Below are 144,179 nucleotides of genomic sequence, written 5' to 3' on the forward strand. Positions count from 1 at the left end.
GATATGCTTTTGTCCATACCAAAAACAAACGAAAGAAATGACGATTTACTAAATTTAATAAGGAAATAGGTACCTTCGTATGCATCCACGATGAAGACGATGGAGACAATTTTTACAGTGAAGAGAGAAGGTGAGAGATTTTTCTGGAAATGAAGGTGAAAGGTTTTGACCGGGTTGGGATTGTTTTTAGGGGGAATTATTATAAAATGGGGCGGGTTATTATATGGGGCGGGTTAAAAAAGTCTAGTTGGCAATATATTGACTGGTTGGCACATTATTATGGGGGACCCGGTTGCCACGTAGGAGATCCGTTAGATTTAGGTACAAATTCTCCTACTTTAATAACGGCAGGTATAATTTTTGCCAGAAAGTAGAACGGGGTATTAACGTGGATAATTTTTAATAGTAGGGGTACAATTTTGGCCTTTTTCCCTTGTCATTATTATCTAGGAAACTTAACGTAAGTAGTAGCAAAGGTAAATATTTTGTTCTAACTAGAGGCCCACAAGATGCAATGAAGAAAGGGACTTCAAATCAGGCCCAAGAAAAGCCTAGCATTTTCAGCCAAGGCTAGCTCACCAGACTAATGGCCTGTTTGGCCAAGCTTCTTTTGAGGTAAAAACATTTTTTTTGGTTAAAAGTGTTTTTTTCTAAAATTAAGGTGTTTGGTCAAGCTTTTGAAAGGAAAAAAAATGCTTTCAGGAAGAAGCAGAAGCAGTTTTGGAGAAGCAGAAAAGTGTAACTTTTCTCCAAAAGTACTTTTTTTTTAAAATACACTTAAAAACAGTTTTTTAAAGCTTGGACAAACACTAATTGCTGCTCAGAAGTACTTTTCAAATTAATTAGTCAAACACAAACTGTTTCTCAAACACTTTTGAGAAAAAACAATTTTCAAAATAAGCTGATTTTTACAGTTTCGCCAAACGGGCTGTAAGTTAGTCCATCTGCACAATCCAATCAGCCCAAAATAGGTCCAGCTCTTTTAAACACCACTCTTTCGGATCTCAAAAATTTCACATTTAATTACCATTGGAATCTTCGTCGTCTGTAATAATATCACAGGACAATTTTTTTTTTCTTTTTTACTTTCTTCTTTCTTGTTCAAAAGTACAACAAATCTCTCAATAGCAGGTAAAGTTTCGCCACTTCTGGGAAAAAATCTTTACTTAGCCATTTTTGGCTTAAGGATTTCTGCTCTTTTTTCCCTTTTTCTGTTCAAATTTCAATTTTTTTTTGAAGAGTTTTGAAACCCTCCCGCCTAAATGAACCCTAATTTTCCTCTATAAATATTCTCTTCGAAACCCAGTTTCGACAGCCCAAGAACACAAACACAATAGAATTAAAAACTCTTAGCTTTCCGATTCCGAAAATTCTTGAATATCAATCCTTCAATTTCAATACCATCTTACACAGTCAGAATATTACCGAAGTTTTACGTTGCATTTATTAACAACATGGTAACATGTAACTATGTGTTCAAAGGTCAAATAGTTAATGTTATCATGTTGTTTATAATGACAATCTAACAAAAATCAAACTTTGGACTGGCGGGTAAAATCTAGTGCTGTGAAATCATCATTTACTTCTAGGCTATGGAAATCGAAATCGTTACAACATTTGGAGACCTTTGAGTATTCTGAAAAACTTTGGGAAGTAATGTTGTTACACATCATTTTAAATTGTTTAAATAACAACATTTTGGCAATTTTGGGTTTGATTAAAGTAAAGGAAATCTCTATTTAAATTATAAGTATACAGCCAAACCTCTCTATAACTAACAGCGTCGTTTGTTCCGAATATTTTTGGATGTTATAGCGAAATGTTGTTATAGATAACATATATTATAACATAACAAGAAAATTGATTATGGAAAAACTTGGTTTTTATAATAAAGTGTTGTTATATAGGGATGTTGTTACAAAGAGGTCTGACGGTATAAGGAATAAAATTATTAGACTAGTGTCCAATGTCAAACTACATTAAAGGCTATTTTGAGAAGGGCATGCAGTTCGAGCCTAACAATGATGAGTAATTTACGGTTGCATTTTTTTACATTTTAAAGGAATAAACTTTGAATTTGAAGTGTAAAGAGTATTCTCTAGGAGCCAAACAAGGTTGCAGTCTTTACATTCAGGTTTAGTAACCTAGATGTTTCATTCAATCTTTCCAAAACTTGATGTTCTCTGGTTTATTTTTCTGTTGAATACGTAAGATAAGATAGACAAAGTATTTAGTTGTTTGAATGTGAAGTAAATTTAACACATTCTAGCCAATCACTCTGTTATTAAAGGCCACTCTTGTAATTTGTCTGGTCGAATATTTATATCAGAAGTCCTCTGCAGAGATGGTTTCTACTAGGGAAGTAGGCCTTGTGTGAAGATTGAATTCAATCATTTGAAGAAAACCTTAGTATAGTGTCATCAACTTTTATGTTTTAATATCACCAGTGGATCTGTAAAATAAGCAGTCAGTCTTGTTAGGGATCGGATCAATGTTGAATTTACTATTTTCCCTCCTATGTAAAAGTCATTGAAGATTTTGATGAGTTGAAATGCACAGATATTGCATTTCCATACCCTTTTTGCTTTATCTTATTTCCATGATAGACATTGCTCTGTTTGATCACAGATTTCAGCTACTATAACTAAAAATGCAAAAAAGAAAAACCACTGGATTTGCAATAGCAATATGGAGTACTTATTATTTATTACCCGAAAACTCAGATTAAGAACTGTTTCATAAGCTGTGAGCTGATACAGAAGCATATGCTACGGCTTTGAAAAATAAGTGCACAACATCAGCTACAGCACATACTTAAGTTTTAAAATAGAATACACTGAAACTGGAAGCAAGTGCACACTGCACCGCAAGACATACGACAAATTTCTTCCTTCCCATCACCAAGTAGGTTTTATTTCCTGGAATTGCAGATCTAGCTGGTGATCGATGCCTCAGTCCGCATACAAACACAATTAGTGGCGCCGTATAGCATAACCCAGCTTCTTCTTTTTTTCCTCGGAATAGCACAAAATCCAGTTATTTCAGCCATGAAGGTAGTTGTTCAGCGTTCACCAGACTTCCTCCTCTCAATCGCCTAGTGGGGATTAGTTGTGTTCTGACACAATACAATCACATTTCTCTCTCGACTAACCGCAAATGCCACAATTGGTGCGAGTTCTAAGGAGTCTAACCCTCTGCCGAGCTCCACCCAGCCTGCATTTTCTTTAATTCAGAATATTCTTACTGACAAAGCCTCCCTGGTAGGAGATCAGCTTCAAATCTGCCATTTACTTCCAATTCCACATTCATCAGATTACAATGACACCATGACCAGTCACTAATCAATACTCGAGAGCTCGATTTGACTTGATGCTTAAAGATAAAAGTATTGCCTACCGTGCATTCTAGCCACAGAGGAAGAAATGGCAACTTGCCTGCTTATGAAGAATAGGATTTTCCAGAGGAACGGTCATCCTCTCCAGGCTCTCTTGGTGATCCAAAAGTTGCCTACAGCAATCTAGACAAACCAAGTCGAAACTGAATAATTCCTCATATTCACAATTGTTTAAGCACCGCCCACAGTTGATACAACGTTTAATGCAGATAGTACAAGCTCTGCACAACTGAGTGGTAGATTGCTTTTTTTGGCAACTCTCTGAGGGGCAATCATAGACTAGTCTAAGTTGCTGGCATTTCGGGCATATTTCAATATCAATAGCTTGATCATCATCAGACAACACAGATAACTGGCCGCCTTGGAAAAACCGTGGTTTACGAGTAGTTGGCAGCTTGCTGCTATCGACATCTAACAAGACCTTGAACTCCTCGAAGTGTTGGTTCGTCATACCAAATAATCCATCAATACCTAGGTACTTAAGGGTGGGTTTTCCTGCAGGCTTGAAGACCTTTAAGTTACCGAGAACACCATCAGCTGTGAGTCTCCCACATCCTGGGACGCTTAGCTGCATTGAGAAAGTAAACACAAGACATCAGAAAACTATAATAAGAATAAACACATGAAATATTATTATAAAAACATAGGAAATGAAGAATATACTAAGGTATTCACAAGCTTTGATGAACTCCCTGAAAAGGTAATACCAAGAGGAATAGCAGCTTATTTTGATTGGAAAACAAGGGAAAAACTAGTTAGACATTATGTCTCACTATTTCTCTCACAATTCATTGCTCATCAAATTTACTCTGCAGGAAGCCGTTGATACCACGTCCAGCATGACATGAAGAACAAAAATAATTTGTTCCTTAATAAAATATATCAATAAAAATTATGCACACAGCCCTACCTCCAAGAACAAGACTATTGGTCTCTTGGTCTATCAGAATTGCCCCCAAATTGCACCACTCGTTTCAGTAATTTTTTATAAAGACCACTAATTTCAGTAATATAAGGCTAAATAGGTGGTTCCACTATACCGACTGTCCTTTTCAACACACTATCTCCAGTCCTTTAAATTCTGCTAAAAGGCCTCTAAAAACTTTTTTCAAATGATATTTTTAGCAATAAATGATTTTATTTTCAGCAATAAATATTTTAATAAGGAATTATAATATCTTTTCAAAAGTTTGAACTACAACTGTACTATGATATCTAGCAGCATAATTACACTGTAGAGGCAGCATCAGATGCAATAGATACCAGAAAAGTAGACTAACACGGGCACTGAAAAGGGAAGAAACAAAGGAATGCAATAGTGAAGGATCCTAATATCCACTCTCATGAACAGTTAAATACTAAGCACTACATCTGAAATACGCACATCCAAGTTCAATCAATTACAATTTTTGCACACCTTGAAAGTTTGTTACGTGGGGCAAATAAGGTGAGAGTAGAACAAGTAATTAACCAATAATAAGAACACCAAATACATCTGTAATGCAAGCCTTACATTCATTATGAGACTCTACGAATCATAGTAATTCTACTTTTAGTAACACAAGATAACGTCTAATAAGAAACTACAATGAGCAAAAGTATCAAATATAGTTAAGTAACCAGCAAAAGATAACAGCTGACCTTTTTCAGGCTAGGATTCCTTTCAAGCACACAATTCAAACCATTATCAGTGATCTTTGAGCAGTGCACAAGACTCAGAGAATGAAGATGACCTTGAGCCCTGTCTGTCAACTTTATAAGAATTTCATCTGTGATCTTACAACTCAATGGATGATCAACGTGAATATTTCTCCACAGAAGTGGATCACCATGTACCACATCTCGTAAAGGTTTGCAAACTCTTTCAACAGAAAGAAGGTCCCTCAAGCCCAGATAACTAAGGGCCAAAAACAGTGCATCTGAAGGAGCACCTCCATCGCCATTACGATGATCATTCACGCCTGACTGATCTTTGTGAGCAGCATCTCTAAAAACCCAATAACTAGAATTTATAATCTCCTCCATCTCAACGTCCATACAACCAAAAGAATCGTGCAATCCCTCTCCTATATCAATCTCAGAAGCATAGGAGTTTTCACCTATGTTCTGGACACCCACATCCTGGTGAATTCTCATAGACCCATTTAGAACAATATTAAGTTCCGTAAACATTTGAGTGTCAACCTCAATCTCATCTGCGCAGAAACCAAGATTCTTTAACCCAAAATCCTTGTCAAAATCCTCTAACCAACCAGTGATGGCCGTAACTTTGGTACTAATATCCATACCAAAAGGATCCTGAGGCAACAAATCAACAATATCATCATCAGAAACCATCTTAGTTTTTTCATCTTCGCGATCCCGAAAGCTGCCCTTTTCACAATTTTTCAAACCCCAAAAATCACTAATATCATCAGAAACCATCTTAGTTTTTCCAGCTTTGTTGTGATCATGAAGGTTTTCAATTTCACAATTCAAACCCCAAAAATCACCAAAACAATCAAGCTTCTCATTTGGGCATTCTCTGTCAAAATACCTATTACACCTATCAAACTCGAGCCCAGCTAAAAATTGTTCGTGTTGATTCACGGCCATAGCTTTCTACTCTAAATATATTCACCCGATTCTACAAGAAAACCCTCAATTCTCGAATGCATACTAAAATAAAAGCACCCAAAGATTTCACAGAGTTTCTTGTGAAAAAAAACCCTAATGGGTCAATCAAAATTAAACCAGATTGTTCCAATCAAACCCCACATTCCGATATTTAAACAGCAATTAATCTAAATACCCAATAGAAAGAACATATCCCCAGCTACGTGATGCACATATTTACGGTGTATTACACAAATCTAGGGTTAGATTGCACAAATAAAATGTAAACTAATATGAGAGAGAGGTGATGATAAAAGGTTTTTTTTTTTTTACCGTATTACCAGAGAGTGATGACCGCAGTTAATATGTATATACAATATAAAACCTATACAATAATCTGGATGGAATGTATAGGTAAATTTCTGTATCTACATACTGTGGTTCTATAAGAATCGCTAATTCTGATGGAGGAGAAAGAAAGAGGAGAGAGAAAGGGTTTGTGTAATGTGGTATGTATAGGTGTCTCTCTCTAAGCTATAGGTGTCGATTGGTAGGGGGTTGGTGTGGCGCGAGAGACTTGTTCCTTTGGATTACCTCCTCTTTATTAGGGCTTAAGTTGGGCCTGGACTTTTTCTACTCAGCTTTTGGGCTTAACGTATTCACTTGGGCCTTCTTGCTCTGCAGAACCTCATACAACACATCGATCAACTAAGTCTCAATCTCAAATTAATTAAAGCACTATAGTGTAGAGCCTAGTAATTAATAGTTTGCCTAATTACTATTCGTAGCTACTGTTCAACTATTACTAGCGTGTATCACTTACATTTAAACTAAGCCTGTCAAACGGACCGGATTAACTCGTTTCCGGACCGGCCCAGACCGGTAGTTAGGGGGCCAGATGGGCTGGGTTAGGGGGTTAGAGGGGTTGGTTCGTTTACCTAAATAGATCAGGTTAACCGGACTGGTCAAACCCGGTCAACAAAAATTACTATTAAATCGGCCCAAACCGGTTTAACGGCTAGAAATCTAGAAAAAAAATAAAGGTGATATGACCGTTGGCAACGGTCAAATGTCTTTTGTCCGTTGCCCCACGGCGGGATTGCACAAATAGTCTTTTTTGGACAATTTTTTTTAAAAAATAAGACTTTTTATAATTGCTAATTTAGCCATTTGAAAAACTATAAATACACCTCCCCCTTCTCTTCTTCATTTCTTCACTCATCTCTCATTTCTCAAACTCATATTCTTAATTATCATTCTATAATTCTTCATCTAAAGTGCAATCAACTATTTGGCTCTCATTTTTTAAAATTTAATTTATCGTATTATTTATTATTTGAAGTTTGAACAATTGAACTTCAAACTTTGAACAATTGACGTTTCTCCGTGGCAGCATTGGAGTTGCGAAATCATCAAGTGTTCAATTTATTGCCGAATTCGATGCATTCCCTCCAACTCTTTCTCTTATTTACTATTTTATTTATATTTTTAATTTTTGCTAGTAGTTAAATTTTCACAATATGTTTAATGCTGCAAAAAAAGTTTGTAATAAGGTTACTAATCGGGGTAATCGGGGAAATAGAAAAAGAGTTACTACTTTAACGTCTGGTAGTAATTTAAATGACTCTATACATTTTTCTGAAACATCGCCTAAAAATAATATAGATTATGAACAATTACAAGAAGATTTCGATATAGAAGATAATGAATTAGAAATTGAAAATGAGACACCACTTACACCTAGTAGTGTTGGAGTTAGTAGCAGGGGTGGTGGTCGTGGTGCTAGTAGTAGATCACCTGTGGCCCCGACTACTAATCGGAGAAAAAGAAGTAAGGTTTGGAATTTTTTTGATGAAATAGAGAATAGTAATAAAGTTAAATGCAGACTTTGTAATGATGATTTTAAACATAAGACTGGAGGACAATTTGGGGGGAGTGGGACACTTAATAGACATATGAGAATTGAGCATCCTATAGAATGAGGCTCTGATTTAGATGAAAATCAAGCAACTCTAAACCCTAGTACTGAAGGACTTATGAAATATGATAAAATGAAGAATCGTGAGGAGTTAGCAAGAATGATTGCTTTGGTTGTCTATCTTTTTCTTTTGTTCTTCATCATATCTTATTATGTATATTCAAAGGATTTATAATCCTTTATTTAAAGGTATCCCTAGAAGTGCTTGTAGATTAGACATCTTTAGACTTCATAGACAATATCAAACATACATACGTTATTTGTTTGACCACCTTCCTTGTAGAGTTTCTCTAACTTCTGATATTGGCCATGTTATTAATGGAAATAATTATTTGATAATTAAATGTCATTGGATAGATGATAATTATTGTATGCAAAAACGTATTATCGCTTTTAAATATGATGATGATCAGAGTCATACTGTTGTTTTATAAGTACTACTATTTGCGAAGTTGTTGAATTTTGTAATATTAATAAAAAAGTATTGTGTATGTCTTTTAATAATGCTTCTAACAATAATGTCGCAATTTTAATATTAAAACTGCATTTGCAACTACCTCTTGACGAAATTTTTCATGTTAGGTGTGCATGTCATGTTTATAATTTAATTATCAAAAATGGCCTTGATTTATTTTCAACTGAGATTACTCATGTTAGAAGAGCAGTTGGTGTTATTCAAGGAAATAATAGACAATTTAAGAATAAGTGTACCGAGCATAACCTTAACTCTAGATTCATGCCAGACGAAATTGTTACTAGGTGGAATTATACATACTTATTTTTAGAATGTTGCTACAAATATAGATTGCCAATAACTGAAGTTGCTAATGTGCATTGTACTGATCCAAATCGTATATTAATAACTACTACTTGGGAGGCCATTAATGGTGTTGTTAAATTTTTACATAAATTTTATACAACTACTGTTGATTTTTCTGGAGCATATTACCCTATTGTTACTATGGCTTTAGTACATATAGCTGAAATTTTTTTTCTACTCTCTGAATTTAAGAAGACAGAAAAATAGAAGGATGCTGTTGAAAAAATGCAAGCAAAATTCAAAAAATATTTCTTTCTAACTCATCCAATTTACTTAATTGGTATTGTTTTAAATCCTTCTATTAAGATGTCTGATTATCACCAATTAATCAATGCTTTATATACTTATATGGAGATTGGACCAACTGAAACCTCAGATATATATGTTTGTTTGAACAAGCTAAATAATTATTTACAAAACTTATATAATTATAATGCAAGTATATTTGATGATGTTGCTCTTAATGTATGCAATGTTAATCCCACTATGTATTGTACCACTTCTACCACTATGGATGATCATAAAAGCCTTGATAGTTTTAATATTTTTTCTACATTTTCTAACACTCAAACAAGTAGCAGGTACATTGATGAACTTCAATTCTACTTGCAAAATCAAAAAGAGTCTCGCACAAAGGAATTTCACCATTGGGATGGTGGAATGAGAATGAAAAGCAATTTTCTGCTCTTTCCGCTATGGCTCGGGGACGTGCTGAATGTGTCAATTTCAACTGTTGCATCAGAGAGTGCATTTAGTCAAGCAAGACAATAACTTGGAGACACCCGTCACTCATTGGGAAGCAATGCTTTGGAAGTTTTAGTATGTTTCAGAGATTGGATTAGATCGGAACGAATAAATCAGGGACGTGAAGATGTTGATAGACCAGAAGACGAGGAACTTGGAGATATATTAACACATAGTAATCCATCTGAATTTATCACTCCAGAAGATGGCCAATAAGTTCATATTGATTATGAAGAACTTACTAAGGCAATGCAAAACCTTTGAATTTACTTTTTTTTCGTTAATTTACTTGTTGTTAAATGTAAACTTCAATTTGTAAGTTTGAAATAAAAAAAGCACTTGCAAATTATAAGTGCAATTTTTTTCCATCTTCATTGTATTCTACTATCTTAAATTCTTAATGAAATATTCAAAATTTCAAATATAAAGATTTTAAATGTCTTTGCATCTTTTTATTCAAACACTCTTTTTATAAGATTATTTTTTAATTTTATATTTTACTTTATATTAATATAAATTATAATAGTTATACAAAACACCAAAAAAAATACTAACCCGGCCCGCGCCCTTGGACCGTAACTCTTACGGTTCATTTTTTATCCTGATGGAACCGGACCCGTTAAGCCCGATTTTGAATAACCCGTAACCAGCCCGGATTGGAAACCGGTCGGTCTCTTTTTTTCCCAACCTGGCCCGACCCGCCCCATCCGTTAAACACCCATAATTCAAATGCACAACGAATACAACCTGTGTCAACTGTATTCGTACGCGCAACAAATACAACTTGGATCAACTGTATTCGTTCACACAATTGTATTTATTTGCACAATGATTACAACATGTATCAATTGTAACTAAGGTAAAATATAAAGGTGTATACAAATGATACAACTTGTATCAACTGTATTCGTTCGCGCAACAAATACAACTAACGCGAAATACATAAACACAAAAAAATAAAATGCTCTTATTGAGACTCGAACTCAAGACTTTCGCTAACAAAGCTGACCCTCTAAAGAATTAACGTTGTATATTTTTCTGGATGGATAGATGTGGAGGGTATTTATAAACCATTTAACAAACGATAGAGGTAGTTTTGGCCCTTTTTCCGTTGAAAGTTTACTATATGAATATATTTTATCCGTTTATGTTCAAAGGTTCATTATAATTACTCTTACACTAGTCATTAATCACTTGAAATCTTGTCCAAATTTGAAAGATATAGTTTGTTTCCTTTGAAAATAAGATTCATGTGTATAAATATGATTCGCGTGTATAATATCGTTTTCTTCGAAAGTAACTAATGTTCCCAATAAATGTACTCTCTCGTAAATATTATGTTTCGGCGCACAACATAATCCAAACATTTGAGTTGTTTCCAAAGTTTTTTCACAATTATGAATGCCATGAGTAAAACATAATTTAGTTATTTTGGTTGCAAATCACTAACGAAAGTTGTACTCTTAAATGCTGTTAAATTACTATTTCTTTACAAGATTGAAGCTAAAAAACTTTTTATTATCTCCCCACCATCTTCACTTTCTTCCATTCTTTTAAATTTCACTAAAATTTTAAGATCATAGAATAGTTAGTATGAAATCACATGATTTTTTATTAGGAAGAAGGTTACAAAGTAAGACTAATTTTGTACGCCAACAAGATATGTATAATGTTTTATATATTGCTTTCGATCATGTCTCATTCACTTTTCTCTATTAACTTTGTTTTTGGTCGCTTTCTCATCATTTCAAATCATTTGTGAAAGTGTACCAAATTAGTACCTTAATTTTGGCTTCTCTTGCCAAGTAATTACATTTTATAAGGGACCAATACAAGTGATTATTATTTTTTTGTCGAATAAATTGCCAAATAACAATTCGATTGGTAATCTAATACTAATTGCCTCTGGTATCCGTCATTATCATATCTCAATGCAATTTTGCACATCTATTTATTTAATATAAAAGCCACTAGCTAGCCGAGAGTCTATTAAAAATATGGGTGTTTAATGGGTGGGCCGGGCTGGGTAGGGAATTTTAGTATCCGTACGGGTTATGATCCGGACCGGTTACGGGTTGGGCATACCGGGTTTAACGGGTTCGGGTTCATCCGGGTAAAAATTGAACCGTAAGGGTTACGGGTTGAGGGGGCGGGCCGGGTTTAGTATTTTTTTTAATTTTTTTTTTTGTATTTTGTATAACTATTGTAAGTTTGTATTAATATAAAGAATACAAGGAAGATGGAAAAAAATTGCAAGTGCTACATTTATTTCAAAATTCAAACTTACAAATTGAAAGGTTTACATTTAACAACAAGTAAATTAACCAAAAAAGAGTAAATTCAAAGGTTTTGCTTTGCCTTAGTAAGTTCTTCATAATCAATATGAACTGAGTGACCTTTTTCTGGAGTGTTAAATTCGGATGGGTTACCATGTGTTAATATATCTCCAAGTTCCTCGTCTTCTGGGCTGTCAACATCTTCACGTCCTTGATTTCTTCGTTCCAATCTAATCCAATCTCTGAAACATACTAAAACTTCCAAAGCATTGCTTCCAATGAGTGACGGGTGTCTCCAAGTTGTTGTCTTGCTTGGCTAAATACACTCTCTGATGCAACAGTTGAAATTGGCACATTCAGCACGTCCCGAGTCATAGCAAAAAGAACAGAAAATTGCTTTCCATTCTCATGCCACTATCCCAACGGTGAAAATTCCTTTGTGCGAGGCTCTTTTTGCTTCTGCAAGTAGAATTGAAGTTCATCAATGTTCCTACTACTGGTTTGAGTGTTAGAAAATATAGAAAAAATATGAAAACTATCAAGGCCTTCTTCATCATCCACAGTAGCAGAAGTGGTACAATGCATAGTGGGATTAACATTGCCTACATTAAGAGCATCATCGTCAATTACATTTGCATAATAATTATATAATTATTGTAAATATTTATTTAGCTTGTTCATACAAGTATATAAATCTGGGGTTTCAGTTGGTCCATTCTCCATATAAGTATATAAAGTATTCATTAATTGGTGACAATCAGACATCTTAATAGAAGGATTTAAAACAACACCAATTAAGTAAATTAGAGGAACTGGAAAGAAATATTTTTTGAATTTTGCTTGAATTTTTTCAACAACATCCCTATATTTTTCTTTCTTCTTAAATTCAAAGAGTAGAAAAAAAATTTCAGCTATATGTACTAAAGTCATGATAACAGTAGGGTAATATGCTCCAGAAAACTCAACAGTAGCTGTATAAAATTTATGTAAAAATTTAACAACATCATTAATGACCTCCCAAGTAGTAGTTGTTAACATACGGTTTGGATCAATACAATGCGCATTAGCAACTTCAGTTATTGGGAATCCATATTTGTAGCTGTTTAACCAAAAATCTGAGCATTTGGTCAAAGCTAAAAAGAAATTCGGGTTACTGATAATCAAGAGACAAAAATAAAATATTTTTAAGAATGATGGTAAAACAGCAGATAGTTTTGTATTTCAATGAATTCTCAATAGTATTCTGTGTCCTTACAAATGATGATACTTCTTCCTTTTATAGATAATTCTAGGTAAAGGAATGAAGTCTCAGCTTTAATGATATAATTATGAGTAATAAATGACATTAAATAAGCCGTTATACAATCATTCCTATTAAATACCAATTTTCTAACGTATCAAGTATTTAATAATGAATTTGGACTCCTTTCTGTCATCAGATCTTTGTCTTTAATGCCTTCTAATCCGTTGGCTGTAAATAATTTAAATTGGTATGAGACTCGTATCTATACTTTGTCTAGTGCCTATTTAAATTCTTCTTCCCGTGGCTGTCTCCATCCGTGCCTCTTAGTCAATTGTTGCGCTTTGACCATTTAACTAAACCACGTGTCATGCCTCATCATCTTTAATATAAACTCAGTTTTTTCCCAATACAGATAGTCCCCCCACTTTCCATTTATTTATCAATTAAATAATTGGGAAGTTGATCTTCATAAAAAAGGAATTTTTGCCACAGTTAATGCTTATGACAGTATTAACGCCTCAGTAGTCTTTTCCATTTAATGTTCTGCCCATGTGTCATTTTCTGATTGATTCCGCTATTTACACCCTTTTTCGAGACTTCTTCATTCTCACTATTCACGAAGTGATAGCTGCCTTTATTATAGGCTTTCCATCATTACACTTCTAAGGTTGACGGTTCCCATTATATACATAACTTTTTCTTCCTTTGTCTTCTTCACAAATCTTCAGCAAACACTTTCTTCTTTCTTTCGACTTATCCTTCCTAACAATGTCTTCTTCAAACCCTAACCGTAAAAAAGTTCCAATTCTAGACCAATTCCCCAACGCCCCTGTTAGACATAGAAGAGGCGGAGGAGGTAGGCTTCGAACAGGGTTAGAATCTACTCGAGGCGTCTCCTCTGGTTCTTCTTCAAGGAGTTCTATCCCAAAGGCCCCCTCTTCTAAAAGTAGAGAAATTCTTGATTCTTCTCAAGAACCCTCAGTTGATGAGATAGTTCCCAGCTATTTGTCTTTTGAAAGTGACAAAACGTCTCTTCAAAAACAAATTGCAAATTTAGAAAAAGCCGATACTTACCCTACGTTAGTAACCGAGCTTACAATCCCCACCATAAGAAAAGATTGTAACTGGAAGGATAGTCTTCGAATGTCAATTCCTTCCCCAAATCAAAGAATTTCCTCCTTTAGAAGTGGGTATTCTTTTGTTTATACTTACCCCTTCACTTTAGGTTTTAATCCTCCGATTGACCCAGTTATTCTTGATTTTTGCCGTTTCTTTACAATTTGTTTGGCCCAAATCGGTCCACTAGTGTGGAGAACAGTGGCTTGTTTGAGATATTTATCCTCCAAAGCCAATGTCAATTTCACCTTCTCTCACCTCATTCATTTGTACCACCCTAATTTAATACGTCATGGGGTTTTTACCTTAACTGCAAGGAGCAAAAAAGTTCTGGTAAATCCTGAAGATGACAAAGATCGTGGATGGTATATCCGTTACGTTGCTGTTCGTACGGTGGACTTGATTGGCGAAACAAATATTCCCTTCCCTGAGAAGTGGAATTTTGAACGTAGGTTTTCTTTTATTTACCGTACCTACTTTTGAGAATTTCAAAAGAAATTTTGTTTTTAACCTCGTCTCTTCTTGGTTTTTTGTAGCAACCATGGGAGATGTGGAACCTATTCCCAACTTCCGTGGTTGGGTAGACTCACTTTTGAAGATTGTTTCTAGGGAGCAAAGAACTTGGAAATCAATTTCTTCCTTACATGGCTGGAAGGTCAAAACACATGGTATGCCCTTTTTTACATGTTAAGCATTCTTTCCTCAATTTTGATCATGTATATCCATCCTTTAATCAGGATTTGGCGTTAGAGGAATGAAGGCTAAAGTAGCTATGGCCATTCGCATGTCTGCAAATGCTGCTCTTGATTTGGATAAGGCTCGAGCCTTGCTGCCAAAAAGGAAAGCTATAAAGGAAAGTTCTGAAGAAGAAGAGGAGGGTACCTCCCTAATTACCAGGCCAAGGGTCAGGAGGCGAATAATCATTGATGATGAAATTGAAGACACTCCTGCTCGAACCTCCACCACCGAGCCTGTTTTGATTCATTCTTACGAGGACACCGAACCAAGAAATAATAATGAGTCAATTCAGCATCTTTTTGATAGTGGTTTCGGGAGTGGCGAGCTCGGCCCTGTTTTTGATGAAGCTCCTCTTTCCTCATTCGTTCCTATTTCCTCCATTCCTCTGCAAACTGTAAGTATTTCTTTACCAGTTTTGACGACTTCCGTTCTTTTGCCAGTTTCTACCGCTCCTATGTCCGTTCCCTTGGCAGTTTCTACTGCACCTGCTTCCGCTCCTGCGTTGGTTTCTACATTTTCTCCTTCCATTCCTGTTTCTACATCTTCTCCTTCCCTTCTCCTTCCATTCCTTCCATTGCTCCTCTTCCCTCTGTTCATCGTACAGAGACGGGTTCTAGCAGTGGAAGTATGACTATGAGAAGTGTTACTCTGGAAGTTCCTGCTAATCATAGCCTCTTGAGAAAGACTGGTAGAGCCGATGTTTGGCTCGAGCCCCTAATTGGAGATATTGAGAAGAAGAAGATGGAGAGCCATAGCTGCTTGACTCTGATGAATGACATAATTCATTCTACTTTGAAGGTATTTTTCCTCTTCTTACCAACAAGTTTTTTTTTAATTATCTTCAATCCCTCATTTCTATGAGTTGTCTCTGTAGGCTAACCTCATTGGTACGGAATTAATGGGAAGAATTTCCCTTCTGGAAAGAAAAGCCTGTGAGTTTGAAAAAACTGTCCACGAGGCCGAAGAAATAGCTAGGGGAGCCCAGCTTGAAGAAACCAATTGGAAAGAACAGTTTGAGAATGCTCAAGGGACCATAGAGAAGTTGCAAGAAAATAAAAACCTCCTGGAGCAGCAAAACCGTGGTTTGACTTCTGAACTGGCAACTACCAAGGCTTCTTCAAGCCAATTTAAAAGAGACAAAGAGCTTTTGGAATGCTCTTTGTCAGAACAATTATCCAAGGCTAGTGAAGAAGTTAGGGAGCTTAAGACACTTTTGGCTAAGAAAGAAGAGTATGTAGGAGAGTTAGTGCAAAGCTTGACTCAAGCTCAGGCTGACTTACAGACCTCCTCTGACGAGATTCATGCCTTGAAGAGTTCTCATGCCTCTCTTGAAGCTTCCCTTGATTCCCATTTAGCTGAGCACCAAATCTTAAAAAACGATCTTGCTATGTGGGAAAAGGATATGGACTTCTGGAGGAGAACTTCAACATAGAGGTGAGTTGGGCTTTCCTGAAATCTCGCCGTGATGCTTTGACGGAAGTTGCTCAGGAAGGTTTTGACTTGCAGTCTGAACTGGCCAAAGTCGTAGATACCATCGAGAAAAGTCAACAATTTACTGATACTCCTTCTCCTGTACTTGAAGCTCCTAGAACGGAAGAACTTTTAAATGAAGAAGTGGCTACTGCAGCAATTGGGGTTGCAATTCCTGCTCCCGAGGGTGAAACTTCTGATGCTCCAAACCCTTCAGTGACTAGCTAAAAATGAAATTGTTGTAAAGGATCTTTTGATGAAGTCCCCAGTTATCATAATGGGGCACTTGTAAAAAACAAATGTTTTGTTGACTAAGTTTGTACTTAGTTTTTTTTATATTAAGAAGTTTTATCGGTACTTCTGCATATTCTATTCTTGCCTATTTATCTAGGACTCATGGAATAGCTTAGCATTTTTATCCTTTTAAAATGCTTTATGATTCTTCTCATGGATTATCAACATGCGGCTTATAAAAGAGGGCCCTTTTATTTTATCGATACTTAATGAAGAAGACGTCTCAACTTCATAATGGTGTTATAATACGATAAAAGAAATAGGAAAACACACGTTTTGTATGAAACAACTTTGGCAAGTTTTTATTCATAAACTTTAACAAGTGTTTGACTATTACATGTATTACAATACATCTACAACTTTCTCGTAACTGTTTTTCTTGTAACAGATTTGTACATAACATAGAATAAACAAGGTTTTTCTTCATAACCTGTTTCAGTACATAGTCATGACCCTATCTTTATATATTAAGAAGGGTTTGAGAGATGACTCTGTTATTCTCATAACCGCTGAAGACTTCGTAACTTTTACTCAACACTTGACTCTGTTGTTCGATATTCGTATCTGCATTTCTACACGTATCTGTGTACAGTATTGTAGTCCCCCAAGTGTTTGAGCGGTGAAGTATGAAGCCTCAAGCACTTGTTTATTTCTTTTACTTTGGCCCTTTTTCCTGAAACAGAAAGATATACGGGACTCGAAGGTGCGATTATAGATGAAGACTGCCTAACTCGTGTGTATTTCCATCAGATTAATTGTAACCCTGGGCTAGGAATTTAAGAATACTCCATTTTGCCTTGCAGGTTGTGACTCATCATTTGGCACGAGTTAGGGTATTTTGCCTAGCATCTAAAATCGTTAGTAAAATATTAATAATCCAAGAGAGAAATTTTAACATGGTGATACCTGACCGTAGGTACTTTCTCAAAAGTAATATCTTTTTAAGTGGACGGCATTCCAATGTGAGGGTAAAACTTTACCGTCCATTGTCTCCAACTGGTATGCTCCTTTTCCCACAATGCCACGGACTTTGTACGGTCCTTCCCATGTTGGACTTAGCTTTCCTGAGTTAGCAGCCTTTGCAGATTGGAACACCTTTTTAAGCACGAAGTCCCCAATTTTGAAAAATCTGAGGCGTGTTTTCCTATTGTAATATCGTTCTATTACTTGCTTTTGTGCTGCCATCCTTATCAATGCAGCTTCTTTTCTCCCTTCAAGTAAATCTAGGCTAACCCGCATCTCTTCATCATTAGATTCCTCCGTTGCCTGATCATACCGTGTGCTTGGCTCACCTATTTCAACTGGAATTAAGGCTTCCGCACCATAAACCATTGAAAATGGTGTTTCTCCAGTGCCTGTTTTGGTCGTTGTACAATAAGCCCATAATACTCCAGGTAACACCTCAGGCAAATTACCTTTTGAATCCTGTAACCTCTTCTTCAAGTTGTTGATAATAACTTTGTTAGTAGATTCTGCTTGTCCATTACCTACTGGATGGTATGGCGTAGACGTTATTCTTTTGATCTGCCAACTTCGAAGAAATTCTGTGATTTGAGCTCCAATGAATTGTGGTCCATTGTCACACACGATCTCCTTTGGTGCTCCAAAGCAGCATATTATATTTCGCCATATGAAGTCTTTAACTTCTTTCTCTCGTACCTGTTTAAATGCCCCTGCTTCTACCCATTTAGTGAAATAATCTGTAAGTACAAGTAGAAACTTTACCTGACCTTTTGCTTGTGGAAGTGGACCTACGATATCCATTCCCCATTTCATAAAGGGCCACGGGGCTATAACAGGATGTAGTAACTCAGCTGGTCTGTGCATATTATTGTCGTACCTTTGACATTTATCACATTTGGACACGAAACTGGTTGCCTCTTCTTCCATCTTAGGCCAATAATATCCTGTGCGAATTAATGTTCTTACCAGTGACCGTCCCCTGCGTGATTCCCACAATGTCCTTCGTGTACTTCTCTCATCACATATTCTGTTTGAGAGGGTCCGAGACACCTTGCTAGTGGTCCACCGAACATCTTTCGATAAAGATTTCCTTGATATAAACAATATCGTGCAGCTTTTTTGCGAAGCGCATGAGCCTTTCCTTTATCATTAGGCACGGTACTGTGCTATAAAAAGGCAATAATTTCGTTTCTCCAATCCCATGTTAGATGATTAAAATTTACCTCGTTTTTATCAGATTCGAGAACGGAATGAAATAGATGTATGACTGAAGCATTTGTATTGTTTGTTACGTCTGCTGCAGATGCGAGATTTGCTAAAGCATCTGCCTCTACATTCTCATCTCTTGGGATCTGCACTACTTTCCAAGTTTGGAATTGCATTGTTAACTCCCGTACCTTTGCGAGGTATTCTTGCATTCGTGTCTCTCTGGCCGTATAAGTCCCCAGCATTTGATTAACCACGAGTTGAGAATCACTCTTGATTATAATCTGTGTTATGCCGAGTTCTCGTGCCAATTCTAAACCTGCAATTACAGCCTCATACTCTGCTTCATTGTTAGTTATAGAATGACATTTTATAGCCTGTCTAATAGTCTCACCCGCAGGTGGTACGAGGACTATCCCTAGGCCTGCCCCTTTTACATTAGATGAACCATCAGTGAATAAAACCCAAGTCCCCGGGTTCGCACCATTAAAAACTAGTAATTCTTTTTCTGCTTCTAAATGCATCCCTTGACTAAAATCGGCCACGAAATCAGCTAGTACTTGAGATTTTATAGCGGTCCTAGGTTGATAAACAACTTCATATTCACTTAGTTCTATAGCCCATTTTGCTAATCTTCCTGAAAGTTCGTGTATATGCAAAATATTTCGAAGCGGAAAAGCAGTAACTACATTAATGGGATGACATTGAAAATAAGGTCTTAATTTTCTAGATGCCATGATCAAAGCTAATGCTAATTTTTCCAGCTGTGGGTATCGTGTTTCAGCTTCCAATAAGGACTTACTTACATAATAAATAGGAGATTGCTTACCTTGGTCCTCGCGGACTAAAACAGCACTCACTGCGACTTCAGATACGGCCAGATAAATGAGAAGTTTTTCCCCCACCTTTGGTTTTGCCAACAACGGTGGTTTTGACAAATAAGCTTTCAAATTTCTAAGGGCTTGTTGACAATCTTCATTCCATTCAAAATGATCTTGCTTTTTAAGTGCAGAGAAAAACTTAAAACACTTTTCTGAGGATTTGGAAATAAATCTCCCCAAAGCTGCAATTCTTCCCGTTAATCTCTATACTTCCTTTTTATTAGTAAGGATATCAGAGATTTCTTCTATTGCTTTGATATAAAAAGGATTCACTTCAATACCATGATTAGAAACAAGAAAACCCAAAAACTTACCTGATGCAACTCCAAATGCACATTTTTCTGGGTTGAGTTTCATATTAAATTTTCGCAAAATTTCAAACGTAACAGATAGATGAGAAATGTGATCATGAGATTGCTGGGTTTTGACGAGCATATCGTCTATATATACCTCCATTGTTTTCCCTAAATGTTCTTGGAACATTTTGGTGACTAACCTTTGATAGGTTGCCCCAGCATTTTTGAGACCAAAGGGCATTACTTTATAACAGTAAGTCCCCCTGTCTGTGATGAAAGAAGTTTTTTCTTCATCACCAGGATCCATTTTAATTTGATTATATCCCGAGTATGCATCTAAAAAACTTAAAAGTTCATGACCTGCGGTTGCATCAATTAGTTGGTCTATATGCGGTAAGGGAAAGGAATCTTTTGGACAGGCTTTATTTAAATCGGTATAATCCACACAAACACGCCACTTACCATTTTTCTTGGGTACGACCACCGTGTTAGCTAACCAAGTAGGATACTTTACCTCACGGATTGATTCGGTTTTTAATAATTTTTGGACTTCATCCTGAATCACCTGGTTCTTGAAAGCACCTTGCTTTCGTTTCTTTTGCTTTATTGGTGGGAAAGAAGGGTCCTCATTGAGTTTGTGAGTCATCACATTCGGTGGTATCCCTGTCATATCAGCGTGGGACCAAGCAAAACAGTCTAAGTTAGCTTTTAAAAATTCGATTATCATACCTCGCATGTTTAAGCTTAAATTGGCCCCGACATAAACCTTCCGTTCAGGCCATTGATCAAATAACATCACTGCCTCAAGCTCTTCAGTTGTCGTTTTGATGTTTTCATTTTCTTCAGGTTCCTGAATTGTGTCAGGCCTTGAGTCCAAATCTGTCTTTTCTTGTTCAGTTGAAGTTTGATCTTTTTTACCTTCAACTATTTCCTGTAATTGCTATTTTTCTTTATTTACGGCGCTCGTACTTGTTACAGCGTTGACACTTCTAGCCATCTGTTGATCCCCACGAATTTGGCAAATTCCCCATGGTGATGGGAATTTAATAACCTGATGTAGAGTTGATGGGACAGCATCCATATCGTGTATCCATGGTCTCCCCATGATCATATTATAGGCCATTTCCATATCAACTACCTGAAATTTAGTTTCCTTCACAACACCCATAGCAAAAGTTGTTAGAATTACCTCACCTTTTGTTACTATACTTGAATTGTCGAAGCCTGACAAGGTGTGCGCCTTGGGTATCATTTTGTCTTCAGCTTGCATTTCCCGTAGTACCCTTAGTAATATAATATTTACAGAACTCCCTGGATCAATCAAAACTCGTTTTACATTAGTATCATGTACAAGTAAAGATATTACCAGTGCGTCATTATGTGGAGTTGTCACTCCTTCGGTATCTGCGTCATCGAACGAAATACTTTCATTTTCAAGGACCTGCCGCACCCGTTTCCCGTGTGTAATTGTTACCTTAGAAACCTTGTTGGAGGCTGTGTAGGTTATGCCGTGAATATCTTCTCCCCCGCTTATGACATTCACTGTCCTCTTGGGTGAAGGAGGTTGTGGTGGCTCTTGCCTGTTTTTCATATAAGCTTGTTTTCCTTTCTCACTAAATAACTCAGTGAGGTACCCTTGCTTCAATAGATGATCCACTTCACTCTGCAGGAATCTACATTCTGAAGTTTTGTGCCCGTGATCGTTGTGGAATTCGCACCAATGATCTGGATTGCGTCTATTTGGATTTGACCGCATCTCTTTTGGCCACCGTACCTTATCTCCCATGCTTCTTAAAACAGCTACGAGCTCGGAGGTAGAGACATTAAAATTATATCCGCCGAATCGTGCCTTTAAGCTTCTGTCATCATCTCGCGATTCTTGTCTGTTCCGATCATTCCTAAACTTTGAAGAAGAGCCAGAATCTCGGTTCCTCGATTTTTGATCATATTGCTGGCTATCTTGTTTCGACCGTGGGTCCTTTCCTGCAGGTCCCATATATGGATCGTACCTATTTTTACCTGATCTTTTTTCGGTTTCTGATCTTCGGGGACCGCCCCTTTCTTCATGATGAAACTTAGGTATGGTATCTACTTCAATTCACAGCTTCGTACTATACCTGTTGTAAACATCATTCCACGTGGTTGCAGGAAATTCTCGAAGGCTTTCTTTGAGTCGTCTCGTGGCTTCAGAACTTTTGTCATTTAAATTACTTGCAAAGGCTATTGCAGCCCAATTGTCAGGCACACGAGGTAGAGTCATTCTTTCACGCTGGAATCTGTCAACAAAGTTTCTAAGCAACTCCGAATCCCCTTGTTTGATTTTGAAAATATCTTCCATTCTTTTCTCAACCTTTTGTGCTCCCGAATGTGCTTTAATAAAAGAATCTGCAAGCTCAGCAAAAGAATTAATAGAATTTTCAGATAAAAGAGAATACCAGGTTAATGCACCCTTGGTGAGTGTTTCTCCAAATTTCTTGACCAATACTGATTCAATTTCTTGTTTGGTCAAGTCGTTGCCTTTTACGCCTGTTGTAAATGCAGTCACGTGGTCACGTGGGTCTGTAGTACCATCATATTTCGGGATGTCAGGCATTTTGAACTTTTTCGGAATTGGAAGGGGAGCAGCACTTGGCTTCCATGGTTGTTGTGAGTATTTGTCCATGTCTACTCCTTTTATTACAGGCGGAACTCCAGGGATTTGCTCAATACGCTCATTTTGTTCCTTAATCTGTTTCTGCAAGGTTAGTACTAAATTTTGCAAATATGAATTATTTAAATTACCTGGTCCCCCTTCCTGTGGTTCACTGGGGGTTGCTCCGTTTCCAGAATTATCAAGACCAGAACGGGGGTTCTCCAATGTATTATTATTAGGAGTTGGTGTAGGTGGCGCAGCAGGCAATCGACTAACAAGTGCCTGAAGAGCTTTGCCGACCTGTGCATCAATTAGCTTTTGCAAAGCTTCAGTTGTAACTCCTTCAAAATGTTCAGATTGCTCTTGTTGATCAGCACGGGATTCAGTAACAGGAGTGCCTTCACGAGATTGACGTGGTGAATTTAGAGGAGAGGGAACCACGTCATCTTGATTTTGATGTATTTGATTCTCATGGTTTCCCAATGTGTTATTACTGTTATTGTCGGTGTTGTTGTTTGACATGGCGACGACAATAGATAAGATATAGCTTAAAAGAAAAGATTATCAGATTCCTGGTAACGGAACCAATTTGTTGAACAAAAAATCTAAGCCTTTGGTCAAAGCTAAAAAGAAATTCGGGTTACTGATAATCAAGAGACAAAAATAAAATACTTATAAGAATGATGGTAAAACAACAGATAGTTTTGTATTTCAATGAATTCTCAATAGTATTCCGTGTCCTTACAAATGATGATACTTCTTCTTTTTATAGATAATTCTAGGTAAAGGAATGAAGCCTCAGCTTTAATGATATAATTATGAGTAATAAATGACATTAAATAAGCCGTTATACAATCATTCCTATTAAATACCAATTTTCTAATGTATCAAGTATTTAATAATGAATTTGGACTCCTTTCTGTCATCAGATCTTTGTCTTTAATGCCTTCTAATCCGTTGGTTGTAAATAATTTAAATTGGTACGAGACTCGTATCTATACTTTGTCTCGTGCCTATTTAAATTCTTCTTCCCGTGGCTGTCTCCATTCGTGTCTCTTAGTCAATTGTTGCGCTTTGACCATTTAACTAAACCATGTGTCATGCCACATCATCTTTAATATAAAATCAGTTTTTTCCCAATACAGTAGCAACCTTTTAAAAATATATATGTATAATTCCATCTAGTAACAATTTCGTCTGGCATGAATCTGGGTTTAAGGTTATATTGGACACACTTATTTTTAATTTCCTTTATTCTAGATTTTTATTATTTCCTTGAATAACACCAACTGCTCTTCTAACATGAGTAATCCCAGTTGAAATAAATCAAGGTCACTTTTAACAATTAAATTATAAACATGACATGCACACCTAACATGAAAATTTTCATCAAGAGGTGGTTGCAAACGCAGTTTTAATATTGAAATTGTGGCATTATTGTTAGAAGCATTATCAAAAGACATACACAATACTTTTTGCTTGAGATTATAAAATTCAACAACTTCACAAATAGTACTACTTATAAACGCAGCAGTATGACTCTGATCTTCATCATATTTAAAAGCGATAATACGTTTTTGCATACAAGTAGTATCATCTATCCAATGACATGTAATTGTCCAATAATTATTTTCATTAACAGCATGGCCAATATCAGAAGTTAGAGAAACTCTACAAGGAAGGTGGCTAAACAAATAACGTATGTATGTTTGATATTGTCCATGAAGTCTAAAGATATCAGTCTATAAGTACTTCTAGGGATACCTTTAAATAAAGGATTGTAAATCCTTTGAATATACATAATAAGATATGATGAAGAAGTAAAAGAAAAAAGTAGACAACCCAAAGCAATCATTTTTTGCTAACTCCTCACGATCCTTCATTTTATCATATTTCACAAGACCTCAATTCTCATATGTCTACTAAGTGTCCCAGTGCCCCTAATTATCCTCCAGTCTTAAGTTTAAAAGTATCATTACAAAGTTTGCATTTAACTCTATCAGTACCTTCTATTTCCTCAAAAAAAAAAATCCAAACCTTACTTCTTTTTCTACGATTACTAGTCGGGGCCATAGGTAGTCTAGCACCACGACCACCACCCCTGCTAGCAGCTCCAACACTACTAGGTGTAAGTGGTATCTCATCTTCCATTTCTAATTCATTGTCATTTTTACCAAAATCTTCCTGCAATTGTTCATAATCTATATTATTATCAGGTAATGTTTCAGGAATATTTGGAGAGGCATTTAAATTACTATCAGATGATGAAGCTGAAGTATTAGTTCTTTTTTTATTTCCCCGATTAGTAATTTTGTTACAAACTCTTTTTGCAGCATTAAACATATTGTAAAAATTTAACTACTAGCAACAAATAAATATGCAAATAAAATAGTAAATAAGAGAAAAAGTTGGAGGAAGTGCACCGAATTCGGCAATAAATTGAGCACTTGATGATTTCGCAACTCCAATGTTACCACGAAGAAACGTCAATTGTTCCAATTTTGAAGTTCAATTGTTCAAACTTCAAATAATAAATACTACGATAAATTAAATTCCAAAAAAAGAGCCAAATAGTTGATTGCACTTTAATAGGTGAAGAATGAGAGAATATGAGAATTGAGATTGAGAAATGAGAGATGAGTGAAGAATGAGGAAGAGGGGGGGGGGGTATTTATAATTTTTCAAAGGGGGGTTAATTTTTTTTAAAAAAAACCCAAAATTGGGCTATTTGTGCAATTCAGCCGTTGGGCAACGACCATTTTCTGAAATGGATCATTGCCAACGGTCAGATCTGGGCCCAGTTTAAAAAAAATTACCATTAAACCGGTCTGGGCCAGGCCGGTTAACCGGTTTAACAACACTGTTCATCGACAGGGTTATACCGGTCCGGGTAATCGGTATTTCAAATGTAAACGATGCAACCTGCCAGTTGCCCTTAACCCAGCCCAACCCAGCCCCCTTCTACCGGTCCGGGCCGGTTCCGGTTTTAATCGGTCTGGCCGGTCCGGAACTGGGCTGACCCGGCCCGTTTAACACCCTTAATTGAAAACTGCCCATCTGCCCTTCCAAGGGTAGGAATAAAGTTGCATACATCTTACCCTCCCCAGACCCTACTTGTGGGAAACTAATAAGTTTTTTTTTTTTTGGTTATTTAATATGCCTTCGTTTTGCTGCCAAGGCAAATTTTCTGAAATAAAGTACAAGTGAATCAATAGGAAAATTTTTCGTTTTAGATTTAAGTTATATACACTAATAATGTAAAGTTTCTACACTATTAGTGCAACCTACTCTATTTTTAAGATTATCATGTCAAATTTGCCAAAATTTTTTTATCTATTATTGTAAGTTGTAGGTTATGATGGTGTAAAAATTTTCTGTCTATTTTCTTTTAGGTTTTGATGCCTAGGGAATCTATGGTGAGAAGAAGATCAAAGTTATGCTAAAAGAATAATAATAAGAAGAAAAACTAAGGATATTTCAGTCTACACTTGTGGGGCTGTGGGGTAAAAACTTGGCGTCCAAGGTGTTCTTTCCTTGACGATTTCAACACTCTTTCATTAGAAAAATCCTTTTTGGAAAAAGAGGGATGGAATAACAGTCAAACAAGAAAAGAGAGCAAACTACAAAACAAATATGGATTCCTTTCTCCTGTTAAGTCATTAGCCTAATTGTCACTGTCATTAGAGAGTTGATAGGTTCTCAGCTTGCACCTCAACAATAATAATTATGCCTTAATTACAAATTAGTTAAAAAAATTATATGAATCATCATTGTTCATGTCGTTTTATTTAGGCTCGTCTCATTTTAGTATCATGTGTCTAGGTGAACAAGTCTCAATGTTGTAATTACTACGAGAATTTATCATAAATTGACTAATTTTATGTTGATTGTCGACCTACCACAAGCCTCCTCCTTTATCTAGACTTAACCACGTATATTAAACATGCAGTGTGAAGTTGACATGGCACATGGATGGAATTAAATAAAATTTTCGAAAACAAATAAAATTGTTTCTTACTACAGTATGTTATTTGGACGTTATTCTCTTTTGCCAGTCTGTTCTCGTGGGTAGCGACCCTTCTCCATCACTTAATTAGGTCTGTATCCATGTTGCTACAGTGAGGAAAAGCCAGATAATAATATTCACCAGATCTAGGTCCCAAGATTTGTTACGTACTGCAAACCAAATGGATATCTTTGGCAAACTACTACTACAACAACAATAATATTACCAGTATAATCTCACAAAGTGGGGTATGAAAAGGGTAGAGTGTACGCAGACCTTACCTCTGTCTTTAAGAAGGCAGAGAGGTTTCCGGTAAACCCTCGGCTCAAGACGGGGAGAGGGGAAGGGTAATAATAAGCAAACCGATCTGACAACCGAAGCAAAACAACAAAACTAGCAGATCTTTGGCAAACTAGAGTTTCTATTTTTTTGGGGGTGGGGGGTTGAGGGGGGGGGGGGGGTTGAGAGGGAATTCTGTTTTCACTATTGGAAAAACTTGAGATATATTCAAACTTCCATGCATTAGCTTAAAAAAGATGACATTATTACATGCAGATATATTTCTCCTATACCGACTAAAATCTTACTTCTCATCGAGTTTGCACATAGGCAGGATCATACATGGCAAAAGTTACAAGGTAATACTCATATTTAGGGGACAGTAGGATGTAATTCGCGACACGCATTGCAAACTTATAATGTGGGAGGAATCCATATATAGCCATGAGTTTGAACGTAACCGACATTTTGCAGCAACTCATCTGCTTCAGCAGGACCTCTGCTGCCCGGCTTGTATGGAATTGGCTTGATCTCTCCATCGTCAATTCTATGCAAAAGTGGGGTAAAAATCTCCCAAGCGGCCTATATTTTAACAGAATAAGAATTATTACCAACCGCGTTTATTTAAAAGTGCAACATACTAAAAAGAAAATGCACTACATACCTTGAGCTCATCTCTGCGCACAAAATGCTGCTGATCCCCTCTTATTCTGTAGAAAATAAGAAAACATTGTAAATCCAAGCACGATATGGCTATCTGTAAGTTGTGATAATTAGTATCAATGCAATAAGTGCCAGGCTGCGTAATGCAAGAACCAAATAAGTCAAACGAAGGCAACATGCACAAAGGCAGAGAACCATACGTGTCGAGAATCAGACGTTCATAAGCCTCTGGAATGACAACCCCTTGATAACGCTGCCCATATGACAGGTCTAATTCACTTTGAACAGTTGACATTTCAAGCCCAGGCTTCTTGACCTGCATTAGAGTAACAAAAAATATGTCACGAGGAACACAAGCAGAAGAAGTGTTCCTTTTCTTCTCTTCTCTCTCCTTGAAACAAATGAACAAAATTGATAGGTGAACCTCCTATTCTCTTAAATTTAGCAAATGAATAAAATAGCGGCTCTCTCTCTCTTACATGTTAATCCACGTGAGAAGTCCAAGACGGAACAGAAACAGAAAATTTAAGAGGGATAAATAAGTGCAACATATCCTAAGTTCTATTTGAAAATGTCTAGTGGGTAATATTGTCATTTGACACTTCCTGGCCACGAAAACTCTGAAGCTATTTGATGAATGACCACACTAGTAGCTTGAACAGAATGAGTTGCACAGAATTATTATTATTACCGTAAGCTTCATGTACATGGCTTCTGAAGGCTGGAGGCGTATAACAAACTCATTTCTCCCCTGCTTTTTACCTGCTTAATATGTCACAGAAGGTATTTTCATCATTGAACTGACTGAAAATCTGATATGCAGCAATAAAGCCACAAACAAACATCTAGAAAAATGTTAGAGAGTAGGAAAAAGATGATACTATCCTTAGAGAGATTCTGAAACATACATCTAAATATATCACCAGGAACATCCTTAAACTGCACTCGTATTTCTGCTTTTCTTGAATTTAGTGCTTTTCCAGCCTTCATTATAAAGGGCACACCTGCAGCAGGTAAGCCACATAACTACATAAGATACCCAAGATACAGATTAAGGTGAGTAGCCAAAGTACATCTCTGAAACAACAGATAATAAGGCAATCTAAGGCTGAGATCAAAAGTTAAAATACCAATTTTTAACTTGTGAAATTATTATCTGACCTTCCCATCTTTCATTGTGTATGCGTAAAACCATAGTTGCAAAAGTAGGAGTATTTGAGTTGTCAGGAACCGTTGGGTCATCCTTATAGCCTTCATATTGTCCAAGAACGACCTCTTCATCTTTGATTGGAAGCATTGATTGAAGAACCTGTGTGGATAAGGGAAAAAAAATAAGTGAAACACGCATGGGAAAATAGAGTATTGGTTCTTCCAATCATTTATTTTGTAATTCCTGGTACACCACAGATTCAGCTAACAATACCTAGATGAAAAGCAGAAGCCACAGGAAAGAAGAAAGAGCAAAGTGTAGTTACAGCGATTATCTTATCTTATTTATCCTACAAAGAAGCAAGCAACCACGTTGATTTTGTCGCAGTGTTAACCTGATACATACCTTAACTTTCTCATCCCGGATGTGTTCGGGCTTCTGAGAAACGGGCTTCTCCATAGCAACAAGGCAAAGGACCTGCAGTTGGGAAGGTCGCTAATGGTAAGAATTTTAAATGTACCCAAGCATATTGCAGAATTCAACTGTTCAATGGTTCGAGCAACTGAAACTCAGAATAGCAGGAATGGGTGAGGTAATGCATTCCACCGCCACCCAGGGGCGGATTTGGGGAGGGGGGGGGGTGTAGAAGGGGGTTCTCCTTCGCCGGAAAATTACATATGTGCAAAATCCCTTTCATGCCTCTATATATTATATTTTGAATCCCCTTGACGCAGCTCGAAAGAATAGCTTAGTGGTCGGGGGTTCAAAAGGTTTGTGAGGTCGTTGGTTCAATTCCCATTGACCACAGTCTCTTTTAATTTTTAACTTTTTCTTTTTTGAAGCCTCCGCCATTGCCCCCACCATCAATGTTTTGAATGAATACAAGGACAAGCTTACACAAGGAAATAATTGCATATATCAAAAGTTTAATATGGTGATGGATTTTCCAGATCTGAATGTATATGTGTGTGCAGGCATTGGTTTTACCAAAATCCAGAGACATAATCAAGAATTGGCTTCTTGTAATGTACTTCCAGGAGAAAACGCATGAAGTATAGTAAACCTCATACTCTTAAATTTCTAACTAACAAGGTATGATGATGATTTGGACATTCAACAACTACTAAGCCTCAATCCCAAAGACCCAAACAAGTTGGGAGTCGAACCCTCACTGACCATGGTACTCCATTTAATCTCATCTCAAGCCGATATTATTATACAAAATAAAAATAATAGTAAACATAAAAAGTAGATAGCACTTATTAGCTTTAAAGACGGAATATTTATGGGTCACCTGCAATAGATGATTCTGAATAATGTCACGTATAATCCTGCAAAGTGGAAGAAAGTACAAGGCTATTTATCACAAATTTCAAAATGAAGCTTAATGAAGTACAGAGAAGGAAAATTTATAGGCTTCATTTTGGAACATCTGCTAAAACAATATCTGATCCTTCAAGTTAGGGGAGCAGAAGCCACTATTTTCAAGAAAAAACGGAATAGCAAGTTTAACTGGAAGTTGAATACGCCTTCATTTTGGTAATACCGAAACACTTCCCAAGTGGCGTTAAAAATCACTAAACCTGCTAAAAACCAGAGGAAATTTTGTGAGCTAGTCTATACCCAACAGCATAGATTTGGCAGACTTTGTTGTTCAACCTCAAACACACTCTCCAAAAGACCAACTAGTAGCACATCTTCGTAACCCACATCATGACACAACCCATATGAACGGTGTGCCAATCGACTTACTAAAGTTTGAGGACATCATTCGACATATTATCCTGGAATTCCTGTTCTCTTTCTGCCTCCAGTATCAGTCATTCTACTCTCTAACATGAACTCATGGTCAATCGACAACTACTCTAGTCATCAATCATCTAGCACTCAATGTTATTATATTTCAAAGGATTACATTGGAGACAGAATATCTTCAAAATCCAACAATAAGAAAAGGTGCTCAGAGAAAATAAACGGAAGTTCTCAGGAGACATAGGCATACCCATATTCATCAAAATATCCACCGCGGCCTTCAGTTCCAAAGTCCTCCCTAAAGACAATCTGCAAAAATTGGACACACAAAGTGACCACTCGGAGGCGACGGACATGCAACTAAGAAACTCAGAAACCACATGGGAACGAGAAACAGAAAGGACAAAAGGAACTACTGTGGTAGTTGGTAAGTTAACTGATATCAATATCTATCTAATATTGACTACTGAGATTTCCCTTCATGATCTTAGCTTTTGTAATGGCTCATCGTGTTGCTTCTTACTTTGTTCCAAACATCAGATAGTAACAACACAATTTAACCACCCGATTCGGTATCCACTCTACATAACAGATTACTCCCTCACTACGAAGTGCGAGAGGCATGTAATGATTTCAAATATTATACTCCACTAAATCTTCTTTATAGTTTATATTATAAGAAATTAGTATTGTGTACATGTATCTTAAAAGGGAGAAATATACCTGTATATTATCAATGTTGTCACGATTCCAGAGCGGCAAAAAGAAGCGGTTTGCAAAACGCAGCACCAACTGCATTTGTTTTCATACAGGATGAGATAAATGCACATACTCATTAGAATTCATAATCAACAAAATATTTGTTTTGGAAAGTACCAAATTCTGAACCAACTCCTTCCCCAAATAATGGTCAATCCGGTAAATTTGGGGTTCATCAAATAGTTCTCCTATCTGGGAACTTAGTTGCTCAGCTGAAGCTAAATCCTTGCCGAAGGGCTTCTCAACAACAATGCGAGTCCAACCACCAAGATCAGCTGCATAGTGCAAGAAAATCTTTAACAATTTCTGTTGAGTATCCAAAAGCATCGCAAGCAAAAATGAAAACAGCTAATTATTCGCACTCAATCTGACCAAGTACCATGAATTGAGGACATCTTACACAAGTCATAAGGTTAGCTGGCAATTTTTTTTCCTTCATAAATCAAAATTAGAATGTAAAAATTCAACAGAACAGTCAAGTTGTTAACTATACATTAGAAAACATCCCAAACTAATGAAAACTTAACACAATGGTTTACCAATTTGCACCAAAAAAGAATTATTTGTTCGTTAAAAAGGAGATTTTTCTTTTCTTGAATAACTCAAGTTTATTCATTACATTTTACTTCTACAAAATATAGATGACAATAGCACTAAATTTGATCCTCCTGTTTAAAGAATGTACAATCTATCATTTATTTTTATGACAACTATTCAACTTAAAAGGGACAATATTTATAAAAGACAACGACAACCAGAAAGGAAGGTAAGGAAACAGTAACACATATTCGTAATTTTTATTTATATTAGGACAGTAGCATATATCCAATATAACCACGCATAAATGTTTAAATTCATCTTTGAAGCCTAGTGTTGAAAAACCAAAAGAATGATAATTGCATTAGTAATCAGTCAAGTTAATCATTATGAGAAGAAATACATACATTTGTTCATACAATAGTTTTTTATCATCCTGCAAACAGAGGGATATACTGATGGAGGAAGAGCAAAGTAGAAGAGTCTTCTGGATGATCCTTCCGTGCTATTTTTTGCGATTTCGTGCTCAGCTATCGCCTTGTCCAGTAAACTAAAGCCCTCCCCAGAATCATAAGAGCCACTGACGTATTTAATCTGAAAGAACAGTGGCGGGTAAGCTAATTGCACATCAGTTAAATGGTGAATAGAATATGAAAAATCTTTCCACTCACCAGTTGCAGAAACTCCGATACTTCTTCATATTCTTTCCCCTTAGAAAGATACCTGCAGTCAGAGAAGGTCGTTAAGCCCCAGGAACTCTCCCCAGATTTGCAAGAAACGTGTACTGCAGTAAAGTGAAACTATACAAATAGAAGAATACTCTAATTAGAAAAGAAGCTAACAACAACAACAACAACAAAAAATCCAGTGTGATCCCATAAGTGTGGTCTGGGGAGGGAACTGTGTATACAGACCTTACCCCTACCTCATAAAGATAGAGAGGTTGTTTCCAACAGACACTCGGCTCAAGGAGAGAAAAGCAGCTAAACCTTAACGAAAAGATCTTTCTTTTTGGGAGAGTGTAGGGGGCACGTGGTGGCAAAGAACCATCCTCCAGAAGAACAGATGAGCTTGAAACCTTATTTTCAAAAATAAAAATAAAAGAATAATTCAAAGCTGTGGTACATCCTGGCTTTCCCATATTGAGGAGACTAAGACAAAAAGTATCTGAACATTGACATCAATAGAGACAAGGTGAACAACAACATACTTCATCACGAAATGGAGACAGGAAAAATGCAACAGATATCGCACTCACCCACGGATACGGCTTCTCAAGTCGTCGTCAGAAATTTTGGTCCTTGCATAGCCAAAAATGTGAACTTCATTGGATTGCAGGAACCCCTGAGAGTGCCCAGCCCAATGCTAAAGGTTAGCATATTGCCCGAATACGACTGTTTAACTAGTAGTATAACTAGGTATGATTAGTTAGATTTTGTTTTATGATTAGGTCATAGATATATCATTGTCACAATGGACGAATGAAGTTCAAAATAGATCTATCAGATTACCACAAAGAACAAACACCAAATGTCAATCTAGTACAGAATAAAAGTAATGAGATGCGAATTGCACCTGTCGGTAGAGGTTGAAGAGCGCAGGGAAAGTTTTCTTCTTGGCAAGATCACCAGAAGCGCCAAGAACAATAATGGAAAGACACCCGGTTTCAGGTATATTATCATTCTCTCTAAAAGAGTCGAGCCGAAGAGAACCTCTTTTTTCAATGCACCATGATGCTGCCATCTTCAAGGCCCACGACCGGCTTGAACTCAATACAGCCAAGTATGATCACTTCAACCTTGTGATTTCTGATCTGTAAATCAATAATCAGTCAATCAAGCACTGACATATAACATCTGAACCTTGTGAGTTATGATTAAAGCAACAGTATTCAGTCCATCAAACACTAACATGAATGATTCGGAAAAGTGGGTAGTTAACAAGATTTGATATGGATGCAAAAAGTAAACAACTTTGCAAATTTGTGATTAAAGTAACAGTATTCATTCGATACAGTAACATGAAAGATTCTGAAAAAATGGGAAGTTAACAAGAATTGATACTACTGGACAAACTAATCAACTTTGCTAATTTTGACTAGTAGTATTCACAAAGAAGACAATACTCAATTCAGCCAAGTATGATCACTTCAACCTTGTGAATTCTGATCTATAAACTAATAATCAGTCAATCAAACACTGCCATATAACATGTGATCCCTGTGAGTTTGTGATCAAAACAACAGTAATAGATCGAACACTAACATAAGCTTTTTGATTCTGAAAATGAGAAGTTAACAAGATTTGATATGGCTGCAAAAAGTAATCAACTTTGCTAATTTTGACTACAACTATTCAGAAAGAAGGCGGAGGATCCAAGAAAGATAACTAAAAGAATATACAGTGAAAAGCAGTGGTGATTATATGAGCAAAATTAAACCAGAAATTAGACATAAGAAAGATCAATATACTAGAACTGATTAAGCAAGCAATGAAGTAAGCAGATCGAATTACCATATTATGAGAAGTAATAATTCACCAAAATTAGACACAGAAATTAAGCAGAATAGCGACAAGAAACCAACTTTTTAGGTATTGAAAAGGGGTTGGATCAAACCTGAAGAAATTATGAGAGACAAAAAGAAAAAAGCAACAACAGAGTACAAGGAGCAAAAGAGAGGCAAAAAGCGGAACGAAATTTTCGGTGATTTAAAGGATTTTTGTAAGATACTACAATATACTATAATTTTAAATCATAATATATAATTATTATAGAGATGCCCTTCACCTACCCACTTTTTTTGACTCGCATATGAATTATGCAATTATACGATCTATAGAGCCGCCGTCGTTTGGACGACTCTCATTGTTGCTACGTCCTTTTAATTTAATACTTCCGACCAACCATTTTTTAACCCCTTTCTCCATTTTACACTTTTTCACATAGTCACATAGTTAATCTTCAGAAGTCTAATTTGGAGAGTAAAAACAAAAAAAGATTACTGTAATTTATGATTGGCGCACCTGTTAATCATGAACTGTTAGTAAAAGTGTCAATTGAAACACTTTATGGTACTAGGATTTTATAAAATTTGCGCACTGCCAGAGTCAAAAGTGGGTGGACCATTCATGTTCTCAAGATTTAACAGAAAGTGAGGGAAAAAAAATATAAGCCTTTAATTTCAATGTATATGACATAGTTTGTTCGAAAATTTAAACTTAAAAGAGAAAAGCAAGTTTTTAAAATTTATTGTTTAAAATATTGCATAACATTTATATGATTATAAGAATTTTGAAATTTATATCTTAGATGTTTACAAATATGCCTATAAGAACTTATCATTAAAACTAAAATAATAAGTTTAAATTAAATTGTTTTGAATTTCAAAAATGTATTATTCTTTTTTTTTAAATAATTAAAAATAAATATTCTGATTTAGTAAGTTAATTGTGATGTTTACATAATAATTGATGTCACACGTAGGTCACCAACTTTTCAGTAGCAGACCTGTAGAGAGACTGTTTCCAAATAGACCCCCGACATCTTTCCCTCCAAGAACTTCCCACCTTGCTCTTGGGAGACTCGAACTCACAACCTCTCGGTTGGAAGCGAGGACCTCATTGGCGGACAGCAACCGCACTGACATCGGTTGCTTAGCCTTACGTTGCCCTTCCAAAGATCATCAGGAAGGCGTTGCGTAACAGTTGGTATCAGAGCCTAGGCTCGACATCGGACGAGGGAACATTTGCCATCATCACCATTTCTGACCATGGTGAATCATGGGGAGCGTCTAGCATCCCTAGAAGAGACGGTTGACCGATTACGACCCATCGTGGATACGGTGCCTGATCAAAACAACAACCTAGTGCAAAGGTTGGACGACCTGGACCGCCGAATGCGGCAGGCCGAAAATGACATTGCAAACATCAGTCGTGACTCTGACGACGACCGAGAAGGCCAGACTCCGGAATTCTTTTCTTATATTTAGGAGCTTTTGTGGAATTCTTCATTTTAGTACAAGTTGTCCACAATTAGTCATTGACAAGGCCGAAATTCTTTGCCATTTCCTCCTCTCTTTTCTCATTGTCTGATGAGGGGAGACCAACTGGAAATGTCTTCCAAGATCTAAACCAGTCTTTCTTTCCTTTTTTCTCTTATTTATGTCCACTTGACTTTGAACGTCAGACAATTAAATTTTCAACCACTATGCGCGGGGTCCAGAAAAAGGTTAGACCACAAGAGTTTATCGTATGCAACCTTACCCTGCATTTTTCTGCAAAAGATTGTTTTCATGGTTCGAACCCGTGACCTTCTGATCGTAAAAATAGCACGGACTAACCAGTTTTCAGACTGATCATGCAAAAATAGCCAGTATTTGCAAAGTCATTGAAAAATAACCACTATTTTGCTGCAACACGGAAAGTTCCACCATAATATACTGGAGATCAGTGCACCTGTGTATGAACTTCCTGTATATTATGATGGAACTCGAAAGTTCCAGCATAATATACAAGAGATTGGAGCACACGTGTATAAACCTCCAACATATTATGTTGCACTGTTATATTATACTGGAACTCCAATATATTATGCTGGAACTCCAGTATATTATACTGGAGTATTTTCCAGATTTTGAACAGTGTTTTCGTTCAAATTTATCTTTACATGAAAAGTGGTTAAATTTCGATTACTTTTGTAACTGTGGCTATTTTTGAATGACAACTTATAAATCTGGCTATTTTTGAATTTCACCCCTTCTGGTCACATGACAGTAACTTTACCAGTTGTGTTAATACTCCCCTTTAACCACTATCTAACAGTTGAGATTAACTAAAATCAAGTTTCGCTAATTCTTTCTTGCTAGAGGGATGAAGCCAGTGGCGGAGGCAGGATCTCCACGAAGGGGGTTCAAAAAAAAAATTTGTATCTAGTGGGAATTGAACTCATGACCTTATGTAGATTTTGAACCCCCTTGACCACTAAACTACACTTTTGGATTGTGTTAAGGGGTTCAAAACTTAATATATAGAGGTAAAAAACAGATTTTGCCTTATATATACAGTGTATTTTTTCGGCGAAAGGGGTTCGGGTGAACCCCATTGCGCCCCCCTAAATCCGCCCCTGGATGAAGCAAGTAGCAGAAGCTCAAATTTAGCAATAGATGGTAAAACTTTATACTTGTTTGGTTATCCATGAACCAGTTTTCATATTCAGTAATGGAAGGGCTCACCATAGTGTTTACAATCATGACATGATAAGTAACTACTCCGCCATGCCATGCTCAATCTTATCTAGAAGAGCTTCTATAAGACCCCTTCTGACTTCATAAAAGCTATCAGTTTCCAGATATAAAGGTGCAGTCTGTACAAAAAAGAAAGACATTGTTTCTCAAGATTTTCATGCAGATAAAAAAAACTGAATAGCAAACATGAATAACAGAAAAATGAGTAATGAAAAATTTAACAATTCAGAAATTTTCTTTTCCAAATAGTTTGAACAGTGATTATAGATCCAAAATATTATTCTACCTTACATTGTTAGACACTTAGAAGGAACCACCATCATTAAAGAAAAGAAAGTAAACAACCACCATCATTCAATAAAGGGAACTCGAGGAACAGGAAAATTAATGTCAACTGGGAACAAGTTGGATCCTAGATTTAAAATGCTATCATCACAGATTGAGCTAACTTAGAAGGAACCTAGAATAAGCGGATGAAATTCAGGCAGAACATGAGAATCGTAATCATAAAGTTTTGAATTGCTCATTAGCTATGAAGTTATGCATATTGTTTCTTTAATCATTAAGCAAAACTAGTGTTAGCAATGTAACAGTGTATCATGTAGTGCAACTGAATTATCAGCACATAATACCTGAAATTTGGTGCGGAAGACATTTGGCAAATCAGCAAATAGGGCTGTGCATGGATCGGATCGGATTTAGCATATTTCGGATTAAAATTTCGGATTCCAAAAATTGCAATCCGAATCCGATCCGAATTATATCGGATTGGATCGGATTTTTAAATTTCGGATCGGTTTGGTGATCGGATTTTCGGATCGGATTGTACGTATTATTAAGGAGTGTGTATAACTGTATATGGATAATGGATGTTACATAATACAATAGCATTTAAAAGACCAAAAATAGCAAACAAATGACTATAAATTACAGCACCTCAAGATTTTACTTTTGGCTTCATTCCAATTAATAAATGTTACTAATGTCTAATAGTATAGTATTGTAACTGGTTAAAGCTGACAGTCTCATTGTACTTGACCCATAAAGGTACACAATATTGCACAAATTCATTTTCCAGTTGAAGCATAGCAGAAACATAGCTAACAGTTACAAGACCAGAACTCCAGAAGCATAGCAGAAACACAAAATGGAACCAAGTTCTACTGATCATTCTAACAGTTACATAACTGTAACATAGAACCAAAACATAACTGTAAGATAGCTAACAGTTATAAGTTCTACTGATCATTCTCATTCAATCCAGATCTATAGATAACTATAACTGTTACAAGTTCTTATAGATAACTATAACTGTAAGATAGCTAACAGTCCAGTTCTACAAAATTAACTAAAATCCCAAATAGTTGTTTAATCACTAATGAACTGAAATCCTCAACCAGAATTCCCTAATGCAGCAACCTTAAGTTCTGGCACACTGGAACTGAAATCCTCAACCTGGCACACTTTCAAGTTCTGCAATACTACACTTGTCAAAAATGAGAGAGTCAGTAAATGTGTATCATGTCAAGTTGGGCAGCCTGTGCAGCAGCTTGACTGCTTGGTGGTAGAACAAAAAAATACAATAGAGAAGGCTTAATGTAGCAGTTTGGTTCAATTTATTAGAAGGCTTAAGAAAACTTTTAACATGCCACGAACTCGTACCTTTTATATGTCGACGATGCAAGGCTCTCTTCCGGTATTAATCAAGTCTGTAGAATAAGATAGTAATAGAATAAATTAGTTTAAAAATAATCTAAAGAAACATAACATAAGTATACATTAAACACAAGTAAAGTAATAGAAGAAATAAGATAGTCTTACCCGCTTCAAGTTGTTCAAGATTATCTAAATCTTCTTCAATTTTAACCGGAGTTGTTGATTCATTCCGAAGACAATCTTGGACACACACAAGAGCTTGAACCAATCTAGGTGTCAATGAACTCCTAAATGGATCAAGTATGCGTCCACCGGTACTAAAGGCTGATTCTGAGGCAACACTAGAAATAGGAATGGCTAGCACATCACGTGTCATCTCAGCAAGTGCGGGAAATCTGGGTGAATTCAACTTCCACCACCCCAGAATTTTAAAATTTTCAAAGTCTTCCTCAACATCTTCACCCAAATATTTATCTAACTCTGTTTTAGAATCAATTCCTTCACCCTTCTTATGCTTCTTTAAATCTAACATGAATTTTGAAAGCGATGATGAAGAAGTAGATGAAGTTGGACATGAACTAGGGGAAGATGGACATGAACCGGAAGATGGAGAATATGGAAATGAACCAGAACCACCATTCTTCTTTGCATACACATTGAACAAAGATTCCATGTATGTCTTCACCTCAATTTGTATTCACACCTATTGTTTCTCCAAACATGGCAGCAAGAGCAAATGAAAGAGATTGAAACTTGTGGCGTGGATCGAACACACATGAAATAAAAATCATTTTGTTCATCTTTTGTGGATCCCCCCAATACTTATCAAACTTCTCTTTCATATTATTTGCCATTTCTTTCAAGGTAGCATCTTCACTTTGCATCAACTCTTTCAAAGAAGAACCAACAACACATATCTCAAGAAAGTGCACATTAGACGTAATATAAAGTGTACCTGATACCTTCAAGGTGAGTTCATAAAATATTTCAAGAAACTTCACAATACGTCTTACACTATCCCAATCAGTACTTAAAAGTGGACCTGCAGGCTGTCCATCCTCACAAATACAGTTAGCAATACATGACATCAAACCATAATCAATATCACAATATTTTGTAAAGGCTTCCTCATAAACTGTAGCAACCTTCAACATCAAATATGTGGAGTTCCACCTAGTAGGAACATCCAAGCACAATGATTTTTTAGAAGTTATCCTATCTAGATCACAACATTCTTTAAACTTCTTCCATCTTGCTGGAGATTGTCTAATGTACCTAACAGCTTGTCTTATTCGTTCCACAGACACACTCCCTTCTCTCAACCCATCTTGAACAACTAGATTGATGATGTGAGCCATACATCTAACATGAACATGCTTACATTCCATCAAGTTAGTGTTCCATCTAGTAAATTGTTTGGATAATTCTTTAACCATGACATCGTTAGAACTTGCATTATCAACTGTCACAGTAAATACTTTATCCACCCCCATTCAAGTAAACACTTAGCAACACCACTAGTTAAATCTTAACCTTTGTGACTAGTAATTGGACAAAAATTTAGTATCTTTTTATGCAAATTCCAATTCTTGTCAATGTAATGTGTTGTAACACAAATATAGTTAATTCTTTGAATTGATGTCCATGTATCAGTCGTAATACAAATTCTCTGTTTTGATTCTTTAAAAATTAACTTCAAAGCAAGTTTTTCATCATGGTAAATCTCAAAACAATCTCTAGTCATAGTAGTACGAGATGTAATATGAAATAAAGGTTGAAGAGCTCTCACGAAGTCTCTAAATCCATCCTTTTCAACAGAAATGAAGGGTTGTTCATCTATAATTATCATACGAGCTAAAGCCCTCCTACATGCCTCTTGATCAAATTTCCAAGGGATAAGTGAGACATCACCTGTTTGACCTTTCGGTTGAAAAGCTAATTTTGTCTGGCTTGTCTCCGGCTTGTGGGGATTGTTCGGACACTTGAGAAGATGTGATAGCAAATTGCTTGTACCACTGTTTTTGGTGTTAGCTACATATTCTTCTGGACAGTACTTGCATTTCGCTTTTTTAACACCCTCGTCATCAGTGAACTTACTGAAGTGTCGCCAAGCCACTGATCTTTCTTTCATAATTTTTCTTTTCTTCGAACCAGAATCAGATTCGACGTTGCTTGTGGAATCATTTGAAGCACCACTTTCACCACATTTTACAAGGGCTTGAACTTTATTCACCATCTCTACCTCATCTTCCATCTACGAAACAAAACAAAAAATTAAAATTAAAATCGGATTCAAAATAGTAGTATAGTATGGTCTATTTCTGTTTAAGAAAATCAAGAGTGAAACCCCCAATTTATTTCATCAATTTTATCCAAGAAATAAAAGAGAACAAAGAGACCTAACCCTAGTGTCTTTCTTAAGAATTTCATCAATTCTTAGTGTCTTACCAGTTACCAGTGCGGTCGCCGGAACACAGAGAAGAGCTAGAGGAAACGACGAGCAGGAGGGAGCAGCTTGAGGCGTCGCGTGAAGACTGAAGTGAGCAGCACCAGCACAGCAGTCTCTGGGTGCGACTTGTGAGGCGTGAAGAAGAGTGAAGACTGAAGCTGTGAAGTGAGGACCGAGTCTGAGCTGAGGCGTGAGAACTTAAAAAGTGAGAAGGGTTAACTGAGAAAGTGAGCGCAGACTGCAGCAACATCAAAAATTTGCTTATGAGAATTAGACGGAGGCTGACCGTAGAATGAAATAAAAATAAAATTAGTATTTATTATTCCCTTAATAAATTCGGATTTCGGATCGGATCGGGTTCAAACTATACAAATCCGAATCCAATCCGAAATTTTAAAAAATCAAATCCGAATCCGATCCAAATATCCGAAATCCGAAATTGAGCGGATCGGATCGAATTTCGGATATCCGATCCAAATGCACAGCCCTATCAGCAAATACAACATCCCACATTAGAAGCCCGAAAATAGTCAACCAAATCCCACTCAGTGTGAACACCCCGCCAGCTTCCTCCTTCTCCAGCATAATACTGTAGAGCAAGTTCTTCTACTCCACAGCGGTCTCCATCCTCACCATAAAAGACATTCTTCACCCATGTTTTGCAGTTCAATGATCTGCCCTGAACATGAACCTAAATAATCATCAAGAAACAGGATTAATCTGAAACTGTGTATCATATCTCAAGAGAGTGAGAAGTGCAAAAAATGGTCCATCAGAGAATTTTATAAAAGATAGAACGAATTACGTCAACTATCTTCCTATTGACAGAACCAGAAAAACTGGGAGTTTTCCAACGTCTAGGGGGTTTCCCCAACCGCAGAATTGCAGAGCCACTCTAGAGCCAGCACGAACCCAAGGATCTAGCAACCCCTTTTCAGCTACTTCAAAACTCTCATCAAGGCACCCAACATGCTCCAAATCAATTGAGAGCCTCAGATTCCAATATCCCCTTCTTCGATCACATTTAAATTTATCTAGTGGCAGCATAAGCAAATTGATTGCTTCTTTATACCTGAAAAGTAGACCCAGTGAGATTCTAAATATACCAAAAACTTCACCGAGAACAGTATCATCACTGTTACAAGAAAACGTCCAACGTAGAGTGTACATCCTCCGGGCTCTATTCCCATTATTGTCACAGCATGAATTGGCACACTCACACTGTTCAAGAATTGTATAAGAGGCTTACATACAATATAAATACGGCAAAGGGCTAAATATACCCCTCTACTTTCAAATATTGTTTACCTATATCCCTCGTTATACTGTTGGGTTATCTATATCTCTACCGTCATACTATTGAGTTATCTATACCCCTACTGTCATACTATAAAACAAAAATACCCCTATTTTGGATGGAGTGACACGTGACAACACCAGATTAAAACGGCTCATTTCTTTTTTTATCCGACCCGTTTTTAAAAAAACCCACAACCCGACCCCTATTTTCATTTTTCCAGTTTTTTTTTTTAAAATTTCAGTTTTTGAAAAACGAAAATATTTTGTTAAAAAACAAAAAATATTTTTTTTTATGTTTTTTACAAATTTGTTTTTCCAGTTTTTACAAAACAAAATCCTTTTAAAAAACTGAAAAAACAAAAAAAAATATTTTTCAAAAACGAAAATATTTTGTTGAAAATAAGTTTTTCAATTTTTAAAAAACAAAATATTTTGTTAAAAACGAAAATATTTTTTCTGTTTTTACAGAAAAAAAATTCAGTTTATACAAATTTGTTTTTTCAGTTTTTACAAAAAGAAAATCTTTAAAAAAAATGAGAAAAAAACATTTTTCAAAACGAAAATATTTTGTTGGAAATATTTTTTTCAGTTTTTAAAAAACGAAAACATTTTGTTAAAAACTGGAAAAAAAATTCCATTTTTTACAAATTTTTTTTCAGTTTTTACAGTTTTTACAAAAAAAAATATTTTGTTAAAAAACGATTTTTTTAGTTTTTACAATTTGTTTTGCAAAATCTTTTTAGTATCTACTCAGTTTAAAAAAAGGAAAATGTTTTGCAATTTTTTTTAAGTTTTACAAAAAGAAAATTCTTTAAAAAAACTGAAAAATGAAAATATGGTTCGGGTTGTGGGGTTTTTTGTAAAATGGGTTGGGTAAAAAAAAGAAATGGGCAATTTTAATCCGGTGCTGCCACGTGGCACTCCATCTAAAATAGGGGTATTTTTGTTCCAAAGTATGACGGTAGGGGTATGGATAGCCCAATAGTATAACGAAGGGTACAGTTAAACAATATTTAAAAGTAGAGTGGTATATTTGGCCCTTTGCCGATATAAATAAGTCCATATTTAAGATCAACTGACAGGTCATCACCCAATTGATTTCAGCAGCCTAATTAGCCCCTGCCAGATCATCAACAAGTTATTCTTCTAGCTAGGGCTGTGCATTTGAATTGGATATCCGAAATCCGATCCGATCCGCTCAATTTCGGATTTCGGATATTTGGATCGGATTCGGATTTGATTTTTTAAAATTTCGGATTTTCGGATTGGATTCGGATTTGTATAGTTTGAACCCGATCCGATCCGAAATCCGAATTTATTAAGGGAATAATAAATACTAATTTTATTTTTATTTCATTCTGCGGTCTGCCTCCGTCTAATTCTCAGAAGCAAATTTTTGATGTTGCTGCGGTCTGCGCCTCACTTTCTCAGTTAACCCTTCTCACTTTCTCAGTTCTCACGCCTCAGCTCAGACTCAGTCCTCACTTCACAGCTTCAGTCTTCATTCTTCTTCACGCCTCACAAGTCGCACCCAGAGACTGTTGTGCAGGTGCTGCTCACTTCAGTCTTCACGCGACGCCTCAAGCTGCTCCCTCCTGCTCGTCGTTTCCTCTAGGTCTTCTCTGTGTTCCGGCGACCGCACTGGTAACTGGTAAGACACTAAGAATTGATGAAATTCTTAAGAAAGACATTAGGGTTAGGTCTCTTTGTTCTCTTTTATTTCTCGGATAAAATTGATGAAATAAATTGGGGGTTTCACTCTTGATTTTCTTAAACAGAAATAGACCATACTATACTACTATTTTGAATCCGATTTTAATTTTAATTTTTTGTTTTGTTTCGTAGATGGAAGATGAGGTAGAGATGGTGAATAAAGTTCAAGCCCTTGTAAAATGTGGTGAAAGTGGTGCTTCAAATGATTCCACAAGCAACGTCGAATCTGATTCTGGTTCGAAGAAAAGAAAAATTATGAAAGAAAGATCAGTGGCTTGGCGACACTTCAGTAAGTTCACTGATGACGAGGGTGTTAAAAAAGCGAAATGCAAGTACTGTCCAGAAGAATATGTAGCTAACACCAAAAACAGTGGTACAAGCAATTTGCTATCACATCTTCTCAAGTGTCCGAACAATCCCCACAAGCCGGAGACAAGCCAGACAAAATTAGCTTTTCAACCGAAAGGTCAAACAGGTGATGTCTCACTTATCCCTTGGAAATTTGATCAAGAGGCATGTAGGAGGGCTTTAGCTCGTATGATAATTATAGATGAACAACCCTTCATTTCTGTTGAAAAGGATGGATTTAGAGACTTCGTGAGAGCTCTTCAACCTTTATTTCATATTCCATCTCGTACTACTATGACTAGAGATTGTTTTGAGATTTACCATGATGAAAAACTTGCTTTGAAGTCAATTTTTAAAGAATCAAAACAGAGAATTTGTATTACGACTGATACATGGACATCAATTCAAAGAATTAACTATATGTGTGTTACAGCACATTACATTGACAAGAATTGGAATTTGCATAAAAAGATATTAAATTTTTGTCCAATTACTAGTCACAAAGGTCAAGATTTAGCTAGTGGTGTTGCTAAGTGTTTACTTGAATGGGGGTGGATAAAGTATTTACTGTGACAGTTGATAATGCAAGTTCTAACGATGTCATGGTTAAAGAATTATCCAAACAATTTACTAGATGGAACACTAACTTGATGGAAGGTAAGCATGTTCATGTTAGATGTATGGCTCACATCATCAATCTAGTTGTTCAAGATGGGTTGAGAGAAGGGAGTGTGTCTGTGGAACGAATAAGACAAGATGTTAGGTACATTAGACAATCTCCAGCAAGATGGAAGAAGTTTAAAGAATGTTGTGATCTAGATAGGATAACTTCTAAAAAATCATTGTGCTTGGATGTTCCTACTAGGTGGAACTCCACATATTTGATGTTGAAGGTTGCTACAGTTTATGAGGAAGCCTTTACAAAATATTGTGATATTGATTATGGTTTGATGTCATGTATTGCTAACTGTATTTGTGAGGATGGACAGCCTGCAGGTCCACTTTTAAGTACTGATTGGGATAGTGTAAGACGTATTGTGAAGTTTCTTGAAAAATTTATGAACTCACCTTGAAAGTATCAGGTACACTTTATATTACGTCTAATGTGCACTTTCTTGAGATATGTTTTGTTGGTTCTTCTTTGAAAGAGTTGATGCAAAGTGAAGATGCTACCTTGAAAGAAATGGCAAATAATATGAAAGAGAAGTTTGATAAGTATTGGGGGATCCACAAAAGATGAACAAAATGATTTTTAGTTCATGTGTGTTCGATCCACGCCACAAGTTTCAATCTCTTTCGTTTGCTCTTGCTGCCATGTTTGGAGAAACAATAGGTGTGAAAATACAAATTGAGGTGAAGACATACATGGAATCTTTGTTCAATGTGTATGCAAAGAAGAATGGTGGTTCTGGTTCATTTCCATATTCTCCATCTTCCGGTTCATGTCCATCTTCCCCTAGTTCATGTCCAACTTCATCTACTTCTTCATCATCGCTTTCAAAATTCATGTTAGATTTAAAGAAGCATAAGAAGGGTGAAGGAATTGATTCTAAAACAGAGTTAGATAAATATTTGGGTGAAGATGTTGAGGAAGACTTTGAAAATTTTAAAATTCTGGGGTGGTGGAAGTTGAATTCACCCAGATTTCCCGCACTTGCTGAGATGGCACGTGATGTGCTAGCCATTCCTATTTCTAGTGTTGCCTCAGAATCAGCCTTTAGTACCGGTGGACGCATACTTGATCCATTTAGGAGTTCATTGACACCTAGATTGGTTCAAGCTCTTGTGTGTGTCCAAGATTGTCTTCGGAATGAATCAACAACTCCGGTTAAAATTGAAGAAGATTTAGATAATCTTGAACAACTTGAAGCGGGTAAGACTATCTTATTTCTTCTATTACTTTACTTGTGTTTAATGTATACTTATGTTATGTTTCTTTAGATTATTTTTAAACTAATTTATTCTATTACTATCTTATTCTACAGACTTGATTAATACCGGAAGAGAGCCTTGCATCGTCGACATATAAAAGGTACGAGTTCGTGGCATGTTAAAAGTTTTCTTAAGCCTTCTAATAAATTGAACCAAACTGCTGCATTAAGCCTTCTCTATTGTATTGTTTTGTTCTACCACCAAACAGTCAAGCTGCTGCATTAGGCTGCTGCACAGGCTGCCCAACTTGACATGATACACATTTACTGACTCTCTCATTTTTGACAAATGTAGTATTGCAGAACTTGAAAGTGTGCCAGGTTGAGGATTTCAGTTCCAGTGTGCCAGAACTTAAGGTTGCTGCTTTAGGGAATTCTGGTTGAGGATTTCAGTTCATTAGTGATTAAACAGCTATTTGGGATTTTAGTTAATTTTGTAGAACTGGACTGTTAGCTATCTTACATTATAGTTATCTATAAGAACTTGTAACAGTTATAGTTATCTATAGATCTGGATTGAATGAGAATGATCAGTAGAACTTGTAACTGTTAGCTATCTTACAGTTATGTTTTGGTTCTATGTTACAGTTATGTAACTGTTAGAATGATCAGTAGAACTTGGTTCCATTTTGTGTTTCTGCTCTTCTGCTATGCTTCTGGAGTTCTGGTCTTGTAACTGTTAGCTATGTTTCTGCTATGCTTCAACTGGGAAATGAATTTGTGCAATATTGTGTACCTTTATGGATCAAGTACAATGAGACTGCCAGCTTTAACCAGTTACAATACTATACAGTTACAATACTATACTATTAGACATTAGTAACATTTATTAATTGGAATGAAGCCAAAAGTAAAATCTTGAGGTGCTGTAATTTATAGTCATTTGTTTGCTATTTTTGGTCTTTTAAATGCTATTGTATTATGTAACATCCATTATCCATATACAGTTATACACACTCCTTAATAATACGTACAATCCGATCCGAAAATCCGATCACCAAACCGATCCGAAATTTAAAAATCCGATCCAATCCGATATAATTCGGATCGGATTCGGATTGCAATTTTTGGAATCCGAAATCCGAAATCCGAAATATGCTAAATCCGATCCGATCCGATCCATGCACAGCCCTACTTCTAGCCCTCAGAAATTTTTTAGTGGAAACACTCGGATCAAATGCGAAAAAAACGATTCAGAAATGTAACACCCAGTAAAAATTCGGCTTAGGTATGAATGAGTTAAAGGAGTCGTAAGGATATATTTTGAACATGTGAAGTCCCATCGGGATGATTATGGGTGAAAATAGTTGTTTCAAAATCAAGATGGAAAGTGAGGTGCATAAGATTTGGCAAAATCGACTAAGTTTGCAGAAGGTCTGTCTTCCAGCAGGTTTTAGTGAAAATATGTAAGGAATCTGGAAAAACTCAAAGTATGAAAGTTGTAGGCCTTTGAAATAGCTTTCCAACGATATATTATGGAGCCCAAACGGAGCTCTGTGCAAAAAGTTATGCCTGTTTTACAGAATGGTATGCAACCACCGCGGTCCTGCCGCGTTTTACCGCAACCGCGGTGGCAAGGCAGCGTTCCAGCGATTTACCGCGGTCGGGACCGTGGCGCGCCAACCGGGACGCGGTGGACGACTTGGGAAGTCATTTTTTTAGCCCTATTTCGTCCCCACAGCCCCAAAACATAAAAACTTGTTCTACAAAGGAAAACTCTCAAAAACCTAACTACTCAAGGGTCTCTCCACCATCCAAGGTAAGTTCTAATGGTGATTCTAGGTAAATTTTAATTTCCCAACATCTTATTAACATGGGTAAACCCTTCATATCATTAGATATTCGATTTGGGACACCATTGTAGAGAGAAGAAACCCTAGAACTCGAATTCAAGAAGATTGAACGTCAAAAAGGTAATATCTTCACCCTCTAGTTGATTCTATCATTGAATTAATGATTATATACTCTATTTCATGAGATATGAGTTGATGGGTTTGATAGAAAAGCATGAACGGTGATAGGTTTGGGTTGTTGATAGGTTATTATTGGTTATGGGTGTTGATTACCTTATAGGTGATAAAATATAATGTTGTTTATAACCATTTGAGACATTAGAATTTATCTAAGAGCAAGAGAATGGGTTATTGGGTGTAGAAACACCATTAATAAGGGCTATGAAGCTTTATGCCACCGAGTGTTTGATAAAATGCCTAAGTGACCAAAACATGACTATTGTTGCTAATTTGGAATCCCTTTGACTTGTATTAATATAGATTAAAGTTGAAAGGGTTGGCGAATGTTGTATTATGCTCAAGAGTATGAAGTTAAGGTATGTGAGGCTAACTCTCTATGTTTGGGAATATTAATGATTCTCCCTACACTACGTTTCTTTTACGACGCATCAATTGTCTCGGAAATATAGTTAAGCCTAGTTCCTTGAATAGTTGTAGAACTTCTATTCTCTAGCTTCATAACTCGTTCATGACTTTCATTCTGAACGTTGTGAGCTCAGTGCGTACTCAATATAGACTTGGGTTTGATACCCTCGAGTCTTAGTATAGATTACTCAGTATGCCATAAACAGTTGAAGTTTCAGTGTTCATAATCAGTTCAAGAATACGTCTCAGTCTGGTCCTATTCAGTATTCCAGTATTATGTAACTCAATGTGATTCAATATTTCACTATCATATATTGCAGTATGATTCTCAGTTCCTGATTTTATATCCCTGAATGTTGAACACTTGTATTTGGGCTTGAGGCCGCAGTTTATGTTTTATGCATCTTTGGGCCTGAGGGCCGCAGTTTATGCTTTATGCATTTTGGACCTGAGGTCGCAGTTATGTATACGTATACTTGGGCCCGAGGCCGCAGCTTGTGCACATATATATATTGGGCCTGAGGCCGCAGTTTAATATTCAGATAAACAGGTTGTTCATCATTCAGAAGAGGGAGTATTCATATCCTTACTTCCTTTCAGTTCAATTATTAGTTACCATTCAGTTATCAGCTATCATATCAGTTACCAGTTATCAGTTCAGTTATCAGTTCAATTACCAGTTATCAGTTCAGTTATCATTTCAGTTATCAATTATAAATTCTCAGTTATCAGCTTAGTTTCAGTTTCAGCATTTATAATTCTTTCTTTCAGTTGCTTTACATACCAGTACAATTCAAATATACTGACGTCCTTTTTGCCCGGGGCCTGCATCTCACGATGCAGGTAATGATTTACCGGTTAATGATTCAGAGCGCTAGGATTCTCGTACCAGCTATTTGGTGATTCCAAGTTCTTACGGGGCATTATCATTACTTACAGTCTTCAGTATTCACATAGTACTCAAATAGAGGCTTCATAGACTAGAGTAACAGTTAGACAGAGTCTCAGACTTTTCGTATTAAGCTATGTTGGCTACAAATATGTTTCAGAATTGTATTAGTATTTCCACACTTTGATTTATATCATCCAGACTTTCAGTATATCAACATGTGTTAGTTTATCCTCCGCATTCAGTATGTTATGATACCACATGTTGATTCAGCCAGCCAGTTGGTTCGCTCGGTCACATGTAGTCAAGCACCGAGTGTCGTGTTACGTCCAGGCCCAGGTTCGGGGCGTGACAAAACTTGGTATTAAAGCACTATGTTCAAGAGTCCTAGGGAGTTTATGAAGCCGGTCTAGTGGAGTTTCCTTTATATGTGTGTGCCGGCCACTCATATAAACGGTTAACTACCAAGACATCCAGGATTGTCTCATTTCTTTCTACTCTAGATCGTGCCATGAAGCTTAGAGTAATAGTTAACCTTCTCTTCCTATTGAATTCCAAACGTATTGAATGCCCAAGCGACACGCAGGAGGAACCTATGATCCTAGAGAGGATATTTGCCCATTGGGTATAATTATGGAGTACAGGTTGGTAAATATGAGACTTGAGAGGATGTTAAAAGTGGGATGCAATGGATAGTAGCACAGATTAAAGCATAACCTTATGAGAAAGTACAAAAACAGTTATGATGTCATATGGTTATCAGTTTACCTCAGTTACCAGTTATATAGTCTTTCAGTTAGCAAGTTTGTGGTTATTCAATACTCCGGTGTTCAGTTTTATGTTTATCAAATATCTAATTTTCAGTGTATGTGAGTATACAGTGATGCATATGGGTTCTCAAAGAAAATGTAAGTAATAGTGATTATAGCGAAACCTTTGCATACTTTAGGTCTGGATTAAGACCAAGACTCACCGGATGGTGCAAGAAGTGATTTATCAGATGATGGTATGCTTTGAAGGATAAGTTTATGCATGGTAGTGTATTCGTATGTGTTTTACCTCAGAGAACAATTTCTTTTAATTCTTGCAAATGGAGCCACATGTGGGATGATGATAGTTCAGATGTTAGACCCTTTCATTGGTCACTATAGTTTAGGACAGAAAAGAGTCTAAGGGTAAAATACCTAGGAGTCAGAAACGTTTGTTATTACCAAAGATATGATTTCGTACAACTCATGCAAATGACTAGAAGATATGATGTATGCAATGAGAACTAAGAGCAGCCAATAGTGAATTTCAGGGAATGATTTTAAGTTGTTCATATTTATTCAAATCAGAACTAGAAGTACCATGTTAGTAAGTTACTATAAGAAACAGCTATTGGTGTAAGATAAAAGATATGGCAATTCCCCCTTAGGTTATGTGACTAAGTGATTACCGCGTATGTTTATAGTATGATATGATTTTGTATTATATAGAAAATTTGGGGTTATATATTCTAATTTTGTTTAAGATAGATGAATTTCCCTAAGTGTGATCCATGTGCATAGTTCGAAAAGAATGATAGTGTGCGGCAAAAGAATATGGTCAGATGATGAAGGAATTTAGGAGTAACCTTATGCTTCACTTTAGTTATTCAAAGCAGGAGAAGAAAAAATGATGCTAGCAGGTGGTTAGTAAAAGAATAGTAAGTTTTGAGTTGATACAGTGAATTAGCACTTTCAGCAGAGCTAGTAGGGGTACAATTTGAATCACTTAGCCAGGTTAACTCTAGTGAGTGGATGACAGTTTGAAATACCGAACGTGTGTTAGAACCCAAAGAGTTTAAGTTAAACTCGAAGTACAGTAGCAGTGGGAAAAAAAATATTAGCTAGCAGTGAGAGCACAAACTATAGAAGAATAGCCTTTAGGAATTATCGTAATGTGGTTTCTCCAGGATTGACAGTGTGAGTAGAGTTAAATTATTAAGATTGTATATGATAGCTGTGAATACATTAGCTTTCCGTTAAGTGAATAATTTAGTTTTTCCTAGTAAGAAAGATTTCTCGGAAGTAAGTTGGAAGATGAGTCGTCATTGACGTAGAGTGCAAAGAATTGCAGAGAATAAGGAAAGTTATTTGGATCCCAGCAAAAAGAGAAGGATCCACAAGTATAAGACCTGTGGTCTAAGGGGCGATGTGAAAATTTTCAGTAAGAACAGTTGGAGATCTGAAACTCGAATAGTAGCATGGGATATGAAAAAGAAAATCAGTTCGGTAATGGGGTAAAATTGTATAATTACCACACGGATTATGTCTAGCAAGTGTAAGAAAAACAAAGTGAGTAGAATAATCACCGAATTTAGTTATTGATGATAAAATGATCACAGAAAGCTATAGAATCATGCCCAGTTATGTATCACGAGGGTAGTGTCATTGCACGAGACTCTAGTCTTCGGAGTACTGGTTAAAGACTTAGCTCACAACAATTCTATAAGTGTTTTCAGGAAGTTCTTAAGAAGATAAAGTGTGGGAAGTATAACTCATGATTGAGGTAGATAAGAGAACTCTGGTAAAAGAAGTTCACCAGCCAAGATAGGAGTTCTACTTCGGACTCTAAAAGATTACAGAGTTGTTGTCTAGAATATGACTTGTTCCCCCTTAGTAGGCGAAGTAAAGGAGAAATAGTTTGATGATCCTTACTTATTGTAGCCGAAAGAGGGGATTCACAGGCATAAAATGATAGCTTCAGAATAAGGGGGAGATGACAGTGCTTTGAGGTACCACGACAGATTGTGTGTTCCAGACATAGATGGACTTAAAGAGGGAAGATCATGCTAGAAGCCCAGAATTTCAAGTATTCTATTTACTCAGGTACCACAATATGTATCATGGTCTTAAAAAGATTTATTGGTAGAACGACATGAAAAAGAACATTGTAGACTTTATGGACGAGTATCCGAATTATCAGTAAGTAAAAGTCGAGCAGCAGAAAGCCCAGTGTTTTATCACGGAATACACATATTTTGAGTGGAGATGGTAAATATGGGCCTTATAATAGGATTATCTTGCTCATTTTGAAAGCATGATTTTTATGGGCGAAGGTGTAGACTGCCAATTAGTTGGTCCGAAGTTGGCGAAGCGAAGTTGTTGGGACCAAATTTGGTCTATCGGACTATGGAGAAAGTTAAGTTGATTCAAGAGCGTTTGAAGAAAACTCAGAGCCGCCAAAATTGTCCTATTCGAGCGTGCGGCATAGAGACCTAGAGTTTCAAGTTGATGATTGGGTATTTTTGAAAGTTTCGCCTATGAAAGCCATTATGAGATTTGAGAAGAAGGGAAAGCATAGTGGCCATATAGAATCTTGCGAAGGATCGGTCAATTAGCTTATGAGTTGGAGTTGCCACCAGAATTAGTGGTGGTACAACCAGTATTTCGCGTGTAATGTTATAACATTCAAGTTTCCAGCACTCAAATACTCATGTCAGTTCAGTACTCAAATACTCATGTTAGTTCAGTACTCAGATACTCATGTCAGTTCAGTACTCAGATACTCATGTCAGTTCAATACTCAGATATTCAAGTCCATTCAATACTCAGCTACTCATGTCAGTCCAATACTTAGATATTCATGACAGCTTACTACTTTGATATTGATGTTAGTTCAATTCTCAAATATTCGTGCCAGTTCAATATTCAGATATCCATGTTAGTTCAGTATTCAAGTATTCATGGCAGATCAATATTCAGTCAATGCAGTTCAGTTCAATATCTCAACAGTTCAGTAATCATGTATTCATTAAGTTTAGTATGCAAGTGTTGATGAAAGTTCATGGTTGCACCAGACCCGTTAAAGATCCGGAGTTAGCAGAAGTTACAGTCAGGACAATCATTCGAGGACGAATGATCTCAAGGGGGAGATAATGTAACACCCCGTAAAAATTCGGCTTAGGTATGAATGAGTTAAAGGAGTCGTAAGGATATATTTTGAACATGTGAAGTCCCATCGGGATGATTATGGGTGAAAATAGTTGTTTCAAAATCAAGATGGAAAGTGAGGTGCATAAGATTTGGCAAAATCGACTAAGTTTGCAGAAGGTCTGTCTTCCAGCAGGTTTTAGTGAAAATGTGTAAGGAATCTGGAAAAACTCAAAGTATGAAAGTTGTAGGCCTTTGAAATAGCTTTCCAACGATATATTATGGAGCCCAAACGAAGCTCTGTGCAAAAAGTTATGCCCGTTTTACAGAATGGTATGCAACCACCGCGGTCCTGTCGCGTTTTACCGCAACCGCGGTGGCAAGGCAGTGTTCCAGCGATTTACCGCGGTCGGGACCGCGGCGTGCCAACCGGGACGCGGTGAACGACTTGGGAAGTCATTTTTTTAGCCCTATTTCGTCCCCCACAGCCTCAAATATAAAAACTTGCTCTACAAAGGAAAACTCTCAAAAACCTAACTCCTCAAGGGTCCCTCCACCATCCAAGGTAAGTTCTAATGGTGATTTTAAGTTAATTTTAATTTCCCAACATCTTATTAACATGGGTAAACCCTGCATATCATTAGATATTCGATTTGGGACGCCATTGTTGAGAGAAGAAACCCTAGAACTCGAATTCAAGAAGATTGAACGTCAAAAAGGTAATATCTTCACCCTCTAGTTGATTCTATCATTGAATTAATGATTATATACTCTATTTCATGAGATATGAGTTGATGGGTTTGATAGAAAAGCATGAACGGTGATAGGTTTGGGTTGTTGATAGGTTATTATTGGTTATGGGTGTTGATTACCTTATAGGTGATAAAACATAATGTTGTTTATAACCATTTGAGACTTTAGAATTTATCTAAGAGCAAGAGAATGGGTTATTGGGTGTAGAAACACCATTAATAAGGGCTATGAAGCTTTATGCCACCGAGTGTTTGATAAAATGCCTAAGTGACCAAAACATGACTATTGTTGCTAATTTGGAATCCCTTTGACTTATATTGATATAGATTAAAGTTGAAAGGGTTGGCGAATGTTGTATTATGCTCAAGAGCAGGAAGTTAAGGTATGTGAGGCTAACTCTCTATGTTTGGGAATATTAATGGTTCTCCCTACACTACGTTTCTTTTACGACGCATCAATTGCCTCAGAAATATAGTTAAGCCTAGTTCCTTGAATAGTTGTAGAACTTCTATTCTCTAGCTTCATAACTCGTTCATGACTTTCATTCTGAACGTTGTGAGCTCAGTGCGTACTCAATATAGACTTGGGTTTGATACCCCCGAGTCTTAGTATAGATTACTCAGTATGCCATAAACAGTTGAAGTTTCAGTGTTCATAATCAGTTCAAGAATACATGTCTCAGTCTAGTCCTATTCAGTATTCCAGTATTATGTAACTTAGTGTGATCCAGTATTATGTAACTCAATGTGATTCAGTATTTCACTATCATATATTGCAGTATGATTTTCAGTTCCTGATTTTATATCCCTGAATGTTGAACACTTGTATTTGGGCCTGAGGCCGCAGTTTATGTTTTATGCATCTTTGGGCCTGAGGCCGCAGTTTATGCTTTATGCATTTTGGACCTGAGGTCGCAGTTATGTATACGTATACTTGGGCCCGAGGCCACAGCTTGTGCACATATATATATTGGGCCTGAGGCCACAGTTTAATATTCAGATAAATAGGTTGTTCATCATTCAGAAGAGGGAGTATTCATATCCTTACTTCCTTTCAGTTCAATTATTAGTTACCGTTCAGTTATCAGCTATCATATCAGTTACCAGTTATCAGTTCACTTACCAGTTATCAGTTCAGTTATCAGTTCAATTTCAGTTTGAATAGTTATCATTTCAGTTATCAATTATAAATTCTCAGTTATCAGCTTAGTTTCAGTTTCAGCATTTATAACTCTTTCTTTCAGTTGCTTTACATACCAGTACAATTCAAATGTACTGACGTCCCTTTTGTCCGGGTCCTGCATCTCACGATGCAGGTAATGATTTACAGGTTGATGATTCAGAGCGCTAGGATTCTCGTACCAGCTATTTGGTGATCCCCAGTTCTTTCGGGGCATTATCATTACTACAGTCTTCAGTATTCACATACAGTCAGTGTTTTCAGTACTCAAATAAAGGCTTCATAGACTAGAGTAACAGTTAGACAGAGTCTCAGACTTTTCGTATTAAGCTATGTTGGCTACAAATATGTTTCAGAATTGTATTAGTATTTCTACATTTTGATTTATATCATCCAGACTTTCAGTATATCAGCATGTGTTAGTTTATCTTCCGCATTCAGTATGTTATGATACCACATGTTAATCCAGCCAGCCAGTTGGTTCGTTCGGTCACATGTAGTCAGGCACCGAGTGTCGTGTTACGTCCAGGCCCAAGTTCGGGGCGTGACAAGAAAATTGTTATTAAATAGCTCATTGCAGTGACCAGCAACAGCCTCGGTGCCTACTACATGCACAAAGGGGACTACATCACTCTTTAGCAAGAACAACATACCCAGTAAAATCTCACCGGTAGGGTCTGGGGAGGGTAGAGTGTACGCAGACCTTACCCCTACCCCAGAAGGGTAGAAGCTGTTTCCGGGAGACCCTCGGTTCAACAAAAGAGATAATAATATTAGAAAAGAAACAAAAGAAACGATCTGTAACAACAAAAGAAACGGTCTGTAACAAGAAAAGAAACCAGAAAGGTAATAACAACATCGTAAAAGACAACAAATAAGTGAAAGGGCAACAACACAATACTATGCAAAACACCAAAATAATGTGAACACAACATAGACCGCTAACAGACCTAGACAAAACTCTATCAGACTACCCGATACAAAGAGAGAAAACTCTCGTCTACCCCTTTAGCCTACAACTCTAATGTTCGACCTCCACACGTTCCTATCAAGAGCCATGTCCTCGGGAATCTGAAGCCGAGCCATGTCCTGCCTGATCACCTCGCCCCAATACTTCTTAGGCCGCCCTCTACCTCTTCTCGTACCTGCCAAAGCCAACCGCTCACACCTCCTAACCGGGGCATCTATGGTTCTCCGTACGTGCCCGAACCACCTAAGCCTCGCTTCCTGTATCTTGTCGTCCACGGGAGCAACGCCCACCCTCTCCCGAATATCTTCATTCCTTATCTTATCCAGTTTAGTATGCCCGCACATCCATCTCAACATCCTCATTTCAGCTACTTTTATCTTCTGGATATGTGAATTATTTACTGGTCAACACTCAACCTCATACAACATAGTTGGTCTAATCACCGCTCTGTAAAACTTACCTTTGAGTTTCGGTGGTACCTTCTTGTCACACAAGACTCCAACGCTAACCGCCATTTCATCCACCCCACCCCAATATGATGTGTGATATCCTCGTCGATCTCCCTATAACAACAACAACAACAACAACAACAATCCAGTATAATCCCACTTAGTGTGGTCTGGGAAGGGTAGTGTGTACGCAGACCTTACCCCTACCCTGGAGTAGAGAGGTTGTTTCCAAATAGACCCTCGACATCCTTCCCTCCAAAACTTCCCACCTCGTCGATCTCCCTATCTCCCTGGATAATTAACCCCAGGTACTTGCAACTTTAGCTGCTTGTTGTTCATAAATTTATCCAAATCCCCCGAGGTATCGAAAACATTGCAAAAATTGGCAGCACTTAAAGCACTTTTAATTGATCCACTTGAAGCCTTCGCAACACAACACTGCTCCCTACCTGTGCAGGAGAAATGGAAGACAACCCAGAGATAGGGGGAGGGGAGAGAGTCTTTGTAAACTTCACTATAGAACTCCCCCACCTTTTTGTATTATGCATCCGAACAAGCAAAATACTAGTTTCCTTCTCTAATCTTGTGAGTAAGATAACGGAATCGAACTCACGACCACCTTTACGCTTTGAACCCGCTTGAACCATCTGACCAACACACACTTTTCTTCCTAATCTTTTCATTCCTCTAGAAGAAAAAAAAGAGCTATTCTATTTCAGAAAAGGCCCTCTTGCCTGGTGGTGTGCAACCTCATTTCCGAGAATCATTTCGTACCCATTAAGTTACTTTAGCTATATAATGTGGAAGTTTTCTTCCTTGTTGATCCTGAAATATCTCAATTAAAACTTAAGGTTTCTAGGGGATGAAGTTGATTTCTAAAATAAGTTGTGATCAAATCTGTTGCAAGTTCGTAAAAGGTAAGATCATTAGAGAATAACCTTTAACTAGCATGTTGAATCTCCTCACCTCTGTTCATGCTCCAGGAAAGAAACACCCAACATGATCACCTTAGAATATACCCATCTGGCTGAAAAGCGAGATAAAAATGTAGCCATCGACCCAGAATGAGCTGACCTATCTTCCTCCACAAAGATAGATACGCTAGAGGCAGAGATCTCTACGCATCTTGATACCAACTCATTGTTGTTCTCATCAAAAGACTCATCCATAATTTGTGCAACCTCAATGGCCTAAGGGAATTAATTTAAACTAAAATAAGGGGGGAAAGAAAATAGATAAATAATAAGGGAAAAAGTATCTATTCACAAGAGTTAAGTGTACCTCTTCATAAGACAATAGGTCACTTCTGTCTGGAAAAAAATGGTCTGTGAATATACGGTTGTAAGCAGGATATTTCACAATGCCCAAGTCAACAAGTAAAAATTCTGACAGGTCCTGCTCTCCATTCAGGAAAAATAGCCTCTGAAGGAATCAAAAGTTAAAAGAGCACATGTCATACCAACAATGTTTATATAAAGTATAGAGGCTAGACGACATAAAAGAATTTTCTCAAAAATCACCTCGGCACGCCAAAAGACAGATTCAGCTGATGCAGATATCCGGATGCATCTTCCAGTTTTCCCTAGAATATGCTTGTAAGGTTGGGGCTGCATTGGTGACATTTTGAAGCAATCACATAAAAGAGTATTAAAATGTGGTACAAAGTGACAACCAAGGAATAAAAATTTTAAAAACAACCTACCATAAACCACCTTGATATGCAGCAAGAACCCGAGCAATGTAATCTTGCTTTCTAGTACCACGATCAGAGTTATGGGTGATCTTCTTATGTGTCTGAGCTAAATCGCAAATCAAAGCACAATTGTAAGAAAGATAAATGCAACTCAAAAAACAGAAAATCAAAGGGCCATTATCATTGAACATGGAAGTCCCACAAACTAAAAGGAGAAGAAAATGAAGTAGCATCTATAATATTTTACTTCCGACACACACAAGATAAGTTATCCTAAGCTTCCACGAGGTACTGATCTGACTGCAACTAACTTTTCAACAAAGGTTTAGAAGAGAAAACATTTACAGCAGTTAATCAATGAGAACTCCTCCGAAAAGCAACTACTAAAAATTTGCAGCTGTCAAATTGCCTGCAGAGCAGCTATTATGACAGCAGGTGGAGAAGCAGAATGGATCATTCTTTTTTTATATCACCTTAAATGGAACTACTCATTCATTTCATTTGAACTTATATTCTTCACATTTCCATCAATAGCACAAAGCCAATTACTGGTCTTTCCTTATCTCTCTACCTTGTGCTAAGCAAGCTTAGTCATACAGAAAATAAAAATTGAACACATATCCCAAGAAGAACTGAAGGCAAGCACAAGCAGTACAAGGACATGAAAGCACCACATATCCCCTTTTACTTTGAGAATTATTTTAAAAATTAAACAACGGTTAACCCCTGTTGTAAGGGCAACACGTTCCTTTTTTTCTTTTTTGATAAAGTGTTGTAAAGATTCCTGAACTATTATTACTTCTTCAATCTTTTTTCTCCTCAAACATCTTTTACATAGCATGAAACTATATCTTTGCCACACCAGAAGGAGAAGGGAAGCTTTTGGAGTAAGGGACTGAGTAAGGAAAGAAACTGAGCGATAGAAGTATAGAACATATCTTCAACAAGACACTTGACTGAAATCATATTAGTAACGTCTCTTCCTAACTCATACAATTGAATGGAGCAACTGGGAATTAATTAGTATGAAAGAAGCTCTATAAACATATAGTCATTAATTAGTATAAAAGAAGCTCTGCATGAAAGGAACCAAATATAGAAGGAAAAATAAGAATAAGAAGGAAATATAACTGATGCCCAATGGGGGTAAAAGATCTAAGAGTAAAAAGATTTGGTGACAGCTGACAACCGAAGTTGGATTGACAGAAGATTAGTTATTGATTTTCCTTTGTTCTTTTCCCTCGTTGAGAAATGCTACGTTTTTGTTTTTCCCAGCTAAGATTACTTAACCCAATCTTTGATAGGTAAAAATAGAAGGTTGTATCGACATGGTCGCCAAGGGATGCCAACCCAGTATAAAGTTACAAGAGAGAAAGATTAGTTCCTACTTCCTAGTGCACAGATTGAATCTTAATTTAGTTTATTTAACTAGCACGATGTATATTTCCAAACAAGCAAAAAAATCTGATTTTCCACACTCTAACACAATACATGTAAAGAACAAATGAGAAAAATTGTAAACATGACCCAAATGACCTTAATGCTAAGAATTGTATGGCCCGTATCTGTCCACACAGTATCCTGTTCCTGTGTAGTCATCAGAAGCCAATCTAATTTTCGGAGCATTAACTATGGCATCAATCAAAATTAGAAAGAACCATCCATAACGCTCCGAACATTTCATAATCCTAAAGAGTTTTTTATTGTAGCTCACAAGAGAGTCTGAGAGGAAGAAATGTAAAATGATCTTGCAAGTACATTGGCAAAATTAAATTTTTCATTTTTCTATATCTTCTAATCCAACTAGGTCATGGGCAATATTCATCAAGCCACGTACAGAGTAAGCTAAACATAAATCTCACAATTTGATGATGAAAGTCAAAAATCAACTACCAAAAGGAGAATGAAATGATATCAAGAGAAGCCTTGAAGTAGGGAAAGATTATTTTACGAGTACATAGCATAAGCATGAGTTAATATGCCGTAGAATTAAAAAGATATTGCAATAATTTTCACATGCATTCTATTAGGAATAATCCTCTCACATATTTGGTCTCAAACACTATTCTACCAGTTCCCAACCTTGTTAACTGACCAACTTTCAACCCGTAAAGTTTGTGTCACCTGGTTAAGAGTAATTTATTCCAATACAAGCAAAGTGCGTACTCTATATTCCATCATGTACTACTATTAACCTTATCAACAAAAAATTCCATCATATACTTGTAACTTTTTTTGCCTTTAAGATTTTCTTGCCTTGTTACCCTGAGAAGTTGGCTCTCAAGGTCGGGGACAAGTCAAGCCGTCATTCTTTAACAACAGTATGGTTAACAAAGAATATAATCGTGAGGCCCTCAAGTCACAAAAGAACTATTGCAACTGGTGAGGCATCCCAATAATAAATCATACCATGAAGCGTTTTGAGGGTCTTTCTAAATTGATGACATCCTGCCAATCTATCCGCATAAACGACTAAAATCAAACAGAAAATGAGAAAGCAAATTGGATTATTGTTTAGTCACAGCCAGAAATATCAACCCAGCAGAAGAGAATTATATGTTTTCATACATGACATCCTATCAAGTGGATCGTATGTCTTCTTCATAATACATCCACTGGCAATTATAAAACTTCAAATATAAGCAGATACATAATTCAAGTGGCACATTTAAAAAATTAATAAATACAAACCTTGTTAAGAATAGAGATAAGGTCCCGTAGTTCACCAACATTAAGAACATTCAAAACCTCCTTTAAGTCATTAATTTGTAGTTTATCCATTGATTCGAATAAAGTAACACATTCTGCTTCTGCAAAATAACAAGGATATGTTAGAAGACGTTGCATTCAGCTTCCCTTAAAGCAAGACTATATAAAATTTACCACAACGTTATAAAATCTGTCTACCAGAGAGCCCCTTAACAGCTTCTTCATAATCACATATTTCGGCATATGATATGCTAGCCATCCGAAACCATGGGCCTAAGGTATTAAAAAAAAAAAGGAGCTTAATAAGATCAAGAAACTTCTTGAATATCTAGTAATGGACCATCATTTCAAGTATTCACAAAAAAAAACCTAAAAACACAATATTACAGACATTAGGCTGTACAAATTAAAGTGCTTGGAACCACTCTTCTAGTACAATTCTGAATAGCAGTTGAATTATCAGTCAAGCAGGGCAGCTGATGTAACATTAAGTAGAAGAAGCCTACTCATTCTTACCGTAATCAAATCTATTTACATTTTTGTGTGGATAAGCTAGTACCACGTTCACATTTGGAAAACAGCACACCTTAAGACAAGTCCAAGAATTGCAATAAGCGACAGTATCACACTTGTTACTCAGCTTTAAGCTAATCACCTAAAGGAGGTATTAGTTATCACTGTAACCAGATGCTAAAAATGTTAAAATATTTTCAGCACAGCAGTATATGGTTGAATTGACCCTAGTATATAATACCAAAGCTGTACCTAACCACAATTTCATCAAGGGTGAAACTTCTGTGATACTTGAGGTTATTAAAAACAGCAGCAAAACGTGACAACTAATGTAGAAGCATTTTTTCAGTAATATAAAAGTAAAGACATTGGATCTCTGTAAACCGTTATCCTTGACTAGCTTAAAAATAAGAATTGATTCTCCCTCCCTTCAAAGATATGGCATACTTTTCTGAGAGATAACTTAACTATTCAGTACATGAAAAAATAAACTTGCAGGTAGAATTTATATAATATCCCACTTCTAATTCAAGAAAATTAACTCTCATGAGAGGGTTCAGATAGCTGAGGTGCACTGCGAGAAAAACACAGTTGAAATCTATAATTTCACAAACTAATCCAATCCAAATAGAGAAATTCAATGATAATATGTTTGATGAGTAAAAGCATTAAGCAATAATTTAGAGGATGAACCACATTAAATGTCAAAAGCTTGGTGACAATTAAGGAAAGCTCCTAAAAACCAATAATATATCCTTTTCATGCAGAATACTCCATATAGACCACAAGCCAAACTTTATTTGGAAATCAGCAATCTGTATCCACTAAGACTGACAACGCTAACTAATAGCACTACAGTATTGTCCTGCATCTTTACACGTGAGTGTATCCTGCTTATTTCAAGAATCAACTATGGGTCTGTAGTAGTCAGGAAAAGGTAGTGCCTGAGCAATAATGATATCATGAAAATAGCAACTAGCAGCATCAAAGGATGTGTCTATTGGTAGATGAAGCTAGGTTGAAGACTAAAGGACCAAGGTTCAAATTTTAGTAGCGGCAGATCACCCCCAACAACAGCCAACCTCCCCGTGACCAAAACCCAGCAAAGATCTCAGGCATCTAAGCCCTCACGCGCAACCGATAAACCATTTTTACCTACGAGATCTATGTCACGCGCCGGAGCGCGTGTGGCTTATCCCGGCCTCTTCTCAAATTTTTTTTCTTCAGACAACCTATTTCCCAGGATATTCCGAGCCTACCCATTCCAACCATTCTAAAATCCGAAGACGTTTTCTATCTTCCGGCAAAAAATAAACAGATTCCGGTGATCTTATCATTAATTCAGTACTCGAAAAATTTTCTTTCACTCCTACAACCTATTTTCAACAGCTGTAATTCCGATAACTAGACAAGGTGGGTTGCTCTGATGGTAAGCACCCTCCACTTCCAACCAAGAGGTTGTGAGTTCGAGTCACCCCAAGAGCAAAGGTGGAGAGTTCTTGGAGGGAAGGACGCCGGGGGTCTATTGGAAACAGCCTCTCTATCCCAGGATAGGGGTAAGGTCTGCGTACACACTACACTCCCCAGACCACACTAGTGGGATTATACTGGGTTGTTGTTATTGTTGTTGTTGCAATTCCGATAACTATCTCTAGATGACTGAAGATAAGATATACTTCACAATGGGTTATAAATCTTATGACATTAGCAAGAATGAAACCAGAGCTGGGACTTGGTTCGAGTGGACGGAACGTGGTAGAAATCTGATGTGGAGAACAAACTTCACCTGGAAGACGATGGCGTAGTTGTGCGGCACTTTCAAAGAAGCTTCAAAAGTGAGAGGAAACTTTGTCAAAAGATGGAAATTCCGTGATCACCTCTCAGAATTATTTTGTTCGAGAAACTATAACAAATACGGACGTAATATTACAATCATTAATGTTCAAGGAAGGAAGAGAGCAGTCATTATCCTCCCTGAAATGTCCTTCAATACAAGTTGGGTGGATATAGCAGTTAAGATTGAAAGATTCATTAATCAAAACACTCAGAAATCAGTGAGAAACCTTTCCAGAACTACAGAGGAAGGCCTACAATATTCTGACGCCATCAGAAGAAGTACATGGATTTTCAGGGAAATAAATGCAATCGTAGTTCAGGAAAAGCGAGGAGCTATATACATTTCAGGAGAGAGCAATCATTCGCAAAAATAAATTACTTAGCATGGGTATAGTTGGCAACATCCCTGAAGGAATTACTGACATCCCTACTCTATCAGAAATTCGTCGTTGGACTAGTAGTTCTTGGAAGTAAGCGCATGGAGTCAATATCTATGAGATGGGACAAAATCGGTTTCTATTTGAATTCTCCTCGAAGACAATTGCTGAGCACGTCCTAAAAGGTGAATGGTTCTGGAAAATGCACAAGGTCCATCTACAATGGTGGAATCCAACAGTGGGCTCCATCCCAAGTAATGAAAAATTAAACCATGTGTGGATACGGCTTGTTGGCCTGCCTATCCAGTTTTGGTCTCATAAAGTCTTCAAGGAAGTGGGTGATCATTGCGGTGGCTGGTTACAAACAGAAGAAGAGACAGAGCTCAGAAATCACTTAAAATGGGCAAGGATTAAGGTGAGAGGGGATGGGGAATCAGTACCGAAATCAGTGAAGGTGGGGTTCGAAGGGATAATTTATCAGATTCAGGTGTGGTGTGAGGCTCCAGTGAGAACTTTCGTTGGAGAAGGAGGGGGAGAAATGACTTCGAACAACAGGGTTGTAGAGGATGACTATGCGTCCAAAAGGGGAGCTCTAGCTAAAGATGTGATAGGGCACGTGGGTTTCTCTACAGCGGTAGAAATACAGGTTGTTCCTCAAATCGGAATTTTGGAATCCACACACAAGAGAAAAGCTCAAGAATTGGTCCCACTTCAGAAATAAACTCAGCCAAAAAGCTACTTGGGCCCAGATTTGTTGGCACAAAGCTTTTCAGATTCTATCACACATGAGGGCTTCCAAAATGAGCCTAGGCTTGATTCCTTTATGGAAGAGTTAATTGCGAACTCAGATGTTATGTTATAAATCTCATCAGAGACACAGAATGTAACAGATAACAGCGATCAAGAGAGAGAAAAAGATTCAGAAAAAGAAGGGGAGAAAGAAGAATCAAATTGTTCGCCCAATGAAGCAAGAGGAAAAGCTACAGAAAAAGAAGGGGATGAAAAAGAACAAAATATCAAGTCCAATGAAGAAAATTCCATGACAGTTTTTGAAGAATGTGATAATTCCCACGCAACTTCAGAAGGAGAGAACATGCAGACAAGTGAAGGAAGCAAAGAAATGGGTTGGGTAATTGAAGATGCACAACCTCTGAACTTACAATATGCAGAGCTAGAAAAGGATCCAGAATTCGAAGAATCACTATGGGTTCATCAAAATATAATCCGGCTTAGTAAAGAATTTGGAGTGGATTTCCGAGGATGTGAGAATAAGCTTTAGAGTTATTCATGAAGATTGATGAGAAGAGACAAGCAAACAAAGTACACTCAGACAGGCAAATGACAGAAACTACAAAAAGAAAAATTCCTAAGGAAGTAAAGAACCTTGATTTTGGGAGCAATTTCAAGAGCAATGGTACCAGAAGTAAGGGGGAAGTATTATTATTCATGATAAATGAAGGTGAATATTGTCTCATGGAATGTGAGGGGGCTAAATCGATACAGGAAAAGAGTGTTGATCAAAAGCTTGATTCACAGCTGGAAAGCAGATGTTTATTGCTTCCAAGAAACCAAGGTAGAAGGGGATATTAGGGAAATTATTAAAGAACTTTGGGCAAATAGCTGGGAAAAGTTTGCACAATTGGAAGCAAGTGGGACTAGAGGGGGAATTGTAATACTTTGGGATAGCATAATCTGGGAAGGGGAGGGCAGTAGTTCAGGTGCTTATTCAATTTCTTGTAAATTCTCTGGTAAATCGCAAGACTTTACTTGGCATTTATCTAGTGTGTATGCTCCAAACGATAGAAAAGAAAGAGAAAAAGTTTGGTGAGAGTTGGCTGGTGCCAGAGGCCTTTTTTCTGGGCCTTGGGTAGTTTGTGGGGATTTTAACACTGTAGGATTCCCATCAGAGAAGAAGAACTGCAATAGAATTAATAGGGTATGACTGAATTCTCAGAGTTCATTGAGGACATGGAATTGGTGGATCTTCATCTGGCAGGAGGGACATACACTTGGATGAAAGGAGATAGGCATGATATAGCAGCAAGATTGGATAGGTTTTTGATCTCAATTGACTGAAATGAAGGCTTCAGAAACATCAAACAGACTACACTTCACAGAATCCCATCTGATCATACTCTGTTGATGCTTCAATGTGGAAATTGGGAACCTGTTAGGTCTTATTTCAAGTTTGAAAATTGGTGGTTGCAAGCAAATGGTTTCAAAGATAGAATCAAAGGATGGTGGGAGTCTTTTACCTGTGAAGGGAGGCCTGATTTTATTCTAGCTTTTAAATTGAATGCTTTGAAGGAGAAACATAAAAGAATGGAGCAAAACCATCCAAGGAAACCTGGAATTACAAAAAGCAAATATTCTCAATCAACTTGCAGAATTGGAAGAGTTACAAACTTCCTTATCAATGGAATTTGAGGAGATTACCAAACAAGAGGAGATGGCTTGGCGATAAAGATCCAGAGCTCTTTGGTTGAAACAAGGTGACAGGAATACAAAATTCATTCACAAAACTGCAAATGCCCATAGAAGATATAATAATATTAACAAGCTGATAGTGGAAGGAGTTGCAGTGGAGAATGCTGAAGACATCAAAAGGGAAATATGAACATTCTACCAGAAGAAGTATACAGAATCAGAGGTGTGGAGACCACAAAGTAATCTTAGGGATTGCCCTAGGATTACACTAGAGGAGAATCAAATGCTGGAATATACATATGGCGAACAGGAGATTTGGGAAAGTGTTAAATCATGTGCAGGGGATAAAGCTCCTGGACCGGATGGATATACTATGGCTTTCTTTAGCCATTGTTGGGAGGTGATTCACAATGATGTAGTAGCGGCTGTTCAAAATTTCCATGCTCAAGGAATCTTTGAAAAAAGTTTCAATGCTACCTTCGTAGCATTGATACCTAAGAAGACTGGAACTAAGGAGCTGAGAGACTTTAGGCCCATCAGTCTTATTGGTAGTGTCTACAAAATCATCTCAAAGTTGTTAACAGAGAGACTTAAGAGAGTGGTGAATAAACTGGTGGATAAACAACAGATGCCCTTCATAAGAGGCAGGCAAATTATGGATGTTATTTTAATAGCAAATGAATGTGTAGACACAAGAACAAAAAGTAAAGAACCTAGGATATTATGCAAATTAGATGTTGAGAAGGCGTATGATCATTTAAACTGGAAGTTCCTACTGGGTACTCTCATGAAAATGGGCTTCGGAGAGAGATGGATTAATTGGGTCAACTACTGTATCAGCACGGTTAAATTCTCAATACTGGTTAATGGTTCTCCAGTTGGGTTCTTCCCTTCTCAAAGAGGTTTGAGACAAGGTGATCTCTTGTCCCCGTTCCTCTTTATCATTGCCATGGAAGGTCTGAATCATATGTTAAAGACAACTCAAATCAACAACTGGATAAGGGGTTTCAAAGTGAGTACTAGGGGCGGTAGCAATTTGGTGATATCTCATTTTCAATATGCGGATGATACATTGGTCTTTTGTGAAGCTGATAAGAACCAATTGATGATACTGAGGGTGATCTTCATTCTTTTTGAAGCCACATCCGGATTACACATTAATTGGAACAAAAGTTTTATATATCCAGTTAATGAGGTGGAAGAAATTCATAGCTTAGCTGCAATTCTTGGAGAAAGGATTGGGGAGCTGCCAACAGCTTATATGGGGATGCCTTTAGGGGCAAAGAGTAAGTCAAAAGGGATATGGAATGGGGTGTTACAAAAGTGTGAGAAGATTGCAAATTGGAAAAACCAGTACATGTCCTTGGGGAGGAGGGGGGGCAGATTGATTCTAATTAATTCTGTGCTTGATGCAATGCCTACTTATATGATGTCTCTTTTCCCCATTCCAGTAAACGTATTGAAAAGGATAGATGCATTGCGAAGAAATTTCTTATGGCAAGGTAACAGTGAAAATAGAAAAATCCATTTGGTTAAATGGGATTCTCTTTTAGCTACCAAAAAGAAAGGGGGTCTTGGGATCAAGAATCTGAAAGTCCAGAACCAAAGCTTAATGATGAAATGGCTCTGGAGATTTGCAGCAGAAGATCAGGCACTATGGAAAAGTGTGATAAAAAAAATATAAGATGGAAGGTGAATGTACAACCAAAGCAGTTAATAGTCCATATGGAATCAGTCTTTGGAGATCTATTAGAAATTTATGGCCTAAAATGATGAACAAGTCTACATTCAGAGTTGGGGATGGAACAAAAATAACCTTTTGGGAAGACAACTGGCTAGGACAAGGAACTCTGAAACAACTGTTTCCCGACATTCACATACTAAATCAACAACAAACAGCAACAGTGGGAGAGGTATGGGCAAACCAAGGTTGGAACCTAACTTTCAGAAGACTTTTGAATGATTGGGAGATTGGCAGAGTATTACAGTTCTATAATACTTTAGAGCAGTTCAAAAGGATTTCAACTAGGAAAGATTGCATGATATGGCAAGGACATAGGCAAGGAAAGTTTTCAGTTAAATCTGCCTACAAGGAGTTCAATTCCTTAAATAGTCATATTGGGTGTTGGCCATGGAAGATGATATGGAAAGTTAACATTCCATATAAAGTTGCATGTTTTACATGGTTATTGGCAAAAGAAGCAGTGTTGATTCAGGATAACCTTATCAAGAGAGGTTATCAACTTTGTTCCAAGTGTTACTTATGTAAACATGAGGCAAAGACAATAAATCATCTCTTTTTACATTGTAATAGGGCAACTCATTTATGGAGGATATTCATTAGTTTGAGGGGCATCAGATGGACTATGCGGCTATGCCAAGAAGAATATCGGAGGTACTAGCATGCTGGAACAACGAGGGTATCTCTTCTAGAGACAAAGAGAGATGGAGGATGATCCCTGCTTGCATTTGGTGGACAATTTGGGAAGAAAGAAATCGCAGATGTTTTGAGGACAAGTCCAGTAACATCCAAAAATGAAATGTCTTGTCCTATTCTATTTTTGGTGTAAACAAGAAGTCTTAGAAGAACCTGAATCTATTTTTGATGTTTTAGAATCCTTATGAGAAAAACAAGGACTAGGAGTTTGTTTTGGTTTCTTGTAAATATGGGGGACTACACACCCTTTGTGTAGTATGTTTTTAATATACAAATATGTTACCTTCTCAAAAAAAAAAAAAATGTTAGGTGACTTTTTTCTCAGATGTTTAAGCCTTGGTAGCAAAATTATCCGATATCTATACTGACGGGAGAATGTGGGGAGCCGGAAGAATAGCCGAGGTAGGCTGGTGGGGTACACCAACATTATCGTGAAAAGAAAAAAATAAGCACAAAAGTAAGAAGTCATTTCCAATAACTCATAAAGCACCAATGAATATCACATTTCAATGTTCCAGATATTGAAAGGTCTTATGACTAATTAAATGAGTAGCATATGTGAATTCCATAAATAAAGTAAGGCTTCTTACTCCATCATCTTTAGAAAGAGGCAAACCCAAGCAAAAGTGGATAATTTTCAGTCTTTAACTCTTGAATGTAAAAGTGCAAGCCAAAAGAGCGGAGTAGTAAAATCGACCACCTTTACGTGCATAAAGCCGAGCAAAGAGCCTTTGACGAGATCTGAGAGTGATAAAAAAGCTTCTGTACCAACAGAGAAACAAAACAAAGTTATATAATGCAAATTTATCAAAGATTAACTGGGATGATCCAAGTGTTGAAGATCCTACCCAATAATGTTTTCTCGCCTTCAGTAAAAAGATGTCCATTGATATTCAAAACCTCTTTTAGTAAAAGTAGAAGGTTATGCTGGTATTTTGCAGGGATAGGAGAGTGAGTCTTGGAAAATTCAGCAGCCAATAGAGCATTTCTCCGTAAGGAATTGAATACTTGGAGACTAGAGGAGTCCTTTTCGCCAAAAGACACGATGCCAGAGGAATATATCTGAATTGGCACAACTGCATGAGGATACTGCGGAATGGAAGTTATATGGCCCTGAATCCATATAAGCTAGTGGTCAGTCCATATGGAATAGATAATGAAAAGAAAACTAATGGCAAGGAATGATTTCTTAATCCGTCAAATGCAAATTCAGTTTCATATAAGATTCCTTGCACTCGGAGGTTATTGAACACACTTTAATAAGCCCAATGGCTCAATAGCAAATAAATGTGGTATATTTTGTAGTAGATCGATAAACACTTAATATTTTCTTTTACTTGAAGTTAGCTTTATGTTAGAATTAGATGGTTTTCAAGTCCAAATCTGTGTACTGCTACAGATGGATACAAAACACTTTTTCCACATTAACTGGCATTTTCTCATATTCTGCATGGCTCAAAATCTATAGGTCTGATGCCAATTATTCTACATCAGTCTTTTCTAGAGGTTTTTGTTTTTCCTCCTCTTCATGTGGTCTTAGACATTTTACATATAATGTAAACGAGAGAAAATAAGTAGAAAAATCTTTTTAAATTAATGATAAACAACATGAAGACGGACCTTATACAGGAGCTTAAGTTACATGAAAAAAGAAAAGTATCCTGATTAACCAAATTCATACACAAAATTGTAATGCACTGTTAATTTAACATTAAAATGTTTATGCGTGCTCTCCTAGCTACATGTTTAATTTATTATTATGGGCGACTGGTGGTGATGGACTATGTATTCGGTGCAAAAATGTGAGGATCTGCTGCAATAACGTATTCCAGTGTGCGATTTGGTCAGGTGAAGTTTGGAAACAAAGCTGTAAAGGTCACTCAGGACCTGGTGCGTGCAGTCAAGCCCTTACCCCAACCACACACACTTCAGTCTCATACATGGGACCAGACCATGTTGAACAGTCGCACATCTGGTGCTTCGACCATATGCCCTTCTGTTCAATCCCTCTAAAGTTTGGAATTCTCTGCTAAGTTAGAAGTTTGAACTGAAGTGCAATCGCACATCAAGGGTTTTAATCTCACGCCCTTAAATTCAAATGCTCTGAAGTTTTGAACAAGACAGAAACTAAAGGAAGTTCGAATGCACTTCCTTCCCAACCGCATGCGCTTCACAGCTCACTGTCTGGCAAAATGAACAGAAGCGTGACCGAACTTCCAAGAAAGTGCAACCACACCACAGTTCCAAAAAGTTCAATGTAAAATGCTAGCACCGATAAATAGACCCTGGCTTGTAAATTTATTCACTTTCATTCTTCCAAAAGCCAAACCACCTACAACAGAATTTTCACCTCCAACTTTCATCCATATTAAGGTACATAGTCCGTAATTTTTTTTACGAAACCCGACAATTTCAAGCATGTCAATGTTATAGATAATATTAACCATTAAATCAAGATCTAATGGTCGGATTTCTCATTCTTATCCAACTCCCCTAATAACCTACGTTGAGAGATTTTGGTCATTCATTTACCAGAGATGGGGAAAGCAAGTGCTTCGTCGCTTAAAGCGAGAAGTGAAGCGAAGCGACAAGGTCAGCGCTTCAAGGGTGTGAGGCGAAGTGTCATCAGCGAAGCGATCGCTTCTTGGATAGAAGCGTAAAGCGATAAAGAAGCAAGGAGATTGCTTCTTTAAAAAGTGGTCAGCAATTCAAGGGTGTGGTGCTTGGTTTCTTTGCTACTAGGGTTTTCATATGGGGATGGCCAAAAAAAATTCCCTTTCTTTATTTTCACTGTTGCTGGCAGCATTTTTTTTTTACAACCATGGTATTTAGGACAGCTTGCGCGCACCTCAACTAATTCCACAGGATACCTGCTACATCGCACCAGCACCAGGTACCAGGTAACTTTATCTTGAGCCTGAGACGTCAAGTTCTCAACTCACTTCATTGACCATTAGGCCACACCTTCATGTTGGTAGCTAATTAAAAAAATCATGTTTTCCTTTTTAACTATTTCTCTCTTTTCTTTCTGTGTTGGATCTAGCTGTTGAAGCTTCTATTTTTAATTATTACTAATTGCTTATGAAATGATAACTGACTCCTTTTTTTATCCATTATTTAATATGAAGAATAGGATGCCCTATGGAGGACTTTTGTCTATATACTTTTTAGTTTTTAAATTGAAACATTTGCTGATATATAATATTTTTGTTGAGTTCTCTTTTATTTAGTGCAAGGTTTATTTTGGGCTTTCTTTAAAAACTATGCTAGCTTCAAGCTTCCAGTGAAGCAAGGCCTGGTCGCTTTTTCTCGCTTCACGCTCTCAAAATCATCGCCATTTACTTTTGGCTTATAGGGTAATGTAGAGATGATTGGAGTGGTCGAAATTGTTTGAGGCGAACCAAGGATTTACCTTAAGTCTTGCATGAGGGGCTGCGGCCAGGGTGGCAGAGGGCCAAACACCAAAGTTTGAAATTACTATGGTCCACAAATGACATTGTATTACCCTAATCTATGTCAACAAGTGCTAAGAACCATCACAAGTTACAAGTAGATTATGGCATTAGTAGTATCAAGAATTGAGGCTAATTAATGAAAAACTGGTTAGTTCAATTTTGCAGCAGCAGTAGAACTGTACGAAAGAAGAAAATGAAGTGGTAGAGACTGAAGAGAAAAAAAAGTAGTAGTTGTGGACATTAAAATCCTTGGCAAGAATCAATACCTAAAGTAGTATTTATTCATATTTACCAAAAGAAACTTGGTACACCTCCTATTAGTGGATTGAGAAACCAAGAAGGATTTTTTTTTTTTTTGATAAGGTAAATTGTATAAATCAAAACTAGGGAAAGCTCCCTTTTACAAGAGTTATGTGATAGAAGAAGAGAAGAAAAATGGTGAATAGAGTGCTTGATTATTCCCTCAAGCTGTTGGGTTTAAATAACCTTTGACAGAAATACAAATAAGGAAAGACTACAATTACAAGCCTACAAAATCTCCTAATTACTTAATTATAGGGATTTGTGTGATTATAGGGATTTGTGTATCTTTTCATATTTACATAGTATCAATTCTTGTCATATTTAACACTCCCCCTCAAGCTGGAGCGTACAAGTCATATGCTCCTAGCTTGCTACAGATATCGCCAATTCTGGATCCTCGGAGTGATTTTGTGAGGACATCTGCTAGTTGGTCTTTTGAGTTGACAAAACTCGTAACAATGCACCCGGACTCAATCTTTTGTCGAATGAAGTGACAATCTACTTCGATATGCTTCGTTCTTTCATGAAATACTGGATTTGAAGCGATATATAATGTGGCTTGATTATCACAAATCAATTTCATCGGCTCGTCCCTTCCGATCTTTAACTCCTGTAGAAGTTGCCTTAGCCATATAAGCTCGCAAGTAGCCAATGCCATAGCCCGATATTCTGCCTCTGCGCTTGACCTAGCCACCACATCTTGCTTTTTACTTTTCCAGGATATTAGGTTGCCTCCAATTAAAATACAATAACCTGAAGTGGACCATCTATCAGAGGGAGAACCTGCCCAATCTGCATCAGAATACCCAACAATGTATGCATGTCCCTTGTTTTCATACAATAAACCTTGTCCCGGAGAACCTTTGACATATCTTAGGATGCGAATTGCTGCATCCCAATGACTGTCACAAGGTGACTGAAGAAACTGGCTAACCACACTTACAGCAAATGAGATATCAGGTCTCGTGATCGTAAGATAGTTGAGTTTGCCAACAAGTCTCCGATATCTTCCTGGATCTTTTAGAGGTTTCCCTTGTCCCGGAACAAGTTTAGTATTTGGATCCATGGGACTGTCCACAGGTTTGCAGTTCAACATACCAGTGTCTTCCAAAATATCCAAGGCATACTTCCTTTGTGAGATGACAATGTCGCTGCCAGATTGTGCCACCTCAATGCCTAGAAAATATTTTAGTTTGCCCAGATCCTTAGTCTGGAATTGACTTGAAAGATGCTGCTTAAGTTGGATAATACCTTCATGATCATCACATGTGATGACAATATCATCAACATAAACAATTAGAAAGATACATTTACCATGAGATGAATGCCTATAGAATACTGAATGATCAGCTTCTGTTCGGGTCATTCCAAATTGTTGGACAACAGTTCGGAAACGGCCAAACCATGCCCTAGGAGACTGTTTGAAACCATAAAGAGATCAACGAAGTCTCTCCTAGATTGAGGTGGATGACTGTTGCTTTGATGCCTGGTACTGAAGATAATCATTATAATCTGTTCCAGTCAAAGTGATAGAGTGAGATGATCTATCCATGACATCTGGTGTAGGTAGAATACCATCTCCGCTGTGAGCCACATTGATTGCATGTCGATGACGATCATTGTTACGTGGAGGCTTACCATGAAGCAACCAACAAACATCACGTGTATGTCATCCCTTATCACAGTACGTGCAATGTTAAGTGTTTTTCCTTTTTCCTTTTCTGGGTCCATTTTGAAAAGTGTTAGTTTGTACAGCCATTATAGAAGTGTCATATGAGTTTACCTCTGGTGTAGATGTGATGCGCAACAATCTGGCAGATACTTCCTCCAAGGTAGGAACGGATGCGCTAGCAAGAATCTGGTCTCGAACTGAGGAGAGATCAGATCTTAATCCAATCAAGGCTAGAACCATAAAAAATATGTCTCTCTGTCTCTCCTGATCATCCAACTTGTCAGTAAAAGGCATAAGAGAATCAAATTGATCCTTTAAAGATTCCACCTGACCAAGATAGCTTGTCATGTCTTGTTGATTCTGTTGCAGGTGGACAATGTCTGAGACTACCTTGTAAATAAGTTGTATGTCATTTGTATACAAGGTTTTGGCCTTGTTCCAAACCCTGCAACATGTCTTACATGACTGAAAAAGATTAAGTAGCTTATTGTCAAGAGAGTTCCATAGAAGACTGCATAATTGAGCATCTATTTTAACCCAAGTTAGTCCGTCAGATGCTCCAATCTCTGTATAATTCTTGATCAAGTGATCTTCATATCCTTGACCTATGAACCACAGTTGTACAGAAGCTGCCCAAGAGGTATAATTTCCACTTCCATCCAACTTAACAGTAGTAATTGTTGGAGATGGTGAAGAGGAAAAAAATGACTTTCCAGTTATTTGATTTTCAACTGCTTTATCATCTCCCATTGTTGTATTTATTACACAGGAACAGCTAAAAGTGAATGAGAGTAACTACAAAAAAACAAGAGAAACAGGAAAAAATAGAGAAAACTGAAGAGTCGACCAAGGAGGATCTGGTTCTTCTATAGTCTTTTAATTCAAGGAAGAAAAATGAGATGGAGCAGGGACTAAAAACCCTAGCTCTGATACCATGTGAAAGAAGAAGAGAAGAAAAATGGTGAATAGAGTGCTTGATTATTTCCTCAAGCTGTTGGGTTTAAATAACCTTTGACAGAAATACAAATAAGGAAAGACTACAATTACAAGCCTACAAAATCTCCTAATTACTTAATTATAGGAATTTGTGTGATTATAGGGATTTGTGTATCTTTTCATATTTACATAGTATCAATTCTTGCCATATTTAACAAGTTATACAAAAGAGTAGAGAATTTACATCAAAACATGATTCTCTACAAAAGATGCACATTCATCCACACAAGTAGGGGCTACATGAGTGCACCAAAACGCAATCAAAGATAAAAGACTATTCTTAAGATTTGAAAAAGAGAATTCAATCCCTTCAAAAGCTCTCTTATTTCGCTTCCCCCAAACTATCCACATGAGAGCGAGTGGTGCGAACTTCCACACCTTTTGTTTTCTTCGGCTAAGTAGACCAGCCTAGCTATGTAGCATTTCCTTTAAAGATAGATTGCCAGGGATTGTAAATTGAAGCCCTTGGTTGATGTACACTGTGACTATCTACCTTCCTTTTTCTTCAATAAGTCTTATGACCATCAAATCTTCAACTTTGTAAACCTTAGGTGGCATTTACATATCTTTTTTGGAGAAAATTTTAAGATAAGTATTTTTGAGAAAATTTTGTGCCAAACAAAGAAAAGCATACTTGGATAACCGCAGTTCTTTATTATAAGTTTTATAAGTGCTTTGTAAGTTAGAACAAAAATTTCTCCATAGACTTCCTACTTTTTAAACAAAATAATTCTGAAGATATTTCGAAAAAAACTAAACCAAACATAGGTTCAAGTTAGTTGTTCATCAAAATTATCGTACTGGATATGCTTCTTTTAAAAAGACGGAATATGCTTTTAAACAGTTAAATACATTAACAAGAAAGGCCAACCTAAGTTGAACTTGCAAGGGAAATGGAAAACTTAGCATGACCACAAAATGTATTATATTGATTACCTCAAACCTCAGGTGGAATTTGTCTATCAATGGAGATAAATATTGTGCTAATTCCCTGGGGATGTAACCTAGCTCTTTATTGTGATCAGTATCTTTAGTTAGAACCTGACAGAAACATACAGGCAATGTTTTTTAAACATGCTTCAGATTACAAACTTACCAATTCAAGGTAACCATAGTGAGGGCAAAACCTTGATTGCATTCTGGTCCTTGACATTCTCAGGATCTCTTGAAAGCATTATCATTCCTCCAACAGTTAACCCTCCGTCATTACCAAACCTACGGTCAACAATGAATGTATCAAGCAAAATCTCAGAGTTATCATCATCTTCCGAAGGTTCCACACATTTTGACATCCTTTTTTCAGAAAGTGATAAAGGTGAGCCTGCGATATTGTCAATTCTATCATCACTTATGTGGTGTTGAGGAGAACCCTCTAGCCCAAAAATTTGCATTGTCTTTGCATCGGACAGAAGTTTGCATTCATCATCTAGTTTGATGAGACCATCTAAGTTTTCCATTCAATTAACCCTATTACAAACACTACTCTAGGATTCATCTTGGATATCATTTTCGGGACCATCTGAGCTGTTCATTTCCGAAGCCAGGTCACATATACTTTTTGAGAAGGTAACAGAAGCAAGGTCACAGATATTACCATCATCAGTACTTGGACCAACGTCAATCCTTGTAACGTCCAACTCGATGGATGAGACAGTAACTTTAGGTCTTGTGCAAATGTTCAACTGGAAAAGGATGCACTGGCTCAATTTGCGTTTACTTCCTCTAGCAAGGAATTTATCTAAAAAATCACATTCCACTGTAAGTTTTCACACAGCTCAAGTCAAAAGAATAAAAGGAGAGATCATATTAGAAAGGAAGAAATGAAATTGTTACTAAAGCTGGTGGCAAAAGGAAAGGCATAAGCAAGAGGACTACATTTCATGGTTCTCTATCTGCAGCTGTACTTTACCTTGCAAAACTGGGTCTTATGACTACTGAATACTAAAGAATTAGTTGTCTAATGGCTATGTTAAATTGTTAAATTCACATGATGCCTAAGTACAGGAAAAGAAAAATGTATCTCTGTTAATCTATATGTTCTTTTCTTGAGATATTTTTCTTTTCGTGATGCCAACCCACAAAGGGTGTCAACAATTGCAAAATGAATTTTTAAAATTTTGAAAGCAAGAAAATTTTCACTGGCTTATGTTCCACATGGAATTAGTAGCAATTTCTTTACCATCCTAATTCAACTCACAAACATTCAGCAAATAAATCCATAATATCATCCATTAATTGACAAATGGTAATCTGAGAAATTTAAAACTTCAAATAGGCAGATTCAAGATTTAAAATTTACGGGTTCCAGTTCGAAATTCCCTTTTTTTAATGATGTAATGGACTCTCATTCACCAGCATCAAGAAGATGCATAACAAAAGTTCAAGTTCGAAAGTCTACTGGGTTCAAAATCTATTATTCGTACTTATTTAGTATATTTATGACACATATAGGGTCTGAACCTAGACAAGGTGGGTTGCTCTAATGGTAAGCACCCTCCACTTCCAACCAAGAGGTTGTGAGGTCGAGTCACCCAAGACCAAGGTGGGGAGTTCTTGGAGGTAAGGATATCGGGGGTCTATTGGAAACAGCCTCTCTACCCAGAGTAGGGGTAAGGTCTGCGTACACACTAACCTCCTCAGACCCCAGTGGTGGGATTATACCGTGTTGTTGTTGTTGTTGTTGTTGTTGTTGTTGTATATAGGGTCTGAACCAAATACACTAAATCCACACCTGACCTCCTCCAGCAACTTAAACATTTTTCAATACAAAGCACGATTCTAATGCACATAAAACATAAAGATTACTACACTTACTCTACTATCAAGCTACATATGGACGAAAGTATCCTAAAATGCTCAACAAATATCCAAGTATTAGCATCCAAATCAGAAGGAACTCTACATAATCTTAAAGTAAAAATGCACCTAAATGAGAGTTAACCACGCGATCTTCGCCTCGAATCTTCTTCCCACAAACAGGACAATCAACCCATTCTTCTTCATCAACATTTCCATTTTCAGTGCTTACCTCATCCTTGTATTCCTTACAGCCAATCTGAAAATCCTCGAATTAAATTATTTTTCGATTTAAGTAAACTGTAAAACAATTAAAGGAATTAAATTAATAGTAAATTATACCTGATGCTGAGGAGAAGATGAAGTGAGAAGAGAGTGACGGCGACGGAGAAATCGCCGTCGCCGACCAACCAATCGGATTAAACGTTCCCGCCCTTTCAGCATCGTAGGGAAAAACTTGATAATGTGTATCAAAGCTTTCGCTATTTGAGGGGGAAGCTTATACGTACCTCGTATAAAAAATATCGAGGTATGTGTTATTTAAAATTTTAATTGTAGATTTAGAGTAGTCCCTCAAGTATCACCTTAACAGTTTTGGTCATTTAATTTTATCAAATGGGAGCACATTTGGTCTTTGTCAGCTATTTATCATACTCGAATTGTTAAAATTTAGAGGAGGTGGCAGATTAATAGGAGGTGGCAGACCTACTTTCATAAACTTCTAAGTGAAGAAGGGGATCAGGATATTATACTTGGGGAATCGAGGAATGCCGACAGTCACCATGAAGTAAGTAATTGTAGGGACATTGAGATCGATGAAGTCATGGAGGCAATGCGTAAGATGAGAAGGGGCAGAGCTACCGGGCCAGACGAAATTCCGGTTGAACTGTGGAGGTGTGTGGGTAGAGCAGGCTTGGAATGGCTTACTGCATTGTTTAGTGTTATATTCAAGACTAATAGAATGCCTGAAGAGTGGAGGTGGAGTACAATGGTCCCGTTGTATAAGAACAAAGGTGATGTCCAGAGCTGTAACAACTATAGGGGCATCAAATTACTAAGTCATACCATGAAAGTTTGGGAGAGAGTGGTAGAAATGAGAGTGCGAAGGACGGTGTCTATTTCAGACAACCAGTTCGGGTTCATGCCGGGACGATCTACCACAGAAGCTATCCACCTTATTAGGAGGATGGTGGAACAGTACAGAGATAAGAAGAAGGATCTCCACATGGTGTTTATTGATCTGGAGAAAGCGTACGATAAGGTTCCTAGGAAGGTCTTATGGAGCTGCTTAGAGGATAAAGGGGTCCCGAGTAACTATATTAGGGTGATTAAAGACATGTATGATGGAGCTAAGACTCGGGTTAGGACAGTAGGAGGCGACTCTGAACACTTTCCAGTTATTACGGGGTTGCACCAAGGGTCTGCGCTCAGCCCATTCCTATTTGCCCTGGTGATGGATGCACTGACTCATCATATTCAAGGGGAGGTTCCATGGTGCATGCTATTTGCTGATGACATTATTCTAATTGACGAGACAAGAGGCGGCGTCAACGAGAGGCTAGAGATTTGGAGACATGCTCTTGAGTCTAAAGGTTTCAAGTTGAGTAGGACGAAGACGGAATACCTCGAGTGCAAATTTGGAGTTGAGCCGACGGAAGCGGGAGTTGAAGTGAGGCTTGACTCTCAAGTCATTCCCAAGAAAGGTAGTTTCAAGTACCTTGGATCGGTTATTCAGGGGATCGGGGAGATTGACGAGGATGTCACACACCGTATAGGGGTGGGGTGGATGAAGTGGAGGTTAGCGTCGGGAGTCTTGTGTGACAAGAAAGTGCCACCGTTACTAAAAGGTAAGTTTTATAGAGCAGTGGTTAGGCCTGCCATGTTGTATGGAACTGAATGTTGGCCGGTAAAGAACTCACACACCCAGAAGATGAAAGTAGCAGAGATGAGGATGTTGAGGTGGATGTGCGGGCATACAAGGATGGATAAGATTAGGAATGAAGATATTCGAGAGAAGGTGGGTGTGGCCCCCATGGAGGACAAGATGCGGGAAGTAAGACTCAGATGGTTCGGGCACATTCAGAGGAGGAGCACTGATGCACCGGTGAGGAGGTGTGAGCGACTGGCTGTAGTGGGCACGCGGAGAGGTAGAGGGAGACCTAAGAAGTATTGGGGAGAGATTATCAGACAGGACATGGCGCGACTTAGGATTACTGAGGACATGACCCTTGATAGGGAATTATGGAGGTCGAGCATTAAGGTTGTAGGTTAAGGGAGAGTGTGAATATTTTTACAGCACAATAGAGGGAGACTATCTAGTTAGGAGTTAGACTAGGAATGTCATTGGTCGTCTATTGATGCAGGGCTTTACCTTCTAGTTGTACTATACCAGCCATCTATTTCGTATTTCGTATTTCGTATCCTGTATTTCATATTTCATATCTCGTATATATTGTTGTTATTTTTATTACGCATTTTTATGGTACTAATATATCATCTCCTATTGCGTTTTTTGAGCCGAGGGTCTCCTGGAAACAGCCTCTCTACCCTTCGGGGTAGGGGTAAGGTCTGCGTACATATTACCCTCCCCAGACCCCATTCGTGGGATTATACTGGGTCGTTGTTGTTGTTGTTTGAATTGTTAAAATTTAGCTGACAACAACAACAATAACATAACCATCTTAATCCATACCGTGGGGTCTGGAATTGTTAAAATTTCCCTGAAAATCTGAAAACTGAAAATAGTAAAAGGAAATCTTATTTAAACGTGCCTTTTTTGCAGTTTTTTCTTTTTTTTATCTATTTTTGAAGTCTAATGCAACTCGAGGTATAATTTTTTGTGCTTGGTGTAGTTTTTTTGTGCAGCGATTTTTGGAATTTTGATGGAATTTTTTTGGTGAAATCTTATTGCTAGTATATTTTCGGTCAAATTTAACAATCATGGTAAATATCTAATGGAGATCAAGTTGATCACTGTGAATCAAGTTGTATGTCTTATAAACTAGATACTAGTACTAGTAGATATCGAATGCTTTTTTCGTTAAAAAAGAAATTGGAATGGATTAAACACAAAATAAAAATCTAAGTAGTTCATCAATTAACATTGAGAATCCCCGAAATTATTTTCTTCTTTATGAAAATGTCGATGGACCCACTATTGGTGTTGATCCCGTTCCATATGCACGCAAGATTAGACGCGAAATCGATGTTGCACCATATTAGTTATTAAGAAATTATTTCAACTCGTCTCACATCCATCCGCACTACCTAGCCTTAAACCCACATTGTCCCGCATTTACTTAAACCCGCACCACCACCACCCATCGCCCCATATGAAGCTTGTGCATTAAAGTTATGATATTGCCAGCATTGGGTTAAACATGCATTACTTACGTGGGAATTATCTTTTTCTAATCTCTCCAATCAAAATTTGATTATCTTATGCAGCATTTTATCAAAAGGTTAATTCTCCTAGTCCTTTTAACAAAACAGCCCCTTAGTCATAAGTCATAAGGTCTAAAAAATATGTTTTGAAACTGTTATGCTGAATTAATCTGCTTTTGAGTGTTTATCATTAAAATATATTTTGGGTAAATGGCAGTAACCTAAATCTAATTGGACCAAATGATGTGGTATATGCGAAAATATGAATAACATGAGTAAAATCCAACATAAATAACTCACAATATTATAATCCATGTATTATGATGTCTATAGAATTTGATGATAAGAAACCAAATAGGCCTTTAGAATATTATGATGAAGTAACATCATTTCCCATATTTCAAGCTGGATAGATGTTGATGCATGTGTAAGGGAACAAACAAATGAATTAAAGAGGATACATAGAGGGGAGTTGATTGCAACAATGAGAAAAAACAAGGTGATGTTGATGACAAAGGCACAGGGGTAAAAATAGGTTAAAACATCCAATTTTTTCTACTGGAGTTACAGCAAAGTTCCTTTCCAGACAATATAATTGTTCCCTTCTAAAATAATTACCAAAATTTTCTCTACTAGAAGGTACTACACGAGGAGAACTGCATTGATACAACCATCATTTTCAGGATTATTCGTCACCTGAGCATATTTACCTGGCATTCAACCATCCAATAAAATATTAAAATGAATCATCAGAATTTGAAGGGCAAAAGAATCCGGGAAGTGTAACATCATAGTAAAGCATCGCTTACCCCATACAACTTTCCCAGCAGGAGTGACAAGACCAAGTTCACTGACATTAACCTGGATTTTATAGCAAGACATTTAGGAATGCAAGCTAAACTAGATAAAAATGGGTGCAGTGTTGAAAAGGGAAGATTACCTCAATGATGGTACCCTTGGTTATAACACCTAGTGAAGTATACATTGGACCATTAGGATTCTTCTTCACCCCGATGATCTCAAGGTTGAATGTGCATTTAAGTTCAGGGTGTGTCACGTGGGCTTTAGTGAACCGTAAGCCTGACGGGCGGATGAACCGCTCATACTTTGGAGGTTTCCTGGTAAACCCTGCCCCGACAAAGGTGGCTTTTGTAACCATTCTCTTCCACTGCTTTGCTGCAAAGATGAGCACAAATCAAAATGGTCAAAAAGCGACTCTTACTTATCCCAAAGACAACAAATAAAGCAACAAAGGACATGAGCGAGGAGCTGAAATCAAGAACCTGGACATGGCCAAAAACCTGTAAATACAGGCTAACCAACAGAAAACGAAATAAGGATTGTAGAATACTTACTCTTCCTTTTGCCAGATCTTATCACTCTGAACATCTCATCCTCAGCCACAGGCCTAACCTATAAGGTGAAGTATCTTATTAGAAAGCAAATTAAGTAAACGAAAGATCACGAACATTTACCCACAAAAGGAATTAAAGTGCTGCTCATATACGATGGGAGATGATAAGCCTTTGTGCGCCATCTATTTTCAGTGGAAGAACAGTATAGATATCTAAGAAAACAAATAAGAATCATTGCTCTAGCCAAACGAATTCTATGAGGGACGAAAAAATCACAAGTGCAGTTAAAAGAGAGCAAACTGAAGTAAGAAGTATCTCTATTTGTGATCAGTCAAACAAAGAGAGACAGAGAGATGTCATTATTTCAGAATTGATGGACCATTCAATTGCACAGGAACACACTGGACAAGGGTGAAAACCGTACAGAGACAGTATAGGATGAGTAACGTAAAGACTTTACCTTAGGCAGAGGCACCTCCCATTTTCCAGCTTTCTCTTTCCGCTTTTGCTTTATTGTGTTGCTAAGAATCTACACAGAAGGTTTAACATTTAAAACCAGTATAAACAGTCTATGTTCATGTTACCACCACTTGAGTAAAAAGACAAGAAGTTCACTGTTGCATCGCACTGAACATACCTTAGCTCTTGTGGTCGTTTCACGGTCCATCAGATATGCAGGGATAGCACCGTCATGCACATCATCGTCAACCTTGCGACGACTCGATGACTCTTCATGCATAGCCAATCTATTCAAAGAAAGAAAAGCTGTTAACTGGATAGAATTTCAGAAATTCTGCTACAAAGTTACCATCCTTTGTTTCATTAATAAACTGGTACATGCTTCAGTGCGTGGAAAATCATCATATCATGTGTCTCACCCATAAGGACCAAATAAGCACCAAGTATCACATAACTGATTTTAAAAAAGGCAGAATACATAGCTGGGCCCTTAAACTTGGCCTTTTTTGTCACTTGGACACTTAAACATGGACTTGTTCCTATCAGGCCCTTCAACTAAATCACATTTATGCCAATTAGACACTTTGTAAAACATCCAAGAAAAAATTTTAAAAAAGTAAACACGTGTATTACACTTGCCTCCAACACCTTAAAATATCCCACCTTATAGAATTAACCCCAAAACAAATTGAAACTCATTTTCAGAAAATGAAAAACTCGTAGCCGACTTAGTGCCCTAAAAAAGCTCACTGAAAATTTCCTCCGTTCAACTTCATCTCACTTCTTCTTGTTTCGATTTCACTGAAACATCACGTTATTCTCTCTATTCCTCATGTCGATTCTAGAACATGGTGACCTATTGGACCTCTATGTGTTAGATGTTAATGAGGTTGTAGTTGTGGACTCAAAGGGGAAAGTTGATGTTACAGAAGAGGTTCAGGTTGGTATAGCTGATTTGTCTGATCTAGAAGGTCTTGAAGATGAACTAGACAGTAGCAACAGTGACTCGGAGTTGGATGCTATTCCAGTAGAAGATGATTCTGATGTAGACGAAGAACTGAGATTTTTCAGGCAAGAGAGGAGAACCAAAAAATTGAGGGATAAGTTAAGGCATGAAATCAAAGCTGACAAACAGAAGAAGAAACCAGTTGTAAATGAAGATATACCTCTGTGAGAAGCTGGTGTTGATAGAGGCTTTGAAGATTATGGAAAGGACAAAGCAAACAAATATGCAGGAAAGTAAGGGGGAGACGAGAAATATATTGGTAGTTCAGATCTGGATAGTGATGATAGTGGAGATGAGTTAGTGTTGATGCTGTTAAGGGTGTTGATCTGCCACAGAGAAGACAAAGCAAAAAAGTAAGGTATGATGGTAATTGTGAGGTATCTATTTTTGAACTTGGTATGATTTTTGAAAATGCTAGTCAATTTAGAATGGCTGTAGCAGAATATGCTATTTAATATAAAGTGCATTTAAAGTTAAAGCCTAATGAAAAACATAGAGTAAGGTGCAAGTGTAAAGGGAAAAAGTGTAAATGGAAATTGTTTGCTAGTATTGACAGGGATACAGGTGATTTTATGGTGAAAAAATACCACCCTTTTCATAGATGCCCTACCTATAACAAGAATAAATTGTGTACTTCCAAGTATATAGCCAACAAATACAAGGACAGGATTATTTTTCAATCTTATATAAGGATTTGGGAAATTCAGGAGATGGTGAGGGATGGTTTGGGTTTAAGGCTTACTTTAAAGAGCATTCTAAATGTGACATTGTGGAAAATAATATGTGTGAAACCTTTAACTCATGGATATTAGCGCCTAGACACAAATCTGTTATAACTATGCTGGAGGATATTAGGCACAAAATAATGAACAGACAGGCTGACATGATAAATTTTTCAAATACTTGGATCTCAGATATTTCGCCTATGGCCAGAGCGATATTAGAAGAGAACAAACTGTTGTCTAGAAAATGTAAAGTCATTTGGAATGCACATACAGGGTTTGAGATAATGGATGGTGGTCATAGGATGACAGTTGATTTGAGGAACCAAACTTGTAGTTGTAGAACTTGGAGATTGAGGGGAATTCCATGTGCACATGCCATTTGTGCATTTTATCACTTAAATAAACAACCTCAAGACTATGTGGAACATTGGTACAGAAGGGATACATTCCTGAAGGCGTACAATTACTTTATTCAGCCTATTCCTAACATGAAGATGTGGCCTGAGTCAACTAATCCTCCAATTGAGCCTCCTGCACCTAAACCTATGTCTGGCAGACCAAAAAAGTGCAGAAGAAAGGCTAAAAATGAACCAAGAAAAAATTGTGGAAAGCTGTCCAAAAAGGGAGTAAAAATGACATGTTCCAAATGTCATCAAGTTGGGCACACAAAAAAGGCTTGTCAAGTTGCGGTAATGTTTTAGTTTTATCTGCATTACATCTTTTAATAATTTAGAGTTACATCTTGTTGTATCCTAATAAGTTTTTTTACTTCTTTTTATTTCTAGATTGGTATGGGAATTCCTACAACATAATCAAATATGGCAAGCAAGTGCACCTAGCAGTTCAAGTCAACCAATATACACAACTCCTTCTGTGTGTGATGATACTACAGCTGTTAGAAGGGTCAAAGAAACTCAACCAACAGGGACAGTAAGAGGTAAGAGGCAGAGGAAGAGGAAGAGGGATTGGAAGGGGTAGAGGCAGACCTCTTCAGACTTCATTTGGGACAGCAACAGAAGTAGGAGTTAATGCTACAATCGAACTTGGTAATGGACCTGGTGTTACAAGTGGAAGAGGTTATGGAAGGGACAATTCTGAAACTTTTGGAGCTCAAAAGAGGCCGAATGTGGGGTTTGGACTATACACAGATCAAAGAACTGGAAACCAAATCCTTAATGTATGCACCTTTCTGTTGGTTTATTTTTTATATATAAACATAAATTGATTGCCACATTTTTAACTTTATTTATTTTTTGTTAAACAGCCTGGTACATCTTCAGAAAGGTTTGTGATGGGTGGTAGAAATATGAAGGATGCTAGTGCAACCAATATTGACATTGGATTTAAACCGAGAAAATTGCAATGGAAGGGAAGAGAAGCAGTCACTACCTCACAGTTGCAGAGTATGGCTGCTGCCAAGAAATCTTCATCCAGTATTGACAAGTAGTTGAGATAGGAGTTAAAGTACTAATATAAGTTAGGATTTAATGTTGCATATGTAATTTAGCTGCACTTGTGTATTTGATAGCTTTTAAGGCTTTCTTCTTTGCTTATGAAATAGCTGCATTTGTGTATTTGACAGCTTTGCTCTTTTGCTGAATACTATTTTTGTTCAGAGTTGTTAATGTCAAAACGCAAATTCTATCAACCACTTGTGTGTTTTAATTTGTAAAGTTTTATTCCACTAGCTTACAAGTGCCTTGTAAAGAGAGGGCATGCCAAATGAGAATAGTCAAATCCATGTACACTAAACTTTCTTTTAAAAAAAATTAAGAGGAAAAATGATTGCTTCTGACGAAAAGAAGAAGAGGAATAGAATAAGAGTGTAAAAGTTACCTTTAATTGGAGTAATATATGACAATATAATAATACAATAAATAATAATATAATAATATAATCTAACAGCTTTTTTCTCATGTTCACGCGCCCTTTTCCACGCACTCAACCATGTCATTACAAAGTGTCTAATTGGCACAAATGTGATTTAGTTGAAGGGCCTGATAGGAACAACTCCATGTTTAAGTGTCCAAGTTACAAAAAAGGCCAAGTTTTAAGGGTCAAATTATGTATTCTGCCTTTAAAAAATTAGCCTCAACATAAATAGCATCATTTAAAGAATGCAGCAACAGTGGTCAGAAAATATGGAGATGTTACCTCGGTGTAAGAGGCTGAAACTATCTTTTCTTTTTATCTTTTAATATGACCTGAATTTTGTACGGAGCATACTATTCATTAGTCTAATTATTTACCACATAATCCAGAATCTCAGTGATATTAAAAATAACCTTATTAGAAGACAGAAGTCATACAATTATTTCAATGGACAACTGCTAAATGTAAAAGAAACTAGGTTTGACATGTTAATAAACTTGACGTGGAAACAATTAGTTAGAGGATTCAACTTCTTCCCTCCCTCCCTCCACTCCACACAAATATTACAAAAGAGGAACTGCTCCGTCAAGGATTGACGATGTTGCCTGTTTAATTTGGGCTATGAAACTAATTCTGATTATTTAAATAGAATATTGTCGAATAGTCAATTTAGCACGTTGGAGAAACACGGGTATAGTACAATTACGTGTCAATCCCAGGTCGGTTATATCACTCCACACTGATCATGTAATTCAAACTCACGTGAAATGTGTGCATATTAGTTCCAAAAATTGTTGTTTACTATCATATTCGAACAATAAATTTTAGTATATCAGACAATCATGTGGATACAACAATAACTATAATCATTCTGCTCCATTCTCACCATTTCATTCACCTCTCGTTAGACAACTATGTGGTTTGTAGTTTTAAAAATAATGATGCTCCCAATCACAATAAAGATCCGGAAAAGGTCCAATAATATCCCTAAACTATGGTATATAACTCACTTTTGTCCTCCGTTAGTAAACTAGGCCAAAATTATCCTCCCCGTTAGCACAATGGGCCGCTAATGCCCTTCAACCTAACAACCCTCCACACAAACCATTTTAATCTTGCATGGCATCCACACAACTGTGACATGGCAGCCACATAAGCGGGGCAACCTCACAAACGAGCTCCGAATCCCATTTCCAAACAAAGATCAAACATAGGCCGTAACCTCATTTCCAAATCCCATTTCCAAGCAAAAACCCAATTTCTTCCTAGACCGTTCTTCCACGGCGATTTGAGAGTTGAGGTGATGATAAGATCGAGCAAGCTTAGTGTTTTGGATGAGGGATTCGTAGGAGACTCGGTGCCGTATATAGCCTTGTTGCGATTTAGGTTTCTTGTTCTTCTCTTTTTAAAATCAAAATCATTTCTTTTTTTTGTGTATCATTCATATATGTACACATACTAGTTAGTGCTTTTGGTTGATTGTTTTTCAACATTCTGTTATGCTTTTTTCTATCTTTTTTTGGAATTTTAATATTTTAATGTTGCAAAGTTCTGAAGCTCGATTTGCACTCCTTTGGCCATTTGTCTTTGAATTGCTTTTTGATGTAAAAAAAGCTCTGCTGTGTTAAGAAATCAGTTGTTGACTGATGTTAAGACAGAGATTAGTATTAACCAAATATGCCACCTCACGAAAATTGAAGATATTGGAACAAATAGCATTAAGGGAGTAAGGCAGACACTTCACTTTACCCTCTAAATTTATTATTTCAATAGGAATGCATGCGTTGTATTAAGAAGAACAGTGTTTATTGAGTTTGAAATGTGCCTAGAGGCCTATGTGTAATATGTTATTATTTTTCTCAGTATAAGAGCTCTATGACTCTGCTTTTTTTTTTGCAAATCTGGACAGTGTTGGACAGTGTTGTTTACAGCAGTGTTTTCTTTTGCAAATCTGGACAGTTTTGGACAGTGTTGTTTACAGCAGTGTTTTTTTTTGGCAAATCTGGACAGTTTTGGACAGTGCTGGACAGTTTTTTGGTTTAGTTTGCACAGCAGTGTTTTGTTTTGTTATTTTCCAAGGTTGTTGGTTCATGAACATGTGATTTAAACCACAGTTTGTTCCAAATGTGGCTGCCCCGCTTATGTGGCTGTCATGTCACAGCTATGTGGATGCCATGTAAGATTAAAATGGCTTGTGTGGAGGGCCGTTAGGTTGAAGGGTATTAGTGACAGGGGCGGAGCTAGTGAACTCAGTCGCTTTGGTCCAATGCATGTATTTGTCTTAAAAATCCATTGAATATGTAGAAATTATTATTTTAGAACCCAATAACTTAAAAGGACTAGAACCAAGAACCCATAAGCTTCAAATTCTGGCTCCGCCTATGATTAGTGACCCATTGTGCTAACGGTAGGGATATTATTGGACCTTTTCCGATAAAAACAATTTTATTTTATTTTTGAATTTTTAACACAATCACAATAAAAATCTTTTTTTTTGTATTTTTCACACAATCACAATAAATAGTAAAATGGTAATTACACAATTAAGAAGAACTTACGTTTTCTTCATTTGGGCTTTTTCAGCATATCGCTTCTTAGCAAGCATTTTACCCTTAATACCCAACGTCTGTTTTTCAAAACAAAGAAAATTAAGCAAAAAAAAAAATCATACAAAAAAGAGGGGGTTTGAAATATAATTAGGAGCTGAAAAAAAAGAGAAATATAATTAGGATAAAAAGAGGGACCTTTTGGGCTTTTTGGGAGCGCTCCTTAACTTCACGAGCCTCCCTCTTACGTTTACGCTCCTCGTGATCATGGCGACGACCAAATCTCTTCCTGTGTAACTCTATATAATCTCCCTGCGGCTGTTTTTTTTTTTTTTTTGATAATTTTCACATCACAAAAATCAAAAATAAACATCAGTATATAATAATATGTGTAAAGTAAATTGTAGAAATTTGTAAATAGTTAAGATTGATGAAATAGTTGAATTCATCGTATGGGTTAGAGAAGTAACCATGGCTACTGAGTACGGACGACTGGGACTGAAGATAGAGATAGAAAGACAAACCCTAGTTTGCTTAAACCTAAACCTTTTTGGGTATAAGAAATGGGTATGGGTCGGTGAGAGAGAGAGAGAGGCCCATAAAAAGATACAACCGGGTGTGTTAAGAAAATTACAATTTCTAAATGGCAAAATACCAATAACCCTCTCAACTTGACTCAGATTATTAGTATTTTTACTATACCCGATCTTAAGTAAAAATTGCACGAAACATTCTATTTGGTCGCCCCCATTTAACTTAAACCCATCTTTTTAAAAACTTTTAACTTGTACCCACTTTTTAAACAATTTCAGCTCTATTTCTTCTCCGCTTCAGTACCTCACCAGAAGAAAGCAAGGATCTAGATTGAGATTGATATGCATAAAAACAACATCACATGCTGTGCAAAAGCTACCATTTCACGTTCTTACTTTATTTTTAGCTTGCTCTAGCTCTCTCCTCTGCTTTCTACCCACTAATCCAATCCCCCGGATTATACATGTATATATCCCTCTCTGACCTTTGTTTTTTTCTTGTGCCTTTCACGTTTTTAATTAATTTAAAAATATTTATACTTGCAACTATATGTAATATTAGACGAGCAACTATATGTAATATTAATAGGTGGTAAAAAAACTTCAGCTCTAAAACTGAAGTTTCCCAGTTACAACACAAAAACTTCAGCTCTATAGCTGAAGTTTTGTGTTGTAACTGAAAACTTCAACTCTAGTATGTAATATTAAATAGGTGGTAAAAAAACTCCAGCTCTAGAGCTGAAGTTTCCCAGTTACAACACAAAAACTCCAGCTCTAGAGCTGAAGTTTTTGTGTTGTAACTGGAAACTTTAGCTCTAGTATGTAATATTAATAGGTGGTAAAAAAACTTCAGCTCTAGTATGTAATATTAATAGGTGGTAAAAAATTTCAGCTCTAGTATGTAATATTTAATAGGTGGTAAAAAACTTCAGCTCTAGAGCTGAACTTCAGGTCCGGCTACTAGAATGCTGAAGTTTTGCGTGATTGCCTTTGCTACTTCAGCCCCGTATGCTGAAGTTATGCGAAAAAGCGGGTACGCTTGCAATTTTTTTTGCAAAGCGGGCACAAGTTAAAATGTGGCACAAAAAGCGGGTATAGATGCAAATACCCCCTATCTTAATTACCCCTTAGCTTGGCCTTTTAAGAGATATTACCCCCCTAGATACTAATGTGGCAAAAAGTGTAGATGCACTCACATGCCACATGGATTTTTCTGTATATGTGATTTTTTTTTAAAAATCAAATATATGTTTACCGTTTTAAGAATATTACATTTTTAGATATATTTTTTTCGAATACAATTTATAGTAAAACTTGGATAGAACTACATTATGTAGACTAAATATTTTTATTTGGCCAAAATAATAAAGTTTTAGTTAATCTTTTTTTTGAATTTGACTTGAAAATAAAGATTTGTACAATTGAAATAAATAGCCAAGGCATCTAAAAAGTTATAAAAATTAAATAGTCATTGCATCAATACACTCTTTTTATTTCTTTTTTTGATGCAATGACTATTTATTTTAACTGTGTATTTTTATTTTTTAGGTAAAATCTTTATATAAAAAAAAATAGAGCACCATAATTTAGAGCTATATAAAAATTATAACCAAAAATATAGTTTAAAAATTATTTTTAATTCAGCATTGACCTAACGGTCAAAGGGCACAAATAAACCATAAAAGTAGATGTAGTGATATTTTTAGCCCAATAGATGGATGAAGGGTGTAAGCACGTGATTTTTGCCCTATATGAGAAATACTCCCAAAAAAATGCAAAATAAAATGATTTTCCTTGGTGTGCAATTTTGAGTATTTTTGTGATATTTTTGGATAATTATTTGTATTTGTTTGTGTTTGCTTATTTGTTAAATTAATAAAAAATATAAAAATATGTCGCATTTTGCATGTAGGATTTAATTCTACAATTGTTAGTAATTAAATTAGTTTTACAAAAATTAAAAATTACAAAAATAGGCACCTTTTGCATTTTTAGCATTTAATGTCCAAATATACAATTTTATGCTTAATTATTACTTAATTGTGCGTTAATTGTTATTGGAAGTTAATTTGCGCTTTTATAACTTAATTTAGTTCTTAATAATAATTTAAGTACTTTTATAATTTAGTTTTAGAAAAATAAAAGAAGAAAAGAGAACAAAAATACAAAGAAAAATCGGATTGGGCCACTTCTTCAATTTCAAACCACAGGCCCAAATAATTGCCCAACTTTCCCCATGACCCGGTCCGTTTCAAACCGGGTCGATCCGGTCCGCTCCATTAACCCAACACCCCTTCTTCATTTTTGTCCAACACAAAACAAAACCAAAAAAATAAAAAAATAAAAAGTGAATTATCACTATTAATAGTTTTATTTTTTGTTTTTTTTATATATAAAAAAATCCGAAAATATTTTATTTTATTTATTATTTTTATTTTAAAAAATATATATATATAGTAATTTCGGAAATGATTTTAAAAAAATAAAAAATAAAAAAATAAAAAAAAGTAAAAGAATGTAGAAAATTTAAAAAAAGTAAAAAGTTTTAAAAAATTTAAAAGTAAAATAAGGTTGGAATTAAAAAATAAATATAAAGGTATCTGAAAATTTAAAAAATTTAAAGTAATTGAAAGTAGCATTTTTAAAAGAAAAAGAAAAGATAGTGGTTTGTTTTTTAAAGAAAAGTTAAATAAAGTGAGATTCTCTTTTAAAAAAATAAAAAGTGGGATTTTAAATAAGATAAAGTAATTAAAGTTGGAATTTTAAAAATAAAAGTAAATAAAGGTGAGATTTCTTTTTCTAAAAAAATAAAAGCAATTTGTAAGTGGGATTTCTTTTAATTAAAAAAATAATAAAATAATAAAAAACAAATCTGAAAATTTCGAAAATTTTGCTATAAATAGAAGAGAAAATTTAGGAAGAAGGGTGGAAAAAAAGAGAGGAAAAACTAGATAGAGAGAAGAAAAAAAGAGGGGGCGGAGTGAGAAGTATACACCCGATATACATTCTGGATACACTGAATATACAGGGACAGAATTCATTTTGGAGAGTTTTGAAGTTGAAAAGAATAGTTACTGTTTCATTGCCTCGCTTAAGATCTGAAATAGTCAGAAATAAAAAATAAAGAGAGATTTCCGCACTATTTGTCTTCTCCATTTTTACTAGTTTTCTCCGTGTTGCTGGGATTTCTGGACTGAGGTGTTGAAGCTACTGTGTTGGGCTTTCTGCTGCTGTATGTTGTTGTGTTACATACTACTCTCCTACTTCTTTTCTTCTTGTACTGCCATTTCCAGGTACACATTTGTACACTCTTGGCTTGAAGCGAAAAAATGAAATATTAATCAGGCTTTGTTTCTGTTGAATTCCTCCTGTTTAGATTTGTGTTTGAATATTAATTTTCCTCTCTTTGTATAAAAATGTAGTTGATTGATTAATGAGTAATAAGGTTACATATGTATAACTTCTTCATATAATAATGTTAGTTTAAATTAATCGAAAAATAGTTAATCTGTTTTGATATTATGGTGTGTCAATCTCATGTTCTAGTATTATTGAATAAAAGAATATAGAATGAAAGCAGTTTTTCTTTGAACAAACTCGATCGCAATTTTCCATTCGCATTAACCGTAAACTAATAACTAATAAGTTACATCTTTTCAGCATGTAAATAATTGAGGTATTTTCTTTTATTTTAGATACGAATTTAATAGAAAATATAGTCACTGTAGGTTTATCCTTAAAATAAAAATGAGACGAGCCTCGCCAAATAAATCACACATCGCTGGGGCCCTCAATAAATACATAAGCATTTACTAGACTTTGGATTTGGCCGTTTAATGAACGTTCACGGCCTCTTCCTAAAATAACAATACGTTAGTCTCTTTAGGACGCGCCTTAATAAATCTTACCTTCTTAAACTCGGGTGCACATTTATGTGACCCAAATCCAAATCTCAACGGAGTCGAAATGTGTTTCTAATCACGGGTACATTGATTGTGACGTGATTCGAGATGCGTGTCCACGACGTTGCAAATTCCTTTAAAAATAAGAATGAGATGAGCCTCGCCAAATAAAAATACAAAATTGCGGGGCCCTCAGTAAATATTTGCTTTCAAATTACTTAGATTTCGGGATAGACCGTTTTAGAAAAATTCCACGGTCCTACCCAAAATAAATACTCTAGTCGCCTTAGGCGCGCCTTTAATAATTTAATTTCCTTAAACTCGGGTGCACATTGATGTGACCCAAATCCAAATCTCGACGGAGTCAAAGTGTGTCGACGACCACGGGTACATTGATTGTAACGTGGTTCGAGATACACTTTCACAACGTTGCAGTTCTTGACAAAAATAATAGTAAATGATAAAAAAGGTTAAAAGTTAAAATTTGCACATAAGTTCATATTCGTATAAAACCGGATAATCAAGCCAAATATAACAGTTGAGCGACCGTGCTAGAACCATGGAACTCGGGAATGCCTAACACCTTCTCCCGGGTTAACAGAATTCCTTATCCGGATTTCTGGTACGCAGACTGTAATATGGAATCATTCTTTTCCTCGATTCGGGATTAAAATTGGTGACTTGGGACACCCTAAATCTCCCAAGTGGCGACTCTGAAATAAATAAACCAATCACGTCTCGATTGTCCTTTTATTGGAAAAACTCCCTTGCACCCTCGCGGGTGCGGAAAAAGGAGGTGTGACAGCTCTGGCGACTCTGCTGGGGATAAAACCCAGAACCACTGGTTCAGGGTTAAGAATTCGAGCTTAGATAAATTGTTATATTTGGCTTTATCTGATTTTTACATGTTTTGAGCCTAATGTGCTAAATGCTGCTTTTACCGCTTTGATATTATCTGAACTGTATATAAATTGTGCTGAAACCTTTCTCTTCTTACCTCCGGGGATGTGCTCACTGGTTGAGACTCCCTATTCTGTTAGTGTCATACCCTAAATAAAAGAGGCTCGGAAAGTTTCTAAGCCGGCTGGCCTTTTGGTTCCCGGAAAGGAGCTCCTTCCTCAACTCGAGTTGTCCGCTCGGGTACACTGTCTAGAACACCGACCCAGGTTTTGAACATAGAATAACGTGACTTCATGCCGGATCCCTAGTAGGAACGCTTATTTGCATCACGTTGCATTTGACTTAGGGGACTCAATACAGGGGTTGGGTCCGTCTAGGACTAGCAACTTGATATGAAAAGACCATCCTGATGCATCCTATTTGTTTTCCGTGCATTTATTTTGTCTCGCTGACCGGTGTTTGAATATTATGAATATTGTGAAATCGAAAAATAGCGGTTAGGGAATTGATTGTTTATTTTTGAAAAAAACCAATACCCCAATACTGTCAAAACTCTGCCGAAATTTTGAGAAAATAAGAATGTCTTATTAGTTTGTTTTATTAAAAGCAAAGGAAAAATAGAAAAAAAGAGTCGTTGTTCTGTCTTGTTTTTCAAAAAATAGAAAAGGAAAATAATTTGTCTTGCCATGAAAATGAAAATGAAAAAGAGTCTTTCATTATTTGTCGCAAATATATATATATATATATATATAAATCCGAAAAGTTTTTTTTATTTCCGAAAGATATATATATCTTTATTTGCTGCAAAGGGTATTTGTCTTGCCAAGAAAATTCAAAGTAAAATTCCAAAAAGATATGTCTTGCAAAAATAATATAAATATCTTTATTTTCCATTGTTGATAAAACAAAAATAATAAAAATGCTTTCTTTTTAAAAAAAAAATAAAAAAAAAATAAAAAAATCCGAAAATATTTTGATTCTTCTTTCAAATTGAAAAGAAAATTCAAAATTCAAAAAATACTTTTTAGAAGCATTTCTTTTATTAAAAGTAAAATTCCAAAAATATTTTCTTTTTTCTTTAGAATAAAAACAAATGAAAATTCAGAAAAACAAATATCTTCCTTTTACTTTTGAAATTCTCAAAGTTCAAATCAAAAGAAAAGGAATTTTTACAAGTCTTTCTTTCAAAAGAAAATCAATCAAAAAAAATACTTCCTTTCTTCTTTTGAAGCAGTTCTTTCACAAATTTCAATTAAAAAAAAATGTTAGTTCATTTACTTATTCATGATCAGCCCGAACTACGCGGGTTTGATTCTCACCGGATGTGAGATACGTAGGCAACCCTCATCGGGTCCAACCTCCCTTTTGCTAAAAAGCCAAAAACAAATAATAATAATAAAAAAAAAAAACATGTCAAGATTTTTTCATAAATAAGTCGGGTGATGTCCAACTTCCCCTTTTACAAAAAAATAGCAAAATATATATGTCAAATTTCATAAAGAAGTTGGGTGACGCTGTTTTATCAAGACATAGCCGAATGTACCCGAAAGGGACGCCGGAAGGCTGACTTTGCATAAACAACCACTTTTGGGTCATTTTTTGGTCCAGTTGACCCCCACAACCTAAAAATCTTCGTCCCCGAGACGTTGAAAGGCCGTGTTTGCAATATTGACTTTTCTAATTTGAAAAACGATAAAAAAGAGTTATAAATAAGTCAGGTGATGCTGTTTTGTCATAAATAGCCGAATGTTCCCGAAAGGGACGCCGGAAGGCTGACCTGGCATAAACAGCCACCTTTGGGTCATTTTGAGATATGGACCCACACAGCCTTAAAAATCTTCGTCCCCGAGGCGCTGAAGGGCCGTGTTTGCAATACCAGGTTTTTATTATAATTTGAAAAAAAAAACAAGAGTCGGCGGTCAGGTGAATACCATTCAAATTTTGTCATAATAAGCCGATCCAGCTTCGGCCGCGTCTTAAACTGTTCTTGCCGTCTTAAACTGTTCTTGCCGAAATAGCCTTAGAGTATCTTTCAGTTGTCGAGAGGTTATTTTCGTAAAAGAATGGACAAGTTTGTAAAGCGTCATAAAATAATCCTCCTCGGCCTCAAAATTCATGTGAAAGTTGGAAAGGGCCACGTTTGCAAAAACAACCATTTGGTTAAAATTAGCAAATGGAAGAAGGAAGTTGGCCATTTGTTTTTGAAGTTTGTAAACCTTTTGATTAAAATAGGCGGGTTGTTTGATTTTCAAGTTTGTAGGTCATCTTTAAACCTTTGAAACCCAGTTTGTTTTAATATGAAAAGTGAAAAGAAAAAGTGTTCATTATTGTTTATCTTTTATTGGTCCGAACTACGCAAGGTCTGATTCATGCGGGGTCATGATACGTAGGCAATCTCCATAAGATTCGACCACAACAAAAAAAATGAAAAAAAAAGAAAAATGAAAAAAAGATAGAAAAATGAAAAAAGAGATAAGAAAAAATCGGAAAAAAGAAAGAAAAAAAAGAAAATCGAAAAAAAGATGTTGTTAATAATGAGGACCGACTGAGTCCATTCTAACCTGTTTGTTTCGCAAAGAATGTTAAGGTGGTTGGTTTGTGGTAAGCCGGATAATGACACCCACAACATCGCGCAGAATCCTATTGGGAACTTGTTGACGGAGGTTGATGATATTGAAGTTGGTAATGGTCTTGGCAGTATTGATGCAAAGCTCAGTGGCTAAGATGCCAGTTTTTGATGAAATGGGAGGCCGCTCCGTTCCTTGGTTAGCAAGAGAGAAGCTGTTGGTGGCTTATTTTGTTGTCATTTCTGTTGTCCGGATTATTCTTAGGGTTGTAATCCGAATATTGTCTTGTGTCAAATGCAAAATCCGGTCCCTTTTATTTCCAGTTTTCTTTTGTTTAGTCCTTTTATCATTTTATTCAATGCCGATTCTAGTGACATGACATGCGCACACAGTTTGGGCCTAATCTTAAAAGTTAATCATAAAACTCTGGAAAGGCGATCAGACCATTTAAAGGAAATAAGAACGGTTTGAGATTATTCGGAGCTCGAGTCATGTGGAACTGGGGCAAGTAAAACATAAAGAAAACCGTTAAAGGCAAGATTCGCCAAATTGACATAAGGGTCTTCATGATAATGAGAAGTGAGAGTGTCGCCCAACGGTGCTTTAGAAATGGCAAATGAAAAAGCAAACGTGTGAATATAATTGTCAAGTCCAGCATCATCGGAAGAGACTATAAATCTTTATTGTGTTGTTTGCACTTGGCATGTTTTGAAGACTGGAATGACGAAGGCATTTTGTTCTGCTACCTAAACACTTTACCCTTCGTTACCCCTTTTGAGCCTTATTTATTTTCCTTCATACCCCTCGTTCGGAATTAGTAGCAATGAATAGAAAATGCAAGCGCGACAGGTAAACAAAAGAAAAAAAAAGAGAAAGAAAAGAAAACAACACAACAAAAAAAAGGGGGAAAAGAAAAAAAAAAGAAAAAAGAAAAATGATAACAAAAAAAAACAAAAGAAAGTCAAATGAAAAAGAGGAATTGGGAACTACTTTTGACCTGATTCCTCAAAGAGGATACGTAGGCGCTTCACGGCTCGGTCATAGTTTTGAAAAATGAAAAAAAATCAGTTAGGATATCCCCAAGCAAGAAACTGGGGCAAAGGTTGCGTTTATTGTGAATAAATCTAATTCCGAAGGTTGTAACTAATAACCCAAAATTAATGTATTTTTTTAGCCTTTTATACCCTTTCTTTCTAGCCTATCCAAAACCCACATTACGGTCCAAAGAAAGACCTTCTGACCAGTCTTCAAAAGATGCCAAGTCAGACAAATGAGAGTCTTACCGGCGAACATAACATTCTGTTCCACAGCAGAAAGGACTCTAATCTCCAACAGAAAGAGTCATACCGGCGACACTCCAAATCCCCAGCTGGAAAGTAATACAAATGAGAGAGTCTTATCGGTGAAAACCTTCACAGGCACCATAAGGCGATGAAAGCTGAGAGAAAACCAAAATGAGAGAGGCTTGATAGTGAAAAAACCCTTCGGGCACTACAAGTCGAATAAGATTGGGAATCAGATGGGGAATCGTCAAGGGAAGGTCTTGAGAGACGATTGACGGCAGAGGATAGGCCACATACGCATGTCATGGCCATTAGAGTCGGTATCTGCGTTTGATAGATTTTTATTTATAGTTTCTTTTGTTAAAGAGTCATCTTTTCCTTTGTCTTTATTTTGTTTCTTTTTATTTTTTTCCTTTCATAGGAAAATTCCCTAGTAGAGTCTGTTTGGTCGGAACCAGTGGGAAATGACTTCAAAATAGGCCATCAACTAGTACATCCAAGTGGTACAAGGAACAGGCGCAAAACCCGTGTCAAGAAGGGTATCCCTATCAAGATGAGATTGATAAAAGGGATGGGCCAGTGTCAGCAATTAATATCATCCCCAGCAAGTTTGATAGCATAATGGAACACAAAGCTGGGAAAGGAGAAAGAGGAAACCATCCCCAACAAGAGTGGCATGACCGCTTACCATGTTTTTAAACTAACAAATTTTTCTTTGATTTAGAAACAGGGAAAATGAACGTTATTGATGGCGGAAAGACAGGCCATAAAGAAAATCATCAAACCGGGGCAGAAAATTTTCTCATTGTGAAAATTTTCTCGAAGACAGGCGCCCACCTGAATAACGAGAGGAATACTTTTATGTCTTAGTATAGACAGGCGCCCACCTGAATAACGAGAGGAATACTTTTATGTCTTAGTATAGACAGGCGCCCACCTGAATAACGAGAGGAATACTTTTTGTCTGTGCATTTCATATTTCAGGCACCCACCTGTATAACAAGGGAATACATTTCATGTCTTTACCATTAGGCGCCCACCTGTATAACAAGGGAATACATTCCACGTCTGTTCCAATAGGAGACACACTTCCTAAGCCTAGCCTTTACCAATAGGAGACGCACTTCCTAAGCCTAGCCTTTACCAGTAGGAGACGCACTTCCTAAGCCAAGTTTTACCAATAGGAGACGCACTTCCTAAGAATAGTTTCACCAATAGGAGACGCACTTCCTAAGTTTAGTTGTACCAATATGAGACGCACTTCCTAAGTTATTTCACCCAATAGGAGACGCACATCCTAAGTTATTTCACCCAATAGGAGACGCACTTCCTAAGTTAGTTTTACCCAATAGGAGACGCACTTCCTAAGAAAAGTTTCACCAATAGGAGACGCACTTCCTAAGTTTATTTCACCAATAGGAGACGCACTTCCTAAGTTTATTTCACCAACAGGAGACGCACTTCCTAAGTATAGTTGTACCCATAGGAGATGCACTTCCTAAGTAAGTTTTACCAATAGGAGATGCACTTCCTAAGTTTAGTTTTTCCCAATAGGAGACGCACTTCCTAAGTTTATTGTACCCAATAGGAGACGCACTTCCTAAGTTCAGTTTTACCATAGGAGACGCACTTCCTAAAGTTCAGTTTTACCATAGGAGACGCACTTCCTAAGTTCAGTTTTACCATAGGAGACGCACTTCCTAAGTTCAGTTCTACCAATAGGAGACGCACTTCCTAAGTTCAGTTTTACCATAGGAGACGCACTTCCCAAGTTCAGTTCTACCAATAGGAGACGCACTTCCTAAGTTTATTGTACCCACAGGAGACGCACTTCCTAAGTTTATTGTACCCAATAGGAGACGCACTTCCTTAAAGTTTAGTTTTGCCCATAGGAGACGCACTTCCTAAGTTTACTTTTATCCCATAGGAGACGCACTTCCTAAATTAAGATTTCACGCATAGGAGACGCATTTCCTAAATTATTTTCATTCATAGGAGACGCACTTCCTAGTTCAAAATCATTAAGGTTTCACCCATAGGAGACGCACTTCCTAAGACTATTTAACCCCTAGGAGACGCACTTCCTAAGTTTAATTTCGTGCATAGGAAACGCACTTCCTGAATTAAGTTTACTTTAGGAGACGCACTTCCTAGTTTGGCTTTTTCAGGTTATACTTTTACTTTAGGAGATGCACTTCCTAGTTTGGCTTTTTCAGGTTATACTTTATTTCAGGAGACGCACTTCCGGAATTGAGATTTCACCCTTAGGAGATGCACTTCGTAGTTTGATTCATTTTGAGTTCGACCATAGGAAACACAATTCCTAGTCTAGTTCTTTGAAGTTTTCACCCTTAGGAGACGCACTTCCTAGTTTAGCTCATTCCGATTCAACCATAGAAGAAGCACTTTCTAGTTTGAGTCATTGAGGTTTTTTTAGCAGACACATTTGCTAGCAAGAGTTTTGGTTTTACTCGTAGGAGATGCACATCCTAGCCTAGTCTTTAGTTTACTCTCATCATTGCATCAGTAGTATAAATAGGTTACAATTTTGCTAACGACTCACAAATCTTCCCAGTGCAAACTGGGTTAGGAAATTCTCGTTTGTTTTGTTTGTTTTGGTTGTAGGATCCCACCTGGAGAATAGAGGTTGTTAAATTCAAGATGATGAAGCCAGGCGCCTGCCCATAATAACAGAAGAATACATTCCAGTCTTTACTTTTCAAGTGTTGAAGTTGGGAGCCCGCCCAGATAACAGAGGCATACATTTCAGTCTTTAATTTTCAAGTAGTGAAGTTGGGAGTCCGCCCAGATAACAGAGGCATACATTCCAGTCTTTACTTTTCAAGTGTTGAAGTTGGGAGCCCGCCCAGATAACAGAGGCATACATTCCAGTCTTTACTTTTCAAGTGTTGAAGTTGGGAGCCCGCCCATAATAACAGAGGCATACATTTCAAGATCAAGTCAGAAGACAATAAAACAGAGGGTTACAACAAGAATCTCCAACAGGAAACAATAAAATCTCAGCACCGGAAACAGAAGGTTGCAACAAGAGGTCCCAGCACAAATTCAGGCGCATGACTCAAAAGGAAGAAAAGACGCGTCTTGAAAGAAGCAGCTGGTGAACATTAAATCATGCCCAGCATAACAAGTCTGATGAAGAAAGCCGTACCCACCAGAGGAACCGCCAAAAGCTTAATGAAGAAAGCCATGTCCCCAGCGGACCGAGCAAAATGATGAAAACTGGTATTCAGAAAAGCAGATGGCCAGTATCATTCCAAAATTCACGGAAGAAAAGCACCGGAGGAAACACAAGTCGACAAGAAAGCAAGGCAACAAGAACAAATTTCAATCTAGCCTAGCTTCTTGTTTTCTTTTAAGCACGGTGTAACAAGGAGATCGGTAAGTAGTGATAACAACATGCAACAGCAGTAACATCGCAGTCCCACGGTAGTCCCAGCTACCAAAACTTTCCGAACTACATTAACCTGATTCCCCTTTAGCCAGGGATATGTAGGAAACCTTTGAAGCAAAGGTTCGGTTAAATTTTTTCAAAAAAATGCTTCACACGGAGTACTCGGATGGGCAAAAATCGCTCGCTTTATCTTTGCACGAAAACCCTTCGTGTCTCCGGGCAAAGAGGGGCAGCTGTAAGCACGCGATTTTTGCCCTATATGAGAAATACTCCCAAAAAAATGCAAAATAAAATGATTTTCCTTGGTGTGCAATTTTGAGTATTTTTGTGATATTTTTGGATAATTATTTGTATTTGTTTGTGTTTGCTTATTTGTTAAATTAATAAAAAATATAAAAATATGTCGCATTTTGCATGTAGGATTTAATTCTACAATTGTTAGTAATTAAATTAGTTTTACAAAAATTAAAAATTACAAAAATAGGCACCTTTTGCATTTTTAGCATTTAATGTCCAAATATACAATTTTATGCTTAATTATTACTTAATTGTGCGTTAATTGTTATTGGAAGTTAATTTGCGCTTTTATAACTTAATTTAGTTCTTAATAATAATTTAAGTACTTTTATAATTTAGTTTTAGAAAAATAAAAGAAGAAAAGAGAACAAAAATACAAAGAAAAATCGGATTGGGCCACTTCTTCAATTTCAAACCACAGGCCCAAATAATTGCCCAACTTTCCCCATGACCCGGTCCGTTTCAAACCGGGTCGATCCGGTCCGCTCCATTAACCCAACACCCCTTCTTCATTTTTGTCCAACACAAAACAAAACCAAAAAAATAAAAAAATAAAAAGTGAATTATCACTATTAATAGTTTTATTTTTTGTTTTTTTTATATATAAAAAAATCCGAAAATATTTTATTTTATTTATTATTTTTATTTTAAAAAATATATATATATATAGTAATTTCGGAAATGATTTTAAAAAAAAAAATAAAAAAAAGTAAAAGAATGTAGAAAATTTAAAAAAAGTAAAAAGTTTTAAAAAATTTAAAAGTAAAATAAGGTTGGAATTAAAAAATAAATATAAAGGTATCTGAAAATTTAAAAAATTTAAAGTAATTGAAAGTAGCATTTTTAAAAGAAAAAGAAAAGATAGTGGTTTGTTTTTTAAAGAAAAGTTAAATAAAGTGAGATTCTCTTTTAAAAAAATAAAAAGTGGGATTTTAAATAAGATAAAGTAATTAAAGTTGGAATTTTAAAAATAAAAGTAAATAAAGGTGAGATTTCTTTTTCTAAAAAAATAAAAGCAATTTGTAAGTGGGATTTCTTTTAATTAAAAAAATAATAAAATAATAAAAAACAAATCTGAAAATTTCGAAAATTTTGCTATAAATAGAAGAGAAAATTTAGGAAGAAGGGTGGAAAAAAAGAGAGGAAAAACTAGATAGAGAGAAGAAAAAAAGAGGGGGCGGAGTGAGAAGTATACACCCGATATACATTCTGGATACACTGAATATACAGGGACAGAATTCATTTTGAAGAGAGTAAAAAATATAGAAACAAATTTTCTGAAATATTGAGAGTGGAAGAACACCATAGAGAGTTCAAATCTAGAAATAAAAAATAAAGAGAGATTTCCGCACTATTTGTCTTCTCCATTTTTACTAGTTTTCTCCGTGTTGCTGGGATTTCTGGACTGAGGTGTTGAAGCTACTGTGTTGGGCTTTCTGCTGCTGTATGTTGCTGTGTTACATACTACTCTCCTACTTCTTTTCTTCTTGTACTGCCATTTCCAGGTACACATTTGTACACTCTTGGCTTGAAGCGAAAAAATGAAATATTAATCAGGCTTTGTTTCTGTTGAATTCCTCCTGTTTAGATTTGTGTTTGAATATTAATTTTCCTCTCTTTGTATAAAAATGTAGTTGATTGATTAATGAGTAATAAGGTTACATATGTATAACTTCTTCATATAATAATGTTAGTTTAAATTAATCGAAAAATAGTTAATCTGTTTTGATATTATGGTGTGTCAATCTCATGTTCTAGTATTATTGAATAAAAGAATATAGAATGAAAGCAGTTTTTCTTTGAACAAACTCGATCGCAATTTTCCATTCGCATTAACCGTAAACTAATAACTAATAAGTTACATCTTTTCAGCATGTAATTAATTGAGGTATTTTCTTTTGTTTTAGAGACAAACTTAATAGAAAATATAGTCACTGTAGGTTTATCCTTAAAATAAAAATGAGACGAGCCTCGCCAAATAAATCACACATCGCTGGGGCCCTCAATAAATACATAAGCATTTACTAGACTTTGGATTTGGCCGTTTAATGAACGTTCACGGCCTCTTCCTAAAATAACAATACGTTAGTCTCTTTAGGACGCGCCTTAATAAATCTTACCTTCTTAAACTCGGGTGCACATTTATGTGACCCAAATCCAAATCTCAACGGAGTCGAAATGTGTTTCTAATCACGGGTACATTGATTGTGACGTGATTCGAGATGCGTGTCCACGACGTTGCAAATTCCTTTAAAAATAAGAATGAGATGAGCCTCGCCAAATAAAAATACAAAATTGCGGGGCCCTCAGTAAATATTTGCTTTCAAATTGCTTAGATTTCGGGATAGACCGTTTTAGAAAAATTCCACGGTCCTACCCAAAATAAATACTCTAGTCGCCTTAGGCGCGCCTTTAATAATTTAATTTCCTTAAACTCGGGTGCACATTGATGTGACCCAAATCCAAATCTCGACGGAGTCAAAGTGTGTCGACGACCACGGGTACATTGATTGTAACGTGGTTCGAGATACACTTTCACAACGTTGCAATTCTTGACAAAAATAATAGTAAATGATAAAAGAGGTTAAAAGTTAAAATTTGCACATAAGTTCATATTCGTATAAAACCGGATAATCAAGCCAAATATAACAGTTGAGCGACCGTGCTAGAACCATGGAACTCGGGAATGCCTAACACCTTCTCCCGGGTTAACAGAATTCCTTATCCGGATTTCTGGTACGCAGACTGTAATATGGAATCATTCTTTTCCTCGATTCGGGATTAAAATTGGTGACTTGGGACACCCTAAATCTCCCAAGTGGCGACTCTGAAATAAATAAACCAATCACGTCTCGATTGTCCTTTAATTGGAAAAACTCCCTTGCACCCTCGCGGGTGCGGAAAAAGGAGGTGTGACAAAGGGTATTTTTAAGCCTTTTCCAATAGGTTAGGGACATTTTTAACCCGTTTCCGTTTCTAAAATAATTAGAAATAAAATTTGGAAAAAATATATTTTTGGATTATGGATTTAATTTGAGAAAACTACTATTGAAATATATGTCAGATTGTGTTTTTCTGTTTTCTCGTAAATGTTTGATTTTCAAAAATATATTTGTTGCATTTTAAAATCACTTTAGTGGCGGATCCAGGATTTGACAATACCGGGTGACACATCGATTTAAACGTAGGAATATTGTAATTAACACAATCCTAATAGGGTATCATTCTGCCGGTCTAATGTATTTTGGTATTTTGGTTTGAGTTTATCGACTTGAAAAAATGGATATTTTCCTGTCTCTAACAGTTTGTTTGGATGGTCATTACCTATTGTATCGTATCGTATTTTTACTTTAAATACGATGTTTGTTTTGGTTGTTACTTAAATTTTATTGTATCGTATCGTTAAAATCTGTCGTTACGTAACGACGAAATGTGTCACTTTATGTAACGGACCGATTTGGTGTGGTTGTGTCGTTATCTTGTCCTTTTCTCTCATCTCACCCTTCGCTATTATTAAATTATTTTATTTTATCATTTACCCCACTTTTTTATATAATAAATTTACCCCGTATCATAATTTTTCTTTATAATATTGCAAATTTATTATTTATATTGCGGGTGCATGATATCATGAAACAACGACAAACAATACAATCTATCCAAACATGATATTTATCAAACGATACAGTACAATACAATACAATACAATACATCATGAAACGATGGGTAACATCCATCCAAACAAGCTATAAAGTGAGACCCAATTTGAGCTGTCAGTGAGCGTGGAGGGGGAAAAAAGATTAACCAATGTAGAGTTGTATTAAATTAGTTTCAAATTAGTGAATTTGTTTGTGCTTTTCGTAATCTAAAACACAAAGCTTTGGGCAACAAAAAGTTACTTTGAATTAAAATTTACCTCAGTCTAATTCCTAAACATGTTCAATATAATTCTATGTATGTAATTAATACCTTGTTTGTAGTTGGAACAATATTTGTGCAGTCTATAGGAACACTACAACTAAGAACGATAACAAGCAAAGCAAGGAAGAAAATAATGGTGGAGATTTAACCAACAGAATCCCAACAATGATAATATCAAAGGACTTAGAGAAAAATCGAAGCTTCATCGGATTAACAAATCATTGATGACACCAATAGTAATACTAATGAAAACCTTATGTAAAATATTTCAATTACAATAATACAACAAAAATGGTAGCATTCTTTGTACAAGAATAAAGTCCAGACAGAAGAAAAAAAATGAGAAGACTTGAGGCAATTAGCCAGTTTACAAAGCAGTTGCGCCTAGAAAACAAGGAAATCCCGGTCTTGATTCCCCTGAATTCTGCACTAACTGCTTCTGCTAAACTTGACTTGATGCAAATCTTTGTGTGTAAAGTAATGGCTTTGAAAATCTTCTTTTATCTTTTAAGGTTAAATATTGTGCCATCTTAACAGCCAAATCAAACCATGTTCTATCATTTTCGATAATTGAGAATATATTGACAGGTAAAGTAAAGAAATATCTAAAAGTGCAACCTATATGCCAACTGAATCAAGGATTAAGGGAAACCATTATTTAGATGAGGAACATATTTCCAAATTCCAACCTCCTCTTGTGGCCTACAACTCCAGAAAGTGACTATCCCGTTGAAGCAAAGAGCACCATGTACATATGTTTTCGCTTCTACTGACAAACTGATCACAGAACCAGCAAAGATTACAAATAACACGGAATAGAGTAGACTATAGCATAACCCTGAAATCAACGATATCACAGTTTCAACCACTTTGGCTTAATTTTCTTCTTATCAGCAGGCTTCTGATCTGGCACTGAAGCAGGGGGGTTGGTTTTGGGAGGTTCATCTCTGCTAGGTTCACCAGGCTCCATCTCTATCATAGAATCCAATCCTTGCAAAGACATGACCTCTTCTTGAAGGTAAGGTCCCAATGCTGCAGCACCATCATCACCTGAGAATAAGATGAGCCATAAAAATACTCTTAAGAGAGAGGTGAGGGCGCATGTGAACGAACAAAACTCTAATTATAACACAAAAGACGTCAGCAGAAGATTCATTAGAACTGGGCATATATACCAAACGAAACAGAAGACAAACATCCAGCAGTCGACATTGAGAACGGATTCACATTACATGGACTTCTCATTTGCCTTGACGTACTAAAATATCTGATGGGATAAGGTCAGTATGGGTACTTTTGTGCAGATCCTTCAAAATTAAGATATGTAAAAACTGAATGTGTCTACATGAATGCTTTTACATGTAACCTCTACTGAATAGATGATGTGCCCAAATTATTTAAAACCACGTTGTCCCTCTCCGTGGACCAAGACATATTGGAGAAAAGAATGCCAAAATTACTAATTACACTTGAACCTTTGATTCTAGAGAGAGCATCAATATGGAAGAACAAATCTTAGCCATGCGACATACAGCAAACCTCCACCCCCAACCCCAGAGAAAGGAGAAGAAAGAGAGAAGATAATCCTAACTGTCACCCAACCTAAAACCTTCTACCTCTAGCAATTCCCACCTACCACATTGCTGATCAACAAAGTTTTCCTGCATCATTATCCCTTGTACCAAAATCAGCCAAAAAAGTTCCATTTTGGCAAAAAGAGAATCCCCTCCATAATCTGAAAAAAGAATCTAATTGAAGTGTCATTGTAGAGCCATGTGTCACATTCTTGTATACTTTCCAATGCTCGCTTCTCCAAAACTGTCCTCTTGGCAGAGACCAAATTCAGCATTACTAAAAAATGCCGCCATCATCGAACTAGCTCTTGCACTTAATCCTTACGTAGCTTGATCAAGCATAGCTACCTTGTGTACTTATTGTGTGCGCAAGAAGTGTTTGGAAATCAGAAAGAATGCTAAAAGCCTAAAGCCACAAGGGAAGCTCAAAGAGAGATATAGACTGTTGAGAGGAACTCCTTTTGCTTCTCTCTCAAAGAATTGTTTGCTTGATCTCAAATCAATGAGAGCACTCAGCAATCTCTAGCCTCCCATTTCCAAATGGACAGCCACGATCTGGCACTGTAAGTGCCTGTTGACGCACGAGTAAACCAAATATTTGTGGTGTCTTACGTATATTCATTGATAAGAGTACATATACCCGCTTAGGTGTCTTACCAATCATAAATAAGATAAGAAATTACGTAAATAAGTAGGCGAAAAGAGTATGTATATGAGCATTTAGAGAGATGGGTGATGGAGACCTTGGTTTCTTTTTTTCTTTTTTTGTTTTTGTAAGTACAACTCTTATTGATGAAAACCAGCATTAAGAGGGTCTTGCTAACGATATTACAGCCGAGGATTTACTTTACATAACATCTCCTATAAAGAGCTAAGGAAGCCGGGTGATGATAGCTATCCTTAGAAATTAATCGCTGATAGCTCAATCAAATATGAGATACAGGGTTCCAATGATCAAAAGAGATGGCTTAGCAGGTTATTGATTAATAAATATAAACCTTCCTTCTAGAAGGACAAGGACTAAGTAGAAGTGAATTCGTCATGATTTTCTTCTTAAAGAAAAATCGTACTCGTCATGATTGGCTCAAGGAGACAGATTCTCTTAAAGTTAAAGGTACTTTAGTTCCTCACACCACCGCGTTGCAATGTTTCCTTTGAAGGATTACCGAAAACATTAAACATCAATAAATCACCACTGTAAGTATATTAAGTATGCAAGTTGTTGCAGGTTCTATGTCCGAATATATAATAGAGGTTTTCAAAGAACTAAAGTTACAAAAGAGCAGAGGATCCAATGAATAGTTTGCACTAACCTTTGGGTAGATCGTAAGAGAAATAGACAATAGCACCAGGAATAAATCCAGCAGAATAGAAATCCTGAGATACATCTTTTATTTGCTTCTTAGGAGGAGTAGTATCTGAAATTATAGACAAAAATCCTTCTTCAGCAACGCTATTATAACAAAATATAGGAACAGTAGAATGTATCAACTGTTCAGTATACTCTTACAGAGATAGAAAGGAAGTTCAGGGTGAGCAATCACTTTCATAAGAAGGTCAAGTAAGCTTTGGATTGTCTCTGATGGATGAAATGTGGCCTCCAACGTATAATTATCCGGAAACCGTACTCTGAGTACAGCCTGAACAACATAGACCAACATGTGATATGAAAACTAACAATGTCAAATGCAAAGGCGTAGAAAAGTGTTAAGGTCCCCTGTGACTTTAAGCGCAATGTCAATGCCCCCAAAGAAAGGTGCAAATAAAGAGAGAAAACTAAAAAAAGGACATATGAATGATGAAGAAATCAATACAAGGACAAAGAAGTTGTATGTACAAAGAAATTTGAAAAAAAAAATCTGCAATTAAGTGAAACATATGAACACAAAATCATGTCAGTTAAGTTCAAAAATCATTTTAAACTTCTAATCCAAATGTAAAATGCGGTTTTCAGCTTTAATTCAATCTTTCTGACTAGTTTTCTTAAGCAAAACTTTAATTTCTTCTTCCTAATCGCTGGCATATTCATTCATAAAATTTTCTAAACCTTTAGTATATCATTTTCCAGCTTATTAATTGTTTATCCCCGCTCCTTCAAGATAGATCCAACAATGAGGCACAGGCCTTAGAGCGTTATTTAGGCACTAAAGAACTGCCTAAGCAAGATGAAGCGTTCAGCCTCAGCTGCACCTAGTTTCAGAGTTCAGTCGGGCCTTTACGAATACTGATGAAAACTTACTTTACTAAAAGACTAACACCAAAAAATATGCATACTTGACACAAGTGAAAAGATCATCTGGAGAGAAGGATCTGAAAACCTTAGTTATCCTTGCTCTGCGTGCAGCTTGTTCTGCCTCGCGAAGTTTCTTTGTCTTCAAATGCTTATCTGTCGAAAAATTTCATCACACCAGTTAAAATGAGTAGCACCAAAAAATAACCAAACACCTATATACTTTTCCGCAGACCTATAGTAAATAAACAAGATGACAAGAATAGCCAGAGGGAACGGAAACAACCATGGAAGAAGGTAAAGATTTGGAAATAACAGTGAGTATACTGCAAACAAGTAAGAATAATTATAAAATGTTAGGAGTTTTAGTGTAATTTGTCGATTAACTCCACAGAATACTAAATTGACAATTTTCTTTCTTTTTCTATTGGAGGTCAACTAGGAATCGCAATTTAGCAAATACTTAAAGCCGTTTTTAATCCGAGTATCTTACCTTCTTTTTTTGTTGCCAAAAGTCGATAATAATCCTCTGGTGTGAACTCATAGAAGTCTTCTGGCTCGTCTGACACTGCACAAGACGATTAGAAAGGTCACAACCAAATAAAATGAGCATATATGAAAAATAGACAATAAAATCATGTTTAGGAAGTTGTATCAATAATGCTGTGCATATCAAGCAGGAAGTACCAGTGCTGGAAACATCAGAAGGCGTTGAAGAAGCAGTTGATATTTCAAACACACGGATTTCACGTCCAAACTTTTCTTTTGCAGCTGCAAGCTTAGCCTGAACTTACCCAGTAAAACAGAAAGGTTACAATCATTACCTGAAAAGAGTATTTCCGTGCTGGAGTAACAGACAAAGGTTTCCTCGGATTTAGCTTCTGAGAGAGTAACTGAAGTAAAGCCAAAAGAATTTACACAAGGAGAATAGTTAATTTTACTTACGAGACACTAGAACCGATTTTGGAAGCTTTTTGTATATGATTTGTTTAATATTCTTTACCTTTACAGCGAAAGTTAGATTTCACTATGTTTCATTGTCGACAGTAATTCTGTAAGTTCAATAATTTTAAATAAGTGCTGATCCATGCTCTTCACCCTGAGCAGTGTGCTTTTTAAAAAAATTTAATTCGGTTCCCTGCTAGCTACAAATCGAGCTATTACAAATGTCTGAAGCCAGTATCTTAACTGTTTTATGGCCTACACACGCCTCTGCAGTCTCCGTTCCCTTAAGGAGTCAAATCATTCGCTTAGTCTATAAGCCCTTCTTTTAAGCTCGTTTTGGGTGCTTTCAGTTATTGAAGTCTACGAATATTTCCCAGGATGAAACTATCACCTTATTCTTTTGTTATAATACAATAATTACACGAGCCTTCAATAAGAGGAAATAAATCACAATAATCCTTGGACTCCTTTACCACATTTGAATTATCAAAGTGCAATATTTTCTCATCTTAGACTTCATCCAAAGACTTTCTACTCTTCCATTTAAGAAATTCTACTCAAAACTATGTTCTAGACCCTATGCAAGTACCAAATTGAAGATCTGCATGACTCTGTTCAAGATGTAATCATGTAATGGTAGCAACTCTCCAAGTAATAAGAGCAAAGCGTGGGATTAAGAAATAGATATTTGAAACATAAGCTAAGTAACAATTCGCCATAGCATGACAATTGTTGTAAGGCACTTCTAAAGAATGAGACTAAGCACGGCAAAATCAAAAGGGAAGCCTGAGATACAGGTTACAACAACAAAACCACCTCAATCCTAACTAAAAATTGTGGCCGGCCGTATGAATCCTCACTAACCATGCCGTTTTAGCTCATCTCATGCTAATATTACACAAAAACGTAAATAAAAAGTACTAGGAGTTCCCTATACTGGTACAGAAATCTGATATGACTAAAAGACTCTAAGAAAGCATAAGGCATGAATTAGAAGTACTAACATGACTAAAACATATTCCCAACTAATTGGTATCAGCTATATAGATATTTTCTTCTATTATCGCCAATTATGCGTGGATTCCACAAATACATGTCATTCGTGCACGCGTAAAGAGAGCGTCAAAAGATCATATAATTTGCGTTTACTGATCTACTAAGTTCCATCTACACTTCTCAATTTGAAGCAACTCTAAAACAATGGAATGACTGTAAATTGGTTCAAAGATTAACAAGAAGCAACACTGTTATAAAAAAAATGTCCAAATAAGCTAACTACAACAGATACAACTGGCACCCTTTTTAAGAATATATTTTTAACAGAAATATTGCTTCAACTGGAGTAGGTCTTTAATACAAACTTCTTTTAAAAGATTTTATTAAGAAGAAAAATCTTTGTAAGCAATCACGAAAGGCATCTCTTAACCCACCGTGAAATTAATCAGGGTTGGGCAAGCTTGGTACAAACAAGAAGTCCAATCTCACATATGGTAAAACACAGAAATTGAAATAACAGTAGAAGAAAGAGATTGAAAGGAATACTTTAGCTGATTCCAACTCCATTGGATCAACGGCTCTGAATCTCTGACGCTTTGAAGCAGGGGTAGAATCAACTCTCATTACCCAAAGAAGCAAAATTAATCCCCACGAATTCGCCTCTGCCTCGTTCCTCTCTTGAATTTACAGCATTATATTTTTCTACTATTTTTTCTCTTTTTGTGGAGTTACCTTTTGGAGGGGTACGGATTAGAAATACGAATGATCCGTGGATATGGGCTAACGGGCTTAACTATAACGATCCAGTCCAAGTGTAAAAATAGCACGGGCAGTTTTAACTGATTATTCAAAAATAGTCAGCATTTGCAAAGTCATTAAAAAATAACCACTATTTTGCTGTAACATGCAAAGTTCCAGTATAATATATTGGAGATCGGTGCACCTATGAACTTCCAGCATATTATGCTGGAACTCCAACACGCGGAAAGTTCCAGCATAATATACTGGAGATTGGAGCACCTATGTATGAACTTCCAACATATTTTGCTGGACCGATATATTATACTAGAACTCCAGTATATTATGCTGGAACTCCAGTATATTATGTATGCTGGAACTCCAGTATAATATGCTGGAGTTCCAATATATTTATGCTGGAACTCCAGTATATTATGTTCCAGTATATTATATTGGAGTTCCAATATATTATACTGGAATTGCAGTATATTATGCTAGAGTATTTTCTTGATTTTGAATAGTGTTTTTGTTCAGATTTATCTTTACATGAAAAGTGACTAAATTTCGATTACTTTTAAAATTGTGGTTATTTTTGAATGACCACTCATAAATTTGGCTATTTTTGAATTTCTCTCAATCTAACTAGGTCGGTCCAGTTTCGTAGTTCCTCGATTTTTCTTTCTTTCTTTTTTCTTTTTTTTTTCTTTTTTCTTTTTGTTTGGTGTCATGATGGATAAATATTGGAGTAGAAAGTGGGGAACTTTATGGAAATGTACCAAAATAAAAATTGTTATTTATCTATAGAATATCATTTATTATATTTGACCAACAAAAAATTATCAATTATATATATCCAACAGAACATGGTAGAAATCTTAGTAGACAGTGACCTCAGGGAACTATGGTGGGGATTAGGAGGATAAATGATAGGTTGATTATTATTAAGCTTGTAGTTGGAGGGTTTACGGTAAGTGTTACTAATGCTTACACCCCCTCATGTAGGCTGGATCATAAGGTCAAGAGGCAATTTTGGGAGGATTTGGACGAGGTTGTGAGAAGTATCCTGCCGACGAGAAGCTTTTCATTAGAGGGGATTTCAATGGCTATGTTGGGGATAAGGCTACGGGTTATGATGATGCACATAGCGGGTTCGCTTTTGGGGATAGGAACGAGGAAGGTACCTCACTGTTGGATTTCGCTAGAGTTTTTGATTTGGTGATAACTAACTAGAGTTTTCCAAATAGGGAAAAACACCTTGTTACATTCCGGTGTTTGGCGGCTAAGACCCACATTGATTACCTTCTCTACAGAAAATATGATATAGGTCGTGCATTGATTGCAAGGTCATCTCGAGTGAGCACCTCACGCTTCATCTTGCAAGATCAAAAGGTGTAGGAAGAAGAGAGTGGTATGCGAGCAACCTAAGATCAAGTGGAATAACTTGACTATGGACAAAGCTATGGAGTTGGGGGAGAGGTTGATGGCTTTGAGGGCCCGGATGAGTAAGGGGGACGCGACTACTATGTGGGTAATGACAGCGAACTGCATTAGGGTAGCTACTAGAGAGCTCTTAATGGTCACGAAGGATTACTCTGTGAGTCATAAAAATAACTAGTGGTCGAATGGAGAAGTCCAAGGTAAATTGGAAGCCAATAATGATGCTTATTTGAAGTTAGTGGAGAGCACAAACGAGGAGGAAAATATGACATTAGGGAGTGTTAGTAGAAGGCAAAGAAAAAAGGCAAAGTTAACGGCTATAGCGGCTAAGACTGTTGTGTTTAAACGTCTATGAGGAACTTGGAGGTAAAGGCGGGGACAAAAAGTTGTACCGGTTGTCCAAGGTGAGGGAGAAGAAGGCCCGTGACTTGGACCAAGTAAAGTGCATCAAAGACGATGATGGCATAGTATTAATGGACGAAGCACATATTAGACAAATATGGCATACATATTTTCATACACTATTGAACGAAGAGCGGGACAAAACCATTGTGTTGGGTGAGTTGGAGTTTAGAGTTTGTATGATTTTAGGTATTGTAGGTGTGTTACGGTAGAGGATGTGGAAGGGGCGATGCGTAAGATGATCAGCGGCAAAGCGATAGGGATAGACGAAATCACGATGAAATTTTGGAAGAACGCGGGTCGAGAATGCTTGAAGTAGCTTACTGGGTTGTTTAATGTTATTTTTAAGACGAAAAAGATATCAGAGGAATGGACGTGGAGTATGATGGTTCCATTACACAAGAACAAGGATGATATTCAAAATTGCAACAACTATATGAATGTTTGGAAGAAGGCGGTAAAAGCTAAGGTGAGGAGGAGCGCGTCTATTTCTGAGAACCAATTTGGATTCATGTCGGGCGTTCGATTATGCCAGCTATTCATCTGGTGAGAATATTAGTGGAGCAGTATATGGAAAGGAAGAAGAAATTGCACATAGTATTCATTAACCTAGAAAAAAAGTACAAAAAAATTCCTAAGGATGTTTTGTGGAGGTCTCTGGGGGTTAGAGCCATTTCGGTAGCATACACTAGGGTGATTAAGGATATGTATGATGGCGCTAAGACTCGGATGAGGACTGTGGAAGGTGACTCAGAACACTTCCTAGTTATGATGAGGTTGCACCAAGGATCAATACTTAGCCTCTTTTTATTTACCTTGGCGATGGTAGTGCTAACGCAACACATCCACGGGGAGGTGTCATGGTGCATGTTATTTGCCAATGATATAATATTGATCAACGAGACGCGAGGTAGGGTTAACGCATGGTTGGAGGTTTGAAGACAGACTGTGAAGTCTAAAGGTTTCAAGTTGAGCAGGACCAAAATAGAATACTTGGAGTACAAATTCAGTGATGGACTCAAGAAGCAGACGTTGATGTGAAGCATGATACTCAAGTTATTTGATAGTTTCAAGTATCTCAGGTCTATTATCTAAGGTAAGGGAGATCGACGAGGATGTTACGCATCGTATTGGGAAGGTATGGATAAAATAGAGGCTCGCATCCGGTGTTCTATGTGATAAGAATGCGTCATCGAGACTTGAGCGTAATTTTTACAGAGTGGTGGTCCGACCTACTATGTCGTATAGGACAGAGTGCTGGCCAATCAATAACTCCTATATACAGAAGGTGAGAGTAAGTGAGATGAGGATGTTGATATGGATGATTGGCCTTACTATGAGAGATAAGATTAGGAATGAAGTTATTCGAGACAAAGTGGGAGTAGTCTCCGTATAGGACAAGATGCGGGAGTCGAGGTTGAGATCGTTCGGGCATGTTAAGAGGAAATGCATTAATGCTCCTATTAGCAGGTGTGAGAGGTTGTCCATAAAGGATTTGAGAAAAGGTTGAGGTAGGCCAAAGAAGTACTGGAGAGAGGTGAGTAGGCAGGACATACAGCTGCTCCACCTCACTGAGGACATGACCCTTGAAAGGAATGTTGAAGGTCGAGGATTAGGGCAGAAGGTTAATAAGTAGTTGTTAGTTTCTTCTTTTATTATATGTAGTACTTATAACACTCGTGTCCCTTCGTATTGTTAGATTTATGTTACGTCGTGTTGTTTAGTTCGCTTCAGTTATCATATTTTCCTATTACTATTTGGTACTACGTATTCTTTTCCCTTTATTTTTCTTTTCTCTTCCTTTCCAGCTTTCTCTCCTCATTCTTTTCCCCGTTCTTCTTCTTCTCTGTCTTCTTGTTGTTGTTGTATATATATCCAAAGGACTCAAAAAAAATTATAGGTATGATCGGAATATGTTAAACAATATATGGATGAAGCTATATACAAAATTTGAAGAAGAATTGAGGTGATTTGGATTTATTTGGAGTCAAAATTCACAGCTAAAATCGAATAAAAAAATTCACATTGATATGCATAGATATTACCAAATATATGTGTAATATTGGTGTTAATTAACTTCATAAGAGAATTTTACTTTATTTTCAACTTGATAATACTAAAATAATATTCGATATATGGTAGAAAAGAATGTTATTCAGTACTATGTTAATCAGTGAATAACTAATAGTCATTTGAAAAGGAATGGAGGCATTTGACTTAAACATGATATTTACTTTAATAACTGAAATAATTAAAAGATTGGTTTGGATTAATCGAAATCAATATGCGGTACAAATGTTGACATTCTTTTGTGTCATAAATTAGGTGCAACAAAAAGAAATCATCTCAACGAGTGAAAACAAATAGAGATAATCACTTTCCTAACATAAATTTATGAACTATTTTGCTCCATGTCACTTAATCGAAAGAAGAAGTTCCGATGCTAGTTCCTTTCTCACTTGTTGGTATTAAAGAACATTTAATATTTGAAAATTTTGCATAATTGTTCAATTTAAAATATATCTCCTAGTTAAGTTGGTGAAGATTTGCTCATGCAATAGAGTTTATCCAAATCAGAGGCAAATCCATGATTTGAAAATAGCGGAAGCACTACTGTCATTAGTTTAAATGGACGCAAGAACATTTTCACTAGTCGTTGTTGGATCTTCGCAGATGCCAGCGAACTTTCAATGATGATTGACATGTGACGTGAGTGAGTTATGAGGTGAAATTAGGTTTGTAATTTGGCAAAGGGAATTCTAAGTTTTGCTCCAGCTTGTTGGGATTGTCGTTTCATAATGTATCGTATTGTATTGTATTATATTGTTTGATGTACACAATGTTTGGATAGATTGTATCGCTTGTCGTCTTTTCATGATATCGTGCACCAATAATATGAAGAATAAACTTGCAATATTATTAAGAAAAAAAAAAGGATACAAAATAGAATTATTATATAAAAGAGTAGGGTAAAGGATAAAATATGATTATTTAGTAATAAGGAAGGGCATGATGAGAGAAAAAAGCAAGGTAACGACGTCACCACACCAAATCCGTCGTGTCATAAAGTGACACTTTTCGTCGTTACGTAACGACAGATTTAACGATACTATACAATAAAATTTAAGTAACAATCAAAACAAATATTTTTATTTAAAGTAATAATACGATATAATACAATGGGTAACAACCATCCAACTAGCTGTTAGCAGTGCAAAAATAGAAGTGTGATTTGGAGCTTGTTCGGGGAGGGATTTAATCAAAACTCAAAAGAAAAAGGGGGTTAGGGTGTGTAATACCCTATATTTTAATAAGGGTATATTAGTCATTAGCATAATAATAATAATAATATAATAAGAAACTATTTATAAAAAAATAAAATAAGAACTAACTAAATAAAAAAAAAGGAAAAATCAAGGAATTTAAAACAATGGTCGAAGCCCATTAGAAAACACTGAAAAGGGTTAAAACAAAGCTTTAGACCCCTTTTTGAAGCAAAAGAAGCAGAAAGCAAATGACACCAAGAAAAAAGATACGAGTAGAGAAAAGAAAAAGGGGGAAAAGAGGAGGAGAAGAAGAAAGCTTTGGGCAAAAGCCTTAAGATGAATTGAGAGTTGAAATTGAAAGTATTAAAGCTCTCATTCGACTCAAGAGATTAACCTTCTTCCCCTCATCTGTTGAATTATTTCACCGCATCTATGCAATTTTATGTAGTACAAAAGAATTCAATATCAACTTTCTCTTATATAAAAAGAAATATACAATTACTATAGAGATAATAAGGCTATAAAGGTTTTGGTTTAAGCACTGATAGGTCTAATTTTAGAGGAATAAATTATACTAAATAGTTTGAAATTGATAGAATTATGTATATGATTAAATTAATTATAAATCCACAAACTAGACTCAAACATGAACCCCGGTGATTAGGTATTCTAAATTAGTGGTGGATTTAGCCTAAATGAGGCAATTAACATGAGATCGATATTATGTATTATATATTGATTGGAGGAATTTGTACGAATTGCTCGAAGTGAAGCATTTGGTATTTTGGGACAAGTACTGTGAATAGTAATCTTACCGCAATTTGTGTTTTTATAACTTACATAATTTATACATGATTTTTAATATGAATATGTTACCGATTATTTTGAGTTGCATATGGGACAAGTGTTTTACTCGATATGATACCAAAATAGTTATTTGAGATAATTACCGTTGTTTTAAATATTCTTGCTGTCACTAAATATGTCTTCCGTTACTTGAATTTACTGTTATCGAAATGAAATTACATGATTTGTTAAGAACCGAAATGCCCTATATTGTTTTAAAATATCTTCCTATGAGTATATACGAATACAGAGGCAAGTATAAATGTGAGTAGACTTTGAAGGATCCCGTAGCTAACGGCGAGTTCGTTAGACCTGGTGCACATTGTATTTACTGATTACAGAGTACAGTTATAGCCCTCGCTAGAGGGAAGGTAGAACTAGCATACCGTTACTGATTTTCCTCAAGTAGGGACTACCGTTATATTTGACTTCTTGCGAAGAAGTCCACAGTTATACCGATTACATGATGCATTCATTAAAACCTCCCAAATGTGAATATTGATATTATACAGTGGTTACCGAGATTATTACTAAATTATTAATTGTATTATACTACAAGAAGAATATGATGAGACTTAAAATTATTTATTGTTTCTGAAAAGGCATTTTTATGTTATTTTTTGTTTGAGATACTAGCATATTTTCTGACTTGTCCCTAATAAAAACGGTTGTGGTTAAGTGTTATTACTCACTGAGCTAGCGACTCATTCCCCCCTATTTTTTTTTACAGAGACAATAGTTGACGCGGGCGAGGATTTCGTTAATTAGAGCGCACAAGTTGATAGTTCTTGGTGAGCCTCGCACTTGTTCGCATGAGGGATTTTATTTATTGTTATAATCTTTTCTCTGAACTCTTAGAGTCGCTCCATAGTCAATATTTTAGTGTCACGAGTATTCTTTTGTGTTATAGTCTTATATTGAGTATCATTCTTTATTATCAAAGTTGGAGATAAATTAGTATTTCTGGTTGTTAGTGGGTTGCTTAGTAATGGTGGAGACTTGTTTTGGCTAATTGATAAGTTGTTAATTGTTTGGTATGATATTAGGATGTTTGGTTGTTGATTTGATACAGAAATGTTTTTGGGATAGTCCAAAAAGAAGGGAAACTCTATCCGATTTTATGTAAAATATCGATGAGGCTTACTTGGGAGCACTTTCTCCTAAGCACCGGTCACAATCCTAAATTGGGTTGTGACAAAGTTGGTATCAAAGCTTAGGCTTTAAGTCTCGAGTCATGGAGCAATGTTTAGTAGAGTTTTGTTCATGGGTATGTAGGCGCCCATACTTATGATTTTGAGGCTACTGAACATCTAGGAATGTTTTCCCTTCTTTCATTCTTTGATCTTGCGTTGAGATAACTTGAGATTGACTTTGGAGTATTTCTTTCGCAGATGGCTAGGACACGCACACCCTCATCTGTTGGACGTGATTCTGGATGTGGTACTGCCTAGGGTAGCGGTCAAGTTGGAGTTCATCAAACTAGAAGACAGACTGCTCTTCAACCTGAAGTTGGAAACATGGGTCAACCTCAAGCTGTTATGCCAGATTAAATACAAGGGCAGGGAGTTCAGGATGCTCCACCACCAATGCCAACTGTTGTGCCTACTATTGCCTTACCTGCAGATGCAATGGCAAGGTTATTGAATGTGTTAGAGGTATTGGTGCCTACTCTGGGAGGAGTTCAGCTCCTCAGGCTACTTTACAGACACAAGCACCTGCATATACTTAGACTTTCGGAAATAATAAAGTATCCCTACAAGAGTTCCTGAAATTAAAATTACCAAAATTCATAGGTTCTGATAATTCAACAAATCCTCAAAGTTTCTTGGATGGGACACTCAAGGCATTACGTGATCTAGGATGTTCTAGTGAGAGAGTTGTGGAGCTTGCAACATACAAACTAAAGGATATGGCCAACACATGGTATGAAACTGTATTGCTAGGAAGGCCAGCAGGAGCAGCACCACTGACATGGGACGAGTTCACTAAGTTGTTCAAGAATTATTTCCTTCTAGACAGCCTGATGCAAAAATATGCTAGAGACTTTGAGAGATTGGTTCAGACTCTAGATATGGATGTGTCAACATCTAACACTAAGTTTTGTAAGTTGTCTATATATGCTCCTTACTTAGTGTCTACCGAAGAAGCTCGAGTTAAGAGGTTTGTTGATGGATTGGTTGGTCGTCTATACACTGTAGTGGCTCCACAGATTAAGAATTTATTCTACTCTGATGTAGTCGACCTTGCTAGAAAGATTGAAAATAAGGGATGTGATGAGCGTGCAACTAGTTATTTACATAAGAAGTCCAAGACAGGAGGGTCTTTCCGTGGCGGTTTTAGTGAAAATCGAAACGTTGGATATTAGGGACAACAACAACAGGGTTCTCAGATAGGGACACACTTGTCTTCACAGACCACATTACAAACAAGGTACTAGGGGACCGTCAGCATCTGGACATCGTAATTCTGGGCAGATATATGTCAATGCTGCAGTCTGCCAGACCTGTGGTAGATCACATTTGGGCCAATGTCGTATTCTAACGGGAGAGTGCTTTCGGTGTGGCCAATTGGGACATAACTTGAGGGATTGCCCTCAGCCTTCGAGGAATTTCAACCAGGCTTCTATTCAATCAGTTGCACCTACTCAGGCTGCTCGTAATACTTCAGGTGCCACAAGTACAGGAAATAGAGGTCGAGGTGTTGGAGACCGTGCTATTGTGAATCAAGGACAAAGGAATGCTGGTAGAGGTCAGGCGAAAGTTTTTGCATTTACTAGACAGGATGCTCAGGCCTCGAATGCTGTGGTTACAAGTATTCTTTCTATTTGTTCATTTGATGCACTCGCGTTGATTGACCCGGGATCTACTCACTCTTATGTGTCCTCGTACTTTGCTTTGAGGTTTAATAGACAGCCTGAGCTATTGAATGACCCATTTCTAGTTGTTAATCCTGTTGGAGAGTCTCTATTAGCTAAATATGTGTATCGTGCTTGTCAGATTCGGGTTGAGGGTAGAGATACTCTAACTAACCTTATTGTACTTGATATGATTGACCTTGACATGCTGATGGGAATGGATTGGTTATCTTCTTGCTATACTATAGTCGATTGTCATGCAAAGATAGTCAAGTTTGAGATACCAAACGAACCCAGTTTTGTTCTAAAAGGGGGTCAGGTTCCAGAGACTTGCAAAGTTGTATCTTATATGAAAGACCAACGGTTGTTTGGGTCTCTTAGCTATTGTAAATGACACAAGAAAGGAAACAGTTAGTATAAAAAATGTACCGATAGTGAGAGAATTTTTTGATGTATTTCCTGAGGATTACCTCCAGTACGAGAAATAGATTTTGGTATTGATTTACCACCTGACGTACAACCCATATCAATACCGCCCTATCGGATGGCACCATCAGGGTTGAAGGAGCTAAAACAACAATTGCATGATTTATTAGAAAGGGGTTTTATCAGACCGAGTATATCTCCATGGGGTGCACCGGTACTGTTCGTAAAGAAGAAAGACAGATCCCTGAGAATGTGCATTGACTACAGGCAGTTGAACAAGATAGCAATACGCAATAAGTATCCTTTGCCTCGTATAGATGACATGTTTGATTAGTTACAAGGAGCTGCCCACTTTTAAAAAATTGACCTCCATTGAGGTTATCATCAGCTTAGAATCCAAGATGAAGATATTTCTAAGACTGCTTTCAGAACTCAATACGGGCACTATGAGTTCCTTGTGATGCCTTTCGAACTGACTAATACTCCAGCTACATTCATGGATTTAATGAATAGGGTGTTCAAGCCGTTTCTGGATAAATTTGTAATAGTATTTATTGATGATATCCTGATATATTCTCGTAGCTAAGGAGAACATGGGAATCATCTCAGGACTGTATTGCAGACATTGCGAGAACATCGGCTTAATGCTAAGTTCTCAAAGTGTAAATTTTGGCTAGACTCGGTATCATTTCTAGGGCATGTTGTTTCCAAAAATGGAATTATGGTAGATCCTAAGTAGACGGAAGGTGTGCAGAAATGGCCCGAACCTACTTCTCCTACAAAAATTGGCAACTTTTTAGGCTTAGCAGACTATTACAGGCATTTTGTGTAGGATTTCTCCAGAATAGAAGCGCCACTGACCAAGCTAACACAGAAAAATGCAAAGTTTCAGTGGACGGAGGAATGTGAACAGAGCTTTTAGAAACTCAAAACGTGTCTGAAAATTGTACCAATATTAGCCTTACCATAAGGTTCTGAAGGATTTACAGTATTCTGTGACGCCTCAAGGGTATGATTAGGATGTGTTCTCATGCAAAATATTCGTGTTATAGCTTATGCTTCGAGATAATTAAAAAAGCACGAGCAAAACTATCCTACACATGATTTGGAGATGGTTGCAGTGGTATTTGCTCTAAAAATTTGGAGGCATTACCTATATGGAGAAACTTGTGATATTTATACTGACCATAAAAGTCTGAAGTATATCTTTCAGCAGAGAGATCTAAATCTTCGGCAGCGTCGGTGGATGGAACTACTCAAAGACTATGATTGTTCTATTTTGTATCATCCTGGAAAAGCCAATGTGGTGGTTGATGCATTGAGCAAAAAATCTATGGAGAGTTTGGCATATATAGCTCCCCCAAAGAAACTTTTGGCCAGAGATATTCAGAGACTAGAAGATACAGGTATCAGATTTAGTATCAGAAATTTAGAGGCATTGTTGGCTTGTGCTCAGGCCAAGACTTTATTAGTTGAGCGCATTAAGGCCACCCAATATAAGGATGAACGATTATGCAAATACAGAGATGAGGCCTTAACTAGTAAAAGCAAGGATATGATTGTTAAAAGTGATGGTGTTCTTCGAATAGGTGACAAGCTATGTGTAGCAGACGTAGATGGGTTAAGACATGTTATTCTTGAAGAAGCACACAACTCTAAATACACTATACATCCTGAATCCACAAAAATGTACCATTACCTAAAGCAATTTTATTGGTGGGAAAGTATGAAGAAAGATATTGCTAACTTTGTTTCTAGTTGTTTGACGTGTCAGCATATCAAAGTTGAGCATCAGTGACCAGCAGGACTACTACAACAAATGAACAAATTGAGATTCTAGAGTGGGAATGGAAAAGAATTACTATGGATTTTGTCACCGGTCTCCCACGAACTCTTAGAGGTTATGATTCGGTGTGGGTAATTATAGATTGACTAACAAAATCAACACACTTTTTGCCTGTGAAGACTACATATATTGGAGTGAGGTATGCACAGATATTTATGAACGAAATTTTCTGACTTCACGGAGTTCCAGTATCCATCATCTCTGATAGAGGATCACAGTTCACTTCAAGCTTTTGGAAATCTTTTCAAGAAGCATTGGGTACATGAGTAGATCCTAGCACTGCATTTCATCCACAGACAGACGAGCAGTCTGAACGTACTATACAGATCTTGGAGGATATGTTGAGAGCTTGCATTCTTGAGTTTGGAGGTAGCTGGGATGCTTATCTACCTTTAGTTGAATTTACTTACAACAATAGCTTCCAGTCCAGTATTCAAATGGCACTGTGCGAAGCATTGTATGGTAGAAGATGTTGTTCTCCTATTGGCTGGTTTGAAGCTGGTGAGAATAACTTATTGGGACTTGACTTAGTACAAGAAGCTATGGACAAGGTCCAGTTGATCAGACAAAGATTGCTTACAGCTCGAAGTAGACAAAAGTCTTATGTTGATAAGAAAAGAAGAGATTTAGTGTTCACAATTGGGGACAAAATGTTCCTACGAGTCTCCCCTATGAAAGGTGTGATGTGGTTTGGAAAAAGAGGCAAGTTGAAGCCCAGGTTTATAGGACCGTATCAGATATCAGACCGAGTAGGAACGATGGCTTATCGTTTGGCACTTCCTCCTGAGTTGCCTTTTATTCATCCAGTGTTTCATGTCTCAATGCTAAGAAAATGTATATCAGACTCATCTCAGGTGATTGAAGCACCGACCATACCGCTCGATGAGAAGTTGTCTAACGAGGAGAAGCCAATGGCTATTGTTGATAGATAAATAAGAAAACTACGGTAAAAAAAATTATGTTCGTGAAAGTCTTATGGAGAAATCATACAGTTTAAGAAGCTACTTAGGAAGTAGAAAAAGATATGCAAGCGAAGTATCCCCATTTGTTTCAGTCTACAAGTACGAACTTGAGTTAAATTTGGGGACCGAATTTCATAAGGTGGGGAAGATGTAATATCCTATAATTTTAATAAGGGTGTATTGGTCATTAATATAATAATAACAATATTATAATAATAAGGAACTATCTATAAAAAAATAAAATAAGAACTAACTAAATAAAAAAAAGGAAAAATCAAGGAATTTAAAACAAGGGTCGAAGCCCATTAGAAAACATTGAAAAGAGTTAAAACAAAGCTTCAAACCCCTTTTTGAAGCAAAAGAAGCAGAAAGCAAACGGCACCAAGAAAAAAGAGACGAGCAGAGAAAAGAAAAGGGAGGGAAAGAGAAGAAGAAGAAGAAGAAGAAGAAGAAGAAAGCTTGGGGCAAAGGCCTTAAAATGAATTGAGAGTTAAAATTGAAAGTATTAAAGCTCTCATTCGACTCAATATGTTAACTTTGTTCCCTTCATCTGTTGAATTATTTCACCATATCTATGCAATTTCATGATACAAAAGAATTCAATATCAACTTTCTATTATATAAAAAGAAATATACAATTACTATGGAGATAATAAAGCTATAAATGTTTGGTTTAAGCACTGATAGATCTAATTTTAGAGGAATAAATTATACTAAATAGTTTGAAATTGATAGAATTATGGACTATTTCTATGATTAATTATAAACCTACAAACCAAGAGTCAAACATGAACCCCGGTGATTGGGTATTCTAAATTAGTGATGGAATTAGCCCAAATGAGGCAGTTAACATAAGATCGGTATTATGTAATTATAGATTGATTGAAGGAATTTGTACAAATTGCTCGAAGTGAAGCTTTTGGTAATCCGACACGAGTACTATGAGCAGTAATCTTAACGTAATTTGTGTTTTCATAACTTGCATAATTTATACATGATTTTTAATATGAATATGTTACCGATTATTTTGAGTTGCATGTGGGACAAGTCTTTTACTCGATATGATACCAAAATAGTTATTTGAGATGATTACCGTTGTTTTAAATATTCTTGTTGTCACTAGATATGTCTTACCGTTACTTGAATTTACTATTATCAAAATGAAATTACATGATTTGTTAAGAACCAAAATGCCCTATATTGTTTTAAAATATTTTCCTATGAGTATATACGAATACAGAGACAAGTATAAATGGGAGTAGACTTTGAAGGATCCCGTAGCTAATGGCGGGTTCGTTAGACCTGGTGCACCTTGTATTTACTGATTATAAAGTACAGTTATAGCCTCACTAGTGGGAAGGTAGAACTAGCATACCGTTACCGATTTTTCTCAAGTAGGGACTACCGTTATATTTGACTTCTTGCGAAGAAGTCCACAATTATACAGATTACATGATCCGTTCATTAAAACCTTCCAAATGTGAATATTGATATTATACAGTGGTTACCGAGCTTATTACTAAATTATTAATTGTATTATACTACAAGAATAACATGATGATACTTAAAATTATTTATTGTTTCTGAAAGGTATTTTATGTTATTTTCTGTTTGAGATACTAGCATATTTTTTGACTTGTCCCCAATAAAAATGGTTGTGGTTAACACTGAGCTAGCAACTCATTCTCCGCTAATTTTTTTTACAGAGACTACAGTTGATGCATGCAAGGATTTCGGTAATTAGAGCGCATAGGTTGATATTTCTTGGTGAGCTTCGCACTTGTTCGCGCGGGCGGAGATTTTATTTATTGTTATAATCTTTTCTCTGAACTCTTAGAGTCGCTCCATAACCAATATTTTAGTGTCATGAGTATTCTTTTGTTATTATAGTCTTATGTTGAGTATCATTCTTTATTATCAAAGTTGGAGATAAATTAGTATTTCTGGTTGTTAGTGGATTGCTTAGTAACGGTGGAGACTTGTTTTGGTTAATTGATAAGTTGTCAATTGTTTGGTATGATATTATGATGTTTGGTTGTTGATTTGAGACAGGAAAATTTTTGGGATAGTCCAAAAACAGGTGAAGCTCTATCCGATTTTCTGTAAAACCTATGAGGCTTACCTGGGAGCACTTGCTCCTGAGCGCCAGTCACGATCCTAAATTGGGTTGTGAAAAAGTTGGTATCAGAGCTTAGGATTTAAGTATCGAGGCATGGAGCAATGTTTAGTAGAGTCTTGTTCATGGGTATGCAGGCGCCCATACTTATGATCTTGAGGCTATTGAATATCTAGGAATGTTTTCCCTTCTTTCATTCTTTGATCGTGCGTTGAGATAACTTGAGATTGACTTTGGAGTATTTCTTTTGTAGATGGCTAGGACACGCACACCCTCATCTGTTGGACGTGGTTCTGGATGTGGTAATACCGAGAGTGGCAGTCATGTTGGAGTTCATCAAACTAGAAGACAGACTGCTCCTCAACCTTAAGTTGGGAACATGGGTCAACCTCAAGCTGTTATGCCAGATTAAATACAAGGGCAGGGAGTTCAGGACGCTCCACCACCAATGCCAACTGTTGTGCCTACTATTGCCTTACTTGCAAACGCAATGGCAAGGTTATTGAATGTGTTAGAGGTACTGGTGCCTACTCTGGGAGGAGTTCAGCTCCTCAGGCTACTTTACAGACACAAGCACCTTTACATACTCAGACTTTTGGAAATAAGAAAGTATCCCTACAAGAGTTCCTGAAATTGAAATCGCCAAAATTCACAGGTTCTGATAATTCAACAGATCCTCAAAGTTTCTTGGATGGGACACTCAAGGCATTACGTGCTCTGGAATGTTCTAGTGAGAGAGCGGTGGAGCTCGCAACATACAAACTAGAGGATATGACCAATACATGGTATGAAACTGTATTGCTAGGAAGGCTGGTAGGAGCAACACCTTTGACATCTGACGAGTTCACTAAGTTGTTAAAGAATCATTTCCTTTCAGACAGCCTGATAAAAAAATATACTAGAGACTTTGAGAGATTGGTTCAGACTCCAGATATGGATGTGTCAACATATAACACTAAGTTTTGTAAGTTGTCTATATATGCTCCTTACTTAGTGCCTACCGAAGAAGCTCGAGTGAAGAGGTTTGTTGATGGATTGGTTGGTCGTCTATACACTGGAATGGCTCCACAGATGAAGAATTTATCCTACTTTGATGTAGTCGACCTTGCTAGAAAGATTGAAAACAAGGGATGTGATGAGCGTGCAACTAGTGATTTACGTAACATACGGGACACACTTGTCTTTACAGACCACATACAGACCACATTACAGACATGGTACTAGAGGACCGTTAGCTTCTAGACATCATAATTATGGACAGATATATGCCACTACTCCAGTCTGCCAGACCTGTGTAGATCATATTTGGGCTAATGTCGTATTCTAACAGGAGAGTGCTTTCGGTGTGGCCAGTTAGAACATCACTTGAGGGATTGCCCTCAGCCTCCGGGGAATTTCAACCAGGCTTCTATTCAGTCAGTTGCACCTACTCAGGCTGTTCATAATACTTCAGGTGCCACATGTACAAGAAATAAAGGTTGAGGTGCTGGAGACCGTGCTACTATGAATCAAGGACAAGGGAATGCTGGTAGAGGTCAGGCGAGAGTTTTTGCATTTACTAGACAGGATGGTCAGGCCTCAAATGTTGTGGTTACATGTATTCTTTCTGTCTGTTCATTTGATGCACTCTCGTTGATTGACCGGGAACTACTCACTCATATATGTCCTCGTACTTTGCTTTGAGGTTTAGTAGATAGGGAAGAGCAACAAAATGCCTCATAATTTTCTCTCACTAAAATGTGGTTCCCGAATGACACCTGGCGAAATATGAGAGGAACTTTTGTCTGCCACATAATAGTTATGTCTCCCGCATAATAAAATTTCTACACTATGATAACTCTTACCAGAATCATAAAGAGATCTTTGCTTAGTGTAGTTGCCATAGTATCAATTACCAATAAAAAAAGCTACTTCTGGTACCCTCAATCAATAAAAAAGCCTGCAAGGTTTTATCTTTCGAGGGAGAAAGAGAAAGTTAGGTCAGAAGAGATTTAATATTCTCACTGGGGGTTGTGAGAAATAAAAGGGGATGAATGACGAAGGAAAAGAAAGAAAAGATAGGACTCTGTCCCATTTCCATTTTTTTATTTTTTATTTTTATTTTGCATTTAATTTTCATATTTTTACTTCTGCCAGAATATATGTTCTTTTATTATTTTGTATAATGTATCAATATTTTTATAATATTTTTCTACATTGTATGAAATTGTATTAAACTTTTCATCTATTTTATTCTACGTTATTCTCCAAGAACCCGTACATTTTATTTTAAAAATCTTTTTATTCTTCCTCTATCTATTTTTTTTTATCATTTATATACAGTTTACGTGTAAGACTTATACAAAGTGAAAATTTAATAAAGCTCTATAAATGTATAACTTTCTATATGGTTCAAATAAAAGAAAATAATAGGTAAATTTAATTAATTTTAAGCTCTTAAGGAATAAAAATAATGATTAACTAACTATTAAATGAAGTTTTTCTTATACTAATATTTAACATAAAAATTGAGGGACTCCATAATGTATGTTTTTTGCGATGCATATCATGTTTGAAATAAAAAGAAAAACCATTCGCTTTAAATTGTAACTCTTTATTAGAAAAGTTAAGAAAAAATCAGTACCGTAGGTTTAATTATTAGAATAAAAATGTACTCTTTTGCTTTATTAGTTGAAGAGACTAGCTAATTGTTTGAACAGAAGGTGTAAAACCCTTTTGTCGAACTAATTATTAATAATAAAGAAGGTAAACCTTAGCCAAAAATAATTAATTTCAGATCCAAATATACAGGATGCGAAATAGAAAAAGAATAAGAACGCGTAAGATTTCTTAATGTAGTAATTGTACATCAAACATGAGAGATGAGCTTACATCTGGGGCAGATATGCGTCATAATCATGGGAGCAAGGAAGGGGAAGAGAGGTAATTGTTGATGGTGAAGAGATTCCTCTTGTTTACTCTCTTGTGGTAGCTATCTCCCAAAAATTCCCCCCCCCCCTTGTCTGGGCTTTTCTCCCATATATATAGTTATTTTCCCTTTTATCCAATGGTCTTTGACCTGTGTACTTTCTTATGACCGTACCTTTCATCATTTGCTCGAACACAAAGCTTGTTCTATGATGTACGCTTTCCGACGATTTGACCCCGGCGATGGCCGTGGTGCTCTTTGCTATCTTGCCCCGTGGGCATGATTACGGCTTGGTCGACCCCTTATCATTCCTCTTAAGGACAACCATTCTAGTCAGATTTGACCCATACAGTTAGTCCCTCCGCCCGTCGAGGTCACCCTTTAGCGGGCTCAACGGACGGACTTTATCGATTCAAAAGCTAGGAGAAATCTGAATGTTACGCATTGAGTGAGATCCTTGGGTCGAGGCGGCAACATGATGCTTCAATGGTACCATCGGACTGTTACGTCCGGTCAGAGTTGAATCGTTGTATTGATTTGATGCATCATGAATAGCCACTGTCATTATGGCGCATGTTTCCCAGGCACCGTATCGTTTCTTATGCCCTATCAGTTTTGATTGGCGGCTCTTGGGTTTCCCGCTCAGGACATTTGTATTCCTATAAATAGGGGAAACCACCATTCCACTGCTACACTTTTCGATTTTATCTGAAGAATTTTGCAAACCTCCACCTTCTTCAATATTTCATACTTCTGATTTCATTCTCCTGTTAGTCAGAACTTGACGCTACCATCTTCTCTTTTCCTTCATCATACTCATTTACTCCAGTTAATCCAGGCAAATGGATGGTACTTCTTCCCAGACTGACAGACTCGTCGAAGCTCTGGTGCTGGAAAATGACGCACTTGTTCTTGGAGAAGGAGCGGAGGCGGCGAAAGATGAGGGAGTTCAAACAGCGGCTGAGATACTACCCCGTCTGGGGAAATTATGGACCGATTTCAATAGCCCCATCGGAGAAGAACCGGATCCTGCGTCCTCTACCATGGATGAAGCGGTGATTGCGGCGCTCAATACCAAGTGGGGAATTCCAAACAACATTGAAATGGTGCCGCCAATAGGAACGGATATTGTACATCTGCACCACCTAGGGTACTGCGCATTCTACGCGTACCTTTTTGTTGTCGGGTATACACTTCCTCTCCTCTCTCTAGTAATATACTTCTGCCGCTTCTACGAAGTGTGTCCGACTCAGATTTTACCGTACGTGTACAAACTCTTCCTAATGCTGCTCAAGTACGCGAAGCTCACTGATCGGGAGGTCACTTTGGGGCATATGCTTAATATTTTTGCCCCACAACTTATTCAAGGCACGATGATCCACATGCACCACCGAGGAACAAAGAATTTGGTGGTGCAGATGGACGACAAGGTTAATCACCATTTCTAGGAAAGATATCTTTACGTGCGGACCGAGCACCTTATGGCGGACCCGATAGGGTTTCCCGAGACGTGGAACTTCGCCCGTAAGTCTTCCTTTGTTTATTTTGTGACTTCTCTCGAGGTGGTGGCCGACTGTTCCTCTTTAGGTGGCGTTGCTAATTTGTTTTTGCTTTCGCATCTGAGAGATTACCTCCCCCGCCAGTTGACGACATCCACGAGTGGGTAAATGCTAATATTCCCCATATAGTAAGGGTGCGCGAGTGGGCGTCCTTCTACGAGAGATACAGGTGTAAGACTCTCACTAGTTAGTCAGCTCGTTGCAGTTTCCTTGTTCATTGCCTTGTAATTTGATCTCGTCGCTATATGATCATTTTTCTTTATTGACAAGGAGAGTGCGAAAAGAGAGGGCTCCTCCACTCACGTTCCATTAACTGGCACCTTCTACCCGACCTGCACCGAGGTTTGCTGCCCGACCTATATCGAGAGCTACTCAATCTGCACCTTTGGCCGTGTGCATGGAAACTACTCCTCAACCTGAGACTCCGGCTCCTACCGTCTGCTCAATGGGCGAATTTTCCCGTGTTGGTAGCGGAGAGGGCCCGTCGAAGAGACAACAAGTGGAGTCTGAAGTGGATCCTTCAATCGAAGCATCTTCGGGGGGCAACCCTCCCTTGGTGGTGTCTGAAATTGGCAGTGGTCCTATCCCGGCCGCAGAGGCAAACCCGGTGGCAGAGGCAAACCCAGCGGTAGAGGCAAACCCGACAGCAGAGGCTTCGGCCGTTGTGAACAATCAACAGGCTATTATGACGGACAAACGTGGTCCCGAGGCTGTTGTTGCCGTTTTGGGCGGCCTTTCATCATCCGTACCGAATCGCGCTTCTTCTTCAGTCGTAGAGAAGGGAAAGGGTATCGTGGTTGATGACTATGAGTCTGACTCCGACCTCGATCCTGATGATGTTAGGATGTTCGAGAAGGGCTTTACCCGTACTGTGGTAAGAGTAGGAGGTCATTCCCGAATACTTGAGATTACATTGGATCTCATTCTTCTACGGGACACGGAGGGTTTGGTGCTGCAGTTCGACTTTCCGTGCTCTATCGTAGAGTTTGAGGCTCTTAGGGACGTTAGCAACGTCGAATTATCATATAAAGTGGCTGTTATGGGCCTGAGGGTAAGTGGTTCCGTCACCGGGAATCTAATAATCTAACCTCTTTTAGCTTAACTTTCCTTGTCGCATCAACCATGTCGAACAACAATGACAACATTCAAAGAAACCAAGAAAACCAAGAACTTTAGGGAAATCCACAAGGTAATCAAACCCCGATCCCATCTCTATAAGGCTCTCCTTGGCGGTCTCGTGAAGGCTCTCCTGATGGATCTCACGCAAATGGAAACGCTCAATAAAGCTTTGCAGAAACTAATTGCTGCACATGTCAATAAATCTCTTGAAGCTTTTGCTAGCCAGTTACCTGTTGCACCACCCACACCCACTCCAAATAACAACACTTTGGAGAATCCTCGTTCCGATCTTGTTAATTCAGGTAGCGGTGGAACCCCCAACGAATCACAAGAGGGAGAACCAGGTAGCTTAGTCAATTCTGATTTACAAAATTTAGTACTAACATTGCAGAAACAGCACAAGGAGCAAAGTGACCGCATAAAGCAGATACCCGGGGTGCTGCCCGTAATCAAAGGGATAGATACGGATAAATATTAGCAACAACCCTGGAAGCCAAGTGTTGCTACCCTCCCAATTCCAAAGAAATTCAAAATGCCTGATATTCCTAAATACGATGGAACAACAGACCCACGAGACCACGTGACTGCATTCACAACAGGCGTAAAAGGCAATGACTTGACTAAGCAGGAGATTGAATCAGTATTAGTCAAAAAATTCGGTGAAACACTCACCAAGGGTGCATTAACATGGTATTCTCTTTTACCCGAAAATTCTATAAATTTTTTTCCTGAGCTTGCAGATTCTTTCATCAAAGCACACTCGGGAGCTCAAAAAGTCGAAAAAAGAATGGAAGATATTTTCAAAATCAAGCAAGGGGACTAAGAATTGCTTAGAGAGTTCGTGGACAGATTCCAACGTGAAAGAAAGACATTACCACGTGTACCTGATAATTGGGAAACTATAGCTTTCACAAGTAACTTGAATGAAAAAGGCTCAGAGGCTACGAGGCGACTCAAGGAAAGTCTTCGTGAATTCCCAGCTACAGCATGGAATGACGTTTACAACAGGTATAGAACAAAGCTAAGGATAGAAGAAGATACTATTACACGATTCCAAAAAGAAGAAAAAGTAAGTACGAGATGGGCGAAACCGAAAAAGGTCCGGTAAAAACAGGTACGAGCCATACATGGGACCTGTGGGAAAAGATTCACGGTCAAAACAAGACAATCAAAGGTATGATCATGATCAAGAAATAGAGAGTCATGCTTTTCATCAAGATTTAGGAATGATCGAAACACCCATGAGTCACGAGATGATGATAGAAATTTGAAGGCGAGATTTGGCGGTTACAATTTCAATGTGAGCACTTTCGAGCTCGTAGCTGTTTTGAGAAACATGGGTGACAAGGTAAGTGGCCAAAAGAGATGAGATCGAACCCAAACCGACGCAACCCTAATCATTGGTGTGAGTTTCATAATGATCACGAGCATAAAATAGCAGACTGTAGATTTTTACAAAGTGAAGTTGATCATTTATTAAAACAAGGGTATCTCACCGAGTTATTCAGTGAGAAAGGTAAGCAAGATTACATGAAGAATAGGCAGGAACCCCCTAAACCACCTTCTCCCAAAAGGACCGTCAACGTTATAAGTAGGGGTGAAGACATCAATGGCATAACGTACACTGCAGCTAATAAAAGTTCCAAAGTCACAATTACCCAAGGGAAACGGGTGCGACATGTATTAGAGGAAGACAACATTACATTTGATGATGTTGATGCGAATGGCGTATTATCTCCTCATAATGATGCCCTGGTAATATCTTTAATTGTACATGATAATTGTAAGCACGTAATTTTTGCCCTATATGAGAATTACTCCCAAAAAATTCAAAAAAATAAAATAATTTTTCTTGGTGTGCAATTTTTGTGATATTTTGTGTAACTATTTGTATGTTTGTCTATGCATGTTTATTTGTTAAATTAATAAAAAATACAAAAATAGGCATCTTTTGCATTTTTAGCATTTAATGTCCAAATGAACAATTTTATGCTTAATTATTACTTAATTGTGCGTTAATTGTTATTGGAAGTTAATTTGCGCTTTTATAACTTAATTTAGTTCTTAATAATAATTTAAGTACTTTTATAATTTAGTTTTAGAAAAATAAAAGAAGAAAAGAGAACAAAAATACAAAGAAAAATCGGATTGGGCCACTTCTTCAATTTCAAACCACAGGCCCAAATAATTGCCCAACTTTCCCCATGACCCGGTCCGTTTCAAACCGGGTCGATCCGGTCCGCTCCATTAACCCAACACCCCTTCTTCATTTTTGTCCAACACAAAACAAAACCAAAAAAATAAAAAATAAAAAGTGAATTATCACTATTAATAGTTTTATTTTTTGTTTTTTTTATATATAAAAAAAATCCGAAAATATTTTATTTTATTTATTATTTTTATTTTAAAATATATATATATATATAAAAATATATATATATAGTAATTTCGGAAATGATTTTAAAAAAATAAAAAATAAAAAAATAAAAAAAAGTAAAAGAATGTAGAAAATTTAAAAAAAGTAAAAAGTTTTAAAAAATTTAAAAGTAAAATAAGGTTGGAATTAAAAAATAAATATAAAGGTATCTGAAAATTTAAAAAATTTAAAGTAATTGAAAGTAGCATTTTTAAAAGAAAAAGAAAAGATAGTGGTTTGTTTTTTAAAGAAAAGTTAAATAAAGTGAGATTCTCTTTTAAAAAAAATAAAAAGTGGGATTTTAAATAAGATAAAGTAATTAAAGTTGGAATTTTAAAAATAAAAGTAAATAAAGGTGGGATTTCTTTTTCTAAAAAAATAAAAGCAATTTGTAAGTGGGATTTCTTTTAATTAAAAAAATAATAAAATAATAAAAAAACAAATCTGAAAATTTCGAAAATTTTGCTATAAATAGAAGAGAAAATTTAGGAAGAAGGGGTGGAAAAAAAAGAGGAAAAACTAGATAGAGAGAAGAAAAAAAGAGGGGGCGGAGTGAGAAGTATACACCCGATATACATTCTGGATACACTGAATATACAAGGGCAGAATTCATTTTGGAGAGTTTTGAAGTTGAAAAAGAATAGTTACTGCTTCATTGCCTCGCTTAAGATCTGAAATAGTCAGAACCTTCCTGCCTTTTACTTCTTCTCTATACTTGGAGTCGTTTATAGTCTCCTGGGTTTTCTGCTATTCCTACTGTACTGGTTTGCGGTGTTGCTGAATCTGCTGTTGCTGTGTTATTACTGCTGTTGACTTCTCCTTCTTTTGTTCTTGTACTGCTGTTTCCAGGTACACATTTGTACAATCTCGGCTTGAAGCAAAAAATGAAATATTAATCAGGCTTTGTTCCTGTTGAATTCCTCCTGTTTAGATTTGTGGTTGAATATAATTTTTCTTTCTTCGTATAAAGATGTAGTTGAATGATTAATGAATAATGAGGTTGCATATGTATACTTTCTTCATCTAATAATGTTAGTTTAAATTAATCGGAGAATAATTAATCTGTTTTGATATTATGGTCAATCTCATGTTCTAGTATTATTGAATAACAGAATATAAAATGAAAGCAGTTTTTTTTGTACAAACTCGATCGCAATTTTCCATTCGCATTAGCCGTAAACTAATAACTAATAAGTTACGTTTTTCAGCATGTAAATAATTAAGAGATTTTCTTTTATTTTAGAGACGAACTTAATAGAAAATATAGTCATTGTAGGTTTATCCTTTAAAAATAAAAATGAGACGAGCCTCGCCAAATAAAACGTATAGATTGCGGGGCCCTCACAAAATGTATGGTTTAATTAGAATTCGGAAGGACCGTTTAGCGAATTTCACGGTCTTCCCCAAAATAATAACGCGATAATCTCTTTAGGCGCGTGTTTAATATTTTACTTTCTTAAGCCTGGGTGTGCATTTCATGCGACCCGAATCCAAATCCCAAAACATCAAATAAAACGTGTTCCGGATTGTGGGTGCATTTCATGTGACGCAGTCCAAAGACGTGTTTTAAGCGATGTTCACATTTCTTTTAAAAACAATAATAATAAAGCGGTTAAAAGATAAAATTTGCACATAAGTTCATATTTGTATAAAATCAGATAATCAAGCCGAATATAACAGTTGAGCGACCGTGCTAGAACCACGGAACTCGGGAATGCCTAACACCTTCTCCCGGGTTAACAGAATTCCTTATCCGGATTTCTGGTACGCAGACTGTAATATGGAGTCATTCTTTTCCTCGATTCGGGATTAAAATTGGTGACTTGGGACACCCTAAATCTCCCAAGTGGCGACTCTGAAATAAATAAACCAATCCCGTCTCGATTGTCCTTTAATTGGAAAAACTCCCTTGCACCCTCGCGGGTGCGGAAAAAGGAGGTGTGACAGCTCTGGCGACTCTGCTGGGGATTACTTTGACCCAGAACCACTGGTTCAGGGTTAGAAATTCGAGCTTAGATAAATTGTTATGTTTGGCTTTATCTGATTTTTACATGTTTTGAGCCTAATGTGCTAAATGTTGCCTTTACCGCTTTGATATTATCTGAACTGTATATAAACTGTGCCGAAACCTACTCTTCTTACCTCCGGGGATGTGCTTACTGGTTAAGACTCCCTATTCTATTAGTGTCATACCCTAAATAAAAGAGGCTCGGAAAGTTTCTAAGCCGGTTGGCCTTTTGGTTCCCGGACAGGAGCTCCTTCCTCAACTCGAGTGGTCCGCTCGGGTACACTGTCTAGAACACCGACCCAGGTTTTGAACATAGAATAACGTGACTTCATGCCGGATCCCTAGTAGGAACGCTTATTTGCATCACGTTGCATTTGACTTAGGGGACTCAACACAGGGGTTGGGTCCGTCTAGGACTAGCAACCTGATATGAAAAGGTCATCCTGATGCATCCTATTTGTTTTCCGTGCATTTATTTGTCTCGTGCCCGCATGCTGACCGGTGTTTGAATATTATGAATATTGTGAAATTGAAAAAAAGGAAATAGCGGTTAGGGAATTGATTGTTTATTTTTGAAAAAACCCAATACCCAAATACTGTCAAAACTCTGCCGAAATTTTGGAAAGAAAAAAAACGTCTTATTAGTTTGTTTTATTAAAAGCAACGGAAAAATAGAAAAAAAAAATCGTTGTTCTGTTTTGTTTTTCAAAAAAAATATATAGAAATATATAGTTTGTCTTGTCATAAAAATAAAAATTAAAAAGAGTCTTACTTTTTTAAAATGGGTTTTTTATGAAAATTCAAATAATAATAATAATAATAATAATAAAAAAGAGTCTTTCATTATTTGTCACAAATATATACATGTATATATATATATATATATATATATATATATATAAATATATACATGTATATATATATATATATATATATATCCAAAAGTTTTTATTTCCAAAAAATATATATATGTCTTTATTTGTTGCAAAAATATTTGTCTTGCCAAAAAGTCTAGAAAGGTTTTTAGACCCCCAATTTTCAAAAACAAAAAAAAAATCCAAAAATATTTTCCATTATTAACTTCTTTAGAAAGTCTTTTAACTATTTTTTTTTAAAAAAAATGTATAATAAGATAGAAAAAAATCCGAAAATATTTTTCTTCTTTCAAAATTGAAAAGAAAATTCAAAATTCAAAAAAAAAATATTTTTTAGAAGCATTTCTTTTATTAAAGGTAAAATTCCGAAAAATATTTTCTTCTTCCTTTAGAATAAGAAAAAAAAACAAATGGAAATTAAAAAAATATATATATATCTTAGAAGTCTTTCTTTTAAAAAGAAAATCAATCAAAAATATTTCCTTTCTCCTTTTAAAGTAGTTCTTTCACAAATTCAAAAATGGAAGTTAGTTCATCTACTTATTCTTGATTGCCCGAACTACGCGGGTTTGATTCTCATCGGATGTGAGATACGTAGGCAACCCTCATCGGGTCCAACCCCACCTTTTGCTAAAAAAGCCAAAAATAAATAAATAACAAAAAATATATGTCAAATTTTAATTTTGGTGATGTTGTTTTGTCATAAATAGCCGAATGTTCCCGAATGGGACGCCGGAAGACTGACTTTGCATAAACAGCCACCTTTGGGTCATTTTTTAAGACTTGGTCCAGTTGACCCCCACAGCCTAAAAATCTTCGTCCCCGAGACGTTGAAAGGTCGTGTTTGCAATATTGACTTTTCTAATTTGAAAAACGATAAAAAGAGTTATAAATAGGTCAGGTGATGCTGTTTTGTCATAAATAGCCGAATGTTTCCGAAAGGGACGCCGGAAGGCTGACCTGGCATAAACAGCCACCTTTGGATCATTTTGAGATATGGACCCACACAGCCTTAAAAATCTTCATCCCCGAGGTGCTGAAGGGCCGTGTTTGCAACATCAAGTTTTTATTATAATTTGAAGAAAAAAAACAAAGAGTCGGCGGTCAGATGAATACCGTTTGAATTTTGTCATAATAAGCCGAGCCAGCTTCGGCCGCGTCTTAAACCGTTCTTGCCGAAATAGCCTTAGAGTATCTTTCAGTTGTCGAAAGGTTGTTTTCGTAAAAGAATGGACAAGTTGGTAAAGTGTCAAAATAATCCTCCCCGGCCTCAAAATTCATGTGAAGTTTGACAGGGGCCACATTTGCAAAAATAACCGTTTGGTTGCATTTGACAAACGGGGAAAGGAAGCTGGCCGTTGTTGTTGTAAATCTTTTGATTAGAATATGCGGGTTGTTTGATTTTCAAGTTTGTAGGTCATCTTTAAACCTTCGAAACCCAATTTGTTTTATTATGAAAATTGATAAAGAAAAAATGTTTCATTGCTTTTACCTTTCATTTTGTCCGAACTACGCAAGGTCTGATTCATGCGGGGTCATGATACGTAGGCAATCTCCATAAGATTCGACCACAACAAAAAAAAATGAAAAAAAAAAGACAGAAAAAAGAGAATGAAAAAAAAACGAAAAAAAAAATGAAAAATAGAAAAAAAAGAAAAATGAAAAAATTTGAAGAAAAAAAAGAAAAGAAAAAAAGATGTTGTCAATAATGAGGACCGACTGAGTCCATTCTAACATGTTTTGTTTTGAATCACAAAGTTAAGGTGGTTGGTTTGTGGTAAGCCGGACAATGACACCCAGAACATCGCGAAGAATCCTATTGGGAACTTGTTGACGGGTGATGATATTGAAGTTGGCAACGGTCTGGCAATACTGATGCAAAGCAAAATGGCTAAGATGCCAGTTTCGCTAAGTGGGAGGACGCTCCGTTCCTTGGTTAACAAGAAAGAAGCAGTTGGTGGCTTATTTTGTTGTCATTTCTGTTTGTTCGGATTATTAGGATTGTAATTCGGATTTTGTTTTGTGTCAATATCTTTCCGCTTATCTTTCCGTTTTGTCATAGCGGTTTGTTTAAGTTTTGTCCAGGTTGTTTAGGATTTTATTTCGTTTGTTTTGTTATTCAAACCATTTCACCGGTAGTCTAGCACAAAATCCAGTCTTTTATTATTTCCATTCATCTTTTTGTTTAGTCTTTTTATCATTTTGTTCAGCGCCGATTCTAGTGACATGACATGCGCACACAGTTTGGGCCTAATCTTTAAAGTTAATCATAAAACCCCGAAAAGGTGATCAGAACATTTAAAGGAAATAAGAACGGTTTGAGATTATTCGGAGCTCGAGTCATGTGGAACTGGGGCAAGTAAAACATAAAGAAAACCGTTAAAGGCAAGATTCGCCAAATTGACATAAGGGTCTTCATGATAATGAGAAGTGAGAGTGTCGCCCAACGGTGCTTTAGAAATGGCAAATGAAAAAGCAAACGTGTGAATATAATTGTCAAGTCCAGCATCATCGGAAGAGACTATAAATCTTTATTGTGTTGTTTGCACTTGGCATATTTTGAAGACTGGAATGACGAAGGCATTTTGTTCTGCTACCTAAACACTTTACCCTTCGTTACCCCTTTTGAGCCTTATTTATTTTCCTTCATACCCCTCGTTCGGAATTAGTAGCAATGAATAGAAAACGCAAGCGCGGCAGGTAAACAAAAGAAAAAAAGGAGAAAGAAAAGAAAACAACACAACAAAAAAAAGGGGGAAAAGAAAAAAAAAGAAAAAAGAAAAATGATAACAAAAAAAACAAAAGAAAGTCAAATGAAAAAGAGGAATTGGGAACTACGTTTGACCTGATTCCTCAAAGAGGATATGTAGGCGCTTCACGGCTCGGTCATAGTTTTGAAAAAAAAATATAAAGAAAAATCAATTAAAATATCCCCAAGCAAGAAACTGGGGCAAAGGTTGCGTTTTTTGTAAATAAATCTAATTCCGAAGGTTGTAACTAATAACCCAAAATTAATGCATTTTTTGAGCCTTTAATACCTTTTTTCTAGCCCTATCCAAAACCCACATTACGGTCCAAAGAAAGACCTTCTGATAAGTCTTCAAAAGATGCCAAGTCAGACAAATGAGAGTCTCCCCGGTGAGCATAACATTCTGTTCCACAGCAGAAAGGACACTAATCCCCAGCAGAAAGAGTCATACCGGCGACACTCCAAATCCCCAGCTGGAAAGTGATACAAATGAGAGAGTCTTATCGGTGAAAACCTTCACATGCACCATAAGGCGATGAAAGCTGAGAGAAAACCAAAAATGAGAGAGACTTGATAGTGAAAACCCTTCGGGCACTACAAGTCGAATAAGATTGAGAATCAGATGGGGAATCGCCAATTGAAGATCTTGAAAGATGATTAACGGTAGAGGATAGGCTACATGTGCATGTCATGACCATTAGAGCTGGTATCTCCATTTGATAGATTTTCATTTATAGTTTCTTTTGTTAAAGAGTCATCTTTTCTTTTGTCTTTATTCTGTTCCCTTTTATCTTTTTCCTTTCATAGAAAAATCCCCAATAGAGTCTGTTTGGTCAGAACAAGTGTGAACTGACTTCAAAATAGGCCATCAGCTTTCCAAAATGAGATCTGACTAGTACATCCAAGTGGTATAGTCAGCAGGGAACAAACGCGAGGCCAGTGTCAAAAGATATCCCCAACAGAAGGGAATTGACAGAAGGACTGACAAGTGTCAAGAGGGATACCATTGCCTTTATCAAAGGTTATAAACCTCAAGGCCAAAGCCCGTGGGCAAATCAAGGAGAGCAATGAGCATGATTTGGGAAATTCATACTAGACTAAAAGGTCGGGGAAATGCCAGTTTCCGAGCTATGCCACAAAAGAAGAGGGATATCCCCAGAAAGGAATTATCCCCAGCAAATAATATCATCCCCAACAAGTTGTGGAGCGCAAAGCAAGGAAGGAGAAAGGGAAAACCATCCCAGTAGGAGTATCACAACCAACCACCATGTTTTAAACTAACAAATTTTGTTTGATTTGAAACAGGTAAAGGAATGGGCATTGACGCCAGAAATGCATGCCACAAGGGATATTACCAAACTGGGGCAGAAAATTTTCCTTCCATTTAGAAAATTTTCTGTAAGTCAGGTACTCATGCGGGGAAAAATAAATATAACACCAGTCTTAGAACCAGTGTTGCCCCAACATAATAAGTTTCAATGGAGGAAGTTGTTCCCCAGCAAAGGAATCAGAATCCCCCAGCAGTGTTATCCACGACAGCATTATCCCCAGCTGATAACATTTTTCCCCCAACAGGTAAGTAAATAATTCCCCAACAGTGTTATCTCTAGCAGTTTCGAGGAGTCCAACACGAGTTTGGTGAAAATCGGTATCCTCAGCGGTTCCTTTCGGGGAAAGGCAAAACGAGTCTCAAGGGAGTTAGTTTTTAAAGAAAGAAGCTAATAATAAAAAAAATTAAAAAAAAAATGGGGGAAGGTAGAAAGGGAGGGTTCATCCGCCCTCGAATAGGATCTTTTGGGTTCATCCGCCCTCGAATAGGATCTTTTGGGTTCATCCGCCCTCGAATAGGATCTTTTGGGTTCATCCGCCCTCGAATAGGATCTTTTGGGTTCATCCGCCCTCGAATAGGATCTTTTGGGTTCATCCGCCCTCGAATAGGATATTTTGGGTTCATCCGCCCTCGAATAGGATATTTTGGGTTCATCCGCCCTCGAATAGGATATTTTGGGTTCATCCGCCCTCGAATAGGATATTTTGGGTTCATCCGCCCTCGAATAGGATATTTTGGGTTCATCCGCCCTCGAATAGGATATTTTGGGTTCATCCGCCCTCGAATAGGATCTTTTGGGTTCGTCCGCCCTCGAATAGGATATTTTGGGTTCGTCCGCCCTCGAATAGGATATTTTGGGTTCGTCCGCCCTCGAATAGGATATTTTGGGTTCTTCCGCCCTCGAATAGGATATTTTGGGTTCATCCGCCCTCGAATAGGATTTTATTTTCAAAGTTGTTGTTGAAGCCAAGCGCCACCTGAATAACGAGATGAATACTTTTCTTGTCTGTCCATTGCATATTTTAGGTGCCCACCTGTATAACAAGGGGATACATTCCATGCCTTTTCCAATAGGAGACGCACTTCCTAGGTCAAGTTTTACCAATAGGAGACGCACTTCCTAAGTTTTACCCATAGGAGATGCATTTCCTCCTAAAAGTTTAATTTCACCCATAGGAGACGCATTTTCCTCCTAAGTTTAGTTTTATCCATAGGAGACGCATTTCCTCCTAAGTTAGTTTTTGCCCATAGGAGATGCATTTCCTCCTAAGTTAATTTTAGAGTTCTACCCATAGGAGATGCATTTCCTCCTAAGTTTGTTTTAGTTTTACCCATAGGAGAGGCATTTCATCCTAAGTTGTTGTTAAAATCAGGAGCCCGCCTGAAGAGAGGAATGGCGTTTATTTTTAAAGTTGTAGTTAAAATTAGGAGCCCGCCTGAAGAGAGGAATGGCGTTTATTTTTAAAGTTGTTAAAATCAGGAGCCCACCTGAAGAAAGGAATGGCGTTTACTTTAAAAAGTTGTTGTTAAAATCAAGAGCCCGCCTGAAGAGAGGAATGACGTTTACTGTTAAAAGTTGTTGAAATCAGGAGCCCGCCTGAAGAGAGGAGTGACGTTTATTTTTAAAGTTGTTTAAACCTCGCCAACCTAAAGAAAGGAATGTCATTTTATTTTCAAAGTTGTTGAAATCAGGAGCCCGCCTGAAGAGAGGAATGGCGTTTATTTTAAAAGTTGTTTTTGAAACCAGGCGCCCACCTGAATAACGAGTGGAATACTTTCCTAAAGTTTATTTTACCCATAGGAGATGCATTTCCTCCTAAGTTTGTTTTAGTTTCACCCTTAGGAGATGCATTTCCTCCTAAGTTTGTTTTACCCATAGGAGATGCATTTCCTCATAAGTTTAGTTTTTCTCATAGGAGAGGCATTTCCTCCTAGGTTAGTATTGAAGTTGGGAGCCCGCCCATATAACAGAGGCATACATTTCTGTCCTTTCACATTATGTTCTAGGTCGCCTACCAGTAAAATGCTAGAATACTTTCAGTTCTAGGTCGCCCACCAGTAAAATGCGGGAATACATTCTATTCTAGGTCGCCCACCAGTAAAATGCGGGAATAAGTTATGTTCTAGGTCGACCACCAGTAAAATGCGGGAATACTTTCTGTTCTAGGTCGCCCACCAGTAAAATGCGGGAATACATTATGTTCTAGGTCGCCCACCAGTAAAATGCGGGAATACTTTCTGTTCTAGGTCGCCCACC

General features: G+C 36.8%; 6 protein-coding genes, 1 non-coding gene and 1 pseudogene across 19 annotated transcripts; 1 reads left to right on the plus strand and 7 right to left on the minus strand.

Annotated features, from left to right (window-relative positions):
* Window positions 1-2,674: 2,674 nt before the first annotated feature.
* LOC104230039 (F-box protein SKIP14-like) lies at window positions 2,675-6,094 on the minus strand. The gene is made up of 2 exons (XM_009782768.2): window positions 5,036-6,094; window positions 2,675-3,962 (listed from the first exon to the last, which is right to left on the minus strand). Exons 1-2 carry the CDS (start codon window positions 5,987-5,989, stop codon window positions 3,405-3,407), a joined length of 1,512 nt encoding a protein of 503 aa, XP_009781070.1. The 5' UTR covers window positions 5,990-6,094; the 3' UTR covers window positions 2,675-3,404.
* A 21,062-nt stretch (window positions 6,095-27,156) lies between these two features.
* LOC104224772 (glucose-6-phosphate 1-dehydrogenase, cytoplasmic isoform) lies at window positions 27,157-34,683 on the minus strand. 8 transcript variants are annotated; one of them, XM_009776476.2, is made up of 16 exons: window positions 34,584-34,683; window positions 33,368-33,605; window positions 33,051-33,136; window positions 32,464-32,515; window positions 32,200-32,386; window positions 31,373-31,530; window positions 31,220-31,288; window positions 30,747-30,805; window positions 30,039-30,075; window positions 29,150-29,221; window positions 28,756-28,903; window positions 28,503-28,598; window positions 28,286-28,356; window positions 27,795-27,910; window positions 27,596-27,641; window positions 27,157-27,513 (listed from the first exon to the last, which is right to left on the minus strand). In XM_009776476.2, the coding sequence occupies exons 2-16, from the start codon at window positions 33,533-33,535 to the stop codon at window positions 27,346-27,348; spliced, it is 1,533 nt and encodes a 510-aa protein (XP_009774778.1). In that variant the 5' UTR covers window positions 33,536-33,605; window positions 34,584-34,683; the 3' UTR covers window positions 27,157-27,345. The 8 variants fall into 8 exon arrangements, with proteins under 8 accessions (XP_009774778.1, XP_070023706.1, XP_009774777.1 ...); XM_070167605.1 differs by having other exon boundaries at window positions 34,588-34,644; XM_009776475.2 differs by having other exon boundaries at window positions 34,409-34,592.
* A 3,490-nt stretch (window positions 34,684-38,173) lies between these two features.
* LOC104224773 (fanconi-associated nuclease 1 homolog) lies at window positions 38,174-58,737 on the minus strand (annotated as a pseudogene).
* LOC104234272 (fanconi-associated nuclease 1 homolog) lies at window positions 58,650-78,648 on the minus strand. 6 transcript variants are annotated; one of them, XM_070167611.1, is made up of 10 exons: window positions 78,501-78,648; window positions 78,288-78,417; window positions 76,957-77,100; window positions 76,490-76,577; window positions 76,299-76,403; window positions 69,785-70,049; window positions 69,637-69,698; window positions 61,521-61,619; window positions 61,329-61,447; window positions 58,650-58,738 (listed from the first exon to the last, which is right to left on the minus strand). In XM_070167611.1, exons 4-9 carry the CDS (start codon window positions 76,541-76,543, stop codon window positions 61,391-61,393), a joined length of 642 nt encoding a protein of 213 aa, XP_070023712.1. In that variant the 5' UTR covers window positions 76,544-76,577; window positions 76,957-77,100; window positions 78,288-78,417; window positions 78,501-78,648; the 3' UTR covers window positions 58,650-58,738; window positions 61,329-61,390. The 6 variants fall into 6 exon arrangements, with proteins under 6 accessions (XP_070023712.1, XP_070023709.1, XP_070023707.1 ...); XM_070167608.1 differs by having other exon boundaries at window positions 61,545-61,619; window positions 76,490-77,100; XM_070167606.1 differs by having other exon boundaries at window positions 76,490-77,100.
* Window positions 60,186-60,312, minus strand: LOC138886640 (small Cajal body-specific RNA 8). The gene has a single exon (XR_011405689.1). It is a non-coding gene; the product is annotated as a small Cajal body-specific RNA 8 (non-coding RNA).
* Window positions 78,649-81,986: 3,338 nt separating the features above from the next.
* Window positions 81,987-90,155, minus strand: LOC104234271 (uncharacterized). Its single transcript, XM_070167612.1, has 9 exons — window positions 89,976-90,155; window positions 89,704-89,823; window positions 89,518-89,585; window positions 83,535-83,643; window positions 83,358-83,426; window positions 82,898-82,955; window positions 82,483-82,718; window positions 82,352-82,403; window positions 81,987-82,252 (listed from the first exon to the last, which is right to left on the minus strand). The coding sequence occupies exons 1-9, from the start codon at window positions 89,976-89,978 to the stop codon at window positions 82,185-82,187; spliced, it is 783 nt and encodes a 260-aa protein (XP_070023713.1). The 5' UTR covers window positions 89,979-90,155; the 3' UTR covers window positions 81,987-82,184.
* Window positions 90,156-106,943: 16,788 nt separating this feature from the next.
* Window positions 106,944-112,791, minus strand: LOC104211402 (plant UBX domain-containing protein 1). The gene is made up of 7 exons (XM_009760452.2): window positions 112,612-112,791; window positions 110,812-110,908; window positions 110,618-110,692; window positions 110,213-110,280; window positions 109,405-109,534; window positions 109,208-109,312; window positions 106,944-107,370 (listed from the first exon to the last, which is right to left on the minus strand). The coding sequence occupies exons 1-7, from the start codon at window positions 112,687-112,689 to the stop codon at window positions 107,174-107,176; spliced, it is 750 nt and encodes a 249-aa protein (XP_009758754.1). The 5' UTR covers window positions 112,690-112,791; the 3' UTR covers window positions 106,944-107,173.
* Window positions 112,792-120,145: 7,354 nt separating this feature from the next.
* Window positions 120,146-122,002, plus strand: LOC138886471 (uncharacterized). The gene is made up of 3 exons (XM_070167582.1): window positions 120,146-120,194; window positions 120,548-121,107; window positions 121,229-122,002. Exons 1-3 carry the CDS (start codon window positions 120,146-120,148, stop codon window positions 122,000-122,002), a joined length of 1,383 nt encoding a protein of 460 aa, XP_070023683.1.
* The last annotated feature ends 22,177 nt before the right edge of the window (window positions 122,003-144,179 follow it).

Source organism: Nicotiana sylvestris, chromosome 2 (assembly GCF_000393655.2).
Source record: "Nicotiana sylvestris chromosome 2, ASM39365v2, whole genome shotgun sequence".
NCBI lineage: Eukaryota > Viridiplantae > Streptophyta > Magnoliopsida > Solanales > Solanaceae > Nicotiana > Nicotiana sylvestris.

Bases quoted from the DNA above. Each gene is read 5' to 3' on its own strand.
- LOC104211402 (XM_009760452.2), bottom strand. From the start codon at position 112,689: ATGAGAGTTGATTCTACCCCTGCTTCAAAGCGTCAGAGATTCAGAGCC. The intron at 110,909-112,611 runs GTATTCCTTTCA...GGGTAAGTTCAG, and splicing joins TGGAGTTGGAATCAGCTAAA to GCTAAGCTTGCAGCTGCAAA. The intron at 109,313-109,404 runs GTAAGAGTATAC...CTATAATTTCAG, and splicing joins TGAACTTCCTTTCTATCTCT to ATACTACTCCTCCTAAGAAG.
- LOC104234271 (XM_070167612.1), bottom strand. The intron at 82,719-82,897 runs GTAAGTATTCTA...TCATCTTTGCAG, and splicing joins AAGATCTGGCAAAAGGAAGA to CAAAGCAGTGGAAGAGAATG. The intron at 82,404-82,482 runs GTAATCTTCCCT...TATAAAATCCAG, and splicing joins CCAAGGGTACCATCATTGAG to GTTAATGTCAGTGAACTTGG.
- LOC104224772 (XM_009776476.2), bottom strand. From the start codon at position 33,535: ATGGCAGCATCATGGTGCATTGAAAAAAGAGGTTCTCTTCGGCTCGAC. The intron at 29,222-30,038 runs GTGACCCATAAA...TCCCAACTGCAG, and splicing joins TTCAGAATCATCTATTGCAG to GTCCTTTGCCTTGTTGCTAT. The intron at 28,599-28,755 runs GTCAGATAATAA...TACCTGCTGCAG, and splicing joins ACACAATGAAAGATGGGAAG to GTGTGCCCTTTATAATGAAG.
- LOC138886471 (XM_070167582.1), top strand. From the start codon at position 120,146: ATGGCTAGGACACGCACACCCTCATCTGTTGGACGTGATTCTGGATGT. The intron at 120,195-120,547 runs GTACTGCCTAGG...CAAAATTCATAG, and splicing joins TGGACGTGATTCTGGATGTG to GTTCTGATAATTCAACAAAT. The intron at 121,108-121,228 runs GTTGGATATTAG...AATTCTGGGCAG, and splicing joins GTTTTAGTGAAAATCGAAAC to ATATATGTCAATGCTGCAGT.
- LOC104234272 (XM_070167606.1), bottom strand. From the start codon at position 76,819: ATGGAAAACTTAGATGGTCTCATCAAACTAGATGATGAATGCAAACTT. The intron at 70,050-76,298 runs GTAATCAATATA...ATATGGATTCAG, and splicing joins AATTCCACCTGAGGTTTGAG to GGCCATATAACTTCCATTCC. The intron at 69,699-69,784 runs GTAGGATCTTCA...CTGTTGGTACAG, and splicing joins AGGCGAGAAAACATTATTGG to AAGCTTTTTTATCACTCTCA.
- LOC104230039 (XM_009782768.2), bottom strand. From the start codon at position 5,989: ATGGCCGTGAATCAACACGAACAATTTTTAGCTGGGCTCGAGTTTGAT. The intron at 3,963-5,035 runs GTCAGCTGTTAT...TTCTCAATGCAG, and splicing joins GGAATCCTAGCCTGAAAAAG to CTAAGCGTCCCAGGATGTGG.